Genomic DNA, 111912 nt, shown 5'->3' on the forward strand with positions numbered 1-111912 from the left:
AAAAACATTGCGAGCTTAACATCTGGAAGGACAATCAGCAATTATATTATCTTGGCCTTTAATGTGAGTTGTCATCATATCATATTCTTTCAGAATGAAACTTTGTCAACTGTAAGATTGGCCTTCGAGGGCCTTTCAAACAACTTTTCCACCGCAGTGATATGTCTTTCCCATGTGTCACTTCCTGTAATTGTTCATCAATATAGGCATCTGTGTGTTTTATCCCTCGAATTACAGAATGAATCATTCTCTGGAATGTCCGTGGTGCATTTCTCATTCCAAATAGCAAAACATTGTATTCATACTACCCAGAAGGTGTTACAAATGCCGAAATTTATCTACTTCTATCCGTTAATGGAACACACCAGTACCCTTTTAACAGAGCAACTTTTGTAAGAAACTTAGCTTTTCCAACCTTTTCTATGCAATCATCCTCTCTGGGGATAGGATAATCTTCTGTTTTTGTTGCAATAATCAGTGCAAAAACCTAACACCATCATCTGGTTTAGGTACAATAACACAAGGCGAACTCCAATATGAGTTAGAAGGCCTAATAATACAATTTTTCAACATATACCCAATTTCTTGTTCAGCAAGTTTACATTTTTCCATGTCATGCAATAAGGATGTCGTTTAATTGGTTTAGCATGACCGACATCGACATCATGGACACCTATTGCCGTTCTCTCTGGGGCATCGAGAAATAAATCATAAAATTCTATAATTAACTGTTTCATCTCCAGCCACTGCAGCGCTGTAAATGGGCCAATTTCTCATCTATCGAATTCAAAATACTCGAGTTGGTCAATTTAGCAGAAACAATGTTCGGATTATGATAAGCCTCAGATGGGTCAATCAATTCGTTCCCAGGGTTGTTAGACTCATTTTTATATTGCACTCTGGTCACAGCTGCGGATTGTTTATCGAATAATGGTTTTACCATGTTTACGTTTAACAACTGTGTTGGCTGCCGTCGGTCCTGTATTTTGACTAAATAACTAACATCATTGATCCTAGCCAAAACTTCATAAAGGCCATGGTATCTCGCCGGAAGTGGGTTCGTTACAGTCGGTAAAAACATTAATACTTTGTCACACTTCTGGAATGACCTCATCCTGGCTTGTTTATCAAAAATGTTTTCATCCTGTTCTGAGAAACTTTTAGGTTTTCCTTCGCTAGGTTACAGGCTTTGTGTAATCTATCTTTGAATTTCAAAACATAGTCCTGCAAATTGATACGCATGCCCTGATTAATACACTCTGCCTTTAACAGGGTCAAATATTCTCGAACCCTATGACCAAATACAGGTTCACATGGACTGAAACCTAGTGAATCCTGTTACTGATTCTCTCACCATGAATAAAAGTAAATGAACTCCTTCATCCGAATCCTTTTCATTTTGAACACAGTATGGCTTAATCATTGTTCTGAGGGTAGAATGGAATCTCTCCAAGGCCTCCTGTGATTTTGGATGATAAACGGACGACATAATCTGCTTAGCACCCAGTTCATAAACTACCTGCTGGAAAAATTCGGGCGTAAAATTGCTTCATTGATCATACTGAATCTCATCAGGTAAACTAAATAAAGTTTAAAAATAAGCTTTATAAGATCATTCTACACAGTTCTGGTTTCTATATTTCTGACAGGTATTGACTCGGGAAATCTGGATGCTCTACACATGATGGTTAGCAAATATTGATGACCAGCTTTAGTCTTTGGGAATGGGCAAACACAATCCACAATAACCTTAGAAAAGGGTTCACCAATTACCGTAAAAGGTTGCAATGGGGCGGGGGGGGGGGGAGGAAGGGACTGATTAGTTTTACCCACATCCTGACAAGTGTGACAAGTCCTGCAAAATGTTGCGACATCTTTCCGCAAACTGGGCCAGAAGAATTGCTTCGAAACTTTGTTCACAGTTTTATGCACACCTAGATGGCCATCCAAGGGCCCGCTACGGGCTAAATTTAAAACATCATTCCTACAGAGATTGGGAACAACAACTTGGTGAATAATTGTCCATTCACCACTTGCAGAAATACCAGGTGGTCTCCACTTTCTCATTAACACTCCTACTGGAGATACTATCCTACTGGCACCTTCCTAATATAATCATCTGAGAGAGCCTTTTTTTTTAGAGCTTCAATGTCAGGGTCTCTCTTCTGTTCTGATATAAACTCCTTCCTAGACAGAGACAAATCTTTATCGTCAGATTTAATACCTGGATCCTGGTGGCACAATGAAGGCAGAAAAGTCCCTGCCAAGTCATCAAAACCTGAGTCACGATTTTGGCTATCGGGGTAGCAGAGTCATCCTGCACAGATCTGTCTGCATTGGCTGACTTCTTAGTCAAACTTCGAGTTAATGCGAAGGAGGGTAAATGTGAAAATTCATCTTTGAATCCGCAATGATTGGCTTAGCTGTCAGCTGCATTGCAGGAACAACCTTACCATCTGCTAGTTCATTCCCTAACTACAAAGAAACACCATCCATTGGTAAGCTGAGTCGTAGTCTTATTTTAACAAGTCCTTTAACTAACACTGACTTCAGAATTACTTTGTGCAGGGGTGCAAGAGCAACGCCGATCCCGATTACTTTAATCAGGTTTACCTCACTAGTGGCTGTCTCATTTTAGAACACTTTCTAACATAAGTGACTGAGAAGCCCCAGTGTCTCGAATAATTTTCACCTGTACTGGGGTTGTCGCTTCTTTCACTGACACAAACATATTTGACATAAAATGATTGATTCCCTTCTTAGTTCGGTCAGACCTCTTAGCCCTCGATAGTGTTTCTTCAGAATGTTCAGAAACCCATGAGTGTTTCAACACGTTGAACGGAAGCATCTGGAACTGCCTCCTTTTCCTTCTTTTTCTTCAGAAGCAAACAGTTAGCCATTACATGACCAGCTCTCCTACAATAGTGACAAGTAAGACCAGAATATTTCTCCTTCAATTGCTTTCCTTCACCCTTACTTTTGTCACCAGACCCAAACTTATTTTTTGGTTTACCCTGACCGTCCATGCTGCTCTTTTGTAAGGTCTTACTCGGGGTAAACTTAAATTTGTGTGTTAAGGCAAACTCACCGCTAACTTAGCAGACTCTTGCAAAGTGGCAGCGTCGTTCTCATCCAGATATCTCTTTATGTCATTAAGGACGCACCTTCCAAATGTTTCAATTAGAACCAACGCTTTCAAGTTGTAAAATTATCATTCACACTTTCATATGTATACCGTCGCTGGAAAAATGCAGACATTCATAAGCAAATTCCACATGTCTGATTCACAGTTTTCTTCAACTTTCTAAACCTTTGTCTATAGGCTTCTGGAACCAGTTCATGGGTTTTAAGCAAAGCCTGTGTCACTGTCACATAATTAGCTTCATCTTCAATTGATAGGGCCGAGTAAGCTTGCAAAGCCTTACACTTAATTACACTCTGTAAATGGGGTGTCCAGCATTCGTCCGGCCACTGTAGAGCATTAGCCATCTTCTCAAGATGCTGAAAGGACTTATCAACCTCAGCCTCCATCAATTGGAGGGACCCGTTTAACTTCCTGACTGGCCACAAACGGTATAACCACCTCCCTAGAGCCAGGCGTTTGCCTCCCGAGACCTACCCTCTCTATATATATATCAAACTGCCTTTGTTTGTCTCTTTCTCTTTCCTCAACCTCTAATTCGAATCATCTAACTTCATTTGTTCCATTCGTAACAGGGTCTCAAGTTAACTTTCAGGAAACCTCTCTAACACATCTCTCTCAAGTTCCTCCTTGTGTATGTAGTGCTCAGCTATTATCCTCTGAATCTGTACCTTTTACATGGACCGTTTTACATCAGTAAGTTTTAGCTCCTAAGCAATGGCCGACAATTCATCTTTTTCGGCATTCTATAATATCTCAGGGTCTGGTGTTGCCAGAAATTCCCCACCATCTATTTCTACTGATCTCCACAAACAAGTAAATCAAAAGGAAATGGGTATTTCCCTTTATACTATCAAATAGATATTTAATCTTTCAGTAAGCTACATTTGTTCACATCGTGGACGAGCCCCCAATTTTTTGTTACGAATTATAAGGGTTGAAAGGAGAATCCGTAGCAATAGGTTATACACTCAGTCAGGTTTGAATGTTCAAACTGTTATATTTATTAGTATCTACTCATAATATAGTAACTTAACGAGATAAACAAAGTTAACAGTGTTATGTGTATATATGTATAACGATCAAGCTTAAGAGCAGTTATTAAAGTCTTAAGGTTCAAATGGTAAATTAGTAAATTTCAGTAATCCACGGATGAACTGATGATTGGAGAGATATTTTGTTATGCAGAGTGGAATGTAGAGACAGGTTGATTCGCGTCGAGTTCCACAGGTTCCACGTTGGTTTAAAGAGATAACAGTCACCAAAGATTACGCCCGTCGAGTCGATTCGAATCCCCATACGAATTATCACCAAAGGTGACCTGTCACAGGAATATGTCTTTCAGGGGCTGCCACACAACATACCTAGGCAAGGGTCAACACTCGAGAGATCCCACGGGATATTGGGGAAAAAAAACACTCGTATGGATTATACGAAGTGGCGGGCACTTTTCCGTTAAATGATCAAAACACCTTTGTGGACATAGGAGAGTTCCAAACCCCAGCTCTTACTCTCATCGTGTCCTTCTGTGTATAATCTGCACAGGCCACGTCATCCTGTGACTGACGTCATAGCCCCGCCTCACTCAGGTGCTCTTAAACGAACAGTCAGTAACGACCATAGGTTCGTAACATTACAATTATCTCAATCAATAATTTAATGGCATATTGTAGACGAGTTCGCAAGAAAATCGATAAGATTCTTATATTATTTATGAGTAGGACATAAATCGAATAGATTCACGCTCTGGTTCACATTAAGGAATGTGTGACAGAATCAGCAAACGTAAGAGAGTCCAGAGACACACGGTGAAGGGCGCAATTTCGAATTGATGAGGGAAATGTATTCATACAAATAATGCTGATACATGAAACAAGCTGCCTTGGTGGGTTTTATTTCAATCAATTTATGGAATTAGTTACGCACTTATTTATTTAAATTAATTAATGCAGTTATTTTGTTTATTTTAATTCAACATTTCAGAAGTTGTGTTGCCAATCCATAGAGGTTTACGGATCAGATGCTGCTCAATTGGCGCTGTGTGGTTTAGCAACGTATAGCATGCAGAATTACGTCGGGCCGAATTGTCTGTTTGCCAGATGACCCTGAGGCCTCGAATGTGCTGCACAATACAACCGTCATTGTTCACCAATGCACTGTCTCTCTCACATTTTTAACATCATCCAAATGCAGAAGGCTATTGTTCTAATAATATCTCAGTGAATATAGAATCTATTTTAAGAGTATTCACTAGATTGGTGAAACAGCGGGAAAGAAGAAGAAAAGTCCTAGCGGCTCACATTGAGTCAGATATTCACAGGTACGGGACTGAGAAAACATCCATAACGCTGGAGCAGACAGAGACAGAATGAAACACTGTAACAGAGACTGACCCATACAGAATGAAACCCACACTCCCACACTGTAACAGAGACTGACAGATACAGAATGAAACCCACAGTCTCACACTGTAGCAGAGACTGACAGATACAGAATGAAACCCACTCTCTTACCCTGTAGCAGAAACTGACAGATACAGAATGAAACCCACACTCTCACACTGTAACAGAGACAGACAGATACAGAATGAAACCCACACTCTCACACTGTAACAGAGACTGACAGATACAGAATGAAACCCACAATCTCACACTGTAACAGAGACTGACATATACAGAATGTAACCCACACTCTCACACTGTAACAGAGACTGACCCATACAGAATGAAACCCACACTCTCACACTGTAGCCGAGACTGACAGATACTGAATGAATCCCACACTCTGACACTGTAGCAGAGACTGACGGATACAGAATGAAACCCACACTCTCACACTGTAACAGAGACTGACCCATACAGAATGAAACCCACACTCCCACACTGTAACAGATACTGACAGATACAGAATGAAATCCACACTCTCACACTGTAGCCGAGACTGACAGATACAGAATGAAACCCCACACTCTCACACTGTAGCCGAGACTGACAGATACTGAATGAAACCCACAATCTCACACTGTAACAGAGACTGACCCATACAGAATGAAACCCACACTCTCACACTGTAGCCGAGACTGACAGATACAGAATGAAACCCACACTCTCACACTGTAACAGAGAGTGACCCATACAGAATGAAACCCACACTCTCACACTGTAGCCGAGACTGACAGATACTGAATGAATCCCACACTCTGACACTGTAGCAGAGACTGACAGATACAGAATGAAACCCACACTCTCACACTGTAGCCGAGACTGACAGATACAGAATGAAACCCACACTCTCACAGTGCAACAGAGACTGACAGATACAGAATGAAACCCACACTCTGACACTGTAGCAGAGACTGACGGATACAGAATGAATCCCACACTCTCACACGAGAGCAGTGACTGACAGATACAGAATTAAGTGCTTAAGAAATATTCAAAACAATCAAGTAATGATATTGAACCAGAAGATTTAAATGCTAGCAGATTGGAGATTAGGAACGAAATTACGAGAGCCTGAGAAGGCCTTTGCCAGCACTATTAAGGAAAACGTTAAGGCGGTCTAAAAGTATGTGAAGACGAAGAGGAAAAGATGTTAGAGAATAGTAGCAATCAATTGTTAGCGCGGAGAAGTGTGTATGGAACCGGAGGAGATAGCAAATGTACTTAATGAATACTCTGATTCAGTATTCACTACTGAAAAAAAAGGATCTTGGCGATTGTAGATATGACTTGCAGTGGACTGTAAAGATTAAGTTTGCAGATGTTAAGGAAGAGGGTGTGCTTGTTACAACGAATGACACGAACCCACGTGCAGGGCACAGGCACGGAGATTTATTTAGGATGCAGACGTGAAGGGCAAACAGGAGGGAGAGCTGGGCAGGAGACGTCGGATAGAACCTATGTTGAATCAGAGCGTCGAGAAAGAAACGGTCGACAAAACTCTTCTTAGTACGGAGAGACAGAGTCACACTGAAGTAAAACTTGAGAAGACTTATCTTGGCGCGGAGAGGCTGGGTTTTTGTTTGTTATGCAGAGCGGAATATAGAGAGAGGTTGATTCACGTCGAATTCCACAGATTCCACGCTGGTTAAATCAGGCAACTGTCACCAAAGATCATACCCGTCGAGTCGCTCCGAATCCACATACGAATTATCACCAAAAGTGACCTGTAACAGTAATATCATCTTCCGGGGGCTACCACACAACGTACCTAGGCAAGGGTCAACGCACAAGTGGGCCCACGAGATATTCGAATAAATCCACTCCTATGGATTATACGACGCGACAGTCACTTTTCCGTTATGCACTGCGTACCGATGATCAATCGTCATCTGCAGAAAATGATTCCTTATGCGTCCCATTCCCACGAACAATACCAAATGTATTGGGTGAATCACGAAAAGCGATTGTCAAGGGCTCCAGGGCAATATCAAATATTAAAGGGCTTAAAGGACATCCCTGTCTGGTACCTCGAAAAAGCCGAAAACAAAGTGATCTCTGGTTATTGGTAAATACAGCCAAAGATATTATCTAAGATATAATTTTGGCCTAAAATCAAATTTCACAAGTATATTAAATAAATATTCCTATTCAAGTCCTTCAAACGTCTTCCCAGTGTCAAGCGAAATAGCACATTCTGGTGTATTTGATGAAGTTGTGTATACAATGTTCATTAACCTCCTGACATTAAGATGCGAATAACGATTTTTAATAAATCCTGTCTGATCCTCGGAGACAATTTGTGGCAATACCTTCACTAATCTAATTGCTAATATTTAGTAATTATTTTTAGAATTCACATTCAGCAAAGATACTGATGTGTATGATGCACATTCAGTGGGATCTTTGGACTTTTTTGAGGAATTAAAGAAATAGATGCTTCATAAGTGGTAATTTACCTACAAATGAAGCATCTTTAAAATTCTACATAACCATGGAGAAAGTAAATTTGAAAAAAGATTTTAAAAATTCAGTTGTATACCCATCCGGGCCAAGTGCTTTACCAGAGGTCATCGAAAAATTGCTTTCTTTATTTCTTCTAAAGTAATGGGTGCATCTAATGCTAAAAGTTCATCAGCTGGTAATTTCGGAATATACAGTTTCCGTAGAAATACATGCATTATGGTAGGATCATCAGGAAATTCAGATTGATATAAATTGCTATAAAATTCTTGAAAGAAATTATGAATTTCATCATGTTCAACCGCCAAAATACCATCCGTCTACGATCTTTGTTAATCTGACGTTTCAGCAAAGCAGTTATCAATTGGTTAGCAAATAATTTACCCGAGTTATTACCATGTATATGAAATACCTCTTAGTTTTAAGTAATTGATTGTAAAATGGGGAAGTTAATGACAATCTATTTTGCACCTGAATTCCAATTCTCTGTTTATAAAGATCCAGATTGGGAGCAACAGAATATTTTATTTTATCAATTTACTTGACATTATCAATTAATGTACATATTGCAATATTAATTCCGTTTTTCAATCCAGCAGGGTATGAAATAATTTGCCCACGAATATATACTTTAAAGTTATCCCATAATGTCCCACTGGAACTTGCTTTCATTGAGTTAGTTGAAAAGAAAAATGTATTTTGTTCTTCAATGTAATTAACAAACTTTAAATCCTAAAACAAAATAGAGTTGAACCCTCCACTGTCGATTGGACCTCTGGCGAGGACTAGGCGACGTCTCCACGCGGGCTTTCGAGTGTCCGTAGTTTTCGTATCGGGCGGGTTCGATTACTAGCCTCCACGTTGTACATTGCCCAGTGTTCCGTTACTAACATGACTCAGTATAAGAGCTTCATCATACCACTCTGCGCTTCTTTACAGCAGCAGTGTGTTGTGGTCACAGAGATGGGGAGGGAGGATGAATATCGTGATGAGTGGTTGGGGAAAATGAGATCGCGTATACGGTGTGGGAAGGAATTAGGTCAAGTAAAAGGGGAGGCAGAGGTTAGCGAGATGGCACAGGCTGCTTAGGAGGGGCTATAGAATCTAAGCGCTATAATCCGAGAATGCTCCGCAGGCAGCTAAATCCTCTAATCGCTCAGTGCATGTACGGAGAGTTTTCTCCAACTAACACTTCCCTACTCATCCCAGTCTCTCTCTTTCAACCCTTGGTGTCTATTTCCATCACCAGCTCTTATAATGTCCCGCCTCTTTGTATTCACCAGTCTCTCGAACCCCTCCGGCTATCAGTGCCTAAACCTACCTCTGTCACTCCCTCCATTCACTCCCCAATCCCTGTCTTTCTCTCCCTCCCTCCCGCATGTTTCTCTCCCTGCCCGCCGTCACTCCTACCCCACCCATCACACAGCCGCGTCTCGGGTTCTCCCCTTTCGAGTTCTCTTCCAATCTCCCTCCTTAGTCCGATTCCCAAAAACCTCTCCTCACCCCAGATCTCTCGACTTCCCTGATCTCTCACTACTTCACCGGTCTCACTCCCAGACTCTCCCCTCAGTCTCTCCGTCCCGTCTCTGCCTCATCTCTCTACACTAGCTCTGTCATACAATTCTCCCTCTACTCCGCCCCCAGCCTATCTCGCTCAGTTTCCCTCTCCCTCTGCCGTTACTCCTCTCCTAGAATCTCGGCTGCTTCTCTCTCTCTTTCCCGTCTTCTTCTCAGACTCTCGCCGCCATCTCTCTACATTCCCCAGTCTCTTTCCCCGCCCACCAGTCTCTCACATTCTCTCTATCCCGTCTCTCCGTAACCCCGGCCACTCTTTCCCAGCAACTCTCTCTCTACCGACTGCACCCCTCACCCTCTCGCTTTCTACCGTCACCAAACTCCAGACTCCATTCTCTCTCCCTATATAAAATCTTTTCACAACCCACGATCTCTCTCCACACCAGATCCCTCGACTTCTCCGGCCTCCCTCCCCATGGGCTTTTTCTACCCTTATCATTCTCTCGCTACCTCACGAGACTCTGTCCCCGTTTCTTTCTCCCCAGTCCCTCTCTCCCGTCTCTCTGGCCAGAGTCGACTCCTTTCCCCGGTAATACCTTTTCTCTTCATTGACTGTTCATGGAATGTCGTGGAGTGAAGATGGCGTCTGAACCTACGTGTTTTATCCTCGAAGTAATAAAATTTACTTGCTGATAAGTGCAGATTCTCTGTACCTCACTGATCGCTTTTGCAAGGGTTGATTCTTATCACAGTGGCGTTTGCCCACCAACAGGATACGTCCTCCATACAGTGTGACCATCGGGGGGGGGGGGGCGGAGATTAATTGTACTGCCTCCGTACAGGGATCAAATTTCACGACGTATCCCTGTGATATGAAATCTAGTTCTGCTTCTGATTCAGTTGCAGTGGGGATGTGTCAGTTTGATTTAGTTGAACGTCTGTCAGAACCTCGTGAGACGATGGGCCGTACTGTGCTGTAATATTCTATGTTCTATGCACTATCTTGTGTAGCGTATCTCACTATTTAACTCCAGACGATTAATTAGTTAAAGCTCCGACGCCTTCCTTTCCAGACTACTCTCAATGCGCCTGATAATATTGTAGGATCATTTAACAATAGGCCATTAATATCAGTGACAGCCATAGGATGATATCGATAGTTTTGCTCGGAAGGGACACGGCAAGTACTATGGAATAAGGAATTGTCCTCGGTGTTCAGACTATCCTGGTCACGGAGAGTGAAGGGAAGCATCTGGACAAACAGGAACATCAGCGATAGTCATTATGGGCCAATGCGTTGTAGGTCACGTCTTACGAAACTTACAGAGCTTTACGAGGTAGTTACCAGGAATCGTGTTGTAGGCAAGGCAGTGGATGCCGTCTACAAGGTCTTCAACAAGGAACTTGCAAGATTTCACATGGGAGGATGCTTAAGATGGTTCTGTCGCTTGTCTTTCACGATGAAGTAGTAAATTGGATTCGCCATTGTCTATGTTGGGGATGCTAGACTGTGGTAATGGATGGATGTCTCTCTGATTGGAGGCCATTGACGAGAGGAGTGCCGCAGGGAGCGTTGTTGTGTCCGCTGTTATTTGTAATCTATGTCAACGATCTCGATAAAAATGTCGTTAACTGGATCTGCAAATTTGCCGATAACACCAACACTCTGGGTTTAGTCCACAGCGAGGAAAACTACCGTAGAAGGAGGCGGGATCTGGACCAGCTGGAGAGATGGGCTGAAAAATGGTCGATAGGATTTAGTCCAGGCAAATGTTAAATGTTGCAACTTGGGAGGACCAGCCAGGGTTGGTCTGACACAATGAGAAATAGGACACTGAGGAGTACGATAGAACAAACGAATCTGGGAATGCAGGTCCATAATTCAATGACAGCTGCCGCGCTGTTAGACAGGGTCGTAAAGAATAAGCTTTTCCCACATTTAACTTCCTGGCCCGAAGTACTCAGTACACAAGTTAGGATGTTATATTGATGCTGTTTAAAATTTTAATGGGGCACAATTTGGACTGTTGTGTGCGGTTGGGCTGAACTGCCTGCAGGAATGATGTAAATGTTTGAAAGAATACAGAAAAATACAACACTGTTATTGCCGGGACCAATTATATTGAATAGAAAGGAAAGATGACATATGTTAGCACTTCATTCCCGAGCGAGTGGAAGACTGAGGGGAGATTTGATCGAGGTGTACAACATTATGAAGCGTAGTGAGAGTGTAAATGCAAGCGGCCTTCCTCCACTGATGCTGGGCGAGAGTACAACTGGAGATCATAGGTGAAGAGTGAAACGTGACATATTTATGGGAAACATGAGGGGAAACTTCTTCACTCAGAGGGGTCGTCAGAGTGTAGACGGTGCTATCAACGCAAATGGTGATTGCGATTCCAACGTCAACGTTTAAGAGGTGATTGGATAAGCACATGGCTGAGAGGGAGATGGATGGACATATCCAGGTACAGGTCGATGGGAGTAGGCAGTGTAAATAATTCCGCACTGGCCTGACGGGCTGAAGACCCTGTTTCTGTGCAGTGGTTTCCTGTGGCTGTCTGACTGTATGTCTGGGTTAGAACGTTAGCGTCTCACAGCATTGATCAATCTAGAAAGTCGTTGATACTGTTCGATCCCTCTGTCCTTTCACACATTGAAGCATGGAGACTGTGCAAAATGGATGGTTATAGCATAAGAAGATTGAAAAGCCGATGTGAAATGATGATACGAGTATCACAGTACAGGTAAGGCGGTAAACACAGTAGTTCCGGGTTGGAGGTGGGTGTGACAGTGGACCCAGTACATGAACAAATCTGTTGCTTCATCTGTTGTAATGGGGATCTTTCGCCTCGATACTATACAACAGTGGGTTCACTTAATCCGAATCCTATCCTTGGTCAGAAACTGGAGGCCAGAAATACTGGAAGTCGTTGGAGGTTTCGAGTTGTGGGGACGTCATGTTTTAATTGTGTTGAATATTAACTCGTGGAGAATACGGTACCTTCTGTGTCTCTTTCTCTGAGAGTCGAAAGGGTTTAAGTGTTGTATGATTCCAATTACAGATGTTTGTTAACCATTGAACACATAAGAGCATGTCATTTTCTGCGATATTTTGAAAATGTTAATGCATTGCTGTTTTAAAATATAGCACGATGTTTGGACATTAGTGAGTTCAAATGCAAGACAAAGAGAAAGATTATGGCCATGAATGGCTTTATGTGAGTTGTGTGTTTCTTTCGTTTGTGATGGAGGGGGGTGACTAAATTAATCATTTTCTTCTCTATGCACGTGACAAAAATTTGTGACACCTTGCGAGAAGTGATTTCCAGGAACTGATGCGAAATTCGAAGGATGCATATCTTTCCGAAATTCTATGAAGTGCTGATGTATGCTACCTTCAGCTCCCCACATCTCACTCTCCCAAGTTCGTTAGAATACGCGCTGAAGCGTTTTGCTTTGGGAATTGTTTATTCTGTATTCTCCAATTGCCTGCGATGGTGTTGAAGGAAGACAATTGTGAGACCGGAATTTGCTTTGTTCGCTGTGTTATTAGTTTGGGTCGTTTTGTATATTTCATTTATTATTAATTTCAGAGGGAGACACGGATTTCACACCAGCTAAGTGGACTCAGGGTTAAATGGATCGAGGTTTGATCGTATCTACACCCGATACCAAAACACCACGATTGAGAGGTATTGGGATAAATTGTCATTCTGGAAGGCTGGTTGTTTTAATGAGCACCAGAAGCTGATCTGAACAGTTTTAAATGCTGGTTTTAAGTTGTAGGTCTCAACTGGAAAGAATTGTTTTGAGGTCATTGTAGCATTTGCCCTGTCATATGCGAATGGCAGGTCAGTTCAGATAATGTGGAGTTGTAGTCAATAGCTCGGCGATTTGTTTACATCATCAGTCCTGATTCCATAAATCATCCAGTTGCCTCTGTGTGGTCAGATTAAGTCGACTATTTCTCGGAGCACAATAACTGTAGAGTCCAATTGTTGTAAAATGTTTTAAAATTTTACAACTTTTGGAGTCTGCAGTTACCCTCCCAGTTATCCTCCTAGCGGGACGCGGCTGCCCGCTGTCTTCCAGCCAGTATTCACTCTATCTACTACATTCTGTGCCTTCTGTTAGGAAGCCAATTCTGAATCAACACAGGGTTACCTAGATCCTATGTCCCTGACTCTCGATGTTAATACACCGACTATTCAGATTCCTCTGTTTGTTTTATTTTCACTTTTACAAATAATTCAATCTGGCTCATATAGGACAACATACCTCTCAAAGAGTCACGTTACCTCTCCGTCGCAAGACTACGTTTCTCCAAATACCCATAAATTCCATCTTCAGTTATCCTCTTCAATAGTTTACCCACTACTGATGAAAGACTCACAGCTCTGTAGTTCCAACGAGTATCCCTATTATCTTGCTTCAACAAATGAATAATATTTGCCAACCTCTGATCTTCTAGTTTTACTTCCTTGGCCAGGGAAAACACAAATACCCTATCCAGAATCTCAGCAATGTATTCGTTTCCCTTCCTAATTCAGATGGACTATATCCCTTCCGGCGCCGTGGAATCATCTATCATAATGTTTTCCAAGTTTCCAGCACATCCTCTTTCTCAGCGTCGGCATGTTCGAGCATATCCGCCTTTTTATGCTGTGTTCACATTCCTTAATGTATTCAGTGAGGAGCTTCACTGCCTCCTTGGACTCCAGATACAAGTTTTCCTCTTTTTCCTCTGATCTGCCCACACACTCCCCAGTCTCCTCCTGTTTTTCACAGTGCAACTCGTCAAGGACTTCTCAAGTCCCCTTCTAACTCTTCTAAGTCTATTATTAAATTATCTCCTGTCTGTATTGTGACCTTCCATAATCCTACATGATCCTTTCTCTCTAAACCTTATGTACCTTTCTTTCTTCCTCTTGACGAGTTGTTACAACTTTATTGTCACCCAGGGTTACCTTATGCGATTATCATTGCCCTGCGACAATGAGATAAGCCCTTAGTGAACCCCATGACAGTGCTCCCTAAACAATCTCCACATATTCTGCACAGATCTGGTCACCGAATTATAGGAAAGATATCAGCAAATTAGAGAGAGTACAGAGAAGATTTACTAGAATTTTAGGTGGGTTTCAGCTCCTTAGTCACAGGGGAAGATTGAAAAAGTTAGGTCTTTATTCTTTGCAGTGTATACGTTTGAGGGTGGACTTTATAGAGCTATTTAAAATAATGAGGGGGATAGATCGAGTTGACGTGGATAGGCTTTTTCCATTGATAGTAGGGGAGATTCAGAAAAAAGGAAATGAGTTGAGAGTTGGGGCAAAAGTTTAAGGGTAACACGAGGGGGAATTTCTTTACTCAGGGAGTGGTAGCTGTGTGGAAGAAGCTTCCAGTAGAAGTGGTAGAGGCAAGTTCCGTATTTTCAATTAAAGTAAAATTGGATAGGTATATGGACAGAAAAGGAATGGAGGGTTATGGGCTGAGTGCAGGTAGGTGGGACTAGGTGAGTGTAAGCTTTGGTAAGGACTAGAGGGGCCGAGATGGCCTTTTTCCGTGCTGTAATTGTTATGTGGTTATATGGTTATATCAATCGCGTATTTTCCTGAGTGCATCATTTCCTAAGTTCCTGTCAGGTAGCACTACACGTCGCAGACCCCCAGTTAAATACATTCCATGCTTCCTGGTCCTATACTTGTGCAAGGTAAATGTCGGGGAGTTCTGCCCTATCGTTCTGAAATGCTGAACCGCGGAGAGATCTGTCACCTGACCCGTTACTTTTTTTTCCCAATATAAGATCGGGTATGAGCTGTTCGCTAGCCCGCCTTTCTTCTGATAGTGACATAAATCCTTCCCAGACACAACTGAGAAATTATGCCATGACTACATATTTTACTCTGGGGAGGTGCCGAAGAATATTACGGAAGTTTCAGTTACCCATGTGAATAACATGGAAATTACCAAGTCCCGCTTCCCGATCGGTTCCTCACTGTTCCCGTTGAAGATTTTTTTGTCTGAGAGGCGGCTGTACAGAATACTACAAATGGGGTGATCACGTTTCTGTGTTCGTCTCACAGTCTATTAACAAACGAACGCTCCACGTTGTCCTCCCTTTCTGCAGGTGCGATACTATCCCTGTTTTCCCATCGCACTCCCTTTAAACTCCGTACCCGACCCTGTCTATTTTGAAACATCTGAAACCCGGAAGGTCGTGCAGCCGTCCCTGCCCTTTGACAGTCGAGTGTCTGTGATCGTTTGGAACATATTTCAAATAGTGTAACAATCACGCCAGAAGCATTGAGCGTTTGTATTGCTACCTACCTGAACTGTATGAAGCAAACAATCTTCCGGCAATTCTGCAATTTCCGGATAACCAGGAATATGATTGTTTGAATTAATGACATATTTGTCAAAACTGCTCATTGTAAAACGGCTTTATTTGAAAACTCAGCTAAATTGCCATTAGATAAGGGTGTTATCTACACAGGTGGCCATTTAATGTAAACACATACTTCATTCCATTCCTCAGGTCTTCTCTGAATTTCCTCTGTGTCAGTGTATAGATACAAGTATTGGTGCACAAGCTGAGCATTTGCAGCATGAACCCAAATTGCTGTAGGATGTATACAGGGGAACTCAAATATCTGTCCTCGTATAAATAATTTTGCACTTGCCATTTCAGGGAATGGGCTACATAGGGCATCCAAAGTAATATGAAATTAGCTGATATAGAAAGCAGCAAAATCATCGATTTTCTGCGTTTTTCCACCTCGGCATCTTTCTGATTGTCGCTGCTGTTCCGAAGCTTTCTGCGGACTCTATTTGCCACAACGATATGTCTTACGGTTAACCCGTTAAACACCAGGATTAAGCCGATTGGTAACAATGGTGTTAAAATACAGTCCAGTAATTCGTATCCTTTCCACACGGGGGAAGTAGCGTATTCATATGTGCCGGTGCACCGCCACGGCGTGTTGTCAATGATGACGTAAGGCTCAATGGCAAAGTAAAACGGGGCACTTCTCCCGAAGCTCACTATAATCACGGTCACGATAACCACCGTTGCTGTTCTCTCGGTGCAGTATCGCTCCCGCAGTTTTTGGCAACATATTGCGATGAAACGATCACAGGTAAAACTGACCGTAAACCAAACAGAACAGTCCGTCGTTACCTGGACAAATACAAGTGTCAGAGCGCATACAGGAGTGATGAGCAGGGATCTAGAATAAATGTAGATATTGTTGGTCTGTTCCACTAAACCAAAAACGATAATCACCATCAGATCTGCTGTTGCCATTCCAACCAAGTAACGGGTGATGCATTTGGAGAGACCGCATTTTCCCCGAGATAGGATCAAAATCGCCATTAAATTAACTGCAACAAATTGGGAAAAATGGAAAAATAATTTGAATAAATGTAGATATTCCACTAAAGCAACAACGACAACCACCATCAGATCCGTTGAGGCCATTCCAGCCAGGTAACGGTAAATTAACCTCACAATCGCCGGTAAATTAACCTAAGAAATTGTAAAGCAGAATAGATATATGGTCAACAGCAACTCTCTGAATGCATCCATGGAGATGGTCTGTTTAGAACTGGCAAGCGGGAATCCAGTGTGAGCGGTCTCGGTCGCTGCACTCCGGCTGGAGGACAGTGACGGATGTGAGTGTCAGTGGATTGGCGACCTTCCCACAGTTTAGAGCGAGGCATCCGAGTTCAACGACTCACGGACCGGTGAATGGAAGATTGTAAACAACATCATTCCCATTATTAGGGGAGAAACATTTGAAGGGATTGTTTGCAACGGTGAGAAAGTGGAATCAAAAGATACAAAACACAATTTCTCATTTACACATTGTATAAACAGACCTACGTGTCGAAAATAGACTGGACCGTCATTTAAGTAATCTGCCATGCTGTTATAAGGTCGAAGTGTCTGTACTGATAGAGACTCCGACCTAGAAAAGCAGAGACCAGCATCACCTCAGAAAGGCTAGCATCAATTCAGAAATTGACAAAAATAAATCACTTCTATCATTGTACGAAAATGAAACTAAAACAATCAGATGCCTGAATCCTCCATTCCGGAAACACGTTTCAGCCGATGGTAGCATCTGTGCTCAGTAACAGTCCGGATACCGCAGCAGAGTAACGACGGCACCGTACATAAAGTAACCAGCTCCGGCATCTTACCGGGGACACCAACCGCTACAATTGTGGGATAGAAAATGGCCGCGATGTAGTAAATCGTCGAATATCCCATATTCCGTCAGAAGCAGCGTTCAGTTGTACGGAGCGTTTCAGCTGCTCAGATGGACTGGTGATCGGTTTAGCAGACTTTTATTGAGGAGACAGCAATTCCACGGAGGCAATTAGTGTGGCTATCACGTCAGGGACATTAGTGACAACCAAATGCACAAATACTTACTTTAAACTATTTAATCTCACTGTCATTAATCTGATACCCCAAGGAATATTGCAATCTATTTACTTTCAAACAAAATATAATGTGAATCTTCCATGTTATTTTCCATGATACCTGGGTTTAGGTGTTTAAATAGCGTATTTGTTCGATCTGTGTTGCTTTTAACATTTGACGAAGCACATTCGCTTCCGAAATTAAGCGAAGGTGATTGTTTTGATAGGTAAGATAGAGAAAACTTCTTTCTTAAAGGGGAACTTTCGTTCATCGTTTCGTTCGTTCGTTCCAGTCATTCTGGACTGTTTCAGTGATGGAAATCACAGTGACAGCTGACATGTGTTAAAATAAAATACACTGCAGTTATATTCCTCCAAACACTTTAAAAGATCCACAGCGATATTCCAGAGACCTATGATCAAAAAGGGAGCATGTCTTCGGGAAATTAGCGAGCGCTTTGGATAGTGTATTCCAGCGCACACAATGTCCGTTTGGCAGGAACCTGACCTCTGCTACTGAATGACCTTTCCACTCCATACCCGTGACGTGCGATGCATTCTATTTAGTTTTACAAATATTCTCAAATCTGCCATAATTCTACCAGTCTTTCCCATCCATTCGCTCTTTGAACAAAAGTAGCTACTGAAATCTGTGAACCATCCGCAGTTTCCCAGGCTGTTCTGTTATTTGCCACGAAGTTGTATTTTTTATTGCCTTTCTAGCGTCACTATGAGTATGGGCATAACAGCGGATGTGTTCAAGTTCATCTTTCAATCACACTTCCTTCTGCTCCTGCGGCCCTCGGTTAACTCGATAAAGTATCACCTCCGCCTTCAAATTCATCTTTCCAACGTGAATCACTCCGTAACATTCCGCGTTGAACACCTGTAACTTCTCAGCGCTGGTCTGCGTCCTGTCACTGTCCTGTTGTAATCGGTACTATCCATAATTCCGCCATCCTCCACATAATCGCAAATACAATAAATCACCCTTCCTCCTCCTCATCCATCTCGTTCATAAAATCCGAGGTTCTCAACTGATTTCTGCAGCACGCCATTGGTCACCGAATTCCAGGGAGAAAACACTCCATCCACAACTATCCTCTGCCTTCTGTGGGCGTCATTTCTGAATCCACCAGCCAACTATCCCTGGATACCAAACCTTATTTTGGCTAGCATTGTCTTTAAAGTCCCGCTCATCCATTCAGTAATTGCACTCTGTTGTGTTCGATAAGGGTCACCAACCTGTGTTTTACATTTTGTATCATATCTGCGGAGTAGCCAGGACCATGAATGATTCTAGAGAGCTTTGCAATCCCCAAAGGGTGGAAATTCCGTCCAAAATAATCCTGGCTGTAACGTCGGCGGTTTTCATCATCTTGTTGGGAAAGCCTCTCTCCACTTGGTGATGGCATCCACCATCTCGAGGATATAGTTGATTCCTCCAGGGCATGGGGGTGAAAATCTAACTAAATAATCCTACAGATTAACATATGGACCTTCTACGGAGCGGGTCTTAAAACTGCTTCAATTGCCGGTTTATCTGGGTTATCACTGTTCACAAATCAAACAATTCTTACAATAATGTACATCATCTCGCAGCTTTGGGCACAAACATAGATTCTTCAACTATTCCATAGTTCTAACTGCTCCTGGATGCCCACGAATGTCACGGTGCTAGTGCATCATCTGATTTCTTTCACAATGTCGCACCTCAAATTTACCACTTTCAAGTATAATCCAAATCCGTGCCTGTATCCAACGATACTTCCAATAATCTTCAGAGTCCTCTTCTGTTTATACCTTTGCTAACCCCTGATCCTGTTGCTGGTTCATGACTAAGACTATATCTGTACAGTCTGCTGGTTTTTCTGTCATTCCTGCCTCTATATCTAGTTTCCATTTTACCATACAACCTGATTCTAGTTTGGCTATCTCACCAGCCCTCCCACTCCCTTCCGGGGATGTCTCTAAGTGAGCCTCCACTTTATTAATCTATCAGTGTTTTCTCTTGCCTTCTCAAATATTTACTTCATCAAGGGAACTGATGACAAAGGTTTGCCTTCGATTGGTATATAACCTCTAGATTCCCATAACGGTAAATATTTAGTAAAAGCACATGAGCATCCAGTGAATGAAGGGAGATGGGTCATGTGCAGACCTCCAAGTTTAGTCTCATTTGGCATCTTGTTCAGCGCAGGAGCAGTGAGTCACAGGGCTTGTTCCTGTTCTCTACAGTTCCGTGATCCCAACATGTCCAGGTGATGTGTTCACATTTTAATGTCAGTCTATTCATCATCTGCTGTCCATTCACCTACATTCATCTGGTTCTTCTGCACTGACGGGGTTAACATAGGGCACGGTGTCATGCAACACCGGAACAAGCTCTCCCGCCGGCCATGTCAACCTCCTGCTGCAATGCGGATATTTGGATAATTCCAAAGGTCAAACCTGAGCTTCCCTCGCAATCCTGCTCACAAACTCTCTCGGTGCAGCACCGAACAACGTAGTTACAATGATCTCAATCAGAATGCTTGGCATATCGCAGACAGTCCGGAACTGTCGTAAGAAAATCGAAAAGACTCTCATATTATTTATGAGTGCGACATAACTCGAATATATCTACGCTCTGGTTCACATTGAAGAATATGTGACAGATTCAGCAAACGCAAGAGTGCAGAGATACACGGAGAAGACAACAAATTAGAATTGCTGAGGGAAATACATTCATTTAAGTAATGCTGGTATACTCAATAGGCTTTCTTGGTGGTTTTTATTTCGATCAATTTATGAAATTTATTACGCACTTAATTATTTAAGTTAATAAATATATTTACTTTGTTTATTTTCATTCAACCTTTCAGAAGTTGTGTTGCCGAACCACAGAGGTTTACGGATCAGATTCAGCTCAGTGGGCGTTGTGCGCTTTTGGAAAGAATAACATGCAGAATGGTCTGTTTGCCAGATGACCCTAAGACACAACCGTCATTATTCATTAGTGCATTGTCTCACAATTTTAACTTCATCCAACTGCAGAACACTCTTGTTCTAAGAATAGCTCAGTGAATACAGATTCTATTTTAAGAGTATTCACCAGATTGGTGGAATAGAGGGATAGAAGGAAAAAAATAAAACATCGGCTCACACTGAGTCAGATATTCACAGGTACTGGACTGAGATAATAACAATAACACTGGAGCAGACAGACTGATACAGAATGAGAGCCACATTCTCACACTGTAGCAGAGACGGACAGATACAGAATGAAACCCACACTGTCACACTGTTACAGCGACTGACAAATACCGAATGAAACCCACTCTCTCACACTGTAACAGTGACTGACAGATACAGAGTGAAACCCACACTCTCACACTGTAACATGACCGACAGATACAGAATGAGACCCACATTCTCACACTCTAGCCGAGACTGATAGATACAGAATAAAGCACATAGTCTCACTCTGTAAGAGAGACTGACGGATACAGAATGAAACCCACACTCTCACACTGTAACAGATACTGACAGATACGGAATGAAACCCACACTCTCGCACTGTAACGGACACTCACAGATACAGAATGAACCCCACAATCTCTCATTGTAGTAGAGACTGACAGATACAGAATGAACGCTACACTCTCACAGTGTAACAGAGACTGACAGATACAGGGTGAAACCCACATTCTCACACTGTAACAGAGACTGACCGATACATAATGAAACCCACACTCTCACACTGTAACAGAGACAGTCAGATGCAGATTGAAACCCAAACTCTCACAGAGTCTGACAAATACGGAATGAAACCCGCAATCTCACACTGCAGCACAGATTGGCAGATTGAGAACGAAATGCTTACGAAATGTCCAAAAGAACAGGTAATGATAATGAACCAGAAGATTTTACTGCCAGCAGAATGGCGATTATGAACGAAGCTACCAGAGCCTGAGGTGCTCTGAGAAGTCTTTGGCGAGCAGTATCAGGGTGAACCCTAAGCCGGACTAAAAGTATGTGAAGACCAAGAGGATAAGATTTGAGAGAATAGCACCAATCAATTGTGAGCAAGGAAAAGTATGTACGGAACAGCAGGAGATCGCAGTGGTACTTAATGAATACTTTGCTTCTGTATTCACTACATGGAGGAAAAGGATCTTGGCGATAGTATATATGACTTGCAGTCGACTTAAAAGATTGAGTGTGTAGATGTTAAGACAAAGGATGTTCCTGTTACAACGAATGAAGCGAACCCAAGTGCAGGCCACAGGCACGGAGATTTGGTCAGGATGCAGATGTGAAAGGGTATCATGAGGAAAAGCAGGTAGGGAGGAGATGACAGACAGAATTTATCTTGGATCGGAGCATCGAGAAAGAAACGGCGGACAAAACTCTTCTTAGTACGGGGAGACAGAGCTGTACTGAAGTAAAACTTTAGATGACTTATCTTGTCGCGGAGAGGCTGGGTTTTTGTTTTGTTATACAGAGTGGAATATAGAGACGGGCTGATTCACGTAGAATTCCACAGGTCCCGCGCTGTTGAAACGAGATAACAGTCACCAAGGATCGTGCCCGTCGAGTCGCTCCGCATCCACATAAGAATCATCACCAAAAGTGACCTGTCACAGGAATATCTTCTTCCAGGGGCTGCCACACAACATACCCAGGCAAGGGTTAACACACACGTGGTCTCATGGGATATTCGAATAAATCCAATCCTATGGATTACACGAAGTGAGCTACTTTTCCGTTATGCACTGCGTACCGATGATCAATCGTCATCTGCATATAATGATGCTTTATACGTCCCTTTCCCACGGATAATGACGAATATATTGGGTGAATCACGAAGAGCGATTGCCAAGGGCTCCAGGGCAATGTCATAAAGGGCAATGACCTGTCTAGGACCTCGGAAAAGCCTAAACAAAAAAGGGGGATCTCTGATTATTGGTAAATATAGCAGCCAAAGCTGTATGATATTTCAATTTTACTTAAGATGTAAATTTAGGGTTAAAATTAAAATTTTCAGGTATGTTAAATAAATATTTCCATTAAAGTCTGTCAAACACCTTCTCGGCGTCAAGCGAAAAAAGACCTTCTGGAGTATTAGATGAAATTGTGCATAACAATGTTCATTTACCTCCTAACATTTAAATGTGAATAATGATTTTTAATAAATCCTGTCGGATCCTCGGACACAATTAGTGGCAATGTCTTCACTAAACTAATCGCTAATACTTTGTAAAAGATTTTACCATCCACAATCAAGAACGATACAGTTCTGTTTGATGCACATTCAGTGGGATCTTTGTCGTTTTTAGCAATTAAAGAAATAGATGCTTCATAAAAGGATTGTGATAATTTACCTACAAATAAGAAACTTCTTTAAAAAAATATACGTAACCAGGGAGAAAGTAAATCTGAAAACTATTTTTAAAATTCAGCTGTATACTTATTCGGGCCAGGTGCTTTACTAGAGTACGGCGATAAAATTTCTTTCCTTATTTCCTCTTCAGTAATGGGTACAGCTGATGCTAAACGCTCATCGGTTGGTACTTTCGGAATATTCAGTTTCTTTAGTAATTCATGTATTAAGGTAGGATCATCAGGAAATTCTGATTGGTATAAATTGGTACAAAATTCTTGAAAAGATTTATTAATTTCGTCAGGATAAACCGTCAAAATACCATCCCGTCAACGAACTTTGTTCATCTGACGTTTCGCCAAAGCAGCTATCAATTGCTTAGCAAATAATTTATCACCATGTATCTAAAATAACTCTTCGTTTTAGGTAATTGATTTTTAATCGGGGCTGTTAATAACAGACTATTTTGCATCTGAAGTTCAATTCTCTCTTTATAAAGTTCCAGATTTAGAAATGTTTATCAATGTCTTCAATGTTAACAACGAATGCACGAATTTCACTATTAATTCGTTTTTTTTTCCCCAATCCGGCAGAGTATGAAATAATTTGCGCACGAATATATTGTTACGTACACCGTAACTGTGGGTCAGACCAGTAGAGAGAGAAGAATCCGTTGCAGTCTGGTGGTACTATATTCAAAAGTATTTATTAGTAATATAAGCAAAACAATACCAATAATGCAAATATATATCTAACACAGGTTAGCAATAATAAACCTCAAAGTGTGGGAATAATAATAAACAAGCTCTATCGATGTCTAGGGGTAAATCAGTTTGTCATAGAAAAGTATAAAGTTCAATTCAGTTCATGAATGTTGTGGTAGAAATGGTTGTTGTGTTGTAATCGTTTGAGAGAGAGAGAGAGAGAGAGCGAGTTGAACAGCTGCAGCAACAAGCAGACCTGTCTGTGGCTTTTGATTCCGTTGCACCCTTGTGGTCATTGGGCTATCACCCCTCTGTCCTTCAGCCAGACAGTTTTCCTGTGGTGGACTCCTCACTCTGGCATTAGTGGACACGCACACAAGTACCCACCGGCACTGCTGTAAAACTGATAGCTTTACTGATCGATCTCCTGGTTCTCTCCTCTGCAGCCCCGTACTTCCCGTGAGGTTTACCACACTGATCAGGGTCCACTGGTGTGCCTGAAGGGTGTCTCTCCAGACCTGTCTTTTAGACAATAGACAATAGACAATAGGTGCACAGGTCGAGCCTGCACAGCCATTTTGAGATCATGGCTGATCAATTCCTAACAATACCCCGTTCCTGCCTTGTCCCCATATCCCTTGATTCCCCTATCCAAAAGATACCTATCTAGCTCCTTCTTGAAGGCATCCAGAGAATTGGCCTCCACTACCTTCGGAGGCAGTGCATTCCAGACCCCCACAACTCTCTGGGAGAAGAAGTTTTCCCTTAATTCTGTCCTAAATGACATACGCCTTATTCTCAAAGCATGCCCTCTGGTACTGGACTCTCCCAGCATCTGGAACATATCCCCTGCCTCTATCTTGTCCAATCCCTTAATAATCTTATATGTTTCAATCAGATCCCCTCTCAAACTCCTTAATTCCAGCGTGTACAAGCCCGGTCTCTCTAACCTCCCTGCGTAAGACAGCCCGGACATCCCAGGAATTAATCTTGTGAAACTACACTGCACTTCCTCTAAGCCAGGATGTCCTTCCTTAACCCTGGAGACCAAAACTGTACACAATACTCCAGGTGTGGTCTCACCAGGGCCCTGTACAAATGCAAGAGGATTTCTTTGCTCTTGTACTCAATTTCCTTTGTAATAAAGGCCAACATTCCATTAGCCTTCTTCACTGCCTGCTGCACTTGCTCATTCACCTTCGGTGACTGATGAACAAGGACTCCGAGATCTGTTTGTATTACTCCCTTACCCAACTCTACACGGTTCAGATAATAATCTGCCTTCCTGTTCTTACTCCCGAAGTGGATAACCTCACACTTATTCACATTAAACGCCATCTGCCAAGTATCTGCCCACTCACCCAGTCTATCCAAGTCACCCTGAATTCTCCTGACATCCTCATCACATGTCACACAGTCACCCAGCTTAGTATCATCAGCAAATTTGCTGATGTTATTTTCTATGCCTTCATCCAAATCGTTAACTGTGGTCCTGATACCGAGCTCTGTGGCACCCCACTGGTCACCACCTGCCATTCCGAGAAACACCCATTCACCGCTACCCTTTGCTTTCTATCTGCCAACCAATTTTCTATCCATGTCAATGTCTTCCCCCCGATGCCCTGAGCTTTGATTTAACCCACCAATCTTCTATGTGGGACCTTATCAAATGCCTTCTGGAAATTAAGGTACACTACATCCATTGGATCTCCCCCGTCTAACTTCCTGGTTACATTCTTGAAAAACTCCAACAGATTAGACAAGCATGATTTACCCTACCAACGGGGTCTCAGCTATCCATCAATTCTGAATGACTGTGTCTATCAAATCATTCCACTCCTGCAGTCCACTGAGGAATGTTAACGAACAAACTACTGTCCTTTCAGCGAAAAGAAAAATAATCCAGGAAAGAGTCACAATACATTCAATCAGCAGTCTCCCTCTCTCTCTCTTATCTGACACAGATGACCTTGCCTGTTTTCCATCTCTCACTCTCTCTCCTGAGCAGCAGGACAACAGTAATAGGTCGTGGTTCTCGGGGGGGGGGGGGGTGGGTAACTCTGCACCCCATGGTCCATCAGATCTGTTCATCACATAACAATATACTTAAAAGTTATCCCATAATGTCCACTGGAAATTTCTTTTTGAGTTTTTTGAAAAGAGAAATGCAATCGGATCTTTAATTAATTTAACAATATTTAAATCCTGAAGCAAAATAGAGTTGAACCATCCGTTATCGATTGGACCTCTTGCACGTACTAGGCGCTGGCTTCGCGCGGGCATTCGAGTCTCCGTATTTTTCGCCTCTGGGTTGGTTCGGTTCCTAGCTCCCACGCTGTAAATTGCCCAGAGTGTTCCGTTACTAACATGACTCTGTATAAGAGTTTCATCATACCACTCTGCGCTTTCGTTACAGCCGCAGTGTTTTGTGGTCACCGAGACGGGGAGGGAGGATGAATATCGCGAAGACGGGTTGAGGAAAGTGAGATCGCGGGTACGGTGTGGGAAGGAGTCGGGTCAAGCGGGAGGGGCGGAGGAGGTCAGCGAGCTGGCACGGGTTGCTTGTTTCAGATAGTGTACAGAATAGAAGCACTGTAATCCCAGAATGCCCTGCAGGTCGGGAAGTCCTCTAATCGCTCAGTGAAATTATGGATTGCATTATCTGACTCACACTTTGCTACCTCATCCCAATCTCTCTCTCTCTCTCTCTCTCCCAACCTCCAGTGTCTATTTCCCTCCCCATAATCTCCCGTCTCCCTGTGTTCACCCGTCTCTCCAATCCCTCCGGCCACCAGTACCTAAACCCGTCTCTCTCTCCCTCCAATGACTCCCCAATCCTGTTTTCTCCCTCCCACAAGTTTCTCTCTCTACCTGCCGTCACTCTTGCCCTACCTGTCACACAGCCGCGTTCCGGAGTCTCCCCTTCCGAGTTCTCTTCCAGTCTCCCTCCTCACTCAGATTACCAAATAGCTCTCCTCACTCCAGAACTCTCTACTTTCCCGGCCCCCTCCCCCTCGTCTTTCTCGAACCCGTCGATCTCCCTCTACATCAGCGGTCTCTCTCCCAGAATCTCCCCTCCGTCCCAAGTCTCTGCCTCATCTCTCTACCCTAGCTCTGTCATAGATTTATCCGTCTAACCGCCCCCACGCTGTCACACTCAGTTTCCATCTCTCTCTGCTGTTTCTCCTCTCCTAGAATCTCGGACGTCTCTCTCTCTCTCTTTCCTCCCCCCCTCCCGGCCTATTCTCAGACTCTCGCCGCCGTCTCCCTACATTCCCCAGTCTCTGTCATCCCCCTACTGGTCTCTCTCATTCTCTCTATCCGGTCTCTCCATAACACCGACCTCTCCCTCAACCTACCCCAACCACTCACCCTCCCTCTGGACTATACCTCCTCCATCTGTTTCTTATCCAGACACTCTCTCGGCCCCCGGTCTTTGCAAAGTCCCATTTCACGTTTCTCTCTCCCGACTATCCCCCTCTCGCTTTCTACCCACACCAAACTACCGACTCCGATCTCCATCCCCATTTAACATCTTTCCTCAGCCCCCAATCTCTTTCCACGCCAGTCCTAGACTTCCCGGACTCCTCTACCATTCTCCTCTACCTTTCTCTCGCTACCTCACCAGTCTCTGTCCCCTTCTCTTTCTCCTCAGTCACTCTCTCCCGTCTCTTTGGCCGGTGTCGACTCCTTTCCCGGGTAATATCTTTTCTCTTCATTGACTGTTCATGGAGAGTCATGGAGTGAAGATGGCGTGTGAACCTCCGTGCATTATAGTTGAAATAATAAAATTTACTTGCTGGTAAATGCAGTTTCCCGGTACCTCACTGTTCATTATAATAAGGGATGATTTTTGTAACAGTAGAGTCCATCATTAAAGTTGCCCACCAACAGGACACGCCCTCTACACAGAGTTGCCATCGAGATGGAGATTAATTGCACTGCTAAGGAAAGGTAACAAATTTGATGACCTGTAGGGTTAAGTTTGTTTCTAATTCTGATTCAGTTGCAGTGGGGATGTGCCAGTTTGAATTATTTGAAAGCATGTAAGAACCTCGTGAGACGAAGGGTTATACTGTGCTGTAATATTCTATGTTCTGTGCTCTATCTCTTGTAACGTATCTCACTACTTAGGTCCAGTCGATTAATTATTCTTTAGTAGTTAATTATTAATTATCTACTCTCAATACGCCTGATAATATTGCAGGATCATTTAACAACAATAGAACATAAATGTCAGTTCCGGCCACAGGATGATAGTGATAGTTTTGCTCAGAATGGACGTCAACTATTATGCAATCAGGAATTGTACTCGGTGTTCAGATTACGCTGGTCATGGGGTATGAAGGGAAGTATCCGGACAAACAGGAACATTAGAGATAGTCAGGAATGGCCAGGCCCTAGTAGGTCATGTCTAACCAAACTTAAAAAGTTTTCCGAGGTAGTTACCAGGAGTTGTGTTGACGGCAAGGCAGCGGATGCCGTCTACAGGGAATTCAGCAAGGAATTTGCAAGGTTCAGTATGGGAGGATGCTCGAGAAGGTTCAGTCGCTTGGCTTTCACGATGAGGTAGTGAGATGGATTCGCCACTGGCTATGTTGGGGAAGCGAGAGTGTGGCAATGCATGGTTGTCTGTCTGATTGGAGGTCAGTGACGAGAGGAGTGCCTTAGGGATCGTTGCTGTGTCCGTTGATATTTGTAATCTATATAAACGATCTCGATAATAATGTCGTTAACTGGATCAGCAATTTTGCCGATGACACCAACATTCTGGGTGTAGTGCACAGCGAGGAAGACTACCGGAGCAGGAGGCGGGATCTGGACCAGCTGGAGAGATGAGCTGAACAATGGCCGATCGGTTTTAGCCCAGGCAAATGTTAGATGTTGCACTTTGGGAAGACCAGCCAAGGTTGGTCTGACACAATGAGAAATAGGGCACTGCGGAGTACGATAGAACAAACGAATCTGGGAATGCAGGTCCATAATTCAGTGGAAGTTGTGTCGCAGTTACACAGGGTCGTAGAAAAATGAAGCTTTTCCCACATGGTCTTCATAGACCAAACTATTGAGTACAGGAGTGAGTATGTTGTGTTCATGTTGTTCATTGGGGTCTAATTTGGAATATTGTGTGCGGTTGGGTGCAGCTACCTGCAGGAAAGATGTAAATAAATTTGAATGAATACAGAAAAATATTACACGGGACTGAAAGCTTTTAATTAAAAGGAAAGAATACCTATGTTAGCACTATTCCCGAGGGGCTAGAAGACTGAGGGAAGATTTGATAGAAGTATACAAAATTATGAGGCGTATAGAGACTGTAAATGCAAGCAGGCTTTCTCCACTGATGTTGGGTGAAAATACAACTAGAGTTCATGGGCGAAGGGTGAAATGTGAAATGTTTAAGAGAAGCATGAGGAGAAAATTCTTCACCCAGACGGTCGTCGGAGCGTAGACACTGTTGCCAAAGCAAATGTAATTGAGGTTCCGATGTCAAAGTTTAAGAGATGATCGGATGAATACACGGATCAGAGGGATGTTGATGGCCAAGGTCCGGGTGAGGTCGATGGGAGTAGGCAGGTTAAATAATTCCTTACTGACCTGACGGGCTGAAGACGCTGTTTCTGTGCAGTGGCTCCCTGTGGCTGTCTAACTGTATATCTGGGTTAGAACTTCAACGTCTCGCAGGACCGACGAATCTAGAAATTCGTTGATACTGTTTGATCCCTCTGTTCTTGCACACACTGAAGAACGGAGATTGAGATCATGGATGGTTACAGCATGAGAAGAAGGAATCGCAGATGTGAGATGATGAAGGACGTTTGACACTGCACGTAAGGCAGTAAAGACAGTAGTTCCGGGTTGGAGGTAGGTGTGACAGTGATCCCAGTACAGTGAACGAAACTGTTCCTTCAGCGGTGGTAATGAGGATCATTAACCCCAATTCTATACTACAAAGGGTCAATTAATCCGAATCCTATCCTTGGTCAGAAATTGGAGGTCAGAAATCCTGGAAGTCGTTGGAGGCTTGGAGTTGTGGGGTCGTCATGCTTTAATTGTGTTGAATAGTATGCCGTGGACGATATGTTACCTTCTGCGTTTCTTTGTCTTGGAGTCGAAAGGGTTTAAAAAGTGCTATATGATTCCAATTACAGATGTTTGTTAACCATTAAACAAATAAGAGTATGTCATTTTCTGAGATATTTTGAAAATATGAATGCATTGAAGTTTTTTATATATTTATTTATTTATTAAATTTTAGAAAATTACAAAGAATAAAAGTGATGATAAAATAGTGAGAAAAGTAATATTAACCCTCCCCTCTCCCCTTAACGCACCCCCTTAACCCTTATCTAAAGAAAGAAAAAAAAAAGAGAGGAAGATTGCCTGGATAACAGAGGATCCCCACATGCTCCATGGAGTTCAAAATAATTTTAATATTTATTTTTACTTTCCCCAATTACTTTATAATTTTATCTTCAAAGGACCTATGTATTGAATCCTATCTTTTGTAGGTATGGGAGCCAAATTTTCAAAAATATATCTCATTCATTTCTTAGATTGTATGTATTTTTTTCAAGTGGAATACAACTGTGTATTTCATTATTCCAACGATCCATTGATAAATATAAACCAGATTTCCAGGTAACTGCGATAACTTTTTTGGCTAATGCCAATACAATTTTTATATTTTTTTTCTGATACTTATTCAATTTAAGTTTCGGTATTGTCCCTTCAATGACTCCTAATAAAAATAATACTGGACCATGTGGGAGTTGTACTCCAGTAATTTGTTCCAATAAAAGTCTTAGATTTATCCAAAAATGTTGAATTTTAAAACAAGACCAAGTAGAATGTAAAGAAGCATCAATTTCTTGATTATATAAACAAAATTATTTTCCATTATTAAAAAAGTAAAAGAGGATCTTGATAAATGGATGATGTTACCAATAACATTAATAGGTAGAGTTAATGCTGTAAAAATGAATATATTTCCTAGATTGCAATATGTATTTCAAACTTTACCAATACAATTACCTCAGAAGTTTTTTCAAGAACTGAATAAATATGTAAGGAAATTTCTTTGAAAAGGAAAGATGTCAAGAATGCATTGCAGTTTTGAAATATAGCACGAGAATTGGACATAAGTGAGCTCAGTTGAAAGAGAAAGAGAAAGATTGTAGCCATGAATGGCTTTATGTGAGTTGCGTGTTTCCTTTGTTTGTATTGGGGGGTTGATTCAATTAATCTTCTTTTTCTCCATACACCTGACAAAAAAAGGTGTTACCTTGCTGGAAGTGATTTCCAGAAACTGATGCGAAATTCGGAGGCTGCATATCTTTCCGAAATTCTATGAAGTACTGGTGTATGTGAGCCTCTGCTCTCCACATCTCACTCTCCTAAGCTGTTTTTTTTTAATGCGCGCTGAGGCCTTTTGTTTTGGAAATTGTTTGTTCTGTATTCTGTAATTGCCTGCGATGGTGTTGAAGGAAGATAAGTATGAGACCGGGTGATATCTTTGCTCGCTGTGTTTTCGTGTGTGTCGTTTTGTATATTTCATTTATTATTAAGTTCAGTGGGAGACACGGATTTCACACCAGCCATATGGATTCAGCGTTAAATGGATCGAGGTTTGAGCATGTTTACACCCGATGCGATGAAACCATATTTCAGAGGTATTGAGATAAATTGGTGCGTACTTGAATTGTCATTCTGAAAGGCCGGTTATTTTAATGAGCACCAGAAGCTGCTCTGAACACCTTTAAAATGCTGGTTTTAAGATGTAAGACTCCATTGGAAAAAATTATTCGGAGGTCATTGTAGGATAGGTCCTGTAATATGTAATTGACAGGTCAGCTTAGATAACGTGGCGGTGTAGTCAATAGCTCAGCGATTTGCTTCCATCGTCAGCCCAAATTCCATCAATTATCCTGCTGCTGTTCTATGGTGAGATTAAAGCGATTATTTCACCCAGCTCTATTTCTCGGAACACTGCAACCACAGAGTCCGAAAGTTGTAATATGTCTCAAAATTTCCACACTCCAAGCGGGACGCGGCTGACCGCTGTCTTCCAGCCAGTATACATTCTGTCTACTACATCATCTGCCTTCTGTTAGGAAGCCAATTATAAATCAAAGCAGTCAGGATTACCTGGATCCCATGCCCCCGACTCTCGGAATTAATACACCTACATCTACTATTCAGATTTTTCTGTTTGCTTTATTTTCACTTTTACAAATAGTTCAATCTGGCTCTTATAGGACAACATGCCTCTCAGAGAGCCATGTTGCCTTCTCCGTAGCCAGACTACGTTTCTCCAAATACTCATAAATTCCCTCTTCAATTATCCTCTTCAATTGTTTACCCAATACTGATGAAAGACTCAGTTGACTATACTTTTTAGGAGTACCCCTATTATTTTCCTTCCACAAATGAACAACATTTGCCACCCTCTAATCATCTAGTTTTCCTTCCGTTGGCAGGGAAGACACAGATATCCTGTCCAGAAGCTCAGCAATGTCTTCGTTTCCCTTCCAAAATCACCTAGAATATATCCCTTCCGGCACCAGGGAATAATCTGTCATAATATTTTCCAAGTTTCCAGCACATCCTCTTTCTCGCGTCGGCATGTTAGAGCATTATCTGCCTTTTGACGCTGTGTTCACAGTGATCAATATATTCAGTGAAGAGCTTCACCCCGTCCCTGGACTCCAGACACAAGTTTTCCTCTTTTACTTCTGATCTGCCAACACTCTCTCCAGTCTCCTCCTGTTCCTCACAGTGCAACTCGCCAAGGACATCTCCAGTCCCCTACTAACTTCTAACTTTTATTTATTTTATTAAATTCTCTGCTGTCTGCATTTTGACCTTCCATAATCCTACCTGACCCTTTCTCCCTAAAACTTAAGTACCTTTCTTTCTTCCCCTTGACGAGTTGTTCCAACTTCATTGTCACCCAGGGTTACCTTATACTATTGTCCTTGCGCTGCGACAGTGAGACAAGCCCTTACTGAACCCCATGTCAGTGCTCCCAAAACAATCTCCGCATATCTGTTGCGCATTTCTCTGAGTGCATCATCTCGCAATGTTCGTCCCCAAGTTCATGACAGGTAGCACCATAATTCTCAGCCTTCCAATTAAACACATTCCATGCTCCCTGGTCCTCTCCATGGAGCAAGGTAAATAGAGGGAAGATCTGCCCAATTGCTCTGAAATGCAGACCCACCGAGAGCTCCGTCACCTGATCCGTTTCCTTTTCTAATATTAGGTCCGGTATGGACTGTTCGCTAGTCTGCCTATATTCATGTAGTGACACGAATAGTTACTGGACACAACCAAAAAAAATATGCCACGCCTAGACCTTTTACTCTGGGTAAGTGCCAGAGAATATTCTGGAAGTTTCTGTTACCCGTGCCGTTAACATGGCCGATGTCAAATATCGGCTTCCGATCGGTTCTTCACCGTTCCCGGAGCACTTATTTGGTTGATCTGTTGGGCGGCTCCATTGAATACTCCAAACGGGGTGATCAGCTTCTTGTTTGTGTGTTAGTCGCACTATCTATTAATTAGTAAACGCTCCACGTGGTCCATACATTCTGCATCTGCGATACTATCCCTGGTTTCCCATCGCATTCCCTTTCCACTCTGTTACCCGACCCTGTCCATTTTTAAACATCTGAAACCAGGAAAGCCCTCAAGCCACCCCTGCCCTTGTGACAGTCGATTGTCTGTGACAGTTTGGAACATACTTCAACCGATGTAACAATCACGCCAGCAGCATTGAGCGTTTGTATTGCTATCTACCTGAGCTGTATGAAGTCAGCTGTCTTCCACCATTTCTGCAATTTCTGGATGAAGAGGTATATGATTGTTTGAATTTATGTCATATTTGCCAAACCTTTTCTTTTTAAAATGCTTTATTTGAAAACTCCGCTGAATCACCATTAGACGTGGGCGCTATCTACACAGATGGCCATTTAATGTAAACACATACTTCATTCCATTCCTTAGCTCTTCTCTGAATTTCCTCTGTGTCAGTGTATAGATACAAGTATTGGTGCACATGCTGAGAATTTGCAACAAGAACCCAAATTGTTGTAGGATGTATACCGGGGAACTCAAATATCTGTTCTGGTAAAAATAGTTTTGCTTTTGCCAGTTGAGGGTATGGGCTACATGGGGCATCCAAAATAATATGAAATTAGCTGATATAGAAAACAGCAAAATCATCGATTTTCTGCGTTTTTCCACCTCGGCATCTTTCTGAATGTCGGTGCCATGCAAAAGCCTTCTGCGGACTCTATTTGCCACAACGATATGTCTTACGGTTAACCCGTTAAACACCAGGATTAAGATGATTGGTAGCAATGGTGTTAAAATACTGTCCAGTAATTGGTATCCTCTCCACACTGGTGAAGTAGTGTATTCATATGTAGCTGTGCACCGCCACGGCGTGTTGTCAATGATGACGTAAGGTTCAAGGGCAAAGTAAAACGGAGCACCTCTCCCGCAGCTCACTATAACCACGATCACCATAACCACCGTTGCTGTTCTCTCGGTGCAGTATCGCTCCCGCAGTTTTCGGGAACATATTGCGATGAAGCGATCGAAGGTAAAACTGACCGTGAACCAAACAGAACAGTCCGTCGTTACAACCCGAAATACAAGTGTCAGAGCGCATACCGGAGTGATGAGCAGGGATCTGGAATAAATGTGGATATTGTTGGTCTGATCCACTAAAGCAACAACGATAACCACCATCAGATCCGCTGTTGCCATTCCAACCAGGTAACGGGTGATGCATTTGGAGAGTCCGCATTTTCCCCGAGAAAGGATCACAATCGCCGTTAAATTAACTGCAAGAAATTTGGAAGCAAAACAGAAATATGGTCAGTTCCCTGCATGCCCCCATTTAACCGATGCTATGCAGGGTATGGTCTGTTTGGAAGTGGAAAGCTGGATTCCAGTGTGTGCGGTCTCGGTCGCTGCACTCCGGCTGGAGGACAATGACGGATGTGAGTGTCAGTGGATTGGCGACCTGCCCACAGTTTAGAGCGAGGCATCCGAGTTCCACGACTCACGTACCGGTGAGCAGTCGATCCTCCTGTAAACACACCATTTCCGTTATTAGAGGTGAAAGAGCTGACAGGATTGTTTGTAGCGGTGACTAAGTGACATCAAGGAGATATAAAACACAAGTGCTCATTTACTGACTTACAGAAGAAAAGACCTACTTGTCGAAAATAGACTGGACCGTCATTTAAATAAGCTGCGACGGTGTTATAAGATCGAAGTGTCTGCACTGATAGAGACTCGGACCTGGAAAAGCAGAGACCAGCATCACTTCAGAAAGCCTAGCGAGGTGAAATTGTGAATCAGTGATATTTTCGGCACGAACGTAATTGTCAGAAGATGAAAACACTGTGATCCTAGTATGGAAAATGGATATAAAACAACCAGATGCCCGAATCCTCCATTCCGGAAAGACGCCGATAATAGCATCTGTGCTCAGTAACAGTGCGGATACCGCAGCAGAGTAACGACGGCACCATACATAAAGAAACCAGCTCCGGCATCTTACCGGGGACACCAACCGCTACAAGTGTGGGATAGAAAATGGCCGCGATGTAGTAAATCGCCGAATATCCCATGTTCTGTAGAAGCAGCGTTCAGTTATGCAGAAGGTTTCAGCTGCTCAGATGGACTGCTGGTCGGTTTAACAGACTTTTATTGAGGTGAGAGCAATTCCACTGAGACAATTAGCGTGGCAGTCACGTCAGGGACATTAGTGACAACCAGCTGCACAAACAATTACGTTAAACTATTTTTACTCACTCTGTCCCCGTATCCTGAATTTGTCTCCTCAAGGGATATTGTAATCTATTTACTTTAAAACAAAATATGATGTGAATTTTCCATGTTATTTTCCATGATACCAGGCTTCAGCAAATTATTAAATTTGTGCTTTAAAACAGACATTCATATTGAATTCGATTTATTTTGTAATATTTGACCGTGCACATTCGCTTCTGAAATTGAGGGAAGGAGTTTGTTCTGGCGGGTGAAATGGAGAACACTTCTTTATTAAAGGGGAACATTCGTTCATTCTTTTCTTTCGTTTGTTTCAGTCATTCCGGGCGGTGTGAGTGATGGAATTGACAATGTCAGCTGACATGTATTACAATAACACTTCACTTAAAACTTCACATCAAACACTGGAAAAGATCCACAGCGATATTCCAGAGACCTGTGATCAAAAAGGGAACGTGTCCTGGGAAATTAGCGAGTGCTGTGGGCTGTTTGAAGGACAATGTTTTCCAGCACACACATGGGCCTTTTGGAAGGAACCTGACCTCTGCCAGTCAATGACTTGACCACCACATACCCGTGAACCTGCGATGCAGTCTGTTTAATTTTAACGATATTCTTAAACCAGCCACAATTCTACCAATATTTCGCCATCCATTCTGTTTGAACAAAAGTAACAAGTAAAATCTGTGAACATCCGCAGGATTTCGGGCTGTTCTATTATTTGCCACGAAGTTGTCTGTCTTTCTCCTGATTTGCTTTTGGGTATATTGTCTTTCATACAAACATAGAAACAAAGACCACAAAGTTGTGCCGAACATATCCCTACCTCAGAAATTACTAGCGTTAACCATAGCCCTCTGTTTTTCTAAGCTCCATGTACCTATCCAAAAGTCTCTCAAAAGACCCTATCGTGTCCGCCTCCACCATCGTTGTTGGCAGCCCATTCCACGCACTCACCACACCCTGCGTAGAAAACTTACCCCTGACATCTCAACTGTACCTAATCCCCACCACCCTGTGTCCTCTTCTGGCAACCATTTCCGCCCTGGGAAAAAGCCTCTGATTATCCACATGATCAATGCCTCTCATCACCCTGTACACCTCCGTCAGGTCACCTGTCATCCTCCGTCGCTCCTAGGAGAAAAAAACAGAGTTCAACAGTTTTCAGAAGGCAATCGTCACTATGAGTATGTGCAGAACAGCGGATGTGGTCAAGCTCACCTGTCAATCACACTTCCTTCTGTTCCTGCAGTGCACCGCTCCGTCCCGATTGTAGTTCTCGCACCGATGAGCGGACCTCGGCTTATTGGAGAAAGTTACATCACTCTGTTTCCATTGTGGAACTCGTACTAATGTGCTTCCCTCGGTTGACTCGAGCAAATAATCCCTCTGCCTTCAAATCCATTCTCCCAAAGTGAATCACTTCATAGCATTCGGGTTGAAATCCATCTGTAACTTCTCAGCGCTGCTCTGCGTCCTGACACTGTCCTGTTGTAATCTGCGACAATCTTCTATACTGTCCATAATTGCACCAAACTCCACATCATTACAAATACAATAACCCACCCTTCCATCTCCTCATCCAAATCATTCATAAAAACAGAAAAGCAGGGGGTCTCAAACTTATCACTGCAGGACTCCGCTGGTCACCGACATCCAGGGAGAAATCGCTCCATCCACAACTAGTCTGCCTTCTGTGGGCGTCAGTCCTGTATGAACCAGCCAACTCTCCCTGGATACCAAACCTTCTGACGCTATGAACGGTCCTACCATGGTTAACCGTATCAAATGCCTTATTAAGATCTATTTATACCAGATAAACTTTTCTATATTTACCAATGTGTTTTGTCACATCCTCACCGAATTGAACCTGGTAGTGAGCTATGACCTGCCTCTCCCAAAGCCATTCTGATTCTCCGAAATCAAGTTCTCCCAAACCTCGCAAATTCGGTTTCTAAGAAACTTCTCCAATAATTTGCCCGTCAGTGAAGTAGGTCCCGTATATTACAAATGCGGCAGTGATAACGCAAAGTTAATCGCCAAGTGTGCAGAAATTTCTTCCTCCGCTTCCCACAGAAACCTAGGGTTTCTCGCAACAACACAAGAGGACTTAACTATCCGAATGTTTTTCAAAAGTTCCTGTACATCCACATTTTTACATCCTCCTCCTATTTTTGCACATCAGCCCGTTTAGAACTATCCTCCCAAATGTTAGGATCGCTCTTACTGTTGAAAATTGAAGTAAAGTCCGCATTTAAGGACCTGCCCCACCTCCACCAACTCCAGCCATATGTGGAATCTGCCGACTTGGATTTGTGACGTTTCTCAAGTTTGTTTCATTTATAGATACATCAATATAGAACTCTCAACAGTATTCTTGCTGTTATCTCTCTGGGATACACTGTACATATTGCATTGCCAGCGGGTTTGCGGGGCGTACTGACTCGTGGGTGCGCACTTGTTTGAGATGTACGTAGATTTGAGGATACATTTGGATTTAGGGTTACACACAATTTTGGGGAGTCGGTAGATTTTGTGGTGCGACGGGGATGGTGCTGCACATGGATTAGGGGAAGTGCACGGATTTAGCGATGTGTGTAGGAACAAGCGGGTGCGCACCAATTTGGGATCAGATCTAGACATAGGTGCGTCGGCTGATTGGGAGCTGCAAACAAATTTCAGGGTGACTGTGGATTTTGACAACAATTTTCTGAACGGTTTTAGTCCTGCTCTGAAATAATCTGTTAGTATGTGCGAGTGTGAGCGTGTCTGAGGTGGGCACTGCCTTGGGGACTGCGCACATTTAAGGCGATGTCAGTAAATACAGGGGTGGACAATTGGGGATGCGAACAGATTTAGTGATGTACCCCACACTGATGTGGGGATGTTTACCGGTTTCGGGATTGCCAGAGTTGTGGTGACTGCGGATTTGGCTTTGTGAGGTATCTCAAATTTAATTCATTTATAGGTACTGTCAAAATCAGTGCAATTTGAACTTGCAGACATTATTCTATGGCGGAGGCCTGCATTTTTGGAATTGTCGACATGACTCCTGCTCTGGGATACTCGACTGTGCATGTGGGGGAGTCAGCTGGTTTGGTGTGCGCACTGATTTGGAGATCGTGCAGATTTATCGTTGTGTCGGTGAATATCGGTTTTAGCGGTTCACATGGATTAGCGGTTCACTTAGGGATATGCTCTGATTTAGGGACGTGTCCTCAAATATGTGGCTGCGCACGGTTTTTCAGTGTTACTGCAATTACAGGCGCGACGAATTTCGATTGTTTCATTTATAGATACTTTATTAATAAATCTATAAATGTACTTTAAACTGAGCTTTGTTCTTGCTGTTTCTTTAACGAGGAGGCAGCTATTTTGAGAATTATTTGAAATTATTTTTTTTTTCTGTCGGATAACGGCATGTGCATTTGGGGATCTCAGCACGTTTGCAGCTGTACAGGGATTTGGGGATGTTTGCAGGTGTGTCGTTAAATACAGGGACGACTATAGATATGGGGTTTCACATTGCTTGGGGTTGCCGTTGGAGTCGGGGTCGTGGCGAATCTCAGGATTGATTCGGAAACACCCTTTCTTCACAGGCGGCTCCTTCGCCCTCGCTGGCTGTCTCCAACTCAGCGCCGCGAAACTCGCCATTCTCCAAGTTGGTCCGTCTGGGGTTTACACACTCGGTCCCGCCAATCCGCGAGATCCGGATATCTCGCCCACCGAAGCCCGGGTTTGTCTGAACACTGTGTTTTGCTGCCCAGTAACAGCGCATCACAGGAAATAACAGATTACACACGGCATACAATTAAAAGAAGTTTATTTATGAGCAGAAACTCCACTTAAAGTGCACAAGTTGGAGCCCAAAACCGATCTGCAGCAGACTCCATCACGCTGTCTCCACCGAATCACGGTCCCCTCCGGATCAAATCATACGACCTGTTCTCTCCAGCTTTCCCACCGGGAAGTAACGGCTTTGTTGGCCTGTTAAACAATGAGCATTTACGTTGGCGTGCGGGATTCAATATCGAATACGGTTTGGCGGTGAAGAGAGTCGACCCTCATATCTGGGACAACCATCTAAACCACGCGTGCTCGAGAGGAGGTTCAAACTGACAGCGTCGGAATTTAAGTTACGGTTAGATAGGATTTTACATATTAAGGGAATTAAGTGTTCTGGGGAAAAGCCAGGTAGATGGAGCTGAGTTTACGGACAGATCAGCCATGATCTTATTGAATGGCGGGGCAGGCACGAGGAGCCTACTCCTGCTCCTATTTCTTATGTTAAGTTTGCCCCTGTGATATGAATCTCAAGTTCCATTACTCAATAGTATACACGCATTATAAACGTGTTTACTTCTAATGACCATATCATCTGTGTCTTTCTTCTCTGAACTGCCTTGGTGATTTCCGTTGTGAGTGGACTGCTCTCCTGAGAAACACGGGCCTCTCTTCTCTGAACTGCCTTGGTGATCTCCGTTGTGAGTGGACTGCTCTCCTGAGAAACACGGGCCTCTCTTCTCTGAACTGCCTTGGTGATTTCCGTTGTGAGTGGACTGCTCTCCTGAGAAACACGGGCCTCTCTTCTCTGAACTGCCTTGGTGATTTCCGTTGTGAGTGGACTGGTCTCCTGAGAAACACGGGCCTCTCTTCTCTGAACTGCCTTGGTGATTTCCGTTGTGAGTGGACTGCTCTCCTGAGAAACACGGGCCTCTCTTCTCTGAACTGCCTTGGGGATTTCCGTTGTGAGTGGACTGCTCTCCTGAGAAACACGGGGAACAGTCGCAGCCTTTGGTCTCAATGGGCCACTTTGTATTCTGACAGGATCTTTTTGTTCAGGTTTCCCAGCGCCTGCCGCCTATTCAGCATCGCATCACTAGCGGTTCGCTGACTGTCATGCCCAGCCCGAGCTCCAGACATCCCCTGGCGATCCCCAGGCAGCGCCCGTGTCAGTCTGCTCCATTGACATCCCTCCATTTCTAAAGCCAAAGGGTATTGTCTTTTATACCAACAGACAGGATTTAGTTTCAGCCACCCCGAACATGGAGAACAGACGTTGACCAGAGCACCGCCTAATCTGGGTACAGACGTGTCTGGATTTGCTTCAGGTCTTCCACCTCATCTGGTGTATAAGGTGGCTGCCCTTGTAACCCACACTGTGCAGCGGGTACCTCCCTTATACCTTCCCGCTCCACCGTCTCATCAGTCTTATCCACAGTTACGACGATGGAGGGAAAATCCCCAGGGACTCCCTGCAGGCCATTAGTTGATAGGGTCGGCATGCAGGTTATATCACCCTCCCCAGGAGACAGACAAGGGATTCACCGGCAGCCTAAAGCTGACAGTGAGAGAGTTTGTTCTCCTCCGCTCATAATGTTTAATACGCTTGCCTCCAGGGAGGCGCTTACTGATAAGTCCTGGGTGGAGGGCTCCAGGTCTGTTTTAGTTGTGCAAACAGGCCTAGCACTAGCTTCCTGCACAACCACAGCACCTACCACAGGATTGGTGGCTACATCTGGGGATTCAGGGTTAGACACAACTTCCACCCGGATTCCCACCCCTTTCTGGGACTTCCCCACATCTACATTCTCTGCCCTCTTGCGGGAACATTCCCTTCTCCTCTTCAAGCCGGAGGAGCACATAGGTGCAGGATTCACCGATGGAGCGGTACTCTCCGCATCCATCACCCCGTCCGACTGTTCACATCCCCGAGCCTCCCGCTCCACTTCAGGGCAAATGGGCGTGAGCTCTGCGGTCTCGGGGGCCGACTTCTTAAAGTGTTTGGATTTCTTCTTCGCTTTCTAGCCCCGCACAGGTTCCATCCCGTCCCTCGCCTGGGCCTCCCTGCACGTAACCGCCTGAACCACAGGGGTAGGAGCAGGGACTGGAACAGATGTTGGAATAGAGGCAAGGGCAGGAGCAGGGGCAGGTACAGGTGTAGGAGCAGGAATGGGATCAGGGGCAGAGGCAGCTGGGGCAGTAGTTTCCGGTGGACTCCCTGGGTTTTCGGGCGCGAGGACAGTCCCTCCGAAAGTGCCCCAACTCCCCGCACGCAGGGCACCGTGGGCGCTGAGAGCTCCAATACACCTGATAATCTACCCCTGACAGTAAACCGGCCCTCAACTTCGTCCTCCTTTTCCAGCTGCATGAATACGTCCCGTAAGAGATTACGGGACGGAGGGTGAGTCTCCTGAATTTGCGCCTGATGGCAGTTATTTCTGACCGTACTTGCTCTAAGCGGGCTAGTGCGGGAAGCAGGTCCTCGTTGGGGACGAAAGGCTGTACGTGACCGAGGACGATGCGTTGTGTGGGAGCTGTCACCAGCTCCATCTGTAAAAAGATGTTTTCCATCGTGATCCCTCTACTGAGCGCCCGATGCACCAACTCATCATTCCTCAGGTAAAACACCGCCTTCCCGAACTCCTTCTCAGCGGCCAAAACACCATCTCTCCCCAACAAGTCCTCCATAGCCTCCGCGCACTTTTCCAGGGTAGTGCCAGTTCGCAAAATACATTGCACACCGCGTTCAACTTTCACCGTCCGAAACAGGGCGTTGTCCGAGGCTGGAGAGGCAGCCGCCTTTGCATAACTCCCCGAAGGCCTGCGACTCCCTGTAGACTGGCCGGCATGTTACTTGTGTGTCCGAATCGAGAATGATACGGTGGTGGTGCTGCTTATAAAGTCCTGGAGCGAGTTGAGTAACTGGCCGGAAAAGTTTGTACTCGACGGTAACTTGCTGGCTCGGCGCCAGAAATTCCAACGCCAGGAAAGGCTCCGTTAGTCCTGTAGAAACTTCCAGGCCGTGAGCGGTCGAGACGTCTCAAACGACGTTTCGGCTCCGACACCGAACGAGAATCCCGACGATCGAGATGGAAGGAGATTGTCCCGATGTCAATGGGGGAACAACGGCGTTTGTCTCCGGTTTTTGGAGTGACCTGGCTTCCTGGCGAGTTGCCAGTGGCCACAGCAGGGAGCTACGCAGTTCGAAGCCGTCAACGGACCCCGTCCAAACTGGCAGAAAAACTCCATACGAAGCTTCCACACTAAACCAGCCGCTCACTCACATGTCCAAGAGATTTTCAAACCACCTCCAAAGTATCCCGCGAACTTTATGCAGCAGTTTTCCCTCGATTTCTTTCAGCTCATTCAGAACAGCTCCACTCTGTGTCTGACCCTGGGAGTCTGTGATGGGATATTGGGGAGGGAGATTCAATCTGTTTGTGACCCTGGGAGTGTGTGATGGGAGGCGAGGAGGGAGATTTACTTAGTGTCTGTACACGGGAGTGTGTGATGGGACGGTGTGGAGGGAGATTCACTCTGTGTCTGACCCAGGGAGTGTGTGACGGGACGGTGTGGAGGGAGATTCACTCTGTGTCTGACCCCGGGAGTGTGTGAAGGGACGGTGTGGCGGGACCTTCAATCTGTGTCTAACCCCCGGGAGTGTGTGAAGGGACGGTGTGGCGGGAGCTTTACTCTGTGTCTGACCCCGGGAGTGTTTTATGGGATGGCCTGGAAGAGAATCACTCTGGGTCCGACCTGGAGTGTGTGTGACAGGAAGATGTGGTGCGAGCTTCTCCCCCGTGTTCAACGCCGGTATTCCATCCCCCATCCCTTTTGTACTCGTGACCTAAATGAAATCACATCTGACATGACAGTTGATTTTTACTGTCCAATAGGAGTAGGGTGGAGGTGAGATACTGGGCACCCAGACTCTGCAAGACCGACTTCGCTCAGCCTGGAGCTGAGACGCTGCTGTCCCAACGTGAGGAGCTCAGACCCATTATAACCGTATAACAATTACAGCACGGAAACAGGCCATCTCGGCCCTTCTAGTCCGTGCCGATGCTTACTCTCACCGACCTGCACTCCGCCCATAACTCACCATTCCTTTCCTGACCATATACCAAACCAATTTACTCTAAATGATAAAATCGAAACTGCCTCTACCACTCTCTGAGTAAAGAAATTCCCCCTCATGTTACCCTTAATTCCCCTCATGTTCCCCTTAAATTCCCCCTCGTGGTGCCCTTAAATTCTGCCTCGTGTTACCCTTAAACTTTTGCCCTTTAACTCTCCTCAAGTCCTTTTTGAATCTCCCCTACTCTCAATTGAAAAATCCTATCCACGTCAACTCTATCTAACCCCCTCATAATTTTAAATACCTCTATCAAGTCCCCCCTCAACCTTCTACGCTCCGAAGAATAAAGACCTATCTTGTTCAACCTTTCTCTGTAACTTAGGTGCTGAAACCCTGGTAACATTCTAGTAAATCTCCTCTATACTCTCTCTATTTTGTTGAAGTTCGGTGACCAGAACTGTACAGAATGCAAATTTGGCCTCACCAATACCTTGTGCAATTTTAACATTACATCCCACCTCCTATACACAACGCTCTGATTTATAAAGGCCAGCATACCAAAAACTTTCTTCACCACCCTATCCACATGAGATTCCGCCTTCATGGAACTATGCACCCTTATTCCGAGATCACTCTGTTCTGCTGCATTCCTTAATGCCCTACCGTTTACCGTGTATTATTTCAGTTCACCGGGTGCAGAGAGAAGCAGTAACCTGAGGTCAATGTTTCTCCTCTAATGAGACTCAAGTCCGACACCAAGACAGAAAGTTACATCAGTTTATTGATTTCATCATGACAAATATAAATGAAACAATGTGTGAGCTGCTGACGTGCGGGAATAAATAAGCTGCTCCCAACTCACTCACAGTCACACACAATTAACTGACCGGCGACAAGGAGTGACAGTTTGAATAATCAGTCCCGTTTCTCACCGTCACTCTTCATCGGGGAACCGATGATTATAAAATCACACTTCAGAACCGTGTCCGAGATCGCTGCAGATCCAGGGTCACTGACGAGGGATTTGTCAATTTAACATCATTATATCGGCCAGGCTGCTGAATGCACTGTCCTCAGCAAAGGGAGCAAAAGGATTCTCTCCCAGGATTATTCTACCCCGGGATACCGGTGTACCAGATTGAATCCCGGTCCCCCCACACCCCGGCTCCTCCTGTCTGTGTAATTTCCCGGGGTCTCATGTGGGGAGACTCGAACACGCACATCGGGCAGAAGCTGCACCGCTGGACAGCAGGCGGAAATACGTGAATGCGGGACCACTTCCGATGTTACTGAGCTCGAGACTGGGGCCGATTCCGTTAAAACCGCTGGGAATTACCCCCAGCGCGCTGACATTAAAGGTGAACGGGGAGTTAAAGTGGACAGTGGGAAATCGGCTAAATGTCCCCATCCTGTGGGCCAGGATGTTCACACATTCAAATGTTCAGATCCGCACTGTCAGTCCGGGTCTCACTCCCTGCAGTGAGCCCATTTCCTTCTCCCCGGTCTCACTGAACCGATTCCCCCCCAGCCTGAAACAGATGGGAGAATAAAGATGAAATAAACAGATTACACAACAGTGTCAGTAACAGGGGACCGGGGTTAATGTTTCAAAACTCACAGACAAATATCACCAGAAAACCCGCGGATCCGCTGATATTTTATCACATTGAACATTAACACAAATACTTACCCCATCCACTCCAGACTCGGGAGGGTCAGTATGAGGTGGAGGAGAGAGGGGACAGATCGGTCTGTCAGCGAGTTTGATCCCAGGTACAGATCCATCAGTAATGGGTTTGCACTGAGAGAGGAGACGAGATCATCGACACCAGAATCAGTGAGACTGACATTTTCCAGCCTGGAGATGACAGAGAGTGAGGGTGAAGGACACAGAGAGACAGGAGACGGTACAAATCCCCAGAGTTTATCAGTAACACAATTACTGATCACACTAATGTTCAGTGTCAGACACCCAGTGACTGTAAACACAATCTCCCACAGTCTGGTACTTACACCAGTTTCTGTATTTTACACTCCGGGTTCCTCAGAGCCGCAGACACCAGTTTCACTCCTGAATCTCCCAGTTTATTCTCACTCAGATTCAGCTCCGTCAGTGTTGGGTTTGTATTGAGAATGGAGACGAGATCCTCGGCACCAGAATCTGTGAGACTGACATTTTCCAGCCTGGAGATTAGAGAGAGTGAGATTGAAGGACACAGAGAGACAGGAGACGGTACAAATCCCCAGTGTTTATCAGTAACACAATTACTGATCACATTAATGTTCAGTGTCAGACACCCAGTGACTGTAAACACAATCTCCCACAGCCTGGAGATGAGAGAGAGTGAGATTGAAGGACACAGAGAGACAGGAGACGGTACAAATCCCCAGTGTTTATCAGTAACACATTTACTGATCACATTAATGTTCAGTGTCAGACATCCAGTGACTGTAAACAAAATCTCTCACTGTCTGGTACTTACCACAGTTTCTGTATTTTACACTCCGGGTTCTTCAGAGCCGCAGACACCAGTTTCACTCCTGAATCTCCCAGTTTATTATAACTCAGGTCCAGTTCCATCAGTGATGGATTTGATCTGAGAGCAGAGGCGAGATCCTCGGCACCAGAATCTGTGAGACCGACATCCCTCAGCCTGGAGATGAGAGAGAGTGAGGGTGAAGGACACAGAGAGACAGGAGACGGTACAAATCCCCAGTGTTTATCAGTAACACAATTACTGATCACATTAATGTTCAGTGTCAGACACCCAGTGACTGTAAACACAATCTCCCACAGCCTGGAGATGAGAGAGAGTGAGGGTGAAGGACACAGAGAGGCGGGAGACGGTACAAATCCCCAGTGTTTATCAGTAACACAATTACTGATCACATTAATGTTCAGTGTCAGACACCCAGCGACTGTATACACAATCTCCCACAGTCTGGTACTTACACCAGTTTCTGTATTTTACACTCCGGGTTCCTCGCAGCCGCAGACACCAGTTTCACTCCTGAATCGCCCAGTCCAGTTCCCCCAAGGCTAAATACAAACAGATAAATTGATGAACAAAGTGATTCAAATCGTGGGCCTGAGGGTATTTCCCTCACTTGGCTGTTTCAAAAAACATTAAACCTTTAGTAAATCGCTGATTGGATTGCCCATCACTGCCCAGCTCCAGGGTATTCACGGAATGTCAGTCATTTAGACTGTGGATAAGACTCTGTGAACTCCAGATATTCTGTCTCATTCCCCAACAGTTAGAAAGTGTTTCTGACATGAGAGGGTCGGAAAAGGTGGGGGGGGGGGGGGGAACGTGGGAAAAGTCCCAAAAGATGAGATGGGGAAGAGAGATCCCACAGGAGGAAGGGGGACGGGGGGGAAGAGATCCCACAGGAGGAAGGGGGATGGGGATGGGAGACCCCACAGGGGGAAGGGGGATGGGGAGGAGAGACCCCACAGGAGGAAGGGTGACGGGGAGGAGAGACCCCACAGGAGGAAGGGGGATGGGGATGGGAGACCCCACAGGGGGAAGGGTGACGGGGAGGAGAGACCCCACAGGAGGAAGGGGGACGGGGAGGAGAGACCCCACTGGAGGAAGGGGGACGGGGAGGGGAGATCCCACAGGAGGAAGGGGGACGGGGTGGAGAGATCCCACAGGAGGAAGGAGGACAGGGTGGAGAGTCCCCACAGGAGAAAGGGGGACGGGGAGGAGAGATCCCACAGGTGGAAGGGGGACGGGGAGGAGAGACCCCACAGGAGGAAGGGGGACGGGGGGGAAGAGATCCCACAGGAGGAAGGGGGACGGGGATGGGAGACCCCACAGGGGGAAGGGGGACAGGGAGGAGAGATCCCACAGGAGGAAGGGGGACGGGGGGGGAGAGATCCCACAGGAGGAAGGGGGACGGGGGGGTGAGATCCCACAGGAGGAAGGGGGACGGGGGGGTGAGATCCCACAGGGGGAAGGGGGACGGGGGGGGGAGAGATCCCACAGGAGGAAGGGGGACGGGGAGGAGAGATCCCACAGGTGGAAGGGGGACGGGGAGGAGAGACCCCACAGGAGGAAGGGGGACGGGGGGGAGAGATCCCACAGGAGGAAGGGGGACGGGGATGGGAGACCCCACAGGGGGAAGCGGGACGGGGAGGAGAGACCCCACAGGAGGAAGGGGGACGGGGAGGAGAGACCCCACTGGAGGAAGGGGGATGGGGATGGGAGACCCCACAGGGGGAAGGGGGACGGGGAGGAGAGACCCCACAGGTGGAAGGGGGACGGGGAGGAGAGATCCCACAGGTGGAAGGGGGACGGGGAGGAGAGACCCCACAGGAGGAAGGGGGACGGGGGGGAGAGATCCCACAGGAGGAAGGGGGACGGGGGGGGAGAGACCCCACAGGAGGAAGGGTGACGGGGAGGAGAGACCCCACAGGGGGAAGGGGGACGGGGAGGAGAGACCCCACAGGAGGAAGGGTGACGGGGAGGAGAGACCCCACAGGAGGAAGGGGGACGGGGAGGGGAGATCCCACAGGAGGAAGGGGGACGGGGTGGAGAGATCCCACAGGAGGAAGGAGGACGGGGTGGAGAGTCCCCACAGGAGGAAGGGGGACGGGGAGGAGAGATCCCACAGGTGGAAGGGGGACGGGGAGGAGAGACCCCACAGGAGGAAGGGGGACGGGGGGGAGAGATCCCACAGGAGGAAGGGGGACGGGGATGGGAGACCCCACAGGGGGAAGCGGGACGGGGAGGAGAGATCCCACAGGAGGAAGGGGGACGGGGGGGAGAGATCCCACAGGAGGAAGGGGGACGGGGGGGGAGAGATCCCACAGGAGGAAGGGGGACGGGGGGTGGGAGAGATCCCACAGGAGGAAGGTGGACGGGGGGGAGAGATCCCACAGGGGGAAGGGGGACGGGGGGGGAGAGATCCCACAGGAGGAAGGGGGACGGGGAGGAGAGATCCCACAGAAGGAAGGGGGATGGGGAGGAGAGATCCCACAGGGGGAAGGGGGACGGGGGGGAGAGATCCCACAGGAGGATACTGATGGGAAAATATAATCCCAAAAGATGAAAGGATGCAGAAAGGGAAGGGTTTGTCTGAACTGAGGCCCGTAATGGGGAGAGGAGATGCGCCTATGGGGTCTGGGTATCTGTTAGGGAGCACAGTCAGACAGGTGGATTGATGATGATAGTCACACATGGGGAAGGGCAAGAGAGGACAATCTCACAATGGTATTTCTCCTCTTCTCACTGGGACAGTCTGCTGACAATCCCTTGTCCCTCACCGGGAAGGGGGTGTGAATCTCTGACCCACCTGCTGCAGTCAGTGTTGGTCTGGGTGTCAGTGACAGTGAGAAGGAACATTGTCAATGGACGTGTCACAGGCAGCGAGAAACACGGCCATTCCTGTTATTTACTACCATTAAACCAATGACCGTTGTTCACTGATCTGATGAAATTTTCAACTTCCCTTCACAAGGAAGCACAGAACCATCCCATCCTTGCTGACCGATCCCTTAGGGGTTTATCACAACCTTCACAATCTGATTTACTACAGTTATAGTGAAATTCCTTTACATTGAAACAACACAATGGAACAGTTTCGCAGTTCAGAGTGAGAGATAAATCAAGTTACCTCAACTCCTGGCACTTGTGCAGCCCAGGCCCCAGCCGCTGGATTCCTTCACACTGAATGTGGCAGTTCCCCAGGTTGAGGTGTTTTATTGTATCACAGAGTCCGATGACATGAGACAGGACCGCGCAGTCAATCGGGGTCAATGTCATTCCACTGAATGAAAGTGTATCCACAGATCCCAGTGCGGCCTGAGCCAGTCCACGATTCTGAGTCTCAAACAGGAAGTGCAATGCGTTCAGGAAGCTCCTTTTACCACTCTGCCGTTCAACCTCCTCCTTCACCCAGTCAATCACCTGGCAGGTTGTTTGATGCGGAAATGGACCCAGAACCTCCTCCAGGCCCCGAGCTGTCATTGGGTTGGAGAGACCAGCAACAAAACGGAGAAATACATCAAATCGCCCATCGGTCGTGTTGTGGGCTTCAGTGAGGAATTTCAGGATATCCCCGGGATGTGGATTCAGGAATTGTGCGACTGCAGCTACAAACTCTTGGATGGTGAGGTGTGGGAATGTGTACACCACGCTCCGGGCAGAATCCTCTCTCTCCAAAAGCTCCATCAGGAACCCGGACAGGAACTGGGAAGGCTGCAGTTTGTAGTTGATCAAATCTACACCTGTAAACACAATCTTCATCTCGGACACTCCTCTGAAGGCCATCTGACCAACCCTGAGTAACACATCACGGGGATTCTCAATCTCACGGACGTGGTTTTTCAGGATGTTGTAAATATAGTAGGAGTACAGTTGGGTGATGGTCTTGGGAACTCGCTGCGGGTCCCTGACTCTTTGTGTGAAGAAGGGGCCCAGTACCAGAGCGAGGATCCAGCAGTAGGAGGGGTTGTAGCTCATGGTGTACAGGATCTCGTTCTCCTTCACATGTTTGAAAACAGCTGCTGCCACCGTCTGATCTTCAAAATGCCTGATGAAATATTCCTTCCTTTCCTCACCAACAAATCCCAGGATTTCAGCCCAGACACTGATCTCAGCCTTTTCCAGTAAATGTAAAGCAGTGGGACGGGTGGTCACCAGCACTGAACACCCTGGGAGCAGCTTGCCCTGGATTAAACTGAACACAATATCTGACACCTTGCACTTGAATTCAGGATCTGTGTATTGTGCTTCTGTGTCTCTCCGACCATCAACAAAACTGATTGTGTCCTTGAATTCATCCAAACTATCGAATATAAACAACAATCCCTCTGGGTTCTTCCAGACCTCTTTCAGTAAATTCCCAAAGTAAGGATACTGATCCAGAATCAGTTCTTTCAGGTTTATTCTGCAGTTAATGGCATTTAAATCCCGGAATTTGAAACTGAAGACAAACTGGAACTGTTGGTATATCTTCCCCGTGGCCCAATCATAAACAATCTTTTGTACCATTGTTGTTTTCCCGATCCCTGGGACTCCGGCTACTGCTGCGGATATCCCGGATTTGTTTCCAAAGACAGATCTTTTCAATTTCTGAACAAAACTCCTCTTGAATAACTGATCAGTCCGGATTTTTTCCAGCTTACCACGGAGATGTTTTTCTCTCCAGTCCTCATGGTCTCTGCCTCTTGCCAGCAGCTCATGTTCCACCAGTCTCCGATCTCGAACAGTAGAAATGACCGTGAGCTCAGCGTATCGATCAACCAGCTGGAAAACCTTCACCTTCTCCCTCATCAAGATCGTGTTCACTCTCAGTGTTTCAGTTTGTGCCCGCAGAGTCTCCATGTGTTTCCTTCGAACATCTTAGGACGGGCAGAAATAGGTTGTCAATGCCTGATCTGATGAACATGGAGCATACAACATATTTTCTTTAATAAAAAAAAATACTCTTTAAAGACATTGTTTGAGTGTAATCGGGAGATCAGAGATAATAGTGTCTGAAAGTGAACATTGGCCCGGAAACAATTCAGCTCTGATTGAGATTCGCTGTTAAAGGCTCCACTCTCCCCTCTGTTGGTAGTTTGCAGATTCCCCGGTGATCCAGCGAGGACCAAGTGCACACGTGATTCTGGAGAGGAGAGTGTTGTGTGGAGCGGGTGGTTTCACTGCTTTCACTGCTCAGCTTCTGCTGAACTGTGCAACCCTACAGAGGGTAACGGGGGGGGGGGGGAAGGGGGCATTTACTTGCTCTAATGACTTTTACTTTTCTCACAATGGACCCCATGTTCCTGACACTCCTTTAGGATTAAACTGTCAGTACTGAGTCACAGAACAGGGACATAATTTCAGTTTCCTTTTCCAGGCTGAGCTAGTCACGATGTGACACACCCCACACTGGTCTACAGTCTCTTATTCTCTGAGGAGCTGGTACATGAACCCAGGCAATTCCCCGATGATGTGCGGAAGAGCTGGAAGCTGAAGAGGATGGCAGTGGTAATGAAGTCAGGAGGACAGGCAGGCAATTCTGTGGACACCGATGGGACTTTGCCTCTCAGGTGCCATTGTCCGAAATGTTTCTGGATGTGCCCATAATATCCTGAAAATGGAGATTGAGCAGCCTGAAGTCGTGGCAAACGTTCGTACCAACGATATAGGAAGAGAAAAGTGAGGAATCTGGAAGACAACACGGGGAGTTAGGAAAAAAGCTGAGAAGCAGGAGCTCAAAAGTAGTGTGTTATGTACCCGTGGGTGTCTTGTACTTCTCACGTGACAGTGGTGTACTTCTCACGTAACAGAGGTGTACTTCTCACGTGACAGTGGTGCTGAAGCTATACTGAGACTAGGTGATGGTCTTATGATGGTGGAGTGACGTCATTTTCTCGTCCGTAGAGGTCACGTGACAGTTTTTTTTAAACAGGGTATAAAAGGAGGACCCCTCCCTGTGAGGAGGGGCAGTTCGTGGCTGGATTTGCCATTTTGACTACATGCCATTGCGTGGTCCAATATTATGATGCAGTTTGGTTGAAAGGTGGAGTTTTATTTAATGCCTAAAGTTTAAAAGGTGATTGCCGGCAGTTGCTTTATAATACTGCCCGTTAAAAATCAGTGGAGAGTGAAGATCGGAGTTCGGGAGTTAAAAGATCGAGGAAAGTCGACTTTGACGGTGAAACAGGTTTGACCTTGTTTGATCCTCATTTGGAAGGAATTTGTTGGCTGTGCCCACGTTAGCCCCTGCGTTGAGAGCAGAAAGGGTTTGGTGCACAGTTTCGTCAAGGATAGGTCAGTGTCTTTAAGCAGTTTCATTTTCATCTTCGTAAATTCTCCGGGAAAATTATAGTTCGACTGGGACTGCAGCAACACGACGTGAAAGAGAATTTATATCGTCTAAAAGACTCTCTCCTTTAATGGACTGTAAGCATTTTGAACTTTTGCCGTACTACTATGAAGAACTGTTTTCGCTTTATTCCTTTAGGAACCGTTTAATCTGCTGCACAGCAGTTGATCCCCAGTTGCGTTAGCTGTTTGCTTACTTTTGGGTTTGTTTTCAGTGTTTAATAAATGTTTTATTTGTTCTAAAAGACACTGCCTCACTTATATATTTATTGTTGCTGACTCCGTAATAAGTGATCTCAGGATTGCTCACTGTGCCACAAGACAGTGGCAATAGGAATAGAATGAGGTGACAGAGAAAGGTGTGGCTGAAGATTTGGAGCAGGGGGCAGTGATTCAGATTTCTGGATAATTGGGACCACTTCCGGGGCAGGTAGGGTATGTACAAAAGGGTCGTGTTGCACGTGAATCCGATGAGGACCAATATTCTTACGGGCAGATTTACTGGAGCTGTTGGGAGTGTTTTAACCTAAAATGGCCGGGGGATTGGAACTAGTACAATAGAGCAGTGGATGAACCAGCAGTTTTACAAGTGGGTGTAACATGAATGTAAGGAAGGACAGGGCAATGATTGGATTTAAATACAGACAGAGCAACGTTTTAAATTGTACCACATAGACAAAATTCTAAAGGGCGGGGATGCAGGACTAAACACATTGTATTTAACTGCACAAAGCATTCGGAATAAGGTGGACAAACTCTTGGCGCAGTTAGAGATTGTTGTGGGCATCACTGAGTCGTGCCTGAAAGATGGCCATAGTTGGGAGCTTAACGTTAAAGAATAAACATCTTATTGAAAGGCCAGGCAGGAAGGCATAGGCGGTGGTGGTAAGGCTGTGTTGGTTCATGATGGAATCACATATTTAGAAAGAGGTGACATAGTGTCAGAGAATGTTAAATCTTTGTGGGCGGAGATAAGAAACTGCAATGGTTAAAACAAAAAGCTTTACGGGAACCCTATATTGGCCTGCAAATAATAGCGAAGGTGTAGGGCTGTGATTGCAAAGGGAGCTGGGAAAGGCGTGTGATAAAGGTAATGACGTAATTGTAATGGGGAACTTTAATATGCACAGGGAATAAGAAAATCAAACAAACTTCAGGAGTCGGATCGCAAGAGAGGGAATTTATTGAATACCGATGAGTTAGTGTTTTAGAGAAGCTTGTGCTTGAGACTACTCAGGAAAAGTCTATCTTTGATTAGGTGTTGTGTAATAACCCTGGTCCTAATGAGGGAGTTTAAAGCAAAATAACACTTAAGCGTTAGTGATCATAATATGAGTGAATTCATACTGCAGTTTGAGAGGGAGAAGCGTAACTTACCGTATCAGTATCGCAATGGAATAAACTGAATTATAGAGGCATGAGAGGGAAGCTTTCCCAGGTAGATTGGAGAAGGATACTAGTGAAGATGACGGCACAGCAGAGATGGCTGAAGCTTCCGGGAAAAGGTCACAAGTTGCAGGACGGATATGGCCCATGGAGGAAGAAGTTCACAAGTGGCACGTGTAGATTGACAAAGGAAGATAAGGATGGCATACAAGCCAAGGAAAGAGCATACAAGATAACAAATGTGAGGGAAAGTTGGATGAATAGAAAACTTTTAACATCCAACAAAAGGCAACTAAAAAAGCTAAAAGAAGGGAATAGATTAAACATGAGGGCAGAAAAACCAGTAATATAAAGCAGGATAATAAACACTTTTTTACATTTATATGAAGAGTAAAAGGGAGGTGAGAGTTCATACTGGAACATTGGAAACTGATGTTGGTGAGAGAGTAATGGTGGACAAGCAAATGTTAGAATAGCTTAATGTGTACTTTGCATGTATCTTCACTGTGGAAGACGCTAGCAGCATGCATTGGTTTGCGAGTGACAGGCAGTAGGAGTGAGTGCCATTGCTATTTCAAAAGAAAAAGTTCTTGGCATACTGAGCGCTCTTCCGATAGATAAGTCACCTGGGTCAGATGAACTACATCCCAGAGTCCTGAGAGAGGTTGCTGAAGTGATGACGGATGGATAGGTCATGATATTTGAAGCATCCCTTGATTCAGGCATGGTCCCGGAGGACTGGAAGATTGCTATTGTCACTCTACTCTTTAGGAAGTGAGGAAGGCAAAAGAGGGAAAATTATAGGCCAGTTAGCCAAACCTCAGCGATTGGTAAAGAGTTCGAGTCTCTTATTAAGTTTGAGGTTTCGAGGCACTTGGAGACAAAAGACAAGTTAAGTTGTCATGGTTTCTGTTGGAATTCACGGTGGAAGTAAGAAGCAGGGTGGACAAAGGAGAGTCCGTGGATGCCATTTACTTGGATTTTCAGAAGATATTTGATAAGGTGCCGCACGTGCATCTGCTTAACCAGATAAAAATCTATGACATCACAGGAAAGATACTGGTTTGTGTAGCGGAATTGCTGACAGGCAGCAGACAGCGAGTGGGAATAAAAGGGGCCTTTTCTGGTTGGCTGCCAGTGACCGGTGGTGTTCCGCACGGATCAGTATTGGGATCGCTGACTTTCAGATTGGTTTTCAATGATTTAGATGATGGAATTAATATATTTGTGGAAAGCTTTGCTGATGATACAAAGATAGGTGGAGGAGTCGGTAGAGCGATTGCAACAGGACTGAGACAAATTGGAAGAATGGGCTAAGAAGTGGCAGATGGAATATAGTGTTGGAAAAGTATGATAATGCATTTTGGTAAAAGGAGCTGACTATTATCTAAATGGGAAGAAGGTCCAAGCATCAGAGGTGCAGAGGGACTTCGGAGTCCCGAGCAAGATTCCCAGAAGATTAATTTAAAGATCGAGTCTGTGGTAAAGGCAGCAGATGCAACGTTGCATTTATTCCCCCTCAGTTAAAGAATATGAATGTATTCTAACTCTGACTGCAGAGAAAGCCTTTGATAGGGTGGAGTGGCCTTATTTATTTCAAGTTCTGAAGAGGTTTAATTTTGGTCCGAGATATATTTCCTGTACTAAATTGATTTACCATACCCCAGTGGCTGCGGTTATAACTAATACTCAAAAGTCTCCTTACTTTAAATTAAATAGAGGAACCCGTCAGGGATGTCCTCTTAGTTCTTTATTGTTATAATTTGGTTTTAGAGCCAATTGCTCTTGCCCTTAGGGATTCTAATGCCGTGCAGGGTAAATTACATAAGGTTTCGTTGTATGCGGATGTTATTAATTTACATTTCAAACCCTAGGAAATCTATTCCTTTTATGCTATCTATATTCATGGAATTTAGTAGTTTCTCTGGATATAAACTTAATTTACATAAAAGTGATTCGTTTCCTCTTAATAATTATTCTGATTATTATGATCAAATACCTTTTAATATTGCTAAAAAATTATTTCACCTACCTTAATATCACAATTACTAAAATTTTAAAGTCCTATATAAGTATAATTTTTCCTCTCTCATTGAATATACTCAACATGCGCTTTCTAAATGGTCGCTTATGTCGATGTCATTGATAGGTCAATTAATGCTATAAAAATGGTTATTTTACCGAAATGTTTATATATATTTCAAGCAGTTCCCTCTTTCGTTCCAAAAATAATTTCTGATAAAATAGATTCTCTGATCTTGTTTTATGTTTGGAATAACAAAGGCTCTAGAGTGAATAAACTTTTATTGCAAAGATCAAAAAAAGATGGAGGACTGGCCCTACCAAATTTTAGATGTTATTATTGGGCAATCAATATTCATTATGTTACTTTTTGGATTTATAATACAGATAAATAGGATCACCCTCCATGGTTACATTTGAAGGAAAATTCGGTAACGGAGTTTTCTTTAGCTTCTTTGTTAGGAGCTCCCCCACCTTTTCGTTCTCCAGAATATGTAGACAAACTCTCAACCCTATTGTTAAACATACTTTAAAAATCTGGTTTCAGTTTCGTAGGTTTTTTAAATTAAATGATTTTTTTACTTTCTCTTAATATTTATTCTATGTTTTTAAACCATCATTTCTGGATAAGACTTTTTTAACATGGAAAACTAAGGGAATAAAAACTTTTAAAGATTTGTTCTTACTGGATTGTTTAATGTCTTTTTTACCAGTTAATGGATAAATATGATATCTCTAATACACATTTTTTAAAAGATATTTACAGGTGAGGAATTTTTTATGTGCGTTTTTACCGAATTATCCCTTGGCCTATTCCTCAATTTTGGCCTGCGTTATTTTTCAGCTTAAACCATTTCAGAAAAAATTAATAGCTATCATTCATAAACAGTTAATGAATGCTCACTTTCAGAAGATCAATGGAGTAAAATTTATTATCTAGTTAATAATTCATCTATCTGTGCACACCATTCCTCAATTCAGTTTAAGATAGTACATAGTATGTATAAAGATAAATCGGCGCATGTATTTCCTAATATAAGCCCTATTTGTGACAGATGTAATGTAGAGGTGGCTACTTTAACTCATATGTTCTGGTCCTGTGTAAGCTTACATAATTTTTGGAGAGATGTACTTCGAACACATTTTTAGATGTATTTAAAGTTATAGTTGTGGACGTTCAGCCCAGTTAACTTATAGCAATTTTTGGGATTATCCCAGAGGAAGTAGGTAGAGTATCTGCTTCTGCTCAACATGTGATAGCCTTTTCAACTTTGCTAGCTAGGAGAACTATCTTGTTACACTGGAAAGAATCTAATCCGCCTACTGTTTTCAATTGGCTCTTCTCCATTATCTCATGTTTAAGCTTGGAGAAAATTGGTAGCCAGACCTTTGACACATCTTTTAATTTTGAGCAAGTTTGGCGACCCTTTATTCAATATTTTCATATGATTCAATTTAATGTATTTATTTATTTTTCTTTATTCTCTTTGGGGAAAATCCATATCCATGAAGGTTCAGAGGAGATTGGAAGGATGTTCTTTCTTTTTCCTTTTTTTTTAATTTTTTTTGCTCAAATGGACTGCCCAATTTTTCTTTTCTTTTCTCTTTCCCTTTTTTTTGTTTTTATTTAGTTTAGCGGGATTTTCTCCCCTTATATAAATAAAATTTTCCAATATTTTTTTACGATCTGTTAAGTAGAGTTTTTTTGTTATAATATATATATATATATAACAGTGCAACATTATACATATTTGATTTTGACAATATATACTTTTCTTTATTGCTTTTTATATGTCCTTTGCATTATGTTTGCTGAATTTCTCCTCTGATTTGTATATTTTTTTACTGGAAATCAATGAAAACTTTGAAAAATGAAATGACATTTATTTTAAAAGGAATCGAATATAAACGCAAGGAGAAAATGCTGAGCCGTTACAAAACTGTAGTCAGGCCGCACTTGAAGTATTGTCAACAGTTTTGTATCCCATATCTATGAATAGATGTGTTGTCATTAAAGACAGTCCAGAGGAGATTCAAGAGGACGACTCTGGGATTGAAGGGCTTAACGTATGAGCTGCGTTTTGGCAACTTTGGGCCTGTACTCACTGGAATTTTGAGGAATGCGAGGGAATCCCTTTGAAACTTAACAGATGTTGAAAGGACCAGATAGGGTGGATATGGAGAGGATGTTTCCCATGATGGTTGTATCCAGAACTAGAGGGCACAGCCTCAAATTTGAGGGGTGATACTTTAGAACAGGTAAGGAGGATTTTTGCACCAGTGAGTCATGAATCTCTGGAAGTATCTGCCACAAAATGCAAAGGAGGCCACGTCCATGGGTATTTTTAAGGCAGAAGTTCCTGACACGTCAGGACATCAGTGGATAATGCGAGACGGAAGGTGTATGGAGTTGAGTGGGATCCGAGATTAGCCATGATGGAATGGCGGAGCAGACTTCAGACTTCGCCCCTACAGTAAGGGGAACGCCGAGGATTCTGTCTGACTGATGGGAATGCCTGTTTATAAAACTCATAGAGGCCTCTGGGTAAAGATCCCGAGACTGGGAAGGTGGCGGGTGTTGTGACAATTGCAAATCACTTCCTGTCCTCTAGCCACAACAAAAAAAAAGTCTCCCAGATCCAGACAGTCTCTAAACAGGCCTCTAAAGACACGTATTCAGACACTCAGAGTGAAGTAAAGACATTGAGATTTCCATTCCATCGCTTACCTTTCAGATGCGCGGGCACTTCAGATAAAACCCGCTCAGTGTCCATGTAGGCGAACTGGCCGTCACCTGTTCAAACAGATTAACCTGCATGAAGTCTGTTCTGTGTAATACTGTAAGTTCATCAGCATTTACATCTGTAACACACAGTGTATTGTTCACCGTACCTCGCTCCCGTATTTCATTCAATATTCTGCTCAGCTTCGGTAAATGGTGATGTAGTTTCAGAAAGGATTCCCACATCACCCTCCGGGCCCCGGAGCCCTTCTCCATCACCAGATCCAGGAGGATTTTGGAAGCGCCCGCTCGGTTTCCCTTCTCCGCGAGCTCAGTCACGCTCTGTAATGAACAATGGGGAATATACTGAGGAGAGGAGGGATGGGTACAAATCAACCATGAACATGGACTGACCCAGCACATTCTGCAGGACAAAGATCACTGAGAGCCATTGAAGTGTTTGTTGCAGGAAAGAGATTTTAAAAGAAGTTAGCGTGGTCAGTCATGACTTTCTGAACGCCACAGATTGCAGAGTACTTACCCATTTGGCAAGGATTAAAAGGAGCAGACATAGTGTGAGTGAGCCAGAGATAGAGTAGGTTATTGAGGCTTTGTGTCAGAGAGGATTCAGTGAGGAGAGGCGGAGGATTTAGATAGATCTTGGGTAAATTTCCCTTCTCTTTTTCACTGTTAGAACAGTGGGAAAGCCAGGCAGGATAGTGGGATGCTCTTCCTACTGGGTGCGGCGTCAGGGAGACCTCCAGTGTCGCTGACATCTGCACCTTCTGGAATTGCATCCAGCTACAGCTTCCTGCAGTTTGTGCTCAGGAATCGGAGCTGAAGCTGGATGAACCCGGAATCACTCAGGAAGCTGAGGTTGACTGACAGTCTGTACGGGGAGGGAGATCTACCCAAGGCACAGGACACAGGTAACTGGGACACCATCAGGAGTGGTAGAGGAGATAGACAGCCACTGCAGGAAACTCCTCTGTAACAGGTATACGGCTTTCTGTTTCGGGGTATGGCCTCGCAGAGGAAAGCCACGGTGATTATGTCTCTGGCTCTGAGTTTGGCTTTGTGACTCGGAAGGGGTGAGCAGAGCAGAATGCACTAAGAGGGGGAATTCAATGGTTAGGAGAACAGACTGGAGATTCTGTTGACGAGAACAAGAATTCTAGATAGTATATTGCCAAGAGCAGGATATCTCGCATCGAAATTGAAACAGTTTCAGGGCGGTGGGGGGGGGGGGGGGGAGCAGCCAGAGATTTCGGTCCACGTTGATACCAATGACAAGAGAAGGAAGAGTACTGCGATCCTGCAAAGTAAGTTCATGGAGTTGGATAATAAGCTAAAGGCAGGACCTCCATGGTTGTGTTCTCAGGATTGTTTCCCATATCAAGTGCCAGCGAGACCTCAAATAGGACGTGAATAGAGTCTAACATGTGGCTGATGAAACGGTGCATGACCGAGGACTTCAGACGTTTAGATGATTGGGCTCTTTTCTGAAGAAGATGGGACCTGGACAGACATGATTGTTTTCCACCCGAACAAGAGAGGGACTGATACCCGCTTATTAGCGCTGCATGGGGAAAGCGGATGTGTTAAACTTGAGTTGCAGGAGGATGAAGAACTAGAGTGGATAATTGAGTGGTTGTGTGTGAAAGATGTTGGTAAGCTGACATACAAAGTCTGGAAACTAAAGGATTAGTTTCACGGTAAAACTAACGATTTGAAATGCGTATGTCAATGCAAGGAGTATTGTAGGAAAGGCAGATGAGCTTAGAGCATGGATCAGTTACCTGAATCAGCATTGTAACCAATAATGTGATTTGGTTGGAAGAGTTGCTGGACTGGCAGCTCAGTCTTCCAGGGTTCCGTTGCATTTGACACGATTCAATTGAGCGGAAGGGATTACAGAAGGAGGGGTGGCATAACTATTCAGAAAAAAAATGTCACTGCATTACTCGGACAATAAAAACTTCATAGCTGGTCCAATGAGACTCCATGGGTGAAACTACCGGATAAGAAATGGAGAACCATGATTATGGGATTATATTATAGAGCACTGAATAGCCAATGGGATTTAGAGGATTAAATTTGTTGAAAGTTCATAGACAGTTGCAAAAAACACAAGGTTTTCATGGTAGACAATTCTAGATTTCCTTTTATTGACTGAGTCACCCATATTCTAAGGACTGGATGGGAGCGTGATGGTCAAAGATATCCAGGGAAGTTTCCGTACTCAATATATTGAGGTCATAATGTTAGGCAGTGCGTACTGGAATTCCACTAAAGAACAAGACAGGGCAGGTGACAGATGTGTGTGCACAGGAACACTTTGGAACTATAGTTTGATGATCATTATGGAAAAGGATAGTTATGGTCCTCAGGTTAAGATCCTTAATTGGAGAAAGATCAATTTTAATGGCATCAGAAAGGATCTGACGAAAGTGGATTGGGACAGGTTGTTTCCTAGTACAGATGTGACTGGTAAGTGTGAGACGTCCAAAACTGAAATTTTGAGAGCACAGAGTTTGAATGCATAAATGAACCCAAGTACAGAGTTTGAATGTTCCTGAAAGAATAAAAGGCAAGGGTAAGATGTTTAGGGAACCTCAAGTTTTGAGAGATATTGACGCCCTGAGCGCATGGCCAGTACAAGGTCGAAGGATCAATTTCATGAGTACAGGATATGCAAGAGTTACAAAAGGAGGAAATCAGGAGGGATAGAGTATGGCATGAGTTTGCTTTAGCAGACAAGAAAAAAGAGAACACCAAACTCTTCATCAAATATATTTAGAACAATTGCATACCAATGGATAAAACTTGTCCTGTTGATGTTCAGAGTGGGTCTTTATGCACGAAGCTGAACACGGTGTGGTAGATTTTAAATTGATTCATTTGCATTTATATTTACTGAGGAGGCATACAGAGTATTTACAGTGAGGCAAAATAGCAGTGAGATCATAGACTCTATGCAAAGTACAGAGGAGGAGATGTTTGCTGTCTTGAAGCAGATTAGTGAGGGTAAAACCCCAGGGTTTCCTTCATACCTTTTTTGTGGCTAGGTCAGAGATTGCAGGTGATCAAGTAAAGATATTTAAAATGTTAGATGTGTTGGTATTGGATGGTAGCGAAAGTTGATTTGCAGTTTGAAAAGGATGTAAGAATAAAACAAGGAAATTACAGGTCTGTGAGCCTGATACAAGTGGTGATAAAGTTATTGACAGGTATTGTAAAGAACTGGGTATGAGTATATGGACGGACAAGGATTGATCAGGCATAGTGAACACTGATCTGATCCTGGTAGATCCTGTCCAGCCAATCTTACAGTGTCTCCAAGAAGTTCTCAAGCAAATTCCCAAACAAGTAATGACAACAATTGAATGTCAGTGGATGTTGTCTTCAGCAAGGCCATTGACACGATCCCTCATGGATCGATGGATCAATCCCTTATTTGCTTGGTTAATGGTGATTGATTAATTGGTGATTAATTCGCTTGGCATTCATGACATTGTAGTAACCACATAACCATATAACAGTTACAGCAAGGAATCAGGCCATCTCGGCACTTCTTGTCCGTGCCGAACCCTTACTCTCACACAGTCCCACTGGCCGGCACTCAGTCCATAACCCTCCATTCCTTTCCTGTCAAATACCTATCCAATTTTACTTTAAACGACAATACCAAACCTGCCTCTACTACTTCTACAGGAAGCTCGTTTCACACAGCTACCACTCTCTGAGTACAGAGATTTCCCCTCTTGTTACCCCTAAACTTTTGCCCACTAACTCTCAACTCATATCCTCTTGTTTGAATCTTCCCTAAACTCAATGAATAAAGCCAATCCACGTCAACTCTATCTATCCCACTCATAATTTTAAATACCTCTATCAAGTCCCCTCTCAACCTCCTATGCTCCAAAGAATAAAGACCTCTCCTGTTAAACCTTTCTCTGTAACTTGGGTGCTGAAAACCAGGTAACATTCCAGTAAATTTCCTCTGTACTCTCTCTATTTTGTTGACATCTTTCCTATAATTCGGTGACCAGAACTCTACACAATACTCCAAATTCGGCCTTACCAATGCCTTGTACAATTTTTTACATTACATCCCAACTCCTATACTCAATGGTCTTATTTATAAAGGCTAGCATACTAAAAGCTATCTGCACCACCCTACCCACATGAGATTCCACCTTCAGAGAACTATGCACCATTATTCCCAGATCACTCTGCTCTACTGCATTCTTCAATGTCCTACCATTTACCATGCCTGTCCTATTTGGATTATTCCTACCAAAATGTAGCACCTCACACTTATCAGCATTAAACTCCATCTGCCATCATTCAGCCCACTCTTCTAACTGGCCTAAATCTCTCTGCTAGCTTTGAAAACCTACTTCATTATCCACAATGCCATGTACCTTAGTATTATCTGCATACTTACTAATCCAATTTACTACCCCATCATCCAGATCATTAATGTACATGACAAACAACATTGGACCCAATACAGATCCCTGAAGCACACCATTAGTCACCGGCCTCCAACCTGACAAACAGTTATCCACCACTACTCTCTGGCATCTCCAATCCAGCCACTGTTGAATCCATTTTACTACTTCAATATTAATACCTAACGATTGAACCCTCCGAACTAAACTTCTGTGCGGAACCTTCTCAAAGGCCTTACTGAAGTCCATATTGACAACATCCGCTGCATTACCCTCGTCAACTTTCCTCGTAAACTCTTCAAAAAATTCAAAAAGATTTGTCAAACATGACCGTCCACGCACAAATCCATGCTGTCTGTTCCTAATCAAACCCTGTCCATCCAGATAATTATATATACCATCTCTAAGAATACTTTAATTTAATTTACCCACCACTGACGTCAAACTGACAGACCTATAATTGTTAGGTTTATTTTAAAGCCCTTTTTAAACAATGGAACCACATGAGCAATACGCCAACCCTCCGGCAGCATCCCCTTTTCTAATGACATTTGAAATAATTCTGTCAGAGCCCCTGCTATTTCTACACTAACTTCCCTCAAGGTCCTAGGGAATATCCTGTCAGGACCCGGGAATTTGTCCACTTTTATATTTCTTAAAAGCTCTAGTACTTCCTCCTCTTTAATTGTCATATTTCCATAACTTCCCTACTTGTTTCCCTTACCTTACATAATTCAATATCCGTCTCCTCAGTGAATACTGAAGAAAAGAAATTGTTCAAAATCTCCCCCATCTCTTTCAGCTCCACGCATAGCCGTCCACTCTGATTCTCTAAGGGACCAATTTTATCCCTCACTAGTTATTTGCTATTAATATAGCTGTAGAAACCCTTCGGATTTACTTTCACTTTACTTGCCAAAACAACCTCATATCTAAGATGAAAGATGAAAGGGAACATGAGGGGGAACTTCTTCACTCAGAGTTTACCGAGAGTGCGGAAGGAGCTGCCATCGGAATGGTATATGTGCATTCGATTTGAACATTTAAAAACAATTTGGATATGTACATAAATGGAAGGGGTATGGATGTCTCTCGGCGGTGTGCAGATGACTGGGATTCGACATATAATATGTCAGTGCGAACTTGATGAGCCGAAGAGCCTGTTGCTGCACTGCAGATTTCGATGACTATGACTAGGTCAAACTATGACAGGGTGACTGTTGATTTTCTCCTGGCTACTCCCTGCTGATCCACAGCATGTTCACACATCAATGCCAGGCTCCATGAGGGTCCAGTGTCAGCCTACAGCCAGGAATTGACAGTGAGGAGCGATTTCAGGGCGTTTATGCATGTGTGAAAGACCAAAGTCAAATGGCAGTAATTCAGCGAAGGAAGTTTGGATTGAAATTGTCAGCTGTCTCCTGTGGATTGTTAGGGTTAGGGATAATGTTTGGCTCTTCACTAAAATTCATTCTGGAGAGCAATATGGTGAGTGTGTCCCAGTAACATGAGGATCATTATAAAGGTGTTTCTCGGCAATTCAGTGTCAGCTGCAGAAGCTTGGAATATTTCTAATTGTATTATTTTGCAGTTCTCTGTGTTGTGGTAATTACAAACTCCAAATGGAACAGTCACAAGGAACAGAAGGTAACTGAACCCTGAGGCATGTTGGGATACTTGATCAAATGCAAGAGGGTCAGCAATTGAAAAGAGAGACGATATTCAGTACTGCCTGTTCAATTGACGATGGGGTTGAAGGTAGACTCGAGAAATTAGCTGATAATTAAGTCACTATATATTCAACTTTTGGGAAACCCGAGGGTAATCAAGAGAGTCTGGTGATGGCCATTAAGGTCGAAAATTGGGAACATGATGTGATGTCAGACTGAGTGGTGTAGAGTGGTTCTCTGTCCACTTGCAATGTCCGGCAAGTGTCACATCACTAAATTCACCTCTCAATCATTGCCTGTATCCTAACCTGTCTAAAAGTGAATGTGTTCAGAAATATGGACAGAGGCTTGTATTGGTTAATGAAAGTTCAGGGTTTCTGAAAACGAAAAATCTTTTCTTGATGTTGACCACAAAGATTACAGGATTTTCACTGCCCAGAGATGCCATTACACCGGTTCTGTCGGTCTGTGATAGATTCAGTAGAATTTACACTTAGTCTATGTTCCTTACACTTACGTGATACTCTGGCCCAGAGAAGTGATCCTCGCCCATTAACATGAAGCTGACTCCCTCCACACCCTCCTCAATCGCCTGCTCCAGTCGCTCCTTGTAGAATCTCGTCAACCGGAACAGTTGGTTATCCTCACAATTTGACAGAAAGGCGGAGATGGTGGAGTTCAGATCTGTAGTCAATCATAGAACATAAAATAGTAGAATGTACCATGTGTATGCAGACATGTTGCCAATTTAAAACAATCCCATCTTCAGGAACCTGGTGAATGTCCCTCCGTTCCCGGCCTATTCATGAGTTCAAACGCCTCTCAGATGCTGCTGAGAATCTGTTTCCAGTCCCTCCCTCGGCAGCTCATTCCAGACACCGATCACTCTCTGTAAAAAAAACTGCATCCTAAATCCCCTTTAAACTTTACACCCTAATCTTAAATCTATTCACTCCAGTACTTGATATTTGCACCAAGTCACAGACTATTGAACTGTGCCATGTCTTTCATAAGTTTATGAATTCTCTGAGATTGAGGCCTCAGTCTCCGTCACTCCAGAGAAAGCAATCCAAGCTTGATCGACCTCTCCTGGAAGCCAATATTCTCTAATTTGGGTAACTGAGTATATTCTGTAATCGTGGTGAACTCGTCTGCACCCTCGCCAGAGCCTCCACATCATCCTCGTGATATGGCTACCAGACTTGTGCACAATACTGAGATGGTCTCTTAACCAAAGTTCATCCAGTTACAGCACAGCTTTGGAAAAAATACAGACTCACACATCAACTTGTCGTTAGCACGCTGTGAATTGCATTGCCACTTTCAGGGAGCTGTGCACCTCCATCACAACACCCGTCCGTACACCAGCTTTCCTAATGTTCCCAGCATTCGCTGCGCACATTGCTCGCGAACTTGACCTCCCAAGGTGCAACTCCTTACATTTGCCCAAATTAACTGCACTTGGTGACTATCTGTTCATATCTCTAATTGGATGCTGAATATTTTGACAACAGTCGAAAATTTACACAACTCGGCCGAGTCTGTAAATCGACGAATCAGTCCACCAATGTTATTCTTTCTATATTATCATTTTGAGTAATACATAGTTTATTATTAAGTTATTTACATCACACACGACGCATAGCGACCCAGTGATCCTTGCAGAGAATACTGGTCACAGACCATCACCCAGAAGAGTGATCCTCCAATCCTGACTCTATTTTATGTGACCAAGACAACATTGAAATCAATGTACAAAGTCTCTGATGAAGATTCCTCAACCCGCAACGTTGATTGTTCATTTCCCTCTATAGATGCTGCCTGACCTGCTGAGCTCCTCCACCATTTTGTGCGTTGCCCTTTCTACTTACTCTCTTGTTTTACTTTAATCTTATTCGCCAGGGACATTCATTGTCTCGGTAGCCCATTCGATTTTCTGTTTAAAATTTCTCCTGTTCACTGTCTCTAGCACCCAGCCTGTTCTCCCACAGTATAACGTTCCATTACTCGGCCACAGAAAACAGATACCAGGAAACTCCCCTCATCTCCACTGAGCAAAAACCCGAAAATCCAGGGAGATTTCACCACTGACCTTCCAAAAGATAAAACAACATCTGTTTCTCTCACTGGCTGTCGGAAGCATTTCCCACATCAAGATTGTACCAAGTACTGACAGAGATTCTGTCTGGTCCCTGGACTGTTACATTGCCCGCTCTTGTATTCCTATCTGAGTTTCATTCACATCCACTGTATTTTCAGAAGCTCCTTCCCATTCACTCAAGTGAAGATTTGTATGGTGAGCGGAGTGATTCGACCATTCCCGCTGTTAGGCCCCTGCACTGGAGCTGGTAAATTGTTCCAGTGCTCAAGGTCACTTTACCAGTAGAATCAATGATGGCAGTTTTGCAGTGCCCCTTTATTGCCCAATTTTTTGTTCCCTCAGAATTATTGATGATTTGACTACACGTGTACCATAAGGACAGAGTTTTAATGAGAAAGAGCCCAGTGAGCATACCTGCGTCCATTCTGACTCTGACTGGGGTTGGTTGATTGTTGTCTGCTTGTCTGCCGTCCGGGTGGAATTAAGCACCTCCTGCTGGCAATAATCTGAATTACACAAACAAAAAGAGTATGATTCAGTTACTCTGTCCTTCAAATCTGAAACACTTCTGTAAGGTCGCTGCTCAGTCTCCTACATTCCCGGGAGTAAAGACATAGAGTGGCATCCTCTCCCCAGGACTGAGGCCTTCTGGCCCTGACAACACGCTCACAAATCTCCGTACTCTTTCCACTTTAACCATGCCTTTTCAAACATACAGCGGCTAGAACTATACTTTCTACTACAAACACACTATCACCATCGTCTTGGACAACGGCCCCATAGCGGTTAACACAACTTTTTACAGTTGGAACTGCCCGGTTGAAATTCTCTCCGCTGCCTGTATGAATTTGCAGGTTCTCAAGGTGATCGCATGTGTTTCCTCCGGGTGATCTGGCTGTCCCCACCCCCCATAGTCTTAAGAGGTACCAGTGGGCTGGTTAGTTTGTCATTGCAAATTGTCCTGTGACAAGACTAGCGTCAGATTGGAGGACTTATTGGGCAGAGTGGCTCGCTGTATCTGAGTAAAAAATAAAATAAAATAATGTCCCAACTCCTGCACTCAGTACCCTGACTGTTGAAGAATGGCATGGTAAACTCTTTCCACACCACCCCGTGTTGCTGCATTGAGCGATCTGTGCACTGAATCTTTTCACTCCCTCTGTTCTACATCAATCTCAGACCATGAGCTGTTTGTGACAATATTCAGAATGAAACTGAAGAGCACCAGGAAAACCAACATACCAGAGAAGTTTGACGTTGACAGTGTCCCTCAGGAATATGCCACAGAGGTGAAGAACAGATTCATGGATTAAAGCTGGTAGAGAGAAAGCCAGAAGAGTTATGGATAGAAGTAAGGAGCTTTATAGAAGAGGTGCCAACGAAAACTATTGCAAACAGAACGAAGACCTGGAAAGCAAAATGGATTTCTCCGGAAGCTGAGCAATGAAGGGGAGTGACGGTCAACGGAGATTGGAATGAATACTTCCAAATGAACACAAGGTTCAAGCAGGTAGAAAGGAGAGATAAGGAAACTTATTTAAAGGAGTGATGCAAAGAAGCTAAAAAAAAAACAACGGAATTGGAAAAACAAGAGATCTATTCAAGAAGCTTGGAGAATTCAAAGGAACAATTCATGCAAAAATAAGTATAGTAAAAGACAAAGAAAGGGAGGCCCTTACAGAAGCATGTTACATCAAAAAGAGATGGCAGAAATACATAGAGCAATTGTACAGGAAATAGCCGAACAGCGAAGACACCTGCAGTGACTCCCTCATCGATCTAGAGCTGGACGTTCTGGGAAGTGAAGTCGAATGGGCGATGGAAAACATTGCCAATAATAAGGCTGCAGGATGTGACAGGAGTCCAGTTGAATTGTTTCAAACTTTAAAAGGTGATGATGTAAAAGTGTTGCATGAAATTTGCCAGCAAATCTGGTAAACCTGACAACGGCCTTTAGACTAGAAAAAATAACATTTATATCCCAATTCCCAAGGACCAACAGGCTTGGGAAAGCTTCTTCCACCAGGCCATCAGACTAATTAACTCATGCTCATTCGAGTATACGCTACATGATATGGACTGATCAACTTATTATAAATTATTATATATTTCTTTGATTGCACATTAGACATTTAGACCGAAACGTAGCATAAAGATTTTTACTCCTCATGTAAGTGAAGGATGAAATAAATTGATACAATTTAATTCAATCCAATTCAAACTTGCTAATCGTGCCATGTACATCCATATACAAATCAGTGGCATGAATAATGAACCACAGAGGTCTCGACACTGACACACACATCCCACTTGCCACAGGTCTCCATTCACTAAAACCATCTTCAATCAACTCCCTCTACTTCTTGTTCTCGAGCCTGGAGTGAATCAACCTCGCCATCTCCCCATGAATGTGACGTTATCAAACCTTCCCGATCAGCTGCCATGCGGAATCTTGTTACAGACTTTTCTGAAGTCCATGTGGACACATCACTGCCCAAATTCACCTAACTCCCTAGTTAACTCTTAACTAATCTCCAAAATACTTGGCAGATATGATGTCCTATTGGAGAGTGTAGACAGTGATTTCCCCATAACCAATACCCAACCGCCCAAGACTTCAGCTTCACTGCAGACTGAGAAAATTCCGATCCCAGCTGTCGAATTACCAACCTGGACTGAAGCCCGTATACTGCCAGTTCCATATCCTCAGAGTCACTGGCCCAATATCATCACCCATACAAAGACGCTTTGGTGCCGGTGATTTGCCGTGGTGCTCCTGCCATTTCCGATTCACAAACTAAGGTGGAATTGGAAACTAATGACCCTCGCCGGGGCCGGGGCTCAGGCTGTTTCCCCGGTCTGTATAGAGGATGCAGATACACTTCAGCCTGACCCCAGCAGCTAAACCGAACACATTTGATCACAATATTCCTGCTGTGTGGGATCTTGCCCAGCACAGCTGGCTGCCATCTTTCCTGCAGTGTAGCAGGAACAAAATGTAAAATTATAAAGTAGAAAATGTTGGGAACTCTGTACATCAGACTGCATCTCTGAAAGGACAAATGGTGGAAGACCCAGTTCCAGAGCTGAGACTGTCCAGGATGCTGCCGATCTGCTGAGCGTCTCCAGTATTTTCTCCTCTTTACTTTAAATTTCCTGCAACTGTAGTATTTCAACCCCTTTATTTTAATGCAAAGATAGTAACTCATTGCTACCCTAAATTGTAAATGCCACCCCACCCCAACCACTCTTTTAGATCTGACTTCATTCTGACCCTGGTGTAACACATCCCATACAGTCAATAGTCACAGCATCCTTTCCTCCCACTATGACTCTGTTACATTTGCTCCCGAGGCCACTGTCTCTGCGCTGAGAGGCGGTGACCACAGAGCGATAAAAAACTGCAACACTTGCTGCAGCTCTGACGGGCCGTTACCCTGGAAACGGAGGAAGTTTTTTACTGGAAATAACCGAAAAAGGAAACAACAAACTCAACATCAGATGCTGTGAGTTCCATTATGACAAAGATTAACACTGCAGCCATTTTGTAATGCTGAAACTAAAATTGAAATGGCTGCATTTACCCTGCCAGATGCTGTGTTCAATTAAATCTCAGGTAGTCCTAGCTATTAAAGAAAGACAACAACAACAACCCTGGAAAGGATGAAAAACAAAACTTCACAATGAAGACAAATTTTGAAAGAGAGATTGCTGAAATATTTCATTGCAGCAATGGCAGAGGTGGAAAATGATGGTAGATATATATCATTGATATGGTCGGATACAGACTGGACAGAGATCGAACAAGATAGTTTATATATATCTTTGAGGTGGTGGGATACAAGCTGGAAAGAGGTTGAACAATGTGGTTGATATATACCACCGAGGTGGTGGGTTGCAAGCTGGACCGAGTTTGACCCAAATGGGCAGAGGATGAGCAGATGGAACCAGATGGAGAAAAGGAATCAAGGGCGATCTCTGATTATCCTCACGCAATACACAGATCCTGAAGGAATAGTACGCTCTAGTAGATAACAGATTCCAATATAACAAAGCCAGAAAAAAGAACAAGAAGAATTTTGGTGTATGCCCTTTTCTAGTCTACACACTTTATCAATTCACCGCAGAAAGTATCCCATCCCGATACTTCACATCTTCATACGGCTACTGCTCTTCATTTAACTGAATGAAATAGCAGAGAACTGTGGACACAGCTGAGCACATCATAGAAACCAACCTCCCCTCCATGGACTCTGTCTATACTTCCCACTGTCTCAGTAAAGCAGCCAACATAATCAAAGATCCCCACAACCCTGAATATTCTCAATTCTCACCCTCCCGTCGGGGCGAAGATGAAATAACACAGTAACACACCACTAGGCTCAAGGACGGTGTCCATTCTGCTGTTAGAAGCGAACAGCGTGATGAGTGGACTCCTGACCTCACTGTCTATATCAATGTGACCTTGCACCACATATCTACCTGCACTGCACTTTCTTTGTAACCAGAATGGTTTGTTTCACCTCAATGTACTGCTGCAATGTATTGATCCGTGTGCAGAATACCGAAGACACGATTTTCACTCAACCTCTGTACATGGAAAGCAAAATAAAGATTCCCCATTTCAACCGTGTGGAAATATTAGACAGCCTGGGTTGCTCCTTTGGAAATTGTGGAGGGTGTGTACACATTTCCGAGAAACCCAGATAAATGAACAAGACTTAATTCTCGCAATAATAGTGCCAGATATCGGGAAACACTGTCAGCATTTCGGCAAGTCGTAGCAATGGAAAGAAGATGGAAATAAACTTCCCAGTCCCCCGAGAGGACGTGAGAGATCTGGATCTCATTGTCCTGTCTGAATGGGGAAAGATGAAACTTCTCATACATGTGGAGGAGTCTCCCGAGGGTGCGATTACTCTGTTTAACCCTCGAGTCTGCAAGAACACCACAGGCCGAACGTCCGCTTCCAGTGTGATGGAAATACGTGTAACAATGATCGACCCCAGGCATCGATCCAGGTGAAGTGTGGGTCCGACAGCGGGCCTTGTGATGGAGGTAAAGTTTCACAGCTACAATGGAACAAATGGATTTGGTTCCGGCAACACCACCTCATCCCGCTCCTTGGACCCGAGCAACAGGGACTGAGCGGCAGCTCATCTCAGACTATACGGTGTTAAGGACCACCGAGCCGGGCTGGATGTGCCCAGGAAGCCGGTCAAGACCGCCAGTTCGAGGAAGTTAACAGGACTCACCTAACAACATGAGGTTTTCCCCGCTCGGCATCGGCTTCAGTACTCACCGATGGGAAACTGTCGGTCCCGTTCCCTCTCAGGACCGGCCTCAATATTGACCGATAGGAACTTGATCAATTTGCCCCGCAGACAGCGTTCCGAGCCCTGGCTACCCGCCGACCGATCCGTTTCGACACAAAGGAAAGAAACCATCGCCCATCCGGGGACTGTGAGCGGGGGCGGGGCTTCGGAACGGCGTTTGCAATGGGAGCGAGAAGTGGATCACGTGACGGGGGAGGTTCTCCCATCTGAACCGGTGTCATCCGCTGCCTGACATTCCTGCTGCTTTTAACATGTTATTTCATAATTACATCAGCTTATCTTTTTCCCTCAGAACCTTCGCCGTCCCCTTAGCTCCACCGTCCGGTTCTCAGAGTTACGGGTTTGGTTCCCATCCAGGACCCATACACAATTCAGACCCAAACCCGAATTGTGCTGTTTTCATTCAAATCACTTCTATATTTACAAAAACAAATTTCTATTAACATTCCTCCGGGACTTCGCAGGGCAGGATCACCGAAGCATCAAGTGAGAAACAGCAAGAAGTGGCCATTCAGCCCCTCAAATGATCAACAAGATGGCGGCTGCTCTCCCATCTCAGCCATATCTTCCTGCCCAATCCATATTTTCTCGATCCCTTCAGTCTCCACACATCTGCCGGCCTCTGTTTTATGTGAAGACGATCACTGACCGTCATCGTTCTCCAGGAATCAGTCTGGTAAATCTCTAAAATTGATACACTCTCTAACCTCTCAGATAATACTCCATGGAATTAAATACCATCTTCTGCAGCCCCGTGTTGCTCCAAACACCGCCCAACCCTGTCACTACTTCCACCTTCCCACCTCCCCCTCACCTGGATCCACCTCTCACTCCCCAGCTCTTGCCCCATCCCCACCCCTCACCTCTTTTCTCTGACTATTTCCCGTCCACTCTCAGTCCAGAGGGAGGGTCTCGGCCCAAAACGTTGACGGTTCATTTTCCTCCACAGATGCTGCCCGACCCACTGAGTTTCTCCGGCAGTTTGTTCTTTGGTCTGTATAACCCGTGTTAGTATGGGGATCGGGATTTTGCAACATATTCCAGGTACAATCACAACAAAGCCCAAGTAATTACTTCAAACATGATAAAGCTTGCAGATGCTGGAAATCCAAAGCAACACACACACAATGCTGGAGAAACTCAGCACATCAGGTAGTATCTTAGAAAAAGAGTAAACAGTTGACATTTTGGGCAAAGAATCTACTTCATTACAGGGGAGGGTTGAAGATATCTGAATAAAAATGCTGGAGGAGAAAGGGGTGAGCTGAAGGTTATAGGTGAAGTCAAATGATAGACATGACAAGGGCTGGAGAATAAAGAATCGGAGAGTTGTCAATTGGGGAAAGGGAAGGAGGGTCCTGGGGGAAATAATAGGCTGGTGAGGAGAGATGAAAGTTCAGCATTGGGAATTAGTTGAGGTTGGAATTTGTTTACTGGAAGGGGAATACAATATTCATACAATCAGGTTGGAGGGTACCCAGATGGAATATAAGGTGTTGCTCCTCCACCCTGAGGACGGTCTCATCTTGGCACAAGAGGAGGCCATTGATCGAGATCTTTGAATGGGAATCAGAATTAAAATCTTAGGCCACTAGAAAGTCTCCCTTGTGGCAGGTGATACAGAGATGCTCAACAAAACTGATCCCCAGTTTATGGTGTAATGTACAGGAGGCCGGATCGGGAGCACGGGACACAACAGATGGGCTCAGCAGATTCGCAGGTGAGATGTTGCTGAAAGGACGGTTTTGTGTCTGAGTGAAGATGAGGGAGGAGGTGTATGGGCAGGAGTAGCAATTAGGCCGCTTGCTGGGATAAGTGACTAGAGGGAGATTAGTGATGGATGAACAAGGGAGTTATAGAAGGAGTGATCCTGATGAAAGAAGAGGGCGGGGTGGAGCGAGGAAGGTTCAGTTTTAAGATCTCTTTGGATATGATGGATGTTGCAGATGCTGAAGGACAAGAAGAACTTTATTATTCTCTGCCACCTTTCATTGAGCCTGGTGTGAATCTACCCCTCTATCTCCCCGTGAATCCCACATGACCAAAACTTGCTGATCAGCTGCCATGCGGGTTCTTGTTCGAGGCTTTCCCAAAGTCCTTATAGACAGCACCATCTTCATCTGTCGCCATAGTTACCTCCTCAGAAATCTCCAGAAAGCTTGCCAGGTAATTTCGATCCCAGCTGTAACATTACCAACCTGGACTGAAGGCCGTATATTGCCAGTTCAATATTCTCAGAGATTCCATCTTCATATTATAACCCACTCACAGACGCCTTGTTGCAGGTGATTTGCCATGATGTTCCTGCCATTTTCAATTCTCAAACTGAGGTGGAACTGGAACCTAATGACCCTCTGCCCGGGCCAGTGCTCTGGCTGGTTAACCAGGTTGTAGCTTGAGAGAGGATACGGATACACTTCAGCTTGTCTCCAGAAGCGAAGCTGAGCACGTTTAATCACTATCGTATTGCCGTGAGAGATCGTGTCCAGCACGATTGGCTGCCATGTTTCCTCAGGGTAGCAGAAGCAAAATGTAAAGTTATAAAATAGAAAATGCTGGGAACTTAGTACACCAGGCTACACCTGTGAAAAGGGAAATGGTGGAAGACCCAGTATTAGATCTGGGACTGTTCAAGATGCTGCTGATCTGCTGAGTGTTTCCAGCATTCTCTCTTCTTTACTTTAAATTTCAGGCAACAGCAGTTTGTGTTTATTTTTAATGCACAGGTAGTGGCTGTTTGCAAAATGTTTGGGACACCCCAAAATGTTCAATCCATTTTTGTAAATGTCAGCCTCACTCCTCCGGTTAGTTAGTACTGAGTGCATACTGACTCTGGTCTAACACATCCCATACAGTCAATGCTCACAGCTATCACTCCCGCTATCACTCTGTTACATTTGCTCCCGAGGCTGCTGTCTCTACGCTGACAGGCGGTGACCACAGAGCAATTTAATGGGTGACACCTCTAGCAGCTCAGGCGGGTCGTTACCATGGACACGGAAGAAGTGGCTCACTAAAAGTAACTGAGAAAGGGAATAACAAACTGAGTATAATATGCTATGAGTTTCATTGTGACAAGGATCAATTCTCCATCCATTGTGTAACGGTGAATCTAAAATTGTAATGCCTGCGTTTATCCCGCCTCGTGCTGTATTCAATTAGACCTCTGGTAGTTCTAGCTAACAAAGGGGAAAACGCAACAAGAACACACACAAAAAAATAAAATAAATAAAACAATAATGATTCCTGGAAAATTCGATGAGGTAAAAGGTGAAAGAGAGACTTTACAATGAAGACATAGATCAGAAGAAAGATTGCTGGTACTTATTGATGTATCCTAAAATGGCAAAGCTAGATCAAACAATATGGAATTTGGCAGATGCCCTTTGCCCCTTACCAAACTTTTTATCACTGCATCATGGGAAGTAACCGATCGGGATAGTTCCCGGCTTCGTACGGTTACCGTTCTGCCCAGGTCTACATGAAACAGCAGAGAACTGTGGACACGGCTGACACAACATAGAAATTGGCCACCCTCTATGGACCGTGTCTATATTTCCCGCTGCCTCAGCAAAGCAGGAAACGCAGTTAAAGTTTCCCACAAACCTAAATATTCTCACCTCTCACCCACCCATCTGTTCGAAGATTTAAAAAAAATAGAAAGCATACCACTGGGCTCAAGGATGGCCTCCATTTTGCTGTTATATCAAATTGATTGTTCCCAGTATAATAAGACACAGCTTAATAAGATGGACTCTTGACCTCGCTATCTAACTCAATGTGATCTTACACCATATGTCTACCCACACCGCACTTTCTCTGTAACCATAATGATTTGTTAACTTCTGTTATTGCTTTACTTTCTGCTACGAGAGACGCCGGCTCATTTTACTGTGAGTGTTAGTTGAAGAGCACCTGAGTGAGGCGGGGCTATGATGTCAGTCACAGGCTGTGACTGCTTGCTGTGGAGGGAGGAGGGGGAGAGGAGGGGGCAGGAGGGGGGAGGAGGGGGGAGGAGGAGGGGGGAGGAGGGGGGAGGAGGGGGGAGGAGGGGGGAGGAGGGGGGAGGAGGGGGGAGGAGGGGGGAGGAGGGGGGAGGGGGGGGGAGGGGGAGAGGGAGGGGGAGAGGGAGGGGGAGAGGGAGGGGGAGAGGGAGGGGGAGAGGGAGGGGGAGGGAGAGAATGTGAGAGGGGCGGGGGGGGAGGGGAAGCCGGTGGCACCACAGCTGGTCACTGTGGTTTGGAACTCTCCTATGTCCAAATGGTTGGGTTGATCATCGGCTCATAGTGTACAGAGGATGTGTGACTGTCACTTCGTATAATCCATATGTGTGAATCCACTGGAGAATCCTATGGCATCACTTTTGTTGTCCCTTACCTGGAATCGGGGTGTTCTGTGGTAACCACTTGAAGACGATATTCCTGTGACTTTCACCTGGTGATATTTCTAAGTGGATTTCGGAACTAATCGACGGATAAGATCTTCGGCGACTGTTATTTTGTTTTACCAGAGTGGAACCTGTAAATCTTCATATCGCCTTCTCTCCACCTACTTCTATGCGGATTACAAAGCTCTCTCCCATAATTTATTCTGTGGATCACTGAACCGTACTAACTTGCCAGCTTAAGATTTTAATAACTATTCCTAAACGTGATGGTTTGGGGTGACACACACTCCCATATAACACTGATAACTTTTTATTTATCTCATTTAAACTACTATAGTATAAGTAGGTACTAATAAAGATCATGGTTTTAACGTTAAAACTTGAATCGGTGAGAAATCCCTCGCGGCTGGTACATTACAAATCATAACATTTCTATCACCTCAATGTTCTGTGGTAATGTATTGATGACTATGGCTGGTTCCCAAGACTAGTTTTTCAATATACCTCTAAAGTTCCCTGGGTGCATAGAAACATAGAAAACATACAGCACTACTGAGGCCCTTCGGCTCACAAAGCTGTACCGAACATGTCCCTCCCTTAGAACTACCTAGGCTTTACCCATAGTCCTCTATTTTTCTGAGCTCCATGTAGCCATCCAGGAATCTCTTAAAGACCCTAGCGTTTCCATCTTCACCAGCGCCAAGGGCAACCCATTCCACGTACTCAGCACTCTGCATAAAAAACATACCCACAGATGGGTGCAGTTCCGGCATCCCTGCCTCATCATGCTCTGAGCGGAGGCTCATCTCAGGCGGCTCGGTGTGATTGTCCCACAAACCGGATTGACCCTGGCAGGTTTTGGCCAACAACCTGGACCTAACCCCCAGTTCGGTTGAGTTAACAGGACTCTCTACCCATTGTCAGACATCCCCACTCAGGATAGGGCTCCATACTCACCAATGGGAGCTTTCCCGGAAGACAGCAAATCTTCCCCCGGCTCCCCGCCGACAATCTACATCAACACGGTACGTTAAGGAAACTACCGACTATCGAGATCATAGGTGTCAAACTCAAGGCCCGCTGTAACTGGATGAACTTTGGTTAAGAGACCATCTCAGTATTGTGCACAAGTCTGGTAGCCATATCACGAGGATGATGTGGAGGCTCTGGCGAGGGTGCAGACGAGTTCACCACGATTACAGAATATACTCGGTTACCCAAATTAGAGAATATTGGCTTCCAGGAGAGGTCGATCAAGCGTACAGTTTCTAAGAATGTTCTCCAATAACTTGCCCATCACTGAAGTAGGATTCACTGGGCTATAATTTACAAGGCTATCATTACTCCCTTTCCCAAGCAAAGAGATAATATTTCCATTTCCAATCCCCTGATACGACAAGACCGGCAGTGATAACACAAGGAAATCGCCAAGCGCGCAGCAATCTCTTCCTCCGCTTCCCACAGTAACCTGGTGTTTCTCGCAACCCCACAAAAGGACTTATCTATACCAATGTTTCTCAAAAGTTCCTGTACATCCACTTTTTTTTTAAATTCACATCCTGTCGTTGCACATAAGCCCATTTTAACCTGTCCTGCCAAACGTCAGGATCTCTCTTACTGGTGAAAATTGAAGTGAAGTCCTCATTAAGGACCTGTCCCACCTCCACCAGCTCCAGCCGTATGTTTCATCACTATCCCCGACCGGTCCTACTCTCACTCTAGTCACTCTCTTCTTCACACACATCTAGAATGTCGCGGGGTTTTCCTTAATCCTTTTGCAGGCTTTTTGTAGAAGTTTCAAGTTCTCCTCATTCCATTCTTCAGTTTGTCCCTGGGCTGCCTTGTAACTCTACAGCCGTGTCCGATCCTAGCTTTCTAAACCTGGACAGCTTCTTTCTTTCTCTTGACTAGATGATCCACATCTCTGTCAAACATGGCTCCTTCATCTATCCTGAACCCTATGCAAGTGCTGTCTAAAATGCCTTCTCACTTCCGTTGTGGATTTTCCAGGGTGCATCCGTTCCCAGTTTTAGTTCTGAGATTCCAGCATAAAAACCTCATAATTCCATTCAGCCAATACATTAATTTGGAAACTTCCGGCCCGTTGGGAGTGGGCAGTGTGGTTAGTTCGGGCACTGACATAGGTTCGTAGGGAGAGATCACGGTAATGGGATTCATTTGGGAACTGACACGATTGTGTGGGGAGAGAGCGGGGCTGCGGGATTTGATTATGGACTGATACAGGGCAATGGGGAATAAGTTGGGACTTAATGGGGTAGTGGGATTAGTTTGCGGTGACACCAGACTGGGGAGACAGCGAGATGGTGGCATTATTTTTGTACTGGCACAGGCCTCTGGGATTAGTGTGTGTCCCCATTTATGAAAGGTGAGTGCCAGTACAGAGAGAAGCACACTAAAATACGAATTTTACTGTATTTTTCACAAGTGTTAGGTTAGTGTTGTTCCATAAATAGTTAGAATGACAAGTTGAGCTCCCCCGCCCCATCCCTCCATCCAGTAGCTCCCCCTAGTGGCCCAACCCCGCGTTCCCATGTTTTCACTCCAGCCTTCCTTTGACCTCCAGGACACGGAATCCCCGAGCACCGCCAAACACACGCGTGCCGGCTCTCCCCCATGGATCATGGACGTGAGGTAAATCTCCAATCTTCCCTCACCTCCTCACACCCTCTTCAGCCTCAGGACCTCTGGACTCGAAACACCTCGTAAGCGAGGCCCCTCGGTACACAAGCTCGGGATGCTCCCGCGCCTTCAGCACCCTTACCGACTGGGACAGAGGCAGGAGCTCGGGGGCGTTTTGCATCCCGTTGAGGATAGGCACTGTTGAATCATCGCAATGAGTAGGAAGTAAAAGGGACCTGCTGGATGGAGGGGGAACATGGGTACTTCAAGGTACAAACGACGGAGACACCGGCCAGATTCTCCCTCCCAGTCCAGCACGGCTCTAGTCTGCACTGGGCTCCGGCTCCAATCTAAATCCAACTGCAGACTGGAAAGAGGGCTGGCTGCATCCCGTCCGTGTACACCCCCCACCACACCCCTGGGACACTGCATCTCTCGCCGGCAGGCAGGCATGGTCCCAATCGGGAAGGACAAGGGAAGCCAAAGAGGGCAGGGAAGTTTAATTCTTTAGGGGGTAGCAGAGATAGTGAGGGTCAGGTCGGAGGAGGGGAGGTAGTGCGTCATGCAGAAGAGCGTGGTCGGGAGAGGAAGTGAGGGTCTTCGCGAAGACGGGTTAGAGAAGGAGATGGCGAGATGGAGTTGTGAAAAAGAACTTTGATCCGGTTAAGAAGAACTAGCAGAAATGGACACACCTGGAGTCTGAGTCTTCCGTTATAAACTCTATATTATAACCATATAACAATTACAGCACGGAAACAGGCTATCTCGGCCCTTCTAGGGCATGCCGCCGCTTACTCTCACCTAGTCCCAGTGACCCACACTCAGCCCATAACACTCCATTCCTTTCCTGTCCATAAACCTCCATGTACCTATCCAATTCTACTTTAAATGACAATACCGATCCTGCCTCTACCACTTCTACTGGAAGCTCGTTCCACACAGCTACCACTCTCTGAGTAAAGAAGTTCTCCATTGTGTTACCCTTAAACTTTTGCCCCCTAACTCTCAAATCATGTCCCCTTGTTTGAATCACCCCTACACTCAATGGATATAGCCTATCCACGTCAACTCGATCTATCCCCCTCATTATTTTAAATACCTCCATCAAGTCCCCCCTCAACCTTCTATGCTCCAATGATTAAAGACATAACTTGTTCAACCCAGGTAACATTCTAGTAAATCTTCTCTGTACTCTCTCTATTTTGTTTATATCTTCCCTATACTTCGGTAACCAGAACTGTACACAATACTCCAAATTCGGCCTTACCAATGCTTTGTACAATTTTATCGTTACATCCCAACCCTTGCACTCAATGCTCTGACTTATAAAGGCCAGCATACCAAAAATTTTCTTCACCACCCTATCCACATGAGATTCCACCTTCAGGGAACTATGCAACATTATTCCTAGACCACTCTGTTCTACTGTATTCTTCAATGGCCTACCATTTACCATGCATGTCTTATTTGGATTATTCCTACCAAAATGTAGCACCTCACACTTATCAGCATTAAACTCCATCTGTCATCATTCAGCCCACTCTTCTAACCAGCCTAAATCTCTCAACAAGCTTTGAAAACCTACTTCATTGTCCACAACGCCATCTACCTTAGTATCATCTGCATACCTACTAATCCAATTTATCACCCCATCGTCCAGATCATTAATGTATATGACAAACAACATTGGACCCAGTACAGATCCCTGAGGCACACCACTAGTCATCGGCTTCCAACCGGACAAACAGTTATTCACCACTACTCTCTGGCATTTCCCATGCAGCCACTGTTGAATCCATTTTACTACTTCAATATGAATACCTAATGATTGAACATTCCAACGTGCGGATAGCCGTCAGCCTTACTGAAGTCCATATAGTCCATATAGACAACATCCACTGCTTTACCCTCGTCAACTTTCCTCGTAAACTCTTCAAAAAATTCAAAATTTGTCAAATATGACCTTCCACGCTCAAATCCATGCTGACTATTGCTAATCAGACCCTGTCTATCCAGATAATTATATATACCATCTCTAAGAATACTTTCCATTAATTTACCCACCACTGACGTCAAACTGACAGGCCTATAATTGCTAGGTTTACTCTTAGAACCCTATTTAAATAATGGAACCACATGAGCAATAACCCAATCCTCTGGCACCATCCCTGTTTCAAGTGACATTTGAAATATTTCTGTCAGAACCCCTGCTATTTTCTACACCAACTTCCCTCAAGGTCCTATGGACTCTCCTGTCAGGATCTGGAGATTTATCCACTTTTATATTCCTTAAAAGTGCCAGTACTTTCTCCTCTTTAATCGTCATAATTTCCATAACTTCCCAACTTGTTTCCCTTACCTAACACAATTCAATATTCTTCTCCTTAGTGAATACCAAAAAAAAGAAATGGTTCAAAATCTCCCCCATCGCTTTCGGCTCCACACATAGCTGTCCACTCTGATGTTCTGAGGGACCAATTTTATCCCTTACTATCCTTTTGCTATTAATATAAATGTAGCAACCCTTTGGATTTATTCTCACATTACTTGTCAAGGCAACATCATATCTTCCTTTAGCTTTTCTAATTTATTTCTTAAAATTCTTTTTACATTCTTTGTATGTCTGGAGCACTTCAGTTACTTCATGCTGCCAATATTTAATGCAGAACTCTCTCTTTTTTCCGAACCAAGTTTCCAATATCCCTTGAAAACCGTGACTCTCTCAAACTTTTAACCTTTCCTTTCAACCTAACAGGAACATAAATATTCTGTACCCTCAAAATTTCACCTTTAAATGACCTCCATTTCTCTATTACATCCCTCCCATAAAACAAATTGTCCCAATCCACTCCTTCTAAGTCCTTTCACATCTCCTCAAAGTTAGCCTTTCTCCAATCAAAACTCTCAAACCTGGGTCTAGACCTATCCTTCTTCATAATTATATTGAAACTAGTGGTATTGTGATCACTGGACCCGAAGTGCTCCCCAACACATACGTTCGTCACCTGACCTATCTCATTCCCTAACTGGAGATCCAACACTGCACCTTCTCTGGTTGGTGCCTCTATGTATTGCTGCAAAAAACTATCCTGCACACATTTTACAATTTCCAAACCATCCAGCCCTTTAACAGAATGGGCTTCCCCGTCTATGTGTTGAAAATTAAAATCTCCCACAATCACAACCTTGTGCTTGCTACAATTATCTACTACCTCCTTACAAATTTGCTCCTCCAATTCTTGTTCCCCATTAAGTGGTCTATAATACACCCCTATAAGTGTTACTACACCTTTCCCATTCCTCAATTCCACCCAAATAGTCTCCCTAGATGAGCCCTCTAATCTATCCTGCCAAAGCACCGCTGTAATATTTTCTCTGACAAGCAATGCAACACCTCCTCTAGCCCCTCTGATTCTATCACACCTGAAGCAAAGAAATCCAGGAATATATAGTTACAGAAATCATACCCTTCCTGCAACCATGTTTCACTAATAGGTACAACATCATATTTCCAGGCATCAATCCATGCTCTCAGCTCATCCACCTTTCTTACAATGCTCCTAGCATTAAAATAAATGCATTTAAGAAACTCTCCACTTCTTACTCTCTTGTTTATCCCTAGCAATGCAATCAACTTTATTATCTTTTTCCTCCTTCTCCCCTACAACTTTGGTCTGAGCACTCCCCTTCTCTATCACCTGCCTGTCCACCCTCACAAATTGTCTACTAGTTTTCTCTATTTGTGAACCAACCTCCTCTCTCCTAGTCTCTCCAAATTGATTCCCACCTCCCAACCATTCTAGTTTAAAGTCTTCCGAGTAGACTTAGCAAATCTCCCTGCCAGGATATTGGTCCCCCTAGGTTTCAAGTGCAATCCATCCTTTTTGTACAGGTCACACCTGCCCCAAAAGAGATCCCAATGATCCAGAAACTTGAATCCCTGCCCCCCACTCCAATCCCACATCCATGCATTTATCCTCCACCTCATTCCATTCCTACTCTCACTGTCGCGTGGCACAGGCAGTAATCCTGAGATTACTACCTTTATCGTCCTTCTTCTCAACTGACTTCCTAACTCCTTACATTCTCCTTTCAGGAACGCTTCCCTTTTCCTACCTATGTCATTGGTACCTACATGTACCACTACCTCTGGCTCTTCACCCTCTCACTTCAGGATATCTTGGACGCGATCAGTAACATCCAGAAACCCTGGCACCAGGGAGGCAAACTATCATCTGGGTCTCCTGATCGCATCCACAGAATTGCCTATCTGACCCCCTAACTATCGAATCCCCTATTACTAATGCCTTCCTCTTCCTTTCCCTGCCCTTCAGAGCTACAGGGCTGGACTCTGTGCCGGAGGCTCGACATTGTCGCTTCCCCCAGGTAGGCTGTTCCTGCCACCACCCCCCCCCCCCCAAATAGTACTCAAACAGGAGTACTTATTGTCAAGGGGTACAGCCACTGGGCTACTCTCTAGTACCTGACTCTTCCCCCTCGCCCTCTTAACCGTAACCCACCTGTCTGCCTCCCATGTTTCTGGTGTGACCTCCTGCCTGTAACTCCTCTTTATCAACTCCTCACTCTCCATGACCAGGCGAAGGTTATCGAGCTGCAGCTCCAGTTCCCTAACTCGGTCCCTTAGGAGCTGCAGCTCGCCACACCGGGTGCAGATGTGGACGTCCGGGAGGCTAGGAGACTCCAGGACCTCCCACATCCGACACAGAGAACAACAAGTTGCCCTCACACTCATACTTCCCCTTTCCTCAAATAACAGGAAAAACTGAAACCTAAACCTGCCTTGCCTCGCCCGCTTCCACCTAAGCCCGTTGAGACAAAGCCTTTAAGCCTTCAATCTGCTCCCAAATCACTCCGCTGCCCACAAAACAACACTGCCCGCTGCATAAGGCTGTCTCCTTTTTAAATCCTCCCCGCTTCACTGCCCAACGTCACACGCCTGCACAGTCCCACCTCTCTTAACTCTGATGAGAATGAAAAAAATTCAAGATGGCCCCCGCCGCACTCCTGTTCGGATCCTCCTCCTTCCTTCTCCAAAGATGAATTTTAGTAAGGCATTTGACAAGGTTCCACACGGTAGGCTTATTCAGAAAGTCAGAAGGCAAGGGATCCAGGGAAGTTTGGCCAGGTGGGTTCAGAATTGGCTTGCCTACAGAAGGCAGAGTGTTGTGGTAGAGAGAGTACATTCTGAGTGGAGGGTTGTGCCTAGTGGTGTCGCACAAGGATCTGTTTTGGTACCTCTACTTCTCGTGATTTTTATGTGGGTGTAGAAGGGTGGGTTGGCAAGTTTGCAGATGACCCAAAGGTTGGTGGTATTGTAGATAGTGTAGAGGATTGTCAAAGATTGCAGAGAGACATTGATAGGATGCAGAAGTGGGCTGAGAAGTGGCAGATGGAGTTCAAACCGGAGAAGTGTGAGGTGGTACACTTTGGAAGGACAAACTCCAAGGCAGAGTACAAAGTAAATGGCAGGATACTTGGTAGTGTGGAGGAGCAGAAGGATTTGGGGGGTACGTGTCCACAGATCCCTGAAAGTTGCCTCACAGGTAGACAGGGTAGTTATGAAAGCTTATGGGGTGTTAGCTTTCATAAATCAAGGGTTTGAGTTTATCTCTATCAAATCACCCCTCATTCTCCTATGCTCCAGGGAATAAAGTCCTAACCTATTCAACCTTTCTCTGTAACTCAGTTTCTCAAGTTCTGGCAGCATCCTTGTAAACCTTCTCTGCATTCTTTCGACCTTTCTAATATTCTTCCTGAAATTAGGTGACCAAAACTGCACACAATACTACAAGTTCGGTCTTACCAGTGTCTTATACAACCTCACCACTACATTCCAATTCTTTCATCTCAGATATTTGTAAAGTATGTGTGATAGCAAGGAAACACAACAACAGGAGTAACATAAATAGACCAAGAGAGAGGGGAGAGAGAGGGGGAGAGGAAGGGGAGGAGGGAGAGGGGAAAGGGGGGAGAGGGGGAGGGGGAGAGAGAGGGGAGGGGGAGAGGGAGAGGGGGAGAGGGAGAGGGGGAGAGGGGGAGAGGGGGAGAGAGGGGGGGAGAGAGGGGGGGAGAGGGGGGGGAGAGGGGGGGGAGAGAGGGGAGGGGGAGAGGGAGAGGGGGAGAGGGAGAGAAGGAGAGGGAGAGAAGGAGAGGGAGAGAGGGGGGGAGAGGGGGAGAGGGGAGGAGAGGGGGAGAGGGGGGGAGAGGGGGAGAGGGGGGGAGAGGGGGAGAGGGGGGGAGAGGGGGAGAGGGGGGGAGAGGGGGGAGAGGGGGGAGAGAGGGGGGGAGAGGGGGGGAGGGGGGGAGAGAGGGGGGGAGAGTCTTCAACTGCTTTCACTTCCTTGCAGAACAGGGACTAGTTTGTCGATGTCCCTGTCAAGACGCCGCAGGATACTTTATTTCTCATCAAATATCCCACTGATTTTACCAAACTACTACGGATATAATCAACAACACACACAAAATGCTGGTGAAACACAGCAGGCCAGGCAACATCTATAGGGAGAAGCGCTGTCGATTTTTTGGATCGAGACCTTTCGTCAGGACTAATCGAAAGGAAAGATAGTAAGAGATTTGAAAGTAGTGGGGGGAGTGGGAATTGCAAAATGATAGGAGTAGACCAGAGGGGGTGGGATGAAGCTAAGAGCTGGAAAGGTGATTGGCGAAAGTGATACAGAGCTGGAGAAGGGAAAGGATCATGGGACGGGAGGCCTCAGGAGAAAGAAAGGAGTCGGGGGGGGGGGGGGGAGCACCAGAGGGAGATGGAGAACAGGCAAATAAATAAATATTTCAGGGATGGGGTAAGAAGGGGAGGAAGGGCATTAACGGAAGTTAGAGAAGTCAGTGTTCATGCCATCAGGTTGGAGGCTACCCAGCCGGTATATAAGGTGTTGTTCCTCCAACCTGAGTTTGGATTCATTTTGACAATAGAGGAGGCCATGGATAGATATATCAAAATGGGAATGAGATGTGGAATTACAATGTCTGGCCACTGGGAGATGCTGCTTTTTCTGGTGGACTGAGCGTAGGTGTTCCACGAAACGGTCTCCCAGTCTGTGTCGGGTCTCACCAATATATAAAAGGCCACACCGGGAGCACCGGACGCAGTATACCACACCAGCCGACTCACAGGTGAAGTGTCACCTCACCCGGAGGGACTGTCTGGGGCCCTGAATGGTGGTGCGGGAGGAAGTGTAAGGGCAGGTGTAGCACTTGTTCCGTTTACAAGGATAAGTGCCTGGAGGAAGATCGGTGGGAAGGGATGGGGGAACGAATGGACAAGGGAGTCGTATAGGAAGCGATCCCTGTGAAAAGCAGAAAGAGTGGGGGAGGGAAAAATGTGTTTGGTAGTGGGATCCCGTTGGAGGTGGCGGAAGTTACGGAGAATTATATGTTGGACCTGGAGACTGGTGGGGTGGTAGGTAAGGACAAGGGGAACCCTATCCCAAGTGGGGTGGCGGGTGGATGGGCAGATGTGTGGGAAATGGGAGAGATACGTTTGAGAGCAGAGTTGATGGTGGACGAAGGGAAGCCCCTTTGCTTAAAAAAGGAAGACTTCTCCTTTGTCCCGGAAAGAAAAGCCTCATCCTGACAGCAGATGCAGCGGAGATGGAGGAATTGTGAGAAGGGGATAGCCTTTTTGCAAGAGACAGAGGGGAAAGAGGAATAGTCCAGGTAGCTGTGAGAGACTGTAGGTTTATAGTAGATATCAGTAGATAGGCCGTCTCCAGAGATGGAGACAGAAAGATCAAGAAAGGGGAGGGAGGCATCGGAAATGGACCAGGTAAATTTGAGGGCAGGGTGAAAGACGGAATATAATCAAGTACGTTGCTATTTAAGAATAACTGCAATGTATATACCACCCTGTAAACTTAGGACATGTCAAATTCTTCTCAATTACTGAAAAAAGCCAAGATCACAGACGTTTCCTCACAGGACAACTCAGGCTGTGCAGATGTCTCTCTGTTAAACCTTCTTTTGATTTCCCACCTGCCCACACACTTTTAACTGAAGGGAACCAAGACTGCAGGCAGTGATCCACAACAGATCTCACCAACCGACTCTATAATGGAACCATCACATCTTTATACCCCTCCCCGCTATAAACTGCAGTGGGAGTAATTCTCATAATTTTGCCCTCTCCCAGCAGCTACCTACCGAAATGTCGTAAAGGGTAGACAAATACTTTCGATCCCACCTGCGAAGGAATAAGCAAAGCGAATCCTCAGTTCCTCGGTTGAGGATCGGTAAAGCCCCGAGTGTGGACGGATCGGCTTCCCGTTACTGCAAACAGTAGCCCGGGAACAGTTCCGAGATGCGGGAAGCTCGCACCTCCCGAGCCTTTGCTGATGATTCGGAGCTGGGTTGAAAGTGCGACGTTTCCGATAACACCTCCAACTACACCGGTTTCCCCCGGGACATGCACAGGAAGTCGATGCAGGCAATTAGCTGAAGGGAATTATTAATTCTTTCAAAAGCGATTCACTACAGTTCTAATATCAATCAACACAATACATTATCAATCCCATTCGTGTTCATAAAAATGGCTAAATATCTTTGCAATGTTTATATTTCAGTATATAGAGCTTCTTACCGTGTACAGCGGCTCCAGGTTCTGTTACCACCCCGTCCCAGTGAGGCTGTGTTACGGGTTCTGTAAGTAATGAACACACCCTGATTAATATTCAGTTAGCTCCTGGTGATAATCATTAACTAAACCCACAGCTTTACCAGCGGTTCTCTCCGTGTCCTGTTCTTTGGTACAATGTACGTTCTGTCTCCAAACAAACATCACCATGGAGATGAAAAGTGATCTCAGTGATTTTGAGAGTGGAATGTTTGTCGGTGCCAGACGGTGCAGTTTTATAGACAATAGGCAATAGGTTCAGGAGTAGGCCATTTGGCCCTTCGAGCCAGCACCACCATTCAATGTGATCGTGGTTGATCTTCCACAGTCCTTGCCCTCTTGCCCTCGTTCTTGCCCTCTCCCCATATCCCTTGACTCCGCTATCTTTAAGAGCTCTATCTAACTCTTTCTTGAAAGCATCCAGAGAATTGGCCTCCCCTGCTTTCTGAGGCAGAGCATTCCATTGATCCACAACTCTCTGTGTGAAAAAGTTTTTCCTCAACTCTGTTCAAAATGTCCTACCCCTTATTCTTAAACTGTGGCCTCTGGTTCTGCACTCCCCCAACATTGGGAACATTTTTCCTGTGTCTAGCATGTCCAATCCCTTAATAATCTTATATGTTTCAATCAAATCCCCCTCATCCTTCTAAATTCCAGTGTTCCGGTGAAAACACTGTCATTTAAGTGTGAAGAAAGTTTAACTATTTGTGGTGCAGAGAAGAGTGATAGAACCAATGACGCGATGTAAAATACATTAGCTGGGATCTCGAAGGCCGACTGTTCTTTTCTCCATCGATGCTGCCTGGCCTGTAGAGTCCCTCCAGCATTTTGTGTGTGTTGCCTGGAGTTCCAGCATCTGCTGATTTATCTTTTTTCAGAGAGATCGGTGACGGGTCACTGCCCCGTTGGATATTTCACATGTCACTACCGGGGTGAAAGATGCTTTCTGCTCACACTCAGTAGAAATCAGCCAGGAGAGTATTTCTGGTTGACGGCAAAGACCTCGTTTCTCTTAATCCATTTGGACAGTAATTGACCCGTTAACATGAACATGTCAGAACTCCCTTCTCCCACTAAATTCACTCCCGATCCCGACCAAAGCTGAGTCTCACTGTAAACGCTGAATAGTTGTACAGAATCACAGACAACACTTACCTCTGATGTTGTAACCGGCCGGCGTTCAGTGTGGTCCCAGCAAATCACAGTCTGACTTCCCGGTGACCAACAATGGTCCTGCACCGATGTTCTCACTCTGTACAGAGAGTTGAGTCTGAGCTGCTGCTCCCGAGGCCGCTGGGCTGTGATGTGTCCGCCGCTCATTACAGATGGACAGGGCCGGGTGAGCCAGGGTAGAGCGGGATTACAGCAGTCCGGCTCACACTAACTCTCACCGGCTCAGGACGGGTCTGACAGCGTGAAGAGGCGGGAGTGGGGTCAATGTAGCAACCCTAAAGAGGAAAACAAACAGGCTGCATTAACCTTACTGACCAGATTTCCGTGTGGATCTCTCCTTTTTCTTTCATCGCAACCAGGGGGCGGAGTTTCTCTGTTGAACTCAGCGAGTCCCAGGCTGCGGATTTGATCCAGCCCGGGTTCTGGGAGGGTATGAACTCTACCCTCTGTGTAAGAAAGACTGCCTGACATGGATAGAGTTTCAGCTCAAACGTTCCTCACCTATTCAGGTCCAGGGAGCTGTATTTCTGCTGAATTTAAACCAAACACGTTTGACTATATATTTCCACTAACTGGAAAAAAACTGGGAGAGATGATTGCATTTCCATCTGGACAACTATCGTCACAAGAACCCTCCTCGCCCATGGTTTCATTCCACAGCCCGCTGGAAATACTTGTTGAATTTACTTCTCTTAAAAGTCATTTATTCCAAATGGCCAGAGGTTTTACCGAGGGAGGGAGTGACGCACTCACTGAAATCGTTACATACGTTAAAATGGTTGACAGGGAGGGAAGGACGCACTGATTGAAATGAGCATGGGGGAGGGGGGGAGCTGTTTGTCGATCAAAAATGGGAGCCTCTCTCCCTTCTATCCCCTGACCGAACCCTCACTATCCTCATCCCTCAACCCCATCAATACCCCTCATGATTTTGTAGACCTCCATCAAATCTCCCCCAAATCTTCTGCATTCCAAGGAACAAAGTCGTAATCCTTTATAACTTAGGTCCTGCAATCGCAGCAAAATCCTTGGAAATTTTCGTTGCAATCTATCAACCTTATTTACATCTTTCCTGTGGGTAGGTTACGTAAACTGCAAACATACTCCAAATTAGGCCTCATAACTGTCTTATATCATGCAATCTCCTGTACTGAATACTTTAATTTATGAAGGCCAATGTGCCAAAGATTTCTTCACTACCTTATCTAGGTGTGCTGCCACTTTCAATGAATTGTGGACTCGAATTCCCTGATGCCCTTGTCCTACTGCATTCCTCAGTGCCGAACTCTTCACTGTGTTCTGGTTGATCCTACTGATGTGTGACAGCTCACAAGCCTGCATTAAACTCCATCTGCCATTATCAGACATTTTTACACCTGATGTAGATCCCGCTGCAAGCTCCGATAGTCTTCCTCGCTGTCAAATACACCCCAAACCTTGGTGTCATCCACAAATTTGCTGACCCGGATAATCTAATTATCATCGAGATCATTGAGAAAGTTGACAAACAACAACGGATATCAGCACCGATCCCTGTGGAAATCCACAAGTCACGGGTCTCCAGTCAGAGAGGCAACCATCTTCTACCACTATCTGCCTTCGTCCTCTATGCTAATGTCTACTCCCATTTACTAACCCAACTTAAGTGCTAAGAGAATGAAATTTATTGGTCAACACCCTATGGGGGACCTTGTCAAATGCCTTGCTAAAGTCCATGTAGACAATATCTAGTGCCTTGCCTTCATCAGCTTTCCTGGTAACATTCCTTGTAACCTCTTCGAAAAACTCAATAGATTGTCTAGAACACCCAAAGTCATGTTGGATGTCCCTAATCAGTCCTATTTATTTAAATTCTCCTATATCTGGTCCTTCCAAATGTCTTCACACGACTGATGTCAAGTGCACCGGCCGATAATTTCCTGGTTTAATTTTGGAGCATTTTTTCAGCAGTGGATCAAAATTAGCTATCCTCCAATCCTCTGTTAGCTCTCGTCTTTGAGCATAATTTAAACATAACAGTTACATCCTTGCAATGTCTGCACCCGCCTGCATCGGGGTCCAAAGACTGAACTTCTCAGTCACTGGGGATTTATACACTCAAAGTTGCCCAACTTGCCCAAAACACTGACTCATCCATAATTTGTATAACATCCATGGCCTCACTTCTCCAGATTATTTTCATGAGTGAACACAGAAGCAAAAATCCACTGAAGAACTCCTCTATCTGTTTTGGCTCCATGTGCACATTGGCATTCTGATAATCCGGACAATCAATTGTGTCCCCTGAAATCCTCTTGCTTTTAAAATATCTGTATAATCCCTCACCTTGTCTGTTAGGACAACCTTATGCCACCCTATAGCCTTCCCGTTTTCTTTCCTCAATCTTATCTTGCATTTTCTCAACTCCATAAGTACCTCAATTTTTTCCTACCTGCCTGCACCGGTTATGCATCTATTTTTTTTTCTAAGCACAAAGTACACTGCTGATGCTGTGGTCATATCAAGACATACAAAAAAGCTGGATGAACTCAGCAGGTCAAGCAGCATCCGTTGAAAGGAGCAGTCAACGTTTGGGGTCAAGACCCTTCATCAGGACTAATGAAGGAGGGGGCAGGGGCCCTATTAAGAAGGTGGGGGAGGGAAGGCAGGGAGGGGTTAGGCAAGAGAGGTGAAGAAGTAATCTAATGGGAAAGCACTATGGGTAGTAGAAGAAGGCAGGGTCATGAGAGATGATAGGCAGCTAGAAGAGGAGACAGAGTGAAGGCGGGATGCGGGAAGGGAGAGGGAGGGGGGAATTACAGGAAGTTGGAGAATTTGATCTTTCCTCTGATTGGTTTTCCACCCTCCCCCCACCTTCTTTATAGGGCCCCTGCCCCCTCCTTCTTCAGTCCTGATGGAGGGTCTTGGCCCGAAATATTGACTGTTCCTTTCAACCAATGCTGCCCGACCTGCTGAGTTCATCCAGCTTTTTTGTACGTATTTCTTTTTCTTTAACAGGGCCTCAATACCACCTCGTAGAGCGATTGTTCTCCATACTTCCTTTGAATCTGATGGCATTGTGATCACCAGATGCAAACAGTTTCCCTACACAGACTTCTGTTACGTCTGTCCTGTCTCAGTCCCTAATGGGAGATCAAATATTACACTTGAGTCTTTGGGACTTCAATGTACTGATTAATGAAACTTCTGTGAGACATTTGTCAACTACATGAGTACATCTACAGTATGAGAGTTCCAGTCTGTATGTGGAAGGTTAAAATCAAATTATAACAAATTATGTTTCTTGCAATATTCTCGGACGTCTACTAATTTGTTCCTCTAAATCCCGCAGACTCTTGGACTGTCTATAAGACAGACCCAATAACATGTTCAAACAAATTTTATTTCTCCGATCTACCCATAAAGCCTCACTGGATGAGTTCTCCCATCTGCCCTTACTGCACAGTGCCGTGAGTTTCCCTGAGTAATAAAACCACCCCTACCCCTTTAATCCCTCATGCTCTGTCCTGTCTAAAGCAACAGAACCCCAGAATATTGAGCTGCCAGTTCTCTGCAAGCCCGTCTCAATAATGGTGACAATATCATAATGCCATGTGTTGATCCATGACTGAAGCTCATCTGTCTTTCCTTCAATACATCGTGGGAATTTTTTTTGTGTTTCCATCGATTTACAGAGAGTGAGGAAGTGGTGGGTGCTGTCGTCACACAGATTTACAAGGGATTTCAGCCACCCTAGGAAAACAGAAGTTGTATTCTGTGAATGCTTCAGAAATGGGGTCATTTTGGCTGCAGTTGAAAGTTTTCACATCCCTTAAAAGGCTAACAATTATACCAGTGCCCAAGAAGAGCAGTGTGAGTTGCATTAATGACTATCGTCCATAGCAATAACAGTTACTGTGATGAAATGATTGAGGGGTTTGCGATGGCTAGAATTAGCTCTTCTCTCAGCAAGGACCTGGGCCCACTGTAATTTCCCTGTATCCACAATAGGTCACAATGCAATCTCCTCGGCTCCTCATGCGGCTTTGGATTACCTTGACAATACAAATACTTACATCAGATTGCTGTTTCTCAACCAGAGCTCAGTATGTAAAGCATACTGTTATTCCTACAGTTCTGATCAAAAGTCTCGAACCGCTGGGCCTTTCTACCTCCCTCTGCAACCGGATCCTCAATTTCCTCAACAGAAAACCACAATCTGTGGGGTTTGGATATAACGCCTGCACATAGCCATCGATACCGGTGCACCTCAAGGATATGTGCTTTGCCCACTGCTGTACTTTCTCTGCACCCATGGCTGTGCGGTATGGCACAGCTCAACTGCCAGTGACAAATTTGCTGTTGTTGGATTGAAATACTCTCAGCAATGTTGTCAGTTCAGTCAGCTCCATCATGGGTAACAGCCTCCGTAGCATCCAAGATATCGTCATGGAGCGATGCCTCAAAATGGCGGCATCAATCATTAGGGATCTGCTTCACCAAGGAGATGCCCTCTTCTCATTTGTATCACCAGGAAGGTGGTACAGGATATTGAGGGCACACACTCAACTAGTCAGGAACCGCTTCTTTCCCTCTGCCATCCTATTTCTGAATTGACATGGAACCGATGAACCTACTTCACTGAATTCATTTTTGCAATACTTATTTAATTTACCTTTTAGTAACAGATATTTGTTGTAATACAGTTCTGTTTTCTATTATTAGAAGCTGTGTTGGCTAAACAGCTTTTCTCAAGCTTGCTTTGGAATCATAACCCCTGATACTATCCCCTGACCTAACCCTTACTATCCTCATCCCTCTACCCCATCTACCCTATCCATACCTCTCATGATTTTGTGGACCTCCATTAAATCTCCCCAAAATCTTCTGCGTTCCAAGGAACAAAGACGTAACATATCTAATCTTCCCTTATAACTCAGGTCCCCCAATCGCAGCAACATCCTTGTAAATTTTCCTTGTACTCTGTCAACCTTATTTACATCTTCCCTGTGGGTAGGTGACGTAAACTGCAAACATACTACAAATTAGGTCTCATAACTGTCTTATATCATGCAGTCTCCTGTACTGAATACTTTAATTTATGAAGGCCAATGTGCCAAAGATTTCTTTTCTACCTTATCTAGGAGTGCTGCCACTTTCAATGAATTGTGGACTCGTATTCCCGGAGGCCTTTGTCCTACCGCACCCCTCAGTGCCGAACCCTTCACTGTCTAAGACCCATCCTGGTTGATCCTACTGAAGTGTAACAGCTCACAAGCCTGAATTAAACTCCATCTGTCATTATCAGACATTTTTACTCCTGGCGCAGATCCCGCTGCAAGCTCCGATAGATTTCTTCGCTGTCAAATACACCCCAAACCTTGGTGTCATCTGCAAATTTGCTGATCCGGATAATCTAACTGTCATCGAGATCATTGATATAGATTATAAACAACAACGGTTATCAGCACCGATCCCTGTGGAAATCCACAAGTCACGGGTCTCCAGTCAGAGAGGCAACCATCTGCTACCACTATCTGCCTTCGTCCTCTATGCTAATGTCTACTCCCATTTACTAAATCAACTTGAATGCCAAAAGAATGAAATTTATTGTTCAACACCCTATGCAGGACCTTGTCAAATGCCTTGCTAAAGTCCATGTAGACAATATCTAGAGCCTTGCCTTCATCAACTTTCCTGGTAACATTCATTGTAACCTCTTTGAAAAACTCAATAGATTGTCTAGAACACACAAAGTCATGTTGGATGTCCTTAATCTGTCCTGTTTATTTAAATACTCCTATATCCAGTCCTTCCAAAGTCTTCACACAACTGATGTCAAGTGCACCGGCCGATAATTTCCTGGTTTAATTTCAGAGCCTTTTTAAAACAGTGGATCAAAATTAGCTATCCTCCAATCCTCCAGTAGCTCTGTCTTTGAGCGTAATTTAAACATATCAACTACATCCATGCAATTTCTGCATTCACCTCCATCGGGGTCCAAGGGCTGAACTTCTCAGTCGCTGGGGGCTTATATACTCAAATTTGCACAAAACTCTTACTCATCCATAATTTGTATAACATCCATGGCCTCACTTCTCCTTTGCCTCACTTCAATAGATTCCTTTCCTGAGTGAACAGAGAAGCAAAAATCCACTCTGTCTGTTTTGGCTCCATGCATACATTGGCATTCTGATAATCCAGACAATCAATTGTGTCCCCTGAAATCCTTTTGCTTTTAACATATCGGTACAATCCCTCACCTTGTCTGCTGGGACAACCTTATGCCACCCTATAGCCTTCCTGGTTTTTTTCCTCAATCTTATCTTGCATTTCCTCGACTCCATAAGTACCTCATTTTTTTCCTACTTGCCTACAACTGTTATGCGTCTGTTTTTTTTCTATACCACGGCCTCAATACCACGGAGCAGAGCCATCGTTCTCCACACTTCCTTTGAATCTGATGGCATTGTGATCACCAGATGCAAACAGTTTCCCTACACAGACTTCTGTTACGTCTGTCCTGTCTCAGTCCCTAATGGGAGATCAAATATCACACTTGAGTCTTTGGGACATCAATGTACTGATTAATGAAACTTCTGTGAGACATTTGTCAACTACATGAGTACATCTACAGTATGAGAGTTCCAGTCTGTATGTGGAAGGTTAAAATCAAATTATAATAAATTATGTTTCTTGCAATATTCTCGGACGTCTACTAATTTGTTCCTCTAAATCCCGCAGACTCTTGGACTGTCTATAAGACAGACCCAATAACATGTTCAAACAAATTTTATTTCTCCGATCTACCCATAAAGCCTCACTAGATGAGTTCTCCCATCTGCCCTTACTGCACACTGCCGTGACAGTTTCCCTGAGTAGTGAAAACACCCCTACCCCATTAATCCCTCACGCTCTGTCCTGTCTAAAACAACAGAACTCCAGAATATTCAGCTGCCAGTCCTCTGCAAGCCCATCGCAATAATGGTGACAATATCATAATGCCATGTGCTGATCCATGACCTAAGCTCATCTGCCTTTCCTTCAATACTTGTTGTATTGAAATATACACAACTCAGAACATTAGTCCTAACATGGTTAACCTTTGATTCCTGACTTTGTCTGAGGTCTTAACAACATCTGTTTGAGAAACGTGGATAGGTGCATGGATGGGAGGTGTGGAGGGCAGGTCAAAAGGTCACGTCGGATTAACAGTTCGACAGGGAGACCAGGACCCGTGCACAGTAAAACTCCCGGTGTGGGAAAGGGAGAAGAGGAATCATTCGCAGTAAAGCAGTCAGTGTGCGGTATGGAGATTGGGACTGGAGGGCGATACGATCCAAAGACTGGGAATTGTTTGCAGTGAAATTCTCGTGTGGAATCGGAGATCGGGAAATGTGCGTGGTAAACACCCCTGCTGTGGAATATCAAGACCGGGAACAACAACCTCATGGTGGAGTTGTTCAGTGACTTGTGATCCGCCATGACGAACGTCCTTGCCATTGTGGATGAATAAATATTTTGTCCAATAATTCTGGCCTCCCTGAATCATCCTTGCCTCCTCACCAACGCCCTAAACCCTGCTCCCTTCTCTATCCCTCTCCCTCACTCTTCCCAACTAGCACCACAATATTCGCTATCCGTCAACCTCACACTCCTTTCTCATTATCACCCCAGTCCTCACCCTCCTACCCCTCACCTTCATTCCTTCTGCCTCAATCCCATTTCCCTCACTGCTCTGCCACTGATGTCATTCTCACTCGCCCATCATTCTTCACCACCCAACTCAGTCTCTCTTCCTCCACTGTACATCCCACCCCTCCCTCCTCACCACCCTCTCTCCTTGCTAACCTACTTGCCCCTCTTGCTTACCCATTCCTCACTGCCTCCTGCACACCCCTCCTTCAACATCCCATCTCCTCCTCGACACTATTTATACTACCTTCCCCTCCTATTCTCCCTAACCCTATCTCCTACTCCCTGTCACTCCCTCTCTCTCCCCACCATTTATCCTTCAGCGTTCTTGGTCCTCTCTTTCTCTGCCTCTTTTCCTTCACCCTCTCTCCTATTCCACTCCCCACTCTCTCTGCCTCCCATTAGCCTCTCACAATCCATCCATCCCTCTCACTCCCTTTCTGAGCCTCTCAGTCACTCTCCCCACACTTTCCCCCTCTTTATTCCTCCCTCTCTCTGCCCCTTCTTTCTCTCTCTGACCCTCTCCCCATCTGTCCCCCTCTCCTCTTTCTAGAACTCTCACCCTGCTTTTCCTCTCCCCACCTCACTCCCTTTGTCCCTCTCCCCCTTTCCTTCCCCATGTATCACTTTTACCCCTTTCTCTGACTCTCCCTCTCCCTCTCCTCACTCTTGCCCTCTCCCCTCATTCCCCATCTCTCACTCCCACTCTCCCCACTCTCTCTACTCCCTCTACTTCCCCCTCTCCACCTTCCACACACTCACCCTGCCCTTCCCCTGACCCTGCTCACCCCAACACTCCCTCCCTTACCCTCAGTCACTCACCCTGATATCAACAGCAATTAAAAGTTTGGTGGGTCCATACCCGAGGGTAATATACTTTAATTTAAATATTGTCACATTTGGGAATGGCATGAACTGGTTTATTTGAAGAAATCATGGAAAAAACACAAATGCAGATGATGAGAGTTGAGGTAAAAATAAAATTTTGTAAACTCACAGCAAACAGGGCAGCAAATGAAACCGGTAACGTTACGGGTTCGAGACCCTAAGTCATGTTCTTTATGTCATGTTAAAGGCTTTATCACTACATTGCTGCAGAAATGGTTAAATACAATACAAAAGTGACTTTGTTCACACCCGAATAATTTTGGGTGAATTGTTGAACCGGTTCCATTTGATTGCAGCAGTTCTGAGGAAAGTTGCTGTGGCAGTTTACAATGACATCAAAACGCTGTGGGACTATTCTTGGGGAATTACTGTGTGAATCATTCAACCTTTGATATTTACCAAAAGTTCCTTAAAAGAAAGGACGGATGAAAAGACACGAGGACATTAGATGGCCAGGAAGGTGATAGATTTGGTCAAGAAGGAAATGGAAACGTATGTAAAGCTTCAGAAGGTAGAATCAAACGAAACTCATGAGGAGGACAGAGAGACCAGAAAATAACTAAAAAAGGGAGTTACGGAAGGCAAGAGGGGTCATGAAAAATTTTTGGCAATTCGGATTAAGGTGAATCCAAAGGCATTCAATACATTCATCAAGAGCAGGAGGATGACTGGGAAGAGAACCCTAATGTGTTCTCTTCAGTAATCAGCTAGAATCACATCAGGCAGGCACCATCCCCAGCATTCACAAAACTGCATGTAATATTATATCGAAGAACACCTCACAAATAACTTCTTTGGAAAGGATCTCTAGTTTAGCAAATGACCTGAAACAGCACTGTGTCTATTTTCAAACACAAAAAGCAAAGCAACTTTGTCTCACAAAATGGAGGATGTAAATCAGTTCCACAAAATGGCAGTTTCCATCTCCAAGCACATGGCAGGAGCAAAGACAATTGATCTGGGTGACCCCACTGTCCTTGACCCATTCGACATTACCTTCCAGACTTTAAATCCACCGTCATTAACAGATTAACAACAATGAGTTAAACTGTCCACAATTACCACCGTCATTCTGTATTGATATAAAACTACAGTGCAGAGCGTGTCCAAGCATGTCTAGAAATCCAGAGTCAACTGCTGAGATATTTATCAAATGAACATTCTACAGGCAGGCAGCAACAGGGGCAGGAGTAAACAGTCCAGCTGCACCGACCTCATAACACAGCCAAATGGGTTTTCCCCCCACATAACCTCACCCCTGAGATAATGAATCTGATTACTGGGGTCCCATTCTGCGCCCTATACTGGGATACTGATGGCATTACTGGTGTCTGAGACCAAGCCCCACTTGGGTCTTTGCATAGCATGACGGTGCACCATTCTGCACCCCATCTTAGGACACTGATGGCATCAATAGAGATCCTTACTGAGACTAACCCTGGGGCATTGTGGGAACATGTTTATGTTTCCATCAATTTTGGGAGAGTGAGGAAGTGGTGGGTGCTGTCATCACACAGATTTACAAGGGATTTCAGCCACCCCAGAAAAACAGGAGTTGTATTCTGTGAATGCTTCAGAGATGGGGTCATTTTGCTGCAGTTGAAAGTTTCCACATCCCTTAAAAGGCTAACAATTATACCAGTGCCCAAGCTCTTCTCTCAGCAAGGACCTGGGCCCACTGAAATTTCCCTGTATCCAAAATAGGTCACAATACAATCTCATTGGCTCCTCACACGGCTTTGGATTACCTTGACAATTCGAATACTTACATCAGAATGCTGTTTCTCAACCAGAGCTCAGCATCTAATGCAATTATCCCTACAGTTCTGATCAAAAGGTTCGAACCGCTGGGCCTTTCTACATCCCTTTGCAACTGGATCCTTGATTTCCTCACCGGAAAACCACAATTGGTGCTTATTGGATATAACGCCTGCACATCACCATCGACACGGCTATTGTTGGCAGATTTTCAGATGGCGAGGAGAAGGCAAACAGGAGCGAGATACATCACCTGAATGAGTGGTGTTGCAGCAACAAACTTGCACTCAACATGGGTAAGATCAACAAACTAACTGCAGACTTCTGAACGGGTAAGACGAGGGCACAGACACACACCAATCATCATTGATCAGTCAGCAGTAGAAAGAATGAGCAACTTCATGTTCCTGTGTGTCAGCATCTCTGAGGATCTCCAGGGCCAAACATGCCGATGCAGTTACAAAGAATGCTTAGCAGCCATTATATTTCATTAGGAGTTTGACGAGATTTGGGACGTGACCGAAGACTTGCAGATTTCTACAGATGTACCGTAATAATAGTTCTAACTGGCTGCATATCGCTTGATATGATGGGGTTTGGGAAGTGGTGAAGCCACTGCACAGGATTGAAATACTCTCAGCAATGTTGTCAATTCAGTCAGCTCCATCATGGGCAGTAGCCTCCGTAGCATCCAGGACATCGTCTTGGAGCGATGCCTCAAAACGGTGGCATCAGTCATTAGGGATCTGCTTCACCAAGGAGATGCCCTCTTCTCATTGGTATCACCAGAAAGGTGGTACAGGAGATTGAGGGCACACACTCAACTAGTCAGGAACCGCTTCCTTCCCTCTGCCTTCTGATTTCTGAATTGACATGGAACCCACGAACCTACTTCACTGAATTCATTGTTACAATACTTATTGAACTTTCAGTACAGATACTTATTGTAATACAGTTTTTTCTCTACTATTATATATTGCATTGTACTGCTGCCACAAAGCCAACAACGTTCACGATGTATGCCTGTGATATGACACATCCTCCTGATGACTCTACGGGGATTAATCCCGATTGGGCCTATCAGGCTGAAGATCCGCTTCCCGTGTACTTCTCTGTTTCCCAATAACAAACTGTGCAGACAGACGGACAAAGATCACATCCTCATCCCTGGGACTCAATCACAGCCGTCATGGGGCAGTAATGCCGCTGCTCCACTTGTCAGTGATGGGAAACCATCTTTCTCATTTCACTTTCCAGAGAGCCAGACTCTGAGCATTGCCGGTTTGGGGCTACCCAAGGCTTACCCGAGGCTTTTTGAAACAGACTCGTTCCCACTGCCCTGAGAGGACACTTGCAGTGTGGACGGTCCTGCAGCAGCCCCGGGGTCATCAGCTCCTGGACTCAGACTCTGGTCATTGGGCAACAGCAGAGCTCTGCAAAGTCTCCCCCATAACTTTCATGGTTAGTTTCTCCCCAGAGCAGTGAAAGTATGCTGTGCAAGAATTTTGTTGGTCAGTTATCAAACTGGAACAATGTGACACTTACTGCTCTGGGAGAGAGAACAGTTAATTCACTGAATTAAAAATATATAGTTCAGTACAATGTAGCAAGACATTTGGCAGAGTCCCACCTGGGAGATTAGTCAAGAAGGTTTGGCATTCAGAATGAGGTGGTAAATTGATTTGGACATTGGTTTTGCGGCAGAAGCCAGTAAGTGGTGGAAGATGGTTTGACTCTCTGACTGGAGACCAGTGACTCGTGGGGTGCAGTGGGGGTCAGTGCTAGGTTCATTGTTGCTTATCATCTCGCTCAACGTTCTGGATGATTTAATTACTGCAATCGTTGCTTTTTGTTCAACAGTAGGTTATTTGCCGTGGTCCGCACTTGTTAACTTAGTTTACAGTAACTCTGTAGTCGGAGCTTTTCTTGTGCACAGACCAGGCAGAAATTGGCCACTCAGCCCATCGAGCCTGCTGCCCCACACAGTGAAATAATGGTGGTCGCTTTGCAATGCTGCCTGTCGCTTTCTGTAACTGGTCACCACCCCACCCACAATGTTTGTTATGTATCGAGACCTTGAACAGAATCAACGTCTTTTCTTTTAAAGGACGTTGAGGAAATCAGCTCGAAACACCAACAATAAACACAGTCATGAGAAAAACGACATGCATTCATCTGAAGTCACAAGGTTTGGAAACAGAAGCCGTGTCGACGAAACATCTTTTTGCACACTTGCTTTGGAATCGTAACACCTGATGTAGGAACTGTTTTTAACCTGGACATGAATTGTGGAGAATCTCAACCATGCAGACAGGATAATGCAAGAACACAAATACCATGACCGCCAGAAGAGACAAATAACTTCTTCCAATACACACAAAATGCCGGAAGAGCTCAGCAGGCCAGGCAGCATCTGGGAAAGGAGTCTTGCCGAAGGGTTTCAGCCCAAAACATCATCTGTTCACTCTCTTCCTAGATGCTGTCTGGCCTGCTGAGTTACTCCAACATTTTGTGTGTGTTGCTCTAACATCTGCAAATGTTCTCTTGTTTGCAAGTAACTTCTTGGTCACTGATCCAAAACACGGGTAACGTGTCAACTGGAAGTAAAGATCAGAAATAAAGAACAGAAGCTGAATTCACCTTAATTCACTAAGAATGTTCAGTCTCCCTGTGGGTATATTTTCAAGTTGTTTCCTTCTAACTTTACACCAGACCATCAGACGAGGGTCATTTAGTAACTATGGGGGAGGGGCCGATGTTGCTGCTCTGTGAGACTCACAGTGCAATTTTCTGTGTGCAAGCGGCTGCCTGTCTGCAGGGCAAATTCTGACACGCAGGCATTCCTCGGAGCAGGGAGCGGCTTCTCTGCTGAAAACGAACAAACCAGTTCGACATTTCGCGCTGACCTTCGACTGTGAACAAAGCTAATTTAACACTGTATTTAAATATTCCTGTAACAGGAAAAAACAGTAAAACACCGATGATATAGAAAAGAAAGTTCACCAGTGTCTGCAATCTGAATGTCTACTTATTACAATTGCTATTAGACTTTGAGAGTTTCCAGTAGTTTATTTTACTTCAAACACCCAATATCTGTAGTTTATATTTGCGATTTAATTAAACGAATCGATCTGTGGCATAGTCCACAACGATGTTCCGAATGCCGATATCTTACAGTAGTTCTGTATTCTCAATAATTTTTTCCTGTGTATGTGAGTGAGTGTGTGTCAAGGAGGGCAAAGAGGGAGAGAGACTCTTTCACTGCCCTGTGGGGACATTTCACATATCTACAGCGTCTCAGTAGAAACCAACTGGAGAATGTTTGTAGTTGAAGGTAATTGTTTCTTTTAATCCATTTGGTCAATAATTAATTTGTTAATTTGAAGATTTCAGAGCTCCCTTCTCCCACTGACTTACCTCCCGAGCCCGACAAAAGCCAAACCCGATTGTAAATGCTCCCTGGTTCGAAGAATCGGAGACATCACTTACTGTGATGTTGAAACCGGACGGAGTTCAGTGAGGTGCCGGGTGAACGGTGTGCTCACCATACATAGAGATGTCAGTCTGAGCCGCTACACCCGAGGTTATTCGGTTATATAGTGTCTGTCGCTCATTTCAAAACACTCGCTTTCCTTACCGCGCTGTCCTCCCACTTGCCCCCTACCTGCTGTGCTCTTCTCCCACCCCCCCGTCCACTTTTCCTCCCACCCTCCTTCCCCAAGCTCTCTCCTTCCCCATCCTGCGCTCTGCTCATCCCATGCTCAACTACCATTCCTCTTTCCCCACACCCTTCCCCGCTCTCTCATGCCTTCATCTCTCTCCATCTCGCCTTCTTTTTCCTGCCCAGCTGCCGCCTGTCAATCCCTGTCTAACAATGTAGACTGTCATCTAAACGGGAGAATGTTCAAACATCAGAGTGCAGAGGGAATCAGGTGTACTCGGGTCTGACTCCTGGAAGGTTAATCTATAGGTTGAGTCTGTGATAAAGAAGGCAAGTGCAATGTTGTCATTTATTGCAAGGGGAATAGAATATAAAAGCAAGGAGAAAATTCTGAGTCTTTATGAAACATGAATCAGGACATATTTCAAGTGTCATTAACAGTTTTGGGCCCAATATCTCAGGAAGCATGTGTTGTTGTTGTTGAATGACCGCAGGAGGCTCATGAGGATGATTCCAGCAATGAAGGGGTTCACATACAAGGAGCATGATGCAGCTTTGGGTCTGTACTCACTGGAATTTAGAAAAATGCTGGGGAATCTCATTGACACCTACTGACTGTTAAAAGGACTGGCTGGGGTGAATGTGGAGAGGATGCTCCTGTGGTGAAGGTATCCAAATCTAGGGGTTGCAGCCTTAAAATTGAGGGGCGACCGTTTAGAAAAGTTTGAAGAAGGATTTGTTTTAGCCAGAGAGTAGTGAATCTGTCACAGACTGTAGTGGAGGACAATCCGTGGGTGTTTAAGGCAAAAGTTGATTGTCTCTTGATCATTCAGAACATCAAAGGATATGGTGAGAATGGTATAGGGTTGAGTGGGATCAGGGATCAGCCATGATGGAATGGTGGAGCTGAATCGATAGGCTGAATTCTGCTCCTGTGTCTCATGGTCCGGTGACTGTCACAAACTGATTTTTTTAAGGAATCATGAAAAGAATGTTTTAGAAACAAATATAGACAATGTGAGTCTGAAGGGAGAAATTATACAATTCCAGAAACTCACAGCAAGCACAGCATCAACTGTAATTGGTAGCGAGGTTTCGGAATCATCGGTAGTGTTCTTTATATCAGCTTTCACATTCATTGACCCTCCCTGCAGCAGAAATATTTAAGCAGACTAATAATGTGAATGTTTTCAAACCCAAATGAGAAGGAAACTTCAAAGCAGTTGGATATGGTTTTAGCAGAATGGCCTAAAGTGCTGCTTTAAGAAGAGCTGCCTACGGTTCTGTGGAATGTGCGGGGCCAAACAGCTGCTTACACCAGACCCTGAGCTTGGAATCTCCCAGAAAAACAACCCGCACCTTTTCCCAGTACTCTTTCAACCTTATTTATTTCTCTTATAGATAGATGACCAAAACTGCAGTCAATACTCCAAATTCAAACTCAGCAATGTCTTATTCCTTTTATTCCACCGCACTCTTTAGTGCGCTATCGTTTACTGTGGAAGACCTACATAGTGCAACACTTTGCACTTGCTTACATTAAATTCCATCTGCAATTTTGAGCTCAGTATTTGCAGCTGCGCCAGATCCCACTGTAACCTGCTTCTCTGCCGACTACACCCCTGATATTGCTGTCATATGCAAATGTGCTTATCAAGTTAAACACGTTATCATAGATGACAAACAGCAACGGCCCAACTACCATTTCTGTGGCTCTCCGCCGGTCATAAACCCCCAATCAGGGAGACAATCATCTACTATCATTGTCAGCCTTCGCCCAAAGCTCCACTGTCTTACGTTGAACGTGGAGCAAATAAATTTTCTGCACCAAACTCCCTTTCTGTCCCTTTCTCTCTAATCATATTCCTCCCCCTGTCTCCCCATTGTGTCCCATCATCTACCCCCCTTCTACCTACTCCACTGCCTCACTTTCATCTTAGTTGCTCCCTGTCCACCTCATAGACCTGTTATGAGTGATGAATAGACCTGATGGACAATGTGGTAGAGTTAACCATTCCCCTCCTGAGAAACACAAACTATTACTGTTGCTATGCTGACCATGAGAAAGAGAGATGGAAAAACAAGCAGGAACATCAGCGACAGATCAGAGAGAGGGGGAAATTGCTGATTGTGACTCCTTTTTGAATTATTTACTGTTTCACTGCAAGGACAATATTTGCTCATAAACATTCCTCAGTGGATTGAAGGAGTGGCCTGATTTGATGGACACAGTCATTCAGGAGTGATGGATAGCTGAGTCCCCATGAGTAGGAATAAAAGACAGGTCTGGAGAGACACCCTCCAGACACGCCAGTGGACACTGACTGAGTGTTGGAACCCACAAGAAAGGTGGGGGCTTCGGAGACCGAACCAGGAGGTCGGTCAGTAAGGCTATCAGTGTAAAAGCAGGGCCGGTGGGGACTTGTGTGTGTGTCCACTCATGCCAGAGTGACGAGTCCACCACAGAAGAATGGAGAGGTCAGAACTGAATGACCACACTGATATGATGGATTAAGTTAAGAAAGCAAAGAAAGGTTTGCCTGACTGTAGCTGTTACATCTCGCTCGCTCTCTCTCTCTCTCTCCAACCATTACAATACAGCAACTATAACCATCAGCACTCATGAACTGAACTGAACTTTATCCTTTTCTATGACAATTTATTTACCCCTAGATATCAATAGAGCTTTTATTATTGATTATTATTATTATTCCTACACTTTTAGGTTTATTACTGCTAACTGGTTTTATATGTATATTTGCATTATTGATATGGTTTTGCTTATTTTTATTAATAAACACCTTCAGTATAGTACCACCAGATTCCAATGAATTCTTCTTTCTCTGCGAGTTAGACACCCAGTTACGGGGTACATAACAGACCCTCGCCCTGACTTTTTCCCCTCTCCCTGCTCAACCTCTCTCTCTCTACCTCATTCTGCCCCTCACCTTTACCCGTACATCAACAATATTTTAAGGGTTATTGGCAATTTTGGTGAAGACGCATTTTTCATACACTGTGTCGTGTCTTTGTATTAAGGAATGTCACAGTTGGGAATGGCATGCATCTTTTTTTTAAAGTATCATAAAAAAAGTTTTAAAACAATTGCAGATAATGAGAGTTTGAAGTAAAAATAATTAAATTCTGCAAACTCACAGCAAACAGGACAGCAACTGTAACTGGTAATGTAGCTCGTTCAAGCCCGTCGGCAGTGTCGTTTATGACATGTTACAGGTTCTTTGCAAACTATTAACAGTTTAGTACATTTGCATATGCAGAAATAGTTAAACAGAACACTGAAGTGACTTTGTTTATGTGATAGAGAGTGAAATGTCAAACCAGTTTGAATTGGTTTCAGCAGAAAGGCTGCTCCCTGTTCTGAGGAATATACAGGCAGCTGTTTAAACACAAACCCTGAGCTCAGAGTCTCACACAAAAGCAACCTGCACCTTCCAAATCAATCAATGATATTGCCTCTTCCCTCTTCCTTTCCAGTTCCCCTGAAGGGTCTCGGCCCAAAACGTTCCCGTTGTATTCAGTTCCATACATACTGCCCAGACCTGCTGAGTTACTCCAGCATTTTGTCTTTCCCTGGTTACGAAATATCCATGACAGGGAGCAGTTTAAAACCATGTCAAAACACATCCAGGCTGTTGAGTATTCTTGGGGAATTAAGGTGTGAATTATTCAAGTCTGATATTAATTTTGGATCTTTACTCAATCAAACTTCTGTCTGTGATCAAGGAGTCATGGTTAGAGAGTCATATCGAAACAGAACACAGTACAGGTGCATTGTCTGAGCCATTTAAACCACCTATTCCCACCCACCTGCACAGTAGCCATATTCCCCCATCCATAGTTTCAAAGGTGAAATCGTGCTCGCATGTACCACTCCTGTTGGCAGCTCGTTCCTCATTCTCTCGACCCTCTGATTGAAGACTTATCCACTCATGTCCCACTAAAACTTTTCATCTGTCACCCATGATGCATGATCTCTGGTTGTCATTCCACCCGACTTCAGTGGAAAAGGCCTGCTTGCATTTACCAATCTATACCCATCTTCATGTTGCACTGCTCTGTCAAATCTCCTCTCAATTTTTAGCATTTCAAGGATTAAAGTCCAAAACTATTCAACCTTTCCTTATCACTCAGGGACTGCGGAAACCTCCTTGAAGTTTTTCCCAGTACACTTTCAAACTTACACCTCTCCTGTAGGTAGGTGACCAGAACTACACACAATACTCTAAATTTGGACTCACCGATGTCATATACAACTTCAAAATAACATCCCTTCTCCTGCAGTCAATAATTTAATTGATGAAGGTCACTATGCCAAAAGCATTTATTAACCACCCTATCTACCTGTGGCGCTGCTTTCAATGAATTATGGACCTTTATTCCCAGATCCTTTTGTTCCACCGCAACGTTAGTGCTCCACTGTTTACTGTGCAAGACCTACCATAGCACAACACTACGCACTTGCCTGCATTAAATTCCATCTGCTATTTTCAGGTCAGTATTTCCAGCTGTTCCAGATCCCTGTAACCTATGATAGATAATTTCCCTCACTGTCAACGACACCTCTAATCTTGGTGTCACATGTAAATGTGCTTATCAAGTTAAAAACATTACCATCCCAATCATTGATATAGATGACAAACAGCAACGGACCCAACGATTAATGGAGACAATCATCAACCATCATAGTCCACCTTCTCCCAAAATGCCATTGTCTACTCCAATTTACTTCCTTACATTGAACGTGATGCAAATTAATTTCCCTGACCAACATCCCACGCAGGATTGCTAAATGCTTGCAAAAGACCATGTAAACAACATTCGTTTCATTGCCTTTATCTACTTTCCTGGTAATATTCCCAATAACCTCATCAAAAAAAAATTGTGTGTGTTGCCAGGAGTAAACAAAGTCATGCTGACTGTTCCAAGTCAGTCTTGTCTTTTCAAATACTCATATATGCAGTGCTTCGAATACTGATGTCAGAAGCACTGGTCTATAGTTTGCTGGGGGTTTTTTTAAGCCTTTCTTCAACAGCAGGTCTGTATAACCCATGGAGAGCGGGATTTTACATCATATCCCAGGTACAATCTCAACAAAACGCGAGTAATTGTTAATGTCATTTCACTCTTACACCCAATAACTCTTACAATAAATACAATGTACCTTTCACCTCCCTCTCTATCCACTGCACTTAAACTCTCCATTTTAACACACTCAGGATTTCAGTTTCTCCTACAGAAGTGGGTGATCTCACATTTCCCACACTGGACTCCAGTGACCTGTTGTTCCCACTCACCCTTTTTGCCTCCATTACCCCAAAACCTCTCAACAAGAGACCCAGAACATTGAACAGTACAGCACAGTGCTCAGTGTATTCAATTAAGGAATATATATCGTTTCAACAACGAACGGGGAGATAAACCACCATCCATCCGGGTGGGGGGGGGGGGCGGCTGTGAGCATGCGCAGGGTGATTACTACGTCAGAGCGGAGGGTCTCCCCAGGGAGCAAATTCCAGTGAACGACCCAGCAGACTCGGTGAGGAACAACATACACGCCCCTCATATCTCCATTAACCTATCCCCTTTCACCTCAAATGAATGGCCTCTTATCTTAGAAATTTCAACCCTGGGAAAAATATATCATCTATCCCTCTCGTAATCGTCCAATCGTCCATCCAGTCTCACCCCAGCCTGCGCCGCTCTGGAGAAAACAACACAAGTTTATCCAGCCTCTCGTTATAGCTCATGCCCTCTAATCCAGGCAGTGTCCTGGTAAACCTCTTCTGCGCCCTGTCCAAAGCCCCGACATCCTCCCGAGAATGGGGGCGACCAGAACTGTATGAAACACTCCAGATTTAACTAGCTTTATAAAGCTACAGCACAACTTCCCGACTTTTGAACTCAGTGCTTCAACTAATAAAGACAACCATGTCATTTGCCTTCTTAACCACCCGATCAATCTGTGCAGTCTCTTTCAGGGAGCGATGAACTTGGAGTCTAAGATCCCTCTGATCATCGACACTGTTCAGGGTTTTGCATTTAACAGTGTACTGTCTCACACATTCGACCTACCGAGCTGCCAAGATGATCATCACTAATCAAATCTCACTGAGATTTCTCAGGTCCTGTTGAATTTATTACCAAGTGCACAAGTACGGGAAGGTACAGGTACAGAGAAACACTGACTTGTAGCAGCATCACAGGCAAGTACATTCAGATAACACACAGAACAGCAATTATACAATTCTCTGTCAGTAACAAGATAGAAACATGTTTTACTTCATCCTGCTAATAGGACCAGAACAACACGGGCTGGGCGGCGGCTCATCTCAGACGGTTCGGTGTGAAGGTCTCACAACCCGAACCGACCCCGGCAGATTCTGCGAAGGAAACGAGGCGAGGCCGCCAGTTCGGGAAAGTTCACCCCCTCCCCCTTCAGGTTTCACCGATCACCTTGTGGTTCTCTCCCTTCCCCACCCCCACCTTTTATTCTCCAGTCCGGCCGTTTGAATTCGGGACCTCCCCGCTCCGGACCTGCTTCAATACTCACCGAAAGGAAACTGTTGTCGTCGCCCCGCAGAGAATAATCCGTCCCTGGCTCCCCAGGGGGCGAGGGTGAGGACCCCCTACCGATCCCGATCCCACCGCCGACCCGCTTCGACAAAGAACGAAAAACAACACCGCCCTTCCCGGACTGAGCATGCGCGATGTCGCCAGCGCGTCACCAGGTAAGTGGGCGGGGCCTCTGAACCCGCCTGTCCAGGTAGACCCATTGTCTCAGATTGCTCCTGCCCCACCGAACTCATTTCTGCAAACCTTGACGCTGTCTTATCTCCCACTTGTACAATCCCTTCCCACCTAAGTTCATGACACTAATCACGCTTTGAATTTTTTCAATGAAAAATTTTTCGCTCTCACCGCCTTATTTTCACCATGGACGTTCAGCCCTCATTTTCCTCCATCCCCCACCAGGAAGGTCTCAAAGTTCTCAGCTTCTTTTTGGATTCCAGACCTAACCAATTCCCCTCTACCACCACTCTCCTCTGCCCAGCGGAATTAGTTCTTACTCTCAATCATTTCTCCTCTGGCTCCTCGCACTTCTTCCGAACCAAGGGTGTAGCCATGGGCACCCGCACGGGTCCCAGTTATGCCTGCCTTTCTGTTGGCTTTGTGGAACAGCCCATGTTCCAAGCCTATACGAGTATCCATCTCCCTCTTTTCCTTCGCTACATCGACGACTGCATTGGCGCTGCCTCCTGCACGCATGCTGAGCTCGTTGACTTCATTAACTTTGCCTCCAACTTTCACCCTGCCCTCAAATTTACCTGGTCCATTTCCGACTCCTCCCTCCCCTTTCATTATCTTTCTGTCTCCATCTTTTGAGACGGCTTATCTACTATAAGCCTACAGACTCTCACAGCTACCTGGACTATTCCTCTTCCCACCCTGTCTCTAGCAAAAATGCTATCCCCTTCTCACAATTCCTCCGTCTCCGTCGCATCTGCTCTCAGGATGAGGCTTTTCATTCCAGGACGAAGGAGATGTCTTCCTTTTTTAAACAAAGGGGCTTCCCTTCCTCCACTATTAACTCTGCTTTCAAACACATCTCTCCCATTTCCAACTCCCATGCCCTCACCCCATCCGCTCGCCACCCCACTCGGGATAGGGTTCCCCTTGTCCTCACCTACCACCCCACCAGCCTCCAGGTCCAACGTATAATTCTCAGTATCTTCCGCCACCTCCAACGGGATCCCACTACCAAACACATCTTTCCACCCCCCCCCCTTTCTGCTTTCCGCAGAGATCGTTCCCGACGCGTCTTCCTTGTCCATTCATTCCCACCGATCTCCCTCCTGTCACTTATCCTTGCAAGCGGAACAACTTGGAAAGATCCGAGATGGCGGCGCGACGCAGCTTGCAGCGGCCACTCCGGAGCTGATTATCTGTTATTTGTGAAGTGGGGTGCCGTGCGCCATCATAATCGATTGAAAACGGACGTGGAAGCACGGAGAAACACCGGGAAATCCCAGGAAGTTCTTCTTCTTTGTTGCTGCTGCTGTGAGGTCCAACACTCTGTTGGGAAGAACAGGCCCCCAGTCCTCGGGGTCGCATTGGCGGGGCCGTCTTGATACACTCGGCAGAGGATGGTGCTCGGAGAAGCTGAGCCGGAGGGGATGGTCTTTGGCTCGGAGGTTCGACGGACTCGGCACATTCGGTGTGTGCTGCGTCTGCGAGACTGAGTCGGGCGGCGCCGTGGGGGCCAATAGCGGGGGTATTCCCTTCTGCCGCCGGCGTGGGATGGCGAGTCTGTCGGGACCTTGGGGACTCGTGGAAACTGTGTGGTGATTTCTTTTGAATTTACAATCCTTTAAAATCTTGGACTATTTTTACTGTGCCCATAGTCTGTTTTTTTTTAATCAATTATGCTATTGTTTGCACTGTTGTAACTATATGTTGTAACTATGTGGTTTTGTGCAGGTCTTGTAGCTTTAGTTTATGGTCTTGTTTTGTCTGGTGGTTTTGGAGCTCCTTTCCGGGGAACGCGCTAAGATGCTAGCCTGATATTAATACACAGCAGCCTCTCCGGACTCTGGATTGGGGATTGCCAAACGGTATGTGGATTTTCTGGTGTACTCTGTTTTGTCCTGTGCTTTTGTGATATCATTCTGGAGAACATTGTCTCATTTTTTAACTCATTGCATTTGTGGTTTCTAAATGACAATAAACAATCTGAATCTGAAGTGTGTTACTAAGGTGAAGCAACTCTGAGGGGCCGAAGGGTACAAAGTCGCCCCCTCCTTTTGGAGAATCGCAAGAT

At 44.8% G+C, this 111912-nt stretch overlaps 1 protein-coding gene across 7 annotated transcripts; it reads right to left on the minus strand.

Annotated features, from left to right (window-relative positions):
- Nucleotides 1-39674: 39674 nt before the first annotated feature.
- On the minus strand, nt 39675-109774 carry LOC132386789 (NACHT, LRR and PYD domains-containing protein 3-like). 7 transcript variants are annotated; one of them, XM_059959127.1, is made up of 15 exons: nt 109645-109707; nt 104132-104221; nt 89075-89367; nt 87887-87946; nt 87625-87741; nt 67324-67415; nt 65326-65492; nt 58852-59023; nt 58688-58753; nt 49352-51080; nt 46683-46769; nt 46213-46383; nt 45743-45913; nt 45420-45587; nt 44493-45258 (listed from the first exon to the last, which is right to left on the minus strand). In XM_059959127.1, exons 6-15 carry the CDS (start codon nt 67331-67333, stop codon nt 45171-45173), a joined length of 2829 nt encoding a protein of 942 aa, XP_059815110.1. In that variant the 5' UTR covers nt 67334-67415; nt 87625-87741; nt 87887-87946; nt 89075-89367; nt 104132-104221; nt 109645-109707; the 3' UTR covers nt 44493-45170. The 7 variants fall into 7 exon arrangements, with proteins under 7 accessions (XP_059815113.1, XP_059815110.1, XP_059815109.1 ...); XM_059959126.1 differs by having other exon boundaries at nt 87451-87741; XM_059959130.1 differs by lacking the exons at nt 44493-45258; nt 87625-87741 and adding an exon at nt 39675-39855 and having other exon boundaries at nt 109645-109708.
- Nucleotides 109775-111912: the final 2138 nt, after the last annotated feature.

Source organism: Hypanus sabinus, unplaced genomic scaffold, assembly GCF_030144855.1.
Source record: "Hypanus sabinus isolate sHypSab1 unplaced genomic scaffold, sHypSab1.hap1 scaffold_131, whole genome shotgun sequence".
NCBI classification, from domain to species: Eukaryota; Metazoa; Chordata; class Chondrichthyes; order Myliobatiformes; family Dasyatidae; genus Hypanus; species Hypanus sabinus.

Bases quoted from the DNA above. Each gene is read 5' to 3' on its own strand.
- LOC132386789 (XM_059959125.1), bottom strand. The intron at 58,754-58,851 runs GTACGGTGAACA...CTGTTTGAACAG, and splicing joins GAATGAAATACGGGAGCGAG to GTGACGGCCAGTTCGCCTAC. The intron at 51,081-58,687 runs GTAAGCGATGGA...GCCCGTCCTAAG, and splicing joins AGTGCCCGCGCATCTGAAAG to ATGTTCGAAGGAAACACATG.